We start from the raw sequence: 121,896 nt of genomic DNA, 5'->3' as shown, positions 1-121,896 counted from the left end.
AAACGAAAAACGCGCAAGACGAAAGGGTTTTTCAGTTTTTGTGTCGCTTCGCTAGATGATTTTCCCTATGGGCTTGCTTCGCAAGACGAAACGTCTTGCGAGTTCTTGCGAGTTTGTTTCCTTTGTTCCTTTGTTTCCTTGTTTTCTTAAAGCCGCTAAGCTGTTAATAGCCGCTAAGCCGTTAATAGCCACAAGGCGCTAAGCCGCTAATAGCCGTGCTTCGCAAGACGAAAAAACCGCAAGACGAAGAGACTCTCGGAACGAATTAATTTCGTCTTGCGAGGCACCACTGTATCTAAGTTGTCTAGGTTGCAATCCTATAGCACTTTCCTGGGAGTAAATCTTACTGGATTGATTTCTCAGCAGAAATGCACAGGGTTGTTAAAGTTCCTCATACACCTTGGAAGCAACTCATTGATTTTATTGGAACATAAATGCTGAAGCTTGCAGCCATACTTCTGCTTTCTTGCGTGGGCCCCAAATGCCTCAAAATCCAAATGTTCTACAGACTTCTTTGTGGACTAGTCTATAAATCACAGAAAGCCGCAGTGATGCTCTCCGCCCAAGAAAGGCCAGTTATTCATGCAAAAGAAAACAAAGGAGAAGTCAAATGTTATAAATTTATTTTGGGACATTGATTTCAACCTCTTTGGAAGCTTATGAAAACTTCAAGCAGAAATTAATACACTCCCAACAAAACTTTTTTAAACTTCCAGTAAAACAGTATTTTAAATGTGTTTATATATATTTATATTATATATATTTATATGTTAACTTTCAATTTAGGGAACACTTTTTAGCAGGGTTAGCTTTTTTAGAAGGTTTCATCATATACTTCATTCTTCTGACATAGCTCTCTTTTTTTGTCTGGTTGAAAGGATGCAAATGAGGTAAGAATTAAGGCAAACCTAAAAGTCATGCAAATGAATACATTAATATTCACTGACAGTACGAGCACATGTCTGGACCAGACTCAAGAACTGAGGAGCTTCCCTCTGTCTGTCCACTACATACAGCAGAAGGGTGTCATGTTTGCTAATGAACAGTTTACACTACCATGGGGTTTTCAGTGTCACTAACATTACCCAGTTTAGGAGACATATAACTAGCATCAGTAAAACATGAACAATAAATAGTATATAGTTCATTGCAGCATGGAAGTGCTGCACAGGCATCGGAGGAATAAGACTCATGAAATGACATTGCACACATCACATCGTGGCATTTTTTTCTTATAATATATACTTTTAAAATTCTGTAGCAATTGACATTCTCATGCACACAAGTGTTTCAAACACAAGAAGCAAGTCCATTGATAGGTAGTCCAAGCAATTTTTTTGTTTGTTTTGTTTGTTTGTGTGTGTGTGTATGTGTGGAAATAGCTGCAAACTGAATGGAACATTTAAATTTCTGTGCAGTCCATGAAAGCATTTTTACATGAGCTCATTTCTGAATGTCACACTGCAGGAGTAATACAATGGAAGGGTCGCTCTTTGCAGCTTCTTTGAATTCATCCAGTGTGATCTGGTCATCATGGTTCTTATCCATCTTGCTGAAAATCTTATCCACTCTTTGCTCCGGTGTGAGGCCATCTTCGTTCATTTTCATCATTATCACAGTGCCCACCATTTTATAAATGGCCTTGAGGAGAGAGAGAGAGAAAGAAAAGTTCATAAGGTCCAGCACGATTAGCCTGGCCTTTGAAACACAGTGTCCACTCAGAGGCAAGTCCTGTTGAGTTAAGTGGCACTTATTTACAAGTAAATGGGCATAGCATTGCAACTTAACTTGTGATTGCGCAGTCTTGCACTTTTAAATTTAAAGGATTTCAACTAGAGAGTTAAGCAGGAAACATGGAATGCATTATGTGAGGCTGAACAGCTATACCAACAAGAGTATTTTCATGTTTGCTACATAGTGTTCATAAGCTAGTGAGAATCTTGCATGAGCATCAGCTATTCTGCAGCGAAGTTCACAAACCACTAGAGATAATGTCTAGGGGATGCTCAACATTTGGCTTTTGGAAATGGGAAAGCTACAGTGAGAGAACTACTGGGGATGCATCTGCCAGAGAGGGCCGGGAACAGAGAGCCAGTTTTGCAGTTACTTTTTCTATTTCTCATGGGACTTAATGATGTCAGGTATATAGGACAAAATTAAGAAGTCCACTCAGTGACTATGCCCTGCATTTGGCATTGCCAGTTCCTGGGGCTCAGACCTGCTCTTAGCTTCTTAACCCCATCCTGTGTTAAATTTATTTAGGCTACAACTCTACTTGTCAACTAGAAGGAAGGTCACTAAATTGAATGTCTACTCTGCTTTGGAGTACATATGCTTAGGATTGACAGTTTACCCACAAAGGCCCCAAGGGAATTGACATTATAATCATAACTATAAAACTAATCACAGAACGGTTTTCTTTTTTAAAAGCTGTTTCTTAGTCACATGTGACAGAATACTGGAAACAGGCTTTCAGTGTTCATTCAGCCTGAATAGGTCAGTTGCTTAGAGCTGATAATGGCAAGGTTGCAGGTTCAATCCCGGTATGGGACAACTGCACAGTCCTGCATTACAAGGGGTTGGACTAGATGATCCTTGAGGTCCCTTCCAGCTCTACAATTCTATGATGATGCGTGTAAAATCTCACCTCTATAATTTCCAGCATCTCCACTCTTGTGATTTTTCCATCTCCATCTAAGTCGTACATATTGAAGGCCCAGTTTAGCTTCTGTTCAAAACTGCCCCTTGAGGTGATAGATAGTGCGCAGATAAATTCTCTGAAGTCAATGGTTCCGTCGCCATTCTTATCAAAGGTTCTAAAGGCATGTTGGGCAAACTTTGAAGCATCTCCGTAGGGGAAAAACTGCAAAATTAAACACAAATGAAAGTATTAGGAGGCAGTGTAAACCTCTGTGTTATTACCTTTGTGTATTGAAGTATAAAATGCATGGTAAGAGCCAGGCCTTAAGCACCCCTAGCCCTACTGGAATATTTGGTTTTTTTCAGTGCTTCACTCTCTTGCCCATTGGACACCATTGTAACTCAGCTGACTTCAGTGAAACTATTTCTGAGTCTGTAGCCTTGGGTCCCTTTGAAGATGACATCTTGGCTCTAATTCTATAAAGTGCCTGCAGAATTTATAATATTATAAATCAAACAGAATTAGCTATTTCCAGCTGCTGTCATCTTATGCCAAGAAGCATGAGACTTACTGGCTTTCATCAGGGCTGCATTTCTCTTTTTTCCTTTCCTTTTGGCCTTACTTATGAATTCTAATAACCATGAAATTGTCCATTTATGAAATGAAGACGAAGTGTGTCTGTCTGACCTTCTGTAGCATTGAATTTCATGGGTGCCTACATATTGGCTATCCAAAGGGAGAACAGAAAGTTATATTTATTCTCCTTTGCCATTTCTGCCTGTCCGGTCTCATTTTGTCCATTCCTTTATATTATGACGATCTGGAGCAATCAAGATATTGCTTAGCTTTGGTAGCACAGAAGGACTGGGAGAGGAACACAGGATCCTAACACATCTGCACAAAGGCATGGTTTGGCCATCATGACATGCACACCAGGCTGATAGGACCAACTCCTTCCTCTTTACGCATCTTTTAATTACTTGAAAATGAAAGCCACTCCCATATTTGTGATTTTCATTTAAAGCAAACACCTTACGGGTGCCCAATGTTTCTAAGAAGGATGCACTTTGCCATGATGGAAATTATAATTATGAGGGGAAAGGGAGTATTTTCAATTTCCTCACGGTTGCTGTCTCTTCTCCTTTCACACACCCACTCCAGCATATTTTAAAAAATCATACAGTCATACAGTGATCCGTGCAGGAGGCATGTTCGCAACCCACAGTGCCGTGTCTGCACACGCGCGTGACACAATTCATCGCTTCTGCACATGCGCAAAGTGCAATTTAGCGCTTCTGTGCATGCACTAGTGCCGAAACCCAGAAGTAACCTGTTCCGGTACATCTGGTTCGGCGCGGTCCATAACCCGAAAATACGCAATCCACAGCGTTTGCAACCTGAGGTATGACTGTACTACGCAACAATGCTTGCTCACGGCACGTGACTATGCATTTCTGAAACCTATTTCTGTTCAGGAAGAAAACCCTTCAGGAACAAGACTGACAGAAGGAAATTAGACCTGCTGCTAGGAAAACCACCTTGCTCTGTGGCCTTTCGGGCTCTCTTTCTGCTGAAAAGACAATCCAGCAGAGCCAGCCTAAAACCTAGAAAGATTTATAAATTAGCAGAGTGTGGGTAGCATTAGGATCTTTGGTTTGGACAGTGGATTGTCCTTGTAGAGTTCCTTGGGAGGGAAAACGCAGCAGAGATCAATGCGTTGCCAGAAAAGGGTGCTTTATTAATAGGGCTATTCTAAAAGGGAGGGAGATTGTGTGTTTGAGTAGCAGTGAGCCAAGGCTGAATCCAAGCTGGAACAAGATGGAAGAGGAACTCAGGATAAAGAAAAAGAGCCAAAAGACCAGACAGGCGGGAGAGAGTGAAAAGGTGACTTTGACCTTTCCCAGTCCTTGATTGCCAACCCTTGTCAGCTAGGCAGTTAGAGAAGATGGCAGACCGAGAGACAAAATTGGGGACAAGATGGAGGCAAGCTGGCAGAAGCAAAACTTTTGATTCAGTTAGTCATGGTCCCAAATGCCAGCTTTATTTTGATGTGGGTTAAACCACAGAGCCTAGGACTTGCCAATCAGAAGGTCGGCGGTTTGAAACCCCACAACGGGGTGAGCTCCCATTGCTCGGTCCCTGCTCCTGCCAACCTAGCAGTTCGAAAGCACGTCAAAGTGCAAGTAGATAAATAGGTACCGCTCCGGCGGGAAGGTAAACGGCATTTCCGTGCGCTGCTCTGGTTTGCCAGAAACGGCTTAGTCATGCTGGCCACATGACCCGGAAGCTGTATGCCGGCTCCCTCGGCCAATAAAGCGAGATGAGCGCCGCAACCCCAGAGTCGGCCACGACTGGACCTAATGGTCAGGGGTCCCTTTACCTTTATTAAGACATTCTCTTGTACACCATAATTAGTTGTGATGGGATGAGGAGAAGCAGGCAGAGGGATGCCAGGACTAAGAACATTCATAAAAATTGTCACCAAAGTAGCGCACGGTGTATTACAGTTAATGCGTAGGTTTACCTAGAACTAGTTAATCCTGCATCAGAGAGTGAATGTGCATGCACTGTAGGTCCGTCCCAGGGGGGATATGATTAGGTCATTCTCCTATTGGGGAGGGGGGCAGGAAAAAGAGGGCAACTCATTTTGTAACTAGCTCTGTAATGTACCGACGGGAGCTGTTAAAAATATGTGTAATTCTTCCTGTGTGTCGGTGACAGTGTGGAGTAGTGGTTAGAGCATTGGGGTAGGACTTGGGAGTCCGAGTTTCAACCGTGCACCTGCCTGGGATCCCATCTGCTGTACATATTTAATAATAATAATAATTTTTATTTATATCCCGCCCTCCCCAGCCAAAGCCGGGCTCAGGGCGACTAACAACAATAAAATAGTGCAACATTCTAAAAACATTTTATTATAAAAATTAATTAAAATCAAATTGATGGCAACCATAAGCTTAAGTTCTGTAAAGATTGCCAAAGGAGGGAGTCAGGCTGTGCCCTGACCAAAGGCCTGGTGGAACAGCTCTGTCTTGCAGGCCCTGCGGAAAGATGTTAAATCCCACAGGGTCCTAGTCTCTTGTGACAGAGCGTTCCACCAGATTGGAGCCGCAGCCGAAAAAGCCCTGGCTCTAGTTGAGGCCAGCCTAACCTCTCTGTGACCTGGGACCTTCAGGATGTTTTTATTTCAAGACCGTAAGTTCCTCTGTGGGACATACCAGGAGAGGCGGCCCCGTAGGTACGAGGGTCCTAAGCCGTATAGGGCTTTAAAGGTTAAAACCAGCACCTTAAACCTGATCCTGTACTCCACCGGGAGCCAGTGCAGCTGGTATAGCACCGGGTGAATGTGATCTCGCAGCGAAGACCCCGTAAGGAGTCTTGCCGCAGCATTCTGCACCCGCTGGAGTTTCTGGGTCAGTCTCAAGGGCAGCCCTGCGTAGAGTGAGTTACAATAATCCAATCTGGAGGTGACCGTCACGTGGATCACAGTGGCTAGGTCAGGGCGAGAGAGGTAAGGAGCCAACTGCTTAGCTTGGCGGAGATGAAAAAATGCCGCCTTTGCTATAGCTGTAATCTGCGCCTCCATGGAGAGGGAGCTATCAAAGATTACACCCAAACTCTTAACGGACGGTGTTGGCACTAATTGCACCCCCGCAAGAGATGGGAGTTGCCCCCTCAATCCCATATCGTCCCGTCCCAGCCAGATGACCTCTGTCTTCGAAGGATTTAACTTCAACCGGCTCCCACGTAACCATCCAGCCACAGCTTCCAAACATCTGATCAGTGTGTCACGGTATCAGCTGTGGCTTCCCTCAAAGAATTCTGGGAACTGTGGTTGGTTAACGGTAGTGAAAGTTAGGCAACCCCTATTTTCCCACAGTTTTCAAGAGTGGTTTAACAGTTTATATTCATGGAACTCTGGGAGTTGTAGTTCCATGAGGACAATACTCTCAGAACCCTTAACCAGCTATGGTCCCAGTTCTTCTCTGGTGGGGAAGCCAGGACTGTTTAATGTGGCACGATACTGTTTTTAATGTCTAGTGCAAATGGGCCCTTGCTTTGAGCTAGTCAGTACCTATCGGGTCAAATCTACGAGGGACATAAAAGGGGGCGGGAGAGGAAAGCTTGCTCTGAACAACCTGGATTGGAGGAAAAGTAGAATATAAATGACCTAAATAAATAAGGCAAAGCTGCTCTGAGCAGAATGCACCTACCCACTGCTCTGGTTGTCTTTCCTCCCAGTTTGGAGGATGGGTACGTCTGTCCCATTTCTGATGCAGGTGTGACTGAACAATTCCCAGCGCACAGACTCGGAAGACACTGTCCTGTTGCATCTCTGAATGAGTTAACAGACCTGGGCATTGCTTTGTTTTAATGAATAGGCTCACTCTGCACTGGGCCTCATGGGAAAACGCCCTGGGAGCCCTTCTAAAGGTAAAGGTAAAGGGACCCCTGACCATTAGGTCCAGTCGTAACCGACTCTGGGGTTGTGGCACTCATCTCGCTTTATTGGCCAAGGGAGCTGGCGTACAGTTTCTGGGTCATGTGGCCAGCATGACTAAGCCACTTCTGGTGAACCAGAGCAGTGCACGGAAACGCCGTTTACCTTCCCGCTGGAGGGGTACCTATTTATCTACTTGCACTTTGACGTGCTTTCGAACTGCTAGGCTGGCAGGAGCAGGGACCGAGCAACGGGAGCTCACTCTGTTGCAGGGATTCGAACCATCAACTTTTGATCGGCAAGTGCTAGGCTCTGTGGTTTAACCGACAGCACCACCCACGTCCCTGGGAGCCCTTCTAGGGACAGGTAATTCTTATCTCAACTCTTAATTCTTTGGGGCGGGGAGTGTGCTTTAGAGTAGTTTGTTGCTAGCTCCATTCAAGCTGATAATGAAAAGCCAAGGCATGTTGACATGTATCGTATTAGCACCAGAAGGAGTACTTGCTGAAATAAAATAACACCTCGGGCTCTGTTGCCGCCTGTGTGCATAGGCTCAAACTGATACAAGATACTACTTCTTACACTTTTGAAGGTTTCCTTCGCAACTCTTTGCAGAGAGCTGTAAATGGAATACAGTGGTACCTCGGGTTACATGCGCTTCAGGTTACAGACTCCACTAACCCACAAATAGTACCTCGGGTTAAGAACTTTGCTTCAGGATGAGAACAGAAATCGTGCTCCGGCGGCGCGGCGGCAGCAGGAGGCCCCATTAGCTAAAGTGGTGTTTCAGGTTAAGAACAGTTTCAGGTTAATAACGGACCTCCGGAATGAATTAACCCAAGGTACCACCCAAGGAATCACCCAAGGTACCACTGTATGTGAATCCAGTGAAATAGGCAGAATACACTTATGCAAAGTTACCACAATTCCCCCAAAATTGTGTGCCATGAAGAACCACATGGCAGGCAGAATGTCAACAGACGTAGCCTTTTCTGCTGCGGCACCCTCGTAAGAGGAAATGCTGTCCCAGGTTCAATTTTCTGCCCGCCATGCAGCTGTTAAAGTCACTGGGGGCCCTGTCAGGAAGAGACATGGCAATTGTGTTGCCTGCCTTTCAAATAGAGTGGTACCTCGGGTTAAGAACTTAATTCATTCTGGAGGTCCGTTCTTAACCTGAAACTGTTCTTAACCTGACGCACCACTTTAGCTAATGGGGCCTCCTGCTGCCGCCGCGCCGCCGGAGCACGATTTCTGTTCTCATCCTGAAGCAAAGTTCTTAACCCGAGGTACTATTTCTGGGTTAGCGGAGTCTGTAACCTGAAACGTATGTAACCCGAGGTACCACTGTATTTTCTAACTCAGGGATTGGGGCCCTGTGGCCCTCCAGATGTTCCCAGACTAACCTTCCTATCAGCCCCAGTCAGCATGGGCAATGACCAGGGATGCTGGAAGTTGTAATCCAAAAATTGGACAACACAGAACGCCAAAAAAGAGTGTATGTTTCCTACAAAAGAGACACACCTGAAGGGGTACAGGTTCCCCATTCCTGTTCTAATCAGTCCTGCCTGCAGCTTTCCCTCACTTCTGGATAGAGAGACAGAGAGAGCAGAAAGCAGGGAAGCCGAAGAGCTGGGCTGTGCTTACAGTTAAGTGGGCATAGGAAGCAACTGAATGAGCAAGTAACAACAGGTCACTCCCCACAGGAAAATGTCTTGAAAGGTCCGGGCACAAATTTTAAAAATAACCGTCATCTGCAAACAAAAATAGGTTCATTTTTAATCCTGCTCACATGCACTAACATTAAACTGGCAAAATTGGAACGCCATGCGGTATAGCGGGCAGGGAAATATCTAACGACGAGCATCTCAACTGCTCTCAGTGAAAAACGAAGTCTTCCAGTTTCAGGTGTAACAATAATAAACCTTAGGTTTTTGATCTCATAGCTGATTCCTGAACCTAGAGTGGAAACCCGCCGCCCCAATACAGTGGTACCTCGGGTTACATACGCTTCAGGTTACATACGCTTCAGGTTACAGACTCTGCTAACCCAGAAATAGTACCTCGGGTTAAGAGCTTTGCTTCAGGATGAGAACAGAAATCGTGCTCCAGCGGCGCGGCGGCAGCAGGAGGTCCCATTAGTTAAAGTGGTGCTTCAGGTTAAGAACAGTTTCAGGTTAAGAACGGACCTCCGGAACGAATTAAGTACTTAACCCAAGGTACCACTGTACTGGGATTGTGTAAAAAATATTCTTCTAATTATTTTTTTTGCTCACTCTTATAAATAACATATTCACATCTGTATTCACACACTGATACCTGCGATTAAGTTTCCACAAGAAAAATCAATGGGTAGGTACCCTTCTTGAAACAAACAAAAAACCGCCAACTGAGATAATTCTCTTAATCAACTTAATCAAGTGAACTGGAAATGATTTTGTATCTTGCTATCTTTCGACACAAACATTCACACGAAGTGGAAATTGGTGATTTCACTACCAGCTGAGACTGCCTCGAAGGATGGTTGCATACTATAAATGGATGTCTCATGCTCGTATCCAAACACTGTGTGCCTAGGAGTCCAATTAGCCTGGGGATTCCCAATATCTTAAACATGGGTATAAAACAGATTAATTTGTTTCAAAGTGTCAATCCTGCTATTCTTTTATTGGGGATTTCAGAGAAGTCAACAGAGTTGAGCTGGGGTTGGAAAATGCTAGCCCTTCAGATGAGCTCCATCTTCCCTGATCACTGACCATGCTGACCGGGAGTGATGGAATTTGGAGTTCCACTACAAAAAAACCTTGGTTGGGGAAGGGAAGAGACCCATAGTGGGATCTCACATGCTGAATGAAGTACATGGGGTTTGCATCTGTAAACATTGGCTGTCCACAGTTTACTGTTTGTTGCACTGCTTTTTTATTAAGGCTATGCATCCTGCCTAATGGGATGTGGGTGGCGCTGTGGGTTAAACCACAGAGCCTAGGACTTGCCGATCAGAAGGTTGGCAGTTCAAATCCCCGCGACGGGGTGAGTTCCCGTTGCTCGGTCATTGCTCCTGCCAACCTAGCAGTTCAAAAGCACGTCAAAGTGCAAGTAGATAAATAGGTACCGCTCCGGCGGGAAGGTAAATGGTGTTTCCGTGCACTGCTGTGGTTTGCCAGAAGCGCCTTAGTCATGCTGGCCACATGACCCGGAAGCTGTACACCGGCTCCCTCGGCCAATAAAGTGAGATGAGCGCCGCAACCCCAGAGTCGGCCACGACTAGACCTAACAGTCAGGGGTCCCTTTACCCTTTACCTATCCCGTCTAATATCTATATATGAAAGTGCAGGTCCAACTCAGCCCACCTCTCTAACAAGATGAGCAGATTGAGGATTATCGGACTGGGCTCACTATCTAGCAGCACGTGATGCCACATTTTTTTAAAAAATAAAATCACAAGCAGCCAAACTACACAGTAAAACTAAGCAGAGCTGGAAGCTGCACTAATTAACGAACAAGAGTAATGTATTTAAATAATGCTGACATGATTAAACTACTACCTGTCGTGCTTAAAGTCACACTTTTAAAATTTCTACTGGGAGAAGAAAAAAAAGCTATTGGTTTTTTTCTTCAGAAAACGCTTTAATGAATTAGATTTTCTGCAGAAACTGCTAACATGCTAATGATTACACTCTATAAATTCAAGCTGCAATGACTCCTCTAAATCTGTTGGCTTGTGTGTGCAATATTTTGAATAAACTAAGTTTGAAATTCTATCCTTCTGAAGAAAATGCGTTATGATCACACAGTACCAAGTTGCAGAAAATAAATTTCTGAGACCACCCAGACCATAATCATTCCAGTATTCAAACAACAAGAAGTAAATATTTTCCCTGGGAAAGAAGTCCTTTTTTCCAGAACTGGTTCACAGCAAAAACAAGAGGCTGGGGGGGGGGACCCCATAGCTTTCATTTTTAGAAAATAGCTGGACTGTTTTTTAAACTTCTGAAGAGAGAGGAAAACTTATCTATTATCCCTGGAAAGAGCTACAGAAAGAGAATACTTGTGAAGATGTGTTGTTAAACTCAGCAGATGTCTAAACTTAAGACACCACCTTCTACCCCTTACAATATTTTTTCTCTTGCGTTAGCTGTGGATTGGGTGCAGCTTTCTGTTTCTGGATTACTACCAAACTTTAAACAGCCAGAGGAATTATGCAAATTCAACAGGTGAAGTTCCCACCACCTGCCCTTCATTGTAATACTAGCTGCATCTGTTGTACTTCTGTCTTACTGCACAGTCCTCTTGCCAGGAAAAAGTGGATGCCCTAAACAAACCATGGATTGCTAACATATTTCCGTGCATGTTCTCTATTTTTAGAACATGCAAAATGTTAGCAGGTGACACGTGTCCAGAAACGACCCACCAGGTTTCTGTCTTATCAGTTTCACCTTACTGTTAGCCCAATAACATCTGGAAATTTCCATGTTGGCTACTCCTGAGTTAGAGAATTGGAGTTGGACTGGGAAAATCCAGGTTCAAGTACTTATTCAGCCATGGCACTCACTTTGGATCAGTCACATTCTCCAAAATGTGAGAAAATTCACAGGGCTGTCATGAGAATAAATGGGAAACAGCAGTGTAGAATGCTTTGAGATAATTAAAAGATTTGCGGAACATAGGAAAATGTAATAAATAACATAAATATGTGAAGAATCATTCCCTTTGCTCATGCCTCTTCTAAGGCATTCCCTTCTAATAAAACATGGCTTGTACAATCCATTATAACTAAGAAAGGAAACTAACCCCCCCCCCTAGACTTGATGGCCTACACTAGATCAAGTGAAGCATGTACTGTGGTACCTTGGTTCTCAAATGGCTTAGTCGTCGAACAAATCGGCTCCTGAACGCCACAAACCCAGAATTAAGTGTTCCACTTTGCGAACGTTTTTCGGAAGTTGAACATCCGACGCAGCTTCTGCTTGAGTGCAGAAAGCTCCTGCAGCCAACTGGAAGCTGCGCTTTGTGTTTTCGAATGGTTTCGGCAGTCGAATGGACTCCCAGAACGGATAAAGTTCAAGGACCAAGGTACCACTGTACTCAAAAGAAAGGGGGTTATGATATGTTTTCTGGGAGAAGTTGTCTTTAGCCTCTCTGGGGGATATCTCCAGTCTCATATAACCAAGATGTTTAACTCTAATTGATGCAGGAAGAGGTTAAGACCAAAGAATAAGCTGTCCTGCCAGGCTTAGCTAGGTCGCATACCTTTCACCTTGGGAAGGTTTTTGTCCTCTCTTTTCCACCATGCAAACCCTGCCAGTAAGAAGGTCTAGGATGGATGCTCCAAGCTTGGGCTGCATAGCTTAAGCAAGCCACCCTTGTCCTTAAAGGTAAGGCAGTTAAAAAGTTAAATATGGAGTCCAAGTGGCCAAGATACTGGGAAATTTTGGAAAAGGAAGGGGACAAATTGAGATTGCAGAGTTTTGAGAAATTAAAAGGGAAGGTGAGAGACTGGTTCCACTACCATCAAATAAATGAAGCGTTTAAACTGGACAGTAAAATTGGCTTCCAGGTGGAAAAATCAAAATTGGAGACAGAACTGTTAGAACCCAGTACTAAGAATTTGTCCAAAATGTACAATTTGCTGCTGAAATGGAATACACAAGATGAAACGGTTAAATCGGTCATGATTAAATGGGCTCAGGACATTGGTCATAATATTTTGTTTGCTGATTGGGAAAAGTTGTGGACCACCGGGATAAAATTTACGGCATGTAATGCCTTAAGAGAAAACATTATGAAAATGATATATAGGTGGTACATAACCCCAGTCAAGCTTGCAAAGATTTACCATGTGCCTGACAACAAATGTTGGAAATGTAAAGAAACTGAAGGTACATTTTTTCATCTTTGGTGGACCTGCCCGAAGATTAAGGCATTCTGGGAAATGATCTATAATGAACTTAAAAAGGTATTTAAATATACTTTCCCCAAGAAACCAGAGGCCTTTCTCTTGGGTATTGTCGGCCAAGGGGTGTTAAAGACGGATATAACTTTCTTTATGTATGCTACAACAGCAGCTAGAATACTCATTGCGAAGTACTGGAAGACGCAAGAACTACCCACACTGGAAGAATGGCAGATGAAGGTGATAGACTATATGGGCTTGGCAGAAATGACGAGCAGAATCCGAAACCAGGGAAGAGAAGCAGCGCAAGAAGAATGGAAAAAATTCAAGGACTATTTAAAGAAATATCACAAAGTTAATGAAAGTTAGAATGATGTTGGACTGGAAAGTAAATGGTTACTATTAGCAATGGTTAAGACAAGGAAAATAAGGAAGAATAGTCTAAATTTAAATTAAAATAAGGGAAGATTTGCTGAACAATCGATAAGAATTTGGAATACAGAAAGGGGAGGCATGAGGAAGTCGGGGAAGATAGGATATGAAATTAGGATATGAAATGATACATGTTTTTTGTTTTGTTTTTGTTTTTGTATGTTTATGTTTGTTGTATTGTGTTTATATGGAAAAATAAAAATATTTAAAAAAAAAAAAAATAAAGGTAAAGGGGTAAAGGGACCCCTGACCATTAGGTCTAGTCATGGCTGACTCGGGTTGCGGCGCTCATCTCGCTTTATTGGCCGAGGGAGCCAGTGTACAGCTTCCGGGTCATGTGGCCAGCATGACTAAGCCGCTTCTGGCAAACCAAAGCAGTGCACGGAAACGCCGTTTACCTTCCCACCAGAGCGGTATCTATTTATCTACTTGCGCTTTGATGTGCTTTCGAACTGCTAGGTTGGCAGGAGCTGGGACAGAGCAATGGGAGCTCACCCCATCACGGGGATTCGAACCGCCGACCTTCTGATTGGCAAGTCCTAGGCTCTGTGGTTTAACCCACAGAGCCACCCACATCCCATATCTTTGTCCTTACAAACAAGCAATTTAGAAACATTTACCATTTTGTAACCTAAGATCAAACCTATGCATTCTTAAGGAAATCAGCCCTGAGTGCTCACTGGAAGGACAGATCCTGAAGCTGAGGCTCCAATACTTTGGCCATCTCATGAGAAGAGAAGACTCCCTGGAAAAGACCCTGATGTTGGGAAAGATGGAGGGCACAAGGAGAAGGGGACGACAGAGGACGAGATGGTTGGACAGTGTTCTCGAAGCTACCAGCATGAGTTTGACCAAACTGCGGGAGGCAGTGGAAGACAGGAGTGCCTGGTGTGCTCTGGTCCATGGGGTCACGAAGAGTTGGACACGACTAAACGACAACAACAACCTAAGTTAAATAGCTCTATTCTGCGCAATTGCTGCGGTAGGCTTTGCCTTTGCAGGGTTCAGGTACAGTGCATCACCCATGTGAGACCCTTCCCTCTCCACTAAAGCACCTTTTACCTAACACGAAAGGCTGAGAAAGATGTCTGCTTCTTGCCTGTTGTTTATCGCCTGCACACACGGCTGGTCTCAGGTGCAATTGTAGCTTAAATAAAGTTCTAACCTGCAAAAATAATCTCTTGACTCACACTGATGGGAGAATTAGTTACTAACCAGCAGGAAATGAATTGATTTTGAATTACAGTGCCCTCTAATTAGATCTGAACAATGAGAAGCCGAGGGCACTCAAACAGTGCCACAGGCTAGCACACTGGCAGTCTTGCCCTTATGCAATGCTCACCAGCGGTCCCATTGGGCATTATGGCTGAAACAATTACTCTGATAATGACGTCAATGGTTGGGGCTAAGTATGTGCGACTTTGTTGTTGATTTTCCTCCAACCCACTAACTGCACTGAATATCCGTGTTTGAAACTCTGCTGAAGACAATATAGCACCTTAAAACCAAACTGAGATGTGAAATATATTGGAATCCTAAATTGCTGTTATTCCAGTTATTTATTTGTCACTTCTCAGGGCCGGCTATCACTGAAAGCTATGAACAGGAAAAGAAAAAAACCTGCAGAAATTCAGCATAAAGCACTGTGTATACAGGCAAAGTGGTGTGTGTGTGTGTGTGTGTGTGTGTGAGAGAGAGAGAGAGAGAGAGAGAGAGAGAGAGAGAGAGAGAGAGAGACTGAAATTCAGGGGGTGACTGAATTTTATGTGAGGGGAAATTTGGATGCAGGTGATACCTGACAAAACTTCACCGGGGTTGGGAAGGAGGGTCCACCATACTGGCTTTGAACTGCAAACAAAGGGGAAGAAGGGAGGGTTGAATGGGTTGGCCTTTTGTTCTATTTCAGCGGAGAGAAGCAAATTCACCTTACTGATTTCAGTAAGAAAGCTACTGCAGCCAGATACCTTACTCACGCTTATTATCTGAGAGCATGTCCCACTGAATATTGTGGGAAATGTGAATTTTACTTCTATGCCTAGGATTGCATTGCACATCCACCCCATGGAAACCAGTGAATTGGCTGGATTGTATCCATTGTTCTCAATGAGACTTAACACTTGCTTCATTCTCGTTGGGCTGTATCCACACTCTATCTTTAAAGTACATTCAATGTACATTTCCTGTCTCAAAGAATGCTGGGTACTGTAGTGGGCTAAGGGTTGCTGGGAATTTTCACACTGTGGGGGTGGGGTAAACTACAGTACCCAGAATTCTCTGGGGGAAAGAATGTATTATTTCAGTGGCCTGCAGCATCACAAAGCATCCAGTATACAGTGGTACCTCAGGTTAAGAACTTAATTCGTTCTGGAGGTCCGTTCTTAACCCGAAACTGTTCTTAACCTGAGGTACCACTTTAGCTAATGGGGCCTCCTGCGGCCGCCAGAGCACGATTTCTGTTCTCATCCTGAAGCAAAGTTCTTAACCCAAGGTACTATTTTTGGGTTAGCAGAGTCTGTAACCTGAAGCGTCTGCAACCCGAGGTACCACTGTAATAGATGCTAGTCATCATCTGCATCTCTCCTCAACTGGTAAGGGCTGGAAGGTAAATGTGGCGTTCTGTCTTCTAATCTAGACATGATACACAAAAAAGCTACGATTGGCAAGGGCAGGGAAGCAGCCGATTGTCTTCTTATTGAAGTTTCCTTACACTTTTGATAAAGGCGAATGCAGACAAATCCAGGATCAGAGACTCGATCAAATAAGGGGGATGATAAATGTAGACGGGAAGGCAGGGAGCAGGCATGTAGGTTTTATGAAACCCTGTCTTTCATCAGGAAATTCGCTGAAAAATAAACGCTAGATGAAAGGGATAATATTCATCTCATGGGTCCTTCATGCTTTCAGTGTGATCCCCTATCTGAACATTGTTAATTGCGGACAAAAACCTCATAGTACCAGTTGTACATTGATTACATACTCAACTAGTCCGTTCAGATTATAGACATGAGTAAATGCAAAAAATAGACTTAAACTGCATATGTTATCAATACAATCCTAGGCACACTTATCTGGGAGCAAGCCCAGAGTTTTGTGGGCAAACATTCACAGGGCTGTACCGTACGAGATGCAGCTTTTAAGATCTGAGTTTCTGGGAATTCAGCTTACAAGTGTCCAAGCTGAAGTCATAAAATCTTCCCCAACCCAATGTGCCATGGACCAAGAAAGAAAGGGCAACCATCCAACATGGTTTCCAGTTATGAACATACAGGTACAGTGAGACTTCTACAGTACATAACTTGTAAGGGCAAGAAAGCAGAACATTCATTAAAATTGCTTTTTTTGAGATATTTACAACTTGAGTGTTCTGTCTGAACTGTTCGATCCTTTTCATACAAATGCATGTCCCAGACAGAAACAGTGGAGCAACAACACACAGCGGTTCCTGAAATCTGCCAAATGTTAAAGAGCTGGTTTAACGTTCACCTTCTGAAATTCAATAAAGCCTCTTGGTAGCTGCCTCAAGAGACCGATGAAGAAGGAAAAGCTCAGGGTTTTTTTACCCTGAGGAAATAATTTTGATGTCAGTTTCAACAGAACTGTATTGAACACTTGAGGATACAGTGGTACCTCAGGTTAAGAACTTAATTTGTTCCGGAGGTCTGTTCTTAACCTGAGGTACCACTTTAGCTAATGGGGCCTGCTGCTCTGCTGCTGTGCGATTTCTGTTCTCATCCTGAAGCAAAGTTCATAATCTGAGGTACTATTTCTGGGTTAGCGGTTAGCGGAGTCTGTAACCTGAAGCGTCTGTAATCCGAGGTACCACTGTACTTTCGACTGGATCCAACCTCAAACATAGCCATCTCAGTATTATTTGGAGGGGGGGAAATAACTGCCATCTACAGCTGCCAGCCAGGCCTGCTCCGTTTAGGAGTGTGTGAGGCTATCTTGTTTGCTTGCTTACAAGAGGTATATCTTGAGTATACAGTCTTACCTCAGGTTACAGACGCTTCAGGTTGCGTTTTTTCGGGTTACGGACCTGCCTAAACCCAGACGTACCAGAACGGCTTACTTTCAGGTTTTGGCGGTTGCGCAGGCACAGAAGCGCAGAAGCACCACTGCAGGTTGCGAACGTGCAACCTGCACGGATTTTGTTCGCAACACGAACGTCCACTGTGTAAGATTTATATATGTAGGGTTGTAGCCCTGCTTACTGCTGCATGTTAGGATTGGTGAAGCAGAAGGCAGGAAGGCTAAAACCAGATGAAGTCAAAAGCCAGAGACGGGCAAAGGCAACTAATTTGGATTTTGACTCGCATCCTGTTCTCCGATGAGTTCTGCCAGGGGCAGCACTGAAACGGAGGAAACAAGAAGGCAGGCAAGGCTGGCAAATGGCAGACTGGGGTTGGTGACACAGCACCCTAATGGACCAAACCCTCTGCAGACTGATAGAATTGCAAGAAATCGCTCAATGACATGAACCAGTGGCTCCAGGTATTAAAGGTAAAGGGTAAAGGGACCCCTGACCGTTAGGTCCAGTCGTGGCCGACTCTGGGGTTGCGGCGCTCATCTCTCTTTATTGGCCGAGGGAGCCGGCGTACAGCTTCCGGGTCATGTGGCCAGCATGACTAAGCCGCTTCTGGCGAACCAGAGCAGTGCACGGAAACGCCGTTTACCTTCCCGTCGGAGCGGTACCTATTTACTTGCACGTGCTTTGGAACTGCTAGGTTGGCAGGAGCAGGGACCGAGCAACGGGAGCTCACCCCGTCATGGGGATTCGAACCGCCGACCTTCTGATTGGCAAGTCCAAGGCTCTGTGGTTTAACCCACAGTGCCACCCGCATCCCCCAGGTGGGTGTTACTCAGAGCAAAATGGCCAGCTCTTGCATGCAGGTCTCAGTCGATACAGGTGCCTCTTCTGTTAATCCCGGCCAGTGTGCGAGCCACCAATCAGAAGGGCCGTGAAGAAGAAGGGAGGGCATTTGGGCTGGTGGTGTAGCTTGCTGTGGCACCCGCTGAAATTCCCTCTTCCACCCAAGTCTTAAAGGAGTTTGCCGCATCTGGTAAATCTAACATAACGGCTAAGTGAAGATGCTCTACATTATTCACACGTGCTGACCACTGTACCCCTCCCTGCCAGTATATTGATTCCTATTATTATTATTATTATTATTATTATTATTATTATTATCTCCTTCATGCCGTGGCAAAGGGGCTTGAATAACTCGGAGAAGCTATGGGCTATGCCGTGCAGGGCCACCCAAGATGGACAGGTCATAGTGGAGAGTTATGACCAAACGTGATCCACCTGGAGCAGGAACCGGCAAGCCACTCCAGTATCCCTGCCAAGAAAACTCCATGAACAAATCCCAATGAAAAGGAAATGCAAGAAAGCAAAGTGGCTGTCCAACAAGGCCTTACAAATAGCGGAGGAGAGAAGGCAAGCAAAATGCGAGGGAGATGGATACAGGAAATTGAATGCAGATTTCCAAAAAATAGCAAGGAGAGACAAGAAGGCCTTCTTAAACGAGCAATGCAAATAAATAGAGGAAAACAACAGAATGGGAAGAACCAGAGATCTGTTCAAGAAAATTGGAGATATGAAAGGGACATTTCGTACAAAAGATTACCATAATACAGGACAAAAGTGGTAAGGACCTAACAGAAGCAGAAGACATCAAGAAGAGGTGGCAAGAATACACAGAGGAATTAAACCAGAAAGATATGGATGGCTCGTACACCCCAGGTAGTGTGGTTGCTGACCTTGAGCCAGACATCCTGGAGAGTGAAGTCAAATGGGCCTTAGAAAGCACTGCAAATAACAAGGCCAGTGGAAATGATGGTATTCCAGCTGAACTACTTAAAATTTTAAAAGATGATGCTGTTAAGGTGCTACACTCAATATGCCAGCAAATTTGGAAAACTCAGCAGTGGCCAGAGGATTGGAGAAGATCAGTCTACATCCCAGTCCCAAAGAAGGGCAGTGCCAAAGAATGCTCCAACTACCGCACAATTGCACTCATTTCACACGCTAGCAAGGTTATGCTTAAAATTCTACAAGGAAGGCTCAAGCAGTATATGGACCGAGAACTCCCAGAAGTGCAAGCTGGATTTAGAAGAGGCAGAGGAAGCAGAGACCAAATTGCAAACATGCGCTGGATTATGGAGAAAGCTAGAGAGTTTCAGAAAGACATCTACTTTTGCTTCATTGACTATGCAAAAGCCTTTGACTGTGTCGACCACAGCAAACTATGACAAGTTCTTAAAGAAATGGGAGTGCCTGATCACCTCATCTGTCTCCTGAGAAATCTCTATGTGGGACAAGAAGCTGCAGTTAGAACTGGATATGGAACAACTGATTGGTTTAAAATTGGGAAAGGAGTACGGCAAGGCTGTATATTGTCCCCCTGCTTATTTAACTTACATGCAGAATTCATCATGTGAAAGGCTGGGCTGGATGAATCCCAAGCTGGAATTAAGATTGCCAGAAGAAATATCAACAACCTCAGATATGCAGATGACACAACCTTGATGGCAGAAAGTGAGGAGGAATTAAAGAACCTTTTAATGAGGGTGAAAGAGGAGAGCGCAAAATATGGTCTGAAGCTCAACATCAAAAAAACGAAGATCATGGCCACTGGTCCCATCACCTCCTGGCAAATAGAAGGGGAAGAAATGGAGGCAGTGAGAGATTTTACTTTCTTGGGCTCCATGATCACTGCAGATGGTGACAGCAGTCACGAAATTAAAAGACGCCTGCTCCTTGGGAGAAAGGCGATGGCAAACCTAGACAGCATCTTAAAAAGCAGAGACATCACCTTGCCAACAAAGGTCCGTATAGTTAAAGCCATGGTTTTCTCAGTAGTGATGTATGGAAGTGAGAGCTGGACCATAAAGAAGGCTGATCGCCGAAGAATTGATGCTTTTGAATTATGGTGCTGGAGGAGACTGTTGAGAGTCCCATGGACTGCAAGAAGATCAAACGCATCCATTCTTAAGGAAATTAGCCCTGAGTGCTCACTGGAAGGACAGATCGTGAAGCTGAGGCTCCAATACCTTGGCCACCTCATGAGAAGAGAAGACTCCCTGCAAAAGACCCTGATGTTGGGAAAGATGGAGGGCACAAGGAGAAGGGGACGACAGAGGACGAGATGGTTGGACAGTGTTCTCGAAGCTACAACCATGAGTCTGACCAAACTGCGGGAGACAGTGGAAGACAGAAGTGCCTGGCGTGCTCTGGTCCATGGGGTCACGAAGAGTCGGACGCGAGTAAACGACTAAACAACAACAACATTATTATTATTAACCTGCCCTTCTCCCCAAGGTCCCAAGATGGGTTACAACATTAAAACACAATTCTTTTAAACAGATTCGGGATCTGGCAGCAAATAAAAGCCTAAAATGCCTAACCAAACAACAATGTACTCTTTACTGGCAAAGCAGACAGTTATTATTCTTTATTCAACTTATACACTGCCCTATACCTGGAGGTCTCAGGGTGGTTCACAACATATAAAATCAAACCAAAAGCAGTAACCCAATAACCCACCCAGTGCAACTCTAATAGCAGTATGCATTAAAAACAAGAGCAGATTGGCCATGTGAGCCATCCAGGAAGTAATCTAACAGTAGCTCTACCTTTCATGGCAGCAGGATATTGGCCCTAGTGGGGTAGAGGGAAGGGGCACAATATTGTTGCATAATGATGCCCCTTTTTCCAAGTCGTACAACTTAGTGCTGTCTGCTTTTTCTCCTCTGCCCCTGCAATGGCTCCTGCACCTTTGATGGAAGGCATGAATTCAACACCTGAAACTTCCTCTCAAAATAGAATTTACTTCTGTTGTTATTTAGATCTGTGTGTGTGTGTGTGCGCGCACACACGTGCCTAGTTACGCAGACCTTAAATGCACGAAGGCCCTGCCAAGGAAGAGTCGGCAACTTTAGTCCCATCCTCATTTGTCCATTAGGGAAAAAACATTGTGGGCTCAACCACCATTGCCTGGGCACAGTCTTGTGCACTTGTAATTATCAACACATATAATAAATATATCATTTCCCTACTGAAAGGGGAAACACATTTTTATTTCTAATTTTAAACAACCCTCCTACTCCCCCCCAGCTGTTTTTCATTAAAAAAATATTTCCACGGTTATATTGAATATTTAAACTCTTGTCAAGAAGAAGCTGAAAACATCTATTTATAGACATCACAATGTGCCGATGAAGAGATGCTTCAATATTATTTGTTTCTTTTCATAAACAGTATCTCGGGAAGGCACTGGAAAATTCACCCTGACGCAATGCGAGCCACCCAACCAGCTAATTAATGTGCTTACACCAGGGATGCTATTGATGCTTTTCCACAGCGAATAATGAATATTGGTTTAACATAGTTCTCCCGACAGGCTTGCAACAAACATTTCAGCTTATTTTTAGACGGGAGCGGACAGCGAGCATCCCTACAATATTTCAATATTCACATGCTAATATAGAGGATCAATGTTTGTGGATGTAAAAGGATGCGGTCAGGCTCTCTGACTCTGAATAAACCAGCACACATGGGCTTAGATGGACAGGCAATCATTAATATTTCTTTTTCAAATCCCTATTGCAGAAACCCATGACTAAAATAACCAATTCATCTTTTTTTAAAAATGGAGCAACTGTGTGACCTTGACTTTCAGTCTCCACAAATTAAGATTTGACTCCACCAATTGAAATCATCCCTACTGTTAAACCAACAATAGCACTAGTTGATTAATCTCATTCTAGTCTGCCTTGCAGAATTGTTGTGAAGATAAAATAAGAGCTGGAAAGATGGAACCATGTACGAAGCCTTGAGCTTTTTGGAGGAAAAGCGGGGGAAACAAATATGTAAGATGCCTTCAGCAAACTTGATTTGAAAGGGAAACACATAAATGTGTTATTTATAACACATAAATGTTATAAATAAACAAGGATTTTGTGATGAAGGTATTATATCACTGGTGACTAGATTTTTTCTTTTTAACTAAATTAGAAATATAAACATATCTCTAATTTGATAGACAAATAAATCTACAGCATTTTAATACTATTAAAACTAACCATGTCCTTACATATGGTATAATATAAATATTGTCTCTGAGTGTACAAAGATTCCCATTATCAGATCATCATGAATAAATTTACAAGCAATAGAGTAATCATAACTTATAGAAGTTGAAAGCATAACCAACTATAATACTCTGTTTCAAATTCCAATAACCCTTTGAAGGGCTCTCATTCTTCCTCACATCTCTTAGCATCTACCAAATAATTTTATTCGGTATAATGAATAGGCAGTCTTGAATAAATTGCTAATATTGAATAACATGTTGCCCGGAGCCAATCTGAAACAGTGTCGAAGTTTAAACATTGAATATTGCAAATATACGGCTAAGTCTACCAACTGTGGAAGTTAAAAAGTGTCAAACTGGCCAACTTTCCCCTTGTAGCCTGAACTTTAAACCTTATGGCCTATGCCTGTCTTTAATTTAAATTCAGATATTGACATATCTAAGTCAGTCAGTGACAGTGTAAACTGCAGAATGGGTTTTCTCTAGATAACTAAAGCTGCAATCCTTATATGGGGGTAAGCTCCACTGAACTCAATGGCACTTACTTCTGAGTAGACACTGTGTAGGCTTGCACTTTATGTGAGTTATTTCCAGACGGCTCTTATCTGATTAATGATACTCACTGAACATTTTGCGCCCCCTGACAATGCAATGATTGATTACCTAATCCTTAAGCCTGCAATCCTATGCAGTCAAGCTGATTAACATGCCAAACTTCATAATGGTAATTCATGCCTCATTCCTAACTGGCCTGGATTAAAACTAATGATGAAGATGTAAAAGACTTTGCGTGGTATTAATCCGAGGCTATCAGTTCCCAGAACTCTGAAGGTCAACAAGACAGCATAGACGATCCCAGAACACACGAAAATTAGGTTTTGGGGGGATTTCAGCTAGCGCTATTTGTAGAGACACGCAACAGCAAACATGAGATTAGGAGGGCCAGCCCCCAAATAGCCCTATTTTTACAGATGAGACAGCAGTGAATCCAGAATCTCACCTCCGAGTCATTACCATTTATTTCTACAATACCTAAATCCTCTCTTTAAAATGGCTTGAGGCGATGTGCAAAGTCGAATAGCCCCCATAAAGACTCGAAATACAAAATCACAATAACAGAACAGCACCGATTGTTCTCAAAAGCCTGAAAATACTGGTAGAATTTTCAACCATCATTAATTTTTTTTAAAGAAGCTACTCTATGGGTGCTGTTATTTTAGGTGTACAGTGGTACCTCAGGTTACATACGCTTCAGGTTACAGACTCCGCTAACCCAGAAATATTACCTCGGGTTAAGAACTTTGCTTCAGAATGAGAACAGAAATCGCGCAGCGGCAGCATGGCAGCAGCAGGAGGCCCCATTAGCTAAAGTGGTGCTTCAGGTTAAGAATAGTTTCAGGTTAAGAACAGACCTCCGGAACGAATTAAGTTCTTAATCCGAAGTACCACTGTACTTTATATGTAAACTGAGAATTGGCGAGTTCAAATACTCGTGCTTTGTCTTTGCTTCTTTTGTACCATTTGCAGCGGCCTATGGCTACAAGCAATAAATATTGATTATGTGTTGCCATTGAAGAAGCCTCCATAAAACACAGGTGATAAAACAGTGGTTCCCTTATGATATCTGTTGTGGGTGCTTAGTAGACTAGGGAATTTCTGAAAGCCCATTGACCCTGTGTGTGTATCTTTTAAGACAAGGAACAACGTATATTTTTGCCTTTGTTAAAAAAATCAAATAGCTGAAGATGTAAGGAGAAGGGGCTGAGAACATGTTTTTGGGCTTCCCATGAGTATCTGGTTAGACACCATGAGGAATGGGATGCTGGATTAGTTGGGAGAAGCCTGTGATCTGAGCCAGCGGGGGTCTTTTTATTGTCCATACACTAGTGGCCAAAATTGTGGAAACCTTTTGGGGAAAAAGTGTATCTCTGAGGTTTGATGGCTCATAACACCACTTTTTTGGAATAATATCATAAAATTATATATCAATGGAAAGATAATTAACCACAGAATCTAGGACTTGCTGATCAGAAGGTCGGTGGTTCGAATCCCTGCCAAGGGGTGAGCTCCCATTGCTCGGTCCCAGCTCCTGCCAACCTAGCAGTTCGAAAGCACATCAGAGTGCAAGTAGATAAATAGGTACCGCTCTGGCGGGAAGGTAAACGGTGTTTCCGTGCACTGCTCTGGTTCGCCAGAAGCGGCTTAGTCATGCTGGCCACACGACCCGGAAGCTATACGCCGGCTCCCTCAGCCAGTAAAGCCAGGTGAGCACCGCAACCCCAGTCGTCCACGACTGGACCTAACGGTCAGGGGTCCATTTACTTTTAATGCAACAAAGTTTGTTCAGTTATCTGTATTCTATCAAAAGTTATAGCCAAATAACCAAAAAAAAGGAAACACAACTTGCTTAGGTTGATACGCAGTAGCTTTCCTTCATTTGAATGTAGCCAATGAGCAGGAGTATTTAGAGAGCCAATCAAGTGTTATGAGCCATTAAACCTCGGAAGTACACTTTTCCCAAAAGGTTTCCACAATTTTGGCCACTAGTGTAGGTTGATAAAAACCATCCTTTACCCAGTGGCGGAGCTTCATGCTCCGGCACTAGGGGGGCGGAGAGCAGGTGGGGGCGTGGCTGGTGTGCGTCCCAGGGGCCCAGCGCAGGCGGGGGGCAGCCGTGATGGCACCCCACCAGGATCACGCTGCCAGGGGCAGTGCGCTTACCCTACTCCCCTCTTCCTCCACCAGTGCCTTTACCCGGGATCCGCCAAACCTCTCTTCTGTACTTCCAGTCTGTTTTCTGCCTACTTTCTTTCTATGTGTTTCCTCCTACACCCACTTTGTAGTTCACTCTCTGTCCTGTCAAGCCTGCTGTTTCTTGCGCAACACTGCAGGAACTGTGGCGTTGTCTTTGGCTCGCTACGGACAAAAATTCCTACTCACTTCCTGCCACGTTCAAAGCCTTTAGCACCTAGCCGCTGTTAAGCTCCGAGATAAGGTACCTAGACGATACTTTGCTCAAAAGTTGAATCCGTTGTGCGGAAACTGAGCTGCAAAGCTTTTTGCAAGACCTTCACTATCTTGCAATCCTTTCAAGATAAACTTTATTCAATCGGAATTACTTTGCTGCACAGACTCAAGGTTTTGCTAGAATGTCAGAGGCTTAACTTGAGTTCAGACAGGCACCCTGCCCACCTAATACCCCAGGGTGCTCTTCAGAACAGGGTGGACCCAGCCTCTCTTAGGGTGGCAGACATTACTCCTGAATACTTTCCATTGATAAAGGTGCTTTCAATTAACAGTGCACTACCAGAGCCAATAAAGCGAGATGAGCACCGCAACCCCAGAGTCTGCCACGACTGGACCTAATGGCCAGGGGTCCCTTTACCTTTTTACCAGAGCCTCGTGCCGAAAGGCAGAGTCAAGGTATTAATTTAGCATAAAGCAGGAAAATGCAAAGCTGTGCTAGGCTTAATTATACAAAAAAGGAAAAAAACCTATCTCCATAGAGACCTAATGCATGTGACCGAATTACCCTGGGGTGAGCTTTTGAACGGAAAACCATTATTGGAGGAGAAGTGTAGGATGCATATAGTTCAAGCCATGCTTCAGTGAAAAATTGGTACAATTAGGAAAATAATTAAACCTGCCTCCGTAACCTACACTTAAGAGATCTTGATTCCGGAATGAAGGAAACTTAACCAGCACCGTACTCTCAGCAACCCTGGGCTACTGCTTCACGACTCTATACTTTCAGAATAAAATATGGAGCACAGATTAGTGGGTGCGAGACCAGCTGACAGATCATAACCGTGAATGTCAGTAATCTGAGAATAAAGAGTTCTGAATATGGCTCCTCACATCACTATCTTGTAACTAGTGCAACCCACTGAAAATTAGCAAAATGCCTTGGGCTGGCTCTGGAGATGCATTACCATATATCAAAAAAAGCACCAATGGCTGATGACAGAAGACCAATGTAAAGTGGTCTTACTTTCTTTTCTTATTTCAAGCCGAACACCCAAGATTAAAAAGGGTTGGATTTCACCAGAGCTATTTTTCCAGAACAAAGAGGTGCCGCAACTCACCATGAACGAGGCTCCCTTGTTCTCTTATTGTTATTATTTATTGAACTTATATACCGCCCTATACCCGGGGGTCTCGGAGCGGTTCACAGAGCAAAATCAAAATATAAAACCACAATATATATAATCAAAATAAAAAGAACAACCCAGTAACACCCCCCCTAAAAAAAAACACATTTTAAAAGGGCATAGGATGCCAATCAAGTCAACCATAGGCCGGGTTAAAAAGGAACTTTTTTTGTCTGGCGCCTAAAGGTGTACAATGAAGGTGCCAAGCGAACTTCCTTGGGGAGAGCAATGGCAATGGCACCCACCTGAAAGGTGCCGGAACCCACCTTAGAAGTGCAGGAACTGAGTTCTGCCAAGTCCTGCCTGAAAAAAAGCCATGGATTTTACAGATTTTTTAATGTACCAGTGCTGGGCAAACTGTCATTTGCAGAAAAGCTACAGACTCCTCCATTTAACAGGAGACTTGCAGGGATGATGATCAGCTCTGAGGCTGCCAAGTTCTCCGTCAAATAAAGGCCAGCTATTCTTATATCCAGGCACACACATCCCTCTCAGCCATGATTTTAACAGGATTCATTTAGCAACGTCATGCACATAATGATTCCAACATTGTACTGGGCTTCATGGCAATTATAGCCTGCTGCCATCTGTAAAGTTTACCGGGTCTTAAATCTGCAATTGCCATCGCCGGTGACGCTGTGCGTGAAACTGTCATACTGCAAGGTCCCTGGAAATTATTTGTTGGTTCATTGATAGGATGGGACAAAGGGCTAAAGCCCTTCTGAAGGGAAGGAAACAGTCACATTATTCATTCCCCTATCTAAACGAAGAAGAAGAAGAAATAAACAAATAAATAAGGGAAACCTTGATCGAGGAACATTTAGAGGTGGCAAAGGACTAGGATTTAAGAGACACAATGTCAGCACTGATGATAGTGGTATCTGGTCTGAACACGAACACACAAACACTTGCTATCATTTTCTCTCCAATAGTTGGGATTTATGGGATGGGGTGACGTACTAAGGCAACTGGTACAAAGATTTGTTTCGGAGTTTGATAACAACAAAAATGCTTCAATCAACTTTAAATCAAAACAGCAACAGCCTTGAGAGCACTTCAGGATGCTTGGAGAACAAATAATAACCTAGAACGGGAGAAACAACCCAGACCTTTCTCATTCTAGATTGCCAGACATGGCTTGCAGACATTATCCAATTTGGTGGAATAGGTTCTCTGTGTTCCTAATAATACTACTAATAATCTGTTGCCTATTTGCATTTGCTCATCCCTTTTATTTTATACAACGATGTTGTTGTTATGGGTTCCACTCTTGCTTTCCTGTTCAGTGAACCTAACTCCTCCCTTCGTCTTTTAAAATCTGTTTTAATAGGTCAGTGTGGTTTTATTATTTATTATTATATTGTGCAAGCGTCTAGGAGGCTAATTGCATTTTGCTACCCATCTGCTTTGCATTAAATCCAGTGCTGGGATAAAATGCTAAGAGGAGAAGTCTACATCTAGGGGATAATGCTTGAAAAGAGCCTCTGCGGAAGCCATAGCTTGGATGGAAGCATTCTACCATAGTTTCAGAAGTATGGGGAGAGCAAGGTCTGATTACACGAGTGCCTGACAAAATGTACTCTGCACATGTTCAGACACTGCAAAACATTTCAGGGCTGGGCTCTTTCTAAAATGGAGACTTGCCTCTCTGCTGGCTGCTCCAAATGCCTGGCACCAAATGCACATCTTCCCATAATTGCATTTCCATACTGGGAAGGATTAACCTATTGAATTTCTGCCTGCCATACAGCTGCTAAAGGCACAAACCCCTACTTTTCTCCAATGCCAACCCTATAGCAAAGCGTAGGCTGCCATGCTAGACTCAGCTTACCTGTGAATATGCCCATATGCAAAGAGACTTCTATGCAAAGAGATATGAATTCAGTTTTACTGTAAGTTAACTAGACAGTGAATGCTTGGACTTTGGAGAAATGCTTAACCTGTTGGCAAAGTTCTTACATTTTGCATTTGCTGTATGGGGAGGGGATTCTTTAACATTCACTTCCAGTTGTACCTTAGAAGCCGAACGGAATCCGTTCCGGAAGTCCGTTTCACTTCCAATACGTTCGGAAACCAAAGCGCGACTTCCGATTGGCTGCAGGAAGCTCCTGCAGCCAATCGGAAGCCCCGTCGGATGTTCGGCTTCTAAAAATAGTTCGTAAACTGGAACAGACACTTCTGGGTTTGCGGCATTCGGGAGCCAAAACATTTGAGAACTAAGCTGTTCAAAAACCAAGGTACAACTGTACTGTGTAGTAGTATTTGCAGAAAAAAATTACCAGGGAGTACCTCATCTCAGATTAACCCACCACAGGAAAGATGCATCCTGGTTTCTAGGGGGAAACAGAAGGACAAACTACAGAGATGACTAGAAAATAGGACAGACACAGGAAAAGGGCATTTAGGGGGAGAAAAAGGAGCAGCTCTTTAGAACCACAGGGGTTTCTATGGCCTACCGTCCAAACACCTTGGGTCCCTTCCAAGTCTATGATTCTGTGATCAATCACAGCTCTGACTTCACTCACTAGCTAAAAACACTGATGGGCAGGCTGCCTCATTCCACAGAAATCACTTAGAAGAGTACTTGTACATTGTGCTTCTGAATTTTCTTTCTAGGGGCAGGGGGTGGGGTTAGAGACATGCTGCTTCTTTTTAAAGAAAGCTCAAAGTCTGAGGCCGTTGCTTGGGGACACCACTGAGGGTTTTCATAGGGAGATGGAGCAGGTTTTATAGGTAGTGCCACAAGAAGCAGTCGGGCAGATCCAACACAGCAGCAACATCAGTGGCCAGCAAAATCTAATTGCTTTGTTCCAGAACTCCCTTGGAGTGCAATCCAATATATGCCTCCTCAGAAATTAACATTGCGTTCAATGGGACATACTCTGGGTAAGTTTGAGGTCAGGTCAATGGTTTGGGTCATTTGCTTTCACGTCATCCAAAGAGGCGATTATGGAAGATAAAATAATTCATAATCTATAAAACAGCAATGACAAACATAGACAGCATCTTAAAAAGTAGAGACATCACTTTGCCAACAAAGGTCCGTATAGTAAAAGCTATGGTTTTCCCAGTAGTGATGTATGGAAGTGAAAGCTGGACCATAAAGAAGGCTGATCGCCGAAGAATTGATGCTTTTGAATTATGGTGCTGGAGGAGACTCTTGAGAGTCCCATGGACTGCAAGAAGATCAAACCTATCCATTCTTAAGGAAATCAGCCCTGAGTGCTCGCTGGAAGGACAGATCCTGAAGCTGAGGCTCTAATACTTTGGCCACCTCATGAGAAGAGAAGACTCCCTGGAAAAGACCCTGGTGTTGGGAAAGATGGAGGGCACAAGGAGCAGGGGACGACAGAGGAAGAGATGGTTGGACAGTGTTCTCGAAGCTACCAGCATGAGTTTGACCAAACTGTGGGAGGCAGGGGAAGACAGGAGTGCCTGGCGTGCTCTGGTCCATGGGGTCACGAAGAGTTGGACACGACTAAACGACTAAACAACAACAACAACATAAAACAGCAGCCAACAAAATACATTATCTTCTTCATTATTATAACCACCATGCCTTGCAGGAGGGTGTGATTTTCAGGTCAATTCCTGAAATTTCTGAAGCTGATGGGCCTCTTAATCATCATCTAGCAGCCTCAGCTGTTGAGCACATCAGGACAACCATAAATATTGGGGAATGCAGCCTGGATAGAGTATTTCAAATGGCGTATCTTCCTCCTCCCTGCTCCTCGGCAGAGAAAAACCAAATATAAACCTTATCATATGAACCGCGGCAATCAGTTTCCATGGTCTGATACGGGATCCGAACCTGTAGGGGGCAGGTCGATATGAACCCAATCAGGAGGTGTATTAAAAGAGACCCATTAGTAGGTTTAATGAGTCAAGTCACTTTCACTGCCAGGCACTATCTTAGCATGGAAGGTTATCACAAAAGGAGAGCATTCACACTGAATATTGGATCTCTGCTAAAGAGGCGGAACTGATTCCAATTAAATGGAAGCTTTCCTTTCGTTTGATCACCACATGATTTCTCCTTCTGCAAAATGCCTGTTAGAATTTGTAACTAACAGCATTAAAATATATATATATATTTTAAACATCCTGGGTTAGTAATGGTGTATTTAGTAAGATGCTGATTCTTTCTGTTTCAGCACTGCTGAAAACTGTTGCTATTGTTATGGCCTCCATCAAAAGAATTTATGCGTTTGGAAGAGTAAAGATAAAACTGAAGCCTTTGAAATAACAACGGTAACAATAATGCAAATAAAATGGCTTAGATAGCATATCCATTGTTTAAGCATTTCAAGTAAACGTTATTTTGCTCATAATGTTGCCCTGTGCTATAACAAAAAACACAACTAAAGTTTGTTTTGGACTAGAAAACTCAGCTAAATATAGATAGACAGTACTTCACTTGATGGTTTAAAGTCAAGTGTGTAAATGGCCACCACTGAAGATATAGGAAGTCCCACCTGTGTAAGCCCTGAGCAAGGACTTCTGCTTGTGCAACGGGGCTTCCCCAGGCTCTTTCCTCGCACCCCACGCCCAAATTGGCTTGGGTGGGGGCTTGGAAAACACCGGGAGCAGCAAACAAGATGGGCGGCTGAGGGGAGAGGAGGGATCCTTCTGTCTGTCAAGTCAAAATGCTTGCCCTGGCAGAAGTGTAGCGCGATGCTGAATTCTTCCCACTGTGTTTGGGACTGCATTTAAATCTTGTCCCTCATACGTGAACTACAGTGGTTATTATCACAGCGGCAGTCAAGTGATGAAAATCATGGATATTCTTCCAAGGTAAGTAGGCATAGCATCAAAAACTTAAAGCAGTAAGTTGAATCAATAAATAGAATTACCTGTCTATGGAGAGAAATAAAATATTTGGGCGAAGCAGCATGGCTCCAAACTCAGATACGCAGCAAATGATAAAGTTATTAAGATAAATGTTTAGCTAGGGTTGCCATATTCCAAAAAGTGAAAATCCAGACACAAAAGTTGTTGAGCTTCTTAAAAATTCTCTCTTTTTTAAAATGAAGTTTTTGAGCTATTTTTAAGGAAATTTGCCAAAATCTATTCTTCCGACATGGGTTGCCATACGTCCAGATTTTCTTGGACATTTAAGCGATTTCCGCCTAGGCGCTGTTACAGACAGCTGAATCCCGGCTATGTCTGGGAAATTCCGGATATGTGGCAACCCTAATTTAGCTGAAGAAGATCTATTTTTAATTAGGCCAAGGTCAGACTGAAAGGGGCAAAAGAGCTACCATAGAGTTGGGGCCAGTTTGGTGTGTGACAAAGCAACAGCACCCAGCCAATAGACTCCTACAGATCTGTGTGTTCCACAGATCTGTGTATTCCACAACTGGGGAATGGGTGCAACATGGAGGAAGCTTTGTGTCGGAGCTATTTTTCTAGAGAATGAGGTGCCGGAACTCATCATGAACGCCTCCCTTGTTCTTTTATAATGGCAATGGCGCCCACCTCAAAGGTGCCAGAAATGTGGGCCAATGAGTTCCGGCTGAAATACCCCCTTAGTCCTACCAATGTTACCTTGAACAGCATGGAAGCCACTTCAGGTAGCATCTTCCTGCACCCCTTGATAAACATTGTCCCAACTCCATGCACCCTTTATTGGTAAAACCTCTATTTGGTGTTTCACAACTTTCTGACTAGTTGCAGGACCTTAGCCAGACCTAGCAGAGTAAACGCAGAATCCACGGAAGCAATTGGCAACTTGGCTGCAGACAGGATAGACGAAGCAGGAACCAGGAACTTGTAGTTAGGTGTTTATTATATACAGTGGACCATTTACAGGAACAGAACACGGGTCTTTTGCTAGGTCTCTCTCTCTCACACAACTACACTGACACACAGAACCCTGAACTTCTGAACTAACAGTTAGTAGGCCATTAATTATCACTCCCTTGAGAGAGCTTGACCAATCAGAGAGCGGTCTCCATGTCTCTGTTATCACCAGGCAGACTTACTCCTTCAGACTGCCTTCTGGCTGTATTCCAAACCTTAATTGACTCTGTGTGAGTAGCTGCACGTACACAGTTTCCCAACATCCTTGGCATGAGATGGGAGGTGTGGAGACACTTCCTACTTGAGCTTGGACCTCCAGCAATCTAAGAAGCACGGGAAGAAGCCATGCTGCAGCAATTCCTAGGATACTATATGCACAGAGATTGCTGCTCCAGCATCTCATTATGGGACCTTCGATATTCAGCGTACAGTGGTACCTTGGTTCTTGAACGGAATCCATTCTGGAAGTCCGTTTGACTTTTGAAACATTTGGAAACCAAGGCACAGCTTCTAATTGGCTGCAAGCGAAAACTGTGTCAGACGTTTGGCTTCTGAAAAACGTTCAAAGACCAAAACACGGTTTTCGGTGTTCGGGAGCAGATTTGTTCGTCAACTAAGCAGTTCAAGAACTAAGGTTCCACTTTACTATCAGCATAACAGAGGGAGGGCAGAGGGGAACGTGCATCATCTGCTGCCTGGAGGAAACCATTACTTACCCGAAGTGACTAGGTGACAGCCTAATTACACTGCTGGCTTAAACACATTACGACGGTTATATACTTATGCCCTCCAACTTGCCTCATGTGAGTGTTGCTAAAACACACCCTCGGCTGCTCTCCTAATTGCAACTTCAGAGACAAGTTCTACTGCAGTGGTTAAGAACATGAACTATCGAGCTGGATGCTTGCCGGTTTTAAGGTTCAACAATTCTCTGCGAAGCAGAGAATAATGTTGTTGTTGTTGTTGTTGTTGTTGTTGTTGTTGTTGTTGTTGTTGTTGTTGTTGTTGTTAATTGAATTTATATACCGCCATATACCCAGGGGTCTTAGGGCAGTTCACAGAATAAAATCAAGATATAAAACCACAAAACTCATAATAAAAATAAAAACAACCCAATAGCCCCCCCAAAAAAAACCCCACATTTTTAAAGGGCATAGGATGTCAATCAGATCAACCAAAGGCCTGGTTAAAAAGGAACCTTTTTGCCTGGCGCCTAAAGGTGTATAATGAAGGCGCCAGGCGAACTTCCCTGGGGAGAGCATTCCACAGATGGGGAGCCACTGCAGAAAAGGCCCGTTAAAATGTGAGAAATGGGACTCACTGTACTCTCCTGATCTACATCCCTAAACTGGTTTGGGCATTCACGACTCAAAGCTCAAGATGGATTCACTTTCCTAGGCATATCATTATGGGTATCCTGTGAAGAGAGTGCTTGAAGACTGTAGCCAGAATAGCACCCTCTGGATATTATAAGACAATTCTCATCATCTCATTGAAAGAGGTGGGTTTGCTTAGTGTGGAGAAGGGATGTTTAAAAGAGAAACATCAAATACCACATACTAATATTACTATGGAAGGAACATCAGAATGCTGAAGGGTTTTGTATCTTGGCTGTCCTTTGAAAGATGAGCCCTGGGAGGCAGGAAGGGGAGGAAGACAATGCAAGATATCACCCTCTCCAGAGGCCATGCTTAATGTTCCCATGGCGAGTTATCAAGCAACTCTTGTGTCACTAGACTAAAAAGAATGCCCTTTTCCAAGGCGTGACATCTTATAGTTTTCCTAAAGTGTAAGCAGAATCCACACTCACTTCCCTTCACTACTACAAAACAGTGGGTGGAGTCATAAAGATGCCCAGAAGGGCTGGCCGAAGCCTTTAAATTATTCCCAATCTTAATCTTTTAAATGTTCCCTAAGACTCCCATGGAGCATTATCAGCACAGAATGCAGATGCTGATGAGGAAGTCTACTTACATCTCCATCTCCTTTCTCTCTCACTCACTGAATGATCAAACCAAAGGAGATGGCTATGCCTCTAGAGCCCTAGTGACCAAGGAGCCAGCAGAGGGAGGTGTCACAATGAAGGGCGTGTCACAAGGACCTCTGCAACCTAGCAACCACCAGCACTCAACTGACACTACTAAATTTCCTTATATGGCTTTTAATCCATGTTCAGTGTTATGTACTGAGTTGAATAGGATCCAAACTGCAGCAGTCTGATTGGTCCTAGAACAATAGGATCCAAAAGGCAGCAGTCTGATTGGTCCTAGAACAATAGGATTCAGAATGCAGCAGTCTGGTTGGTCCTAGAACAATGCAGCAGTATGATTGGTTGGCAGGAACCACCCAATCATGCTCTAGATAGAAGTGAATCCACAACCTGATTGGCTTACAGTAGAATTCCGGAATTAGCCAATCATGTGCAGCCCATTGTGTAAATAATGTATATAAAGCAGATACTTTGAGGGGACTTTTATTCATTCCTCCTCACCACTATGAGCTGAATAAAGAGCATGAAATCACTTTGCGACTCTGAGTATATTTCACTGGCGACGAAGGTGGGATCCCGCTGAGCTGACTGCCACACACAGCACCGCAGCACCGCCACCTGCCGCACCGCTGCCTCGCACCGTGTATCCAGGCTTCAGCTCCGGGACACAAGGAACTCAGAATGGCAACCGACAGCAGCTTCTCGCCATTCAACCCAGCATCTGGAGACTGGGAAGCGTACGCCTCCCGTTTCACCTTCCTCCTAGAAGCCAAAGGGGTCACCGATGAAGAAGACGCCAAGAAGAGGGCAATATTCTTCAGCGTCTGCGGAGAGGAGACGTTTGAAATCGCCCGGGCTCTCCTTGCGCCTGAAGACGTTGCTACGGTTCCATACAAAACAATAATGGAACAGCTGAAGGGGCACTTTTCGCCACAGCCCTCAGTGGTGGCTCGTCGAAATGCCTTCTACGCAAAGCGGCAAGCCCCTGGGGAAACCATAACTGGGTTTGTGACCTCTCTCCGCCAAGCTGCCCGGTTCTGCAACTTCTCAGAGCTGGAGAACATGCTTCGTGATCGCCTCGTCGGGGGCCTGAAGGATGAGAAGCTGCAACGACGCCTCTACGCTAAGAAGGACCTAACGTTCCAGGTCGCTCTGGAGGAGGCCCTGGCAACGGAAGCTGCCGAGAGGTCGACGCAAGAGGCACGGCCGAGCCAGCCGTCCCAACCGAGGGTCCACCACAAAGACCTCACCGACGACTCAGGATCTGACAAGGAGGAGGTGCACCAAGTACAGCAGCGCACTCAAGCAGCCCACATACCACAGCTGCCTCGACGAGGAGGAGGGAACTGCGCAAGCTGCGGGGAAAGTCACGAGAGGAGGACCTGCCGTTTCCGCAACGCAGAGTGCAGGCAGTGCAGAAAATTGGGACACATCGCCCGGGTGTGTCGAGCTCGGCCCACCCGACACCAGGCATCAGATGACCAATCCAAGAGCCCCAGGTCCCGGGGCCCAACACACCAAGGCAACTCGACGGAGCTCACGGACTTCCAGGTATACCAGTTGCCCCACCCCAACGTAGAGAAAATTTATGTAGAGGTACAGATAGAGGGGGCCCCATGCCGCATGGAGCTTGACACGGGTTCAACTCTATCCATAATCTCGGCAAGGACCTTAAGGAAACTGTGTCCTACTGGGGGTCCCAAACTCAGGCCGGCCCCATTCACCCTCCGGGACTTCCAGAAACGTAAGGTCCCCACAATGGGGGTGGGGACCTTCAGGGTGCAATACCGAGGGCGGACGCGGCAACTGGACTTGCTTGTGGTCAAGGGCCCCTACATTAGCTTACTGGGATTGGCATGGTTTGGACCACTGGGGCTAGCCGTCACCGGGGTGAACCACACAAGCTTACAAGTGGACGTGGATGCCATATGCAAGGAATTTCCGGGGGTTTTCGATGGGAAATTGGGACAGTATACGGGCCCCCCCATTGCTCTACAGCTTGACCCCACAGTACGACCAGTCAGGCTCAAGGCCCGCCGGGTCCCGTTCGCTCTGAAACCCCGTATAGACGAGGAATTGGACCGACTCGTGGAGCAAGGAGTGCTGGAGCCGGTGCCTAATGCCCCCTGGGAAACCCCAATCGTCACACCCGTCAAGCCTAATGGTTCAGTCCGCATCTGCGCAGACTACAAATGTACCATAAACAAGGCCCTCACGGCCCATGCATACCCAGTGCCAGTGGTCAGCCATGTCCTTGCCACCCTGGCTGGGTCGAAAATTTTTGGCAAGCTGGACTTGGCCCAAGCATATCAACAGCTGCCAGTAGATGAGGCCACAGCAGAGGCACAGACGATTGTGACGCACAGAGGAGCGTTCAGGGTAAAGCGGCTGCAATTCGGTGTCAGCGTGGCACCAGGCATATTCCAGAATCTAATGGACTCTCTCCTTAAAGGGATTCCTGGTGTCACCCCCTTCTTCGATGATGTGTTGATTGCCGGGCCCACACCAGAGGAGTTTGAGGACCGCCTCCGCACCGTTCTGCACTGTTTCCAGACGGCGGGTCTCAAGGTGAAGCGGGAAAAATGTCTACTAGGAGTGCCTCAGGTGGACTTTCTGGGATTTATGGTGGACGCAGAAGGGGTCCACCCGACTGGGGACAAGGTACGGGCCATTTGTGATGCCCCAGCGCCCAAGAACAAGACTGAACTTCAGGCCTTCTTGGGACTATTGAACTTTTACCATTCCTTCCTTCCCCACAAGGCGGCGGTAGCAGAGCCCCTACACAGACTCCTGGACAAGCGGGCCCCTTGGGTGTGGGGCCAGCGCCAGGAGGCCGCATTCCAGGCAGTCAAGGACTTGCTGGTCTCAAACTCGGTCTTGGCACACTTCGACGAGAGGCTGCCAGTGGTGCTAGCATGCGACGCCTCGCCCTATGGCATTGGCGCTGTCCTGGGACACCAACTCCCGGATGGAAGAGAGGTACCGGTGGCATACTTTTCCCAGACACTCAACGCAACCGAGCGGAACTACTCGCAAATCGACAAGGAGGGTCTGGCAATAGTGAAGGGAGTAAAAAAATTCCATGATTTCTTGTACGGGCGGCCCTTCACCGTGGTGACTGACCACAAGCCGTTGCTTGGCTTGTTTGCCCCCGAAAAGCAGACCCCCCAAGTGCTGTCTCCTCGCGTCCTCAGGTGGTCAATTTTCCTTGCCAGCTACCAGTATGCACTGATTCACCGCCCTGGGAAGGCGATGGGCCATGCAGATGCCCTCAGCAGGCTACCACTACCGGAAACAGGCCCTGACCCAGCACCTGCACAAGAGGTTATGAGCCTGGAGCTGCTTCCTGACCGCCCCATTCAGGCACAAGAAGTTGCACACCATTCCAAGAAAGATAGGGTCATCTCCCGGGTCCTGGACTGGGTGTGGAGGGGATGGCCCAGCAGCAGCCCCGGGCCAGAATTCGCCGGCTACACAACCCGCAAACATGAACTGTCGGCCCACAAGGGGTGCCTGTTATGGGGAAGCAGGGTCATTGTTCCCCAGCCCCTCCGCAAAAGGGTCCTCACAGCCCTACACGAGACACACCCAGGGGTAGTAAGAATGAAGGCCCTTGCCAGGAGTTATGTGTGGTGGCCGGGGATCGACGGAGAGATAGAGGCCTGGGTCAAACACTGCCAGGCCTGCCAAGAATCCCGCCCAGATCCCCCAAGGGCCCCAGTCCAGTCCTGGGAGTCCGCCCGAGCACCATGGTCACGCCTGCATGTGGACTTCGCTGGCCCCTTTCAGGGGAAAACATTCTTCATAGTGGTGGACTCCTACACCAAATGGCTGGAAGTCGCACTGGTACCATCCACTTCTACGTCCGCAGCCATCCGGGTACTACGCAGGCTGTTTGCAACCCACGGGCTCCCTGACACTCTCGTCTCAGACAACGGGACTGCATTTACGTCAGGAGAATTCCAAACCTTCACAGCGCAGAACGCCATCCGCCACATCCGTTCGGCGCCATTCCACCCTGCCACCAATGGCCAAGCAGAACGCATGGTGCGGACCACCAAGGACACCCTTCGCCGCATGACGCAAGGGGATTGGGAGTACCGCCTTGCCACATTCCTTCTAGCACAGCACAGCACCCCCAGCTCAACGACTGGCCGGAGCCCCGCTGAACTACTAATGGGTCGGCGCCTTGCAATCAGATTGGACCGCCTTCACCCCGATAGAGCTCAGGATGAGGTAGTGGTGGGGGAAGGCAGGAACCCCCGGACCTTCGAGGCCCAGGACCCAGTGTACGCAAAGAATTTTGGGGCAGGCCCTGCATGGATACCCGCCACAGTCACCAGGGTCACTGGCCCCGTGTCGTACGAGGTGCTAACAGATGGGGGGCAATGCTGGCGCCGCCACTGCGACCAGATACGGCGACGATTCCCGGGAGAAAACCAGGAGGAGGAGGACAGGTCAGGGAACAGTGGGGCAGTGAGGCCCATAGAGCAGCAGGGGCAAGCAGGAGAGGCAGAATCAGTAAATACAGAGGGGACCCGTGAGGCCGAAAGGACACCGGAACCAGAACCACGACTGAGCGAGCCGGTTGCGCCAGACCATACAGCCCCATCACAGCCAGCATCCTTGGAACACGAGCCAGAACCTGAACCCCGGACCAGGGAACACCCCAGGCCGCAACGCACACGTAGGCCGCCGGCGTACCTCGAGGACTATGAATGCGACCTCCCGGGCAGGACTGGAACTTAGAGGGGAGGGGTGTTATGTACTGAGTTGAATAGGATCCAAACTGCAGCAGTCTGATTGGTCCTAGAACAATAGGATCCAAAAGGCAGCAGTCTGATTGGTCCTAGAACAATAGGATTCAGAATGCAGCAGTCTGGTTGGTCCTAGAACAATGCAGCAGTATGATTGGTTGGCAGGAACCACCCAATCATGCTCTAGATAGAAGTGAATCCACAACCTGATTGGCTTACAGTAGAATTCCGGAATTAGCCAATCATGTGCAGCCCATTGTGTAAATAATGTATATAAAGCAGATACTTTGAGGGGACTTTTATTCATTCCTCCTCACCACTATGAGCTGAATAAAGAGCATGAAATCACTTTGCGACTCTGAGTATATTTCATTCAGCTTTTTACATGTAAAATGAAATTTATCCCTTTACATTCAAGCTTCCATTGTTCCTGCACCTGCTGAGCATTAGCTACCTAATCTACCTATCTGCCTTTTTGGTCCTATATTGCTGAACAGTGGAAAACCAGAAATCACGCCTTACGTGTTTATTCATTTTATTAACTTCCTTCACCAGCAGGTCCCAGGACAAGTTACAACCATCTAAAATTATTATTGTATTGTAATTAATTACATTTGTATACCCCCCTATACCCACAGGTTTCAGGGCAGTTCACAGGATAAGATCACAATATAAAAATACAAAATACATAATAAAAATAAAAACAGCCCAATTAACCCCCCCCCAAACACAATAGGGCATTGGATGTCAACAGGGCAAGTCTTGAAAATACAACTCTCTGGTGTCAAAGGCCAGGTAGCAGACCCCCCAAGTGCCCACATTTCCCAGGGACAGTCCCAGATTTACAGAAGCTGTCCCAGTTTCTGATTTGATCCTGGAATGTCCTGCTTTTCCTTAGGACCTTTCTATTTTAAATGTTCCCTAAGACTGTCATGGAGCATTATTAGCACAGAATACAGATGCTGATGAGAAAGTCTACTTACATCTCCATCCACTTTCTCTCTCACTCTCTGAATGATCAAACCAAAGGAGATCACTATGCCTCTAGAGGACCAAGGAGCCAGCAGAGGGAGGTGTCACAATGAAGGGCGTGTCACAAGGACCTCCGCAACCTAGCAACCACCAGCACTCAACTGACACTACTAAGTTTGCTTATATGGCTTTTAATCCATGTTCAGCCCCAACACATTTTAAAAGGGCATAGGGTGTCAATCAGATTGACAAAAGGCCTGGTTAAAAAGGTGCCTGTCACCTAAAGGTGTATACTCAAGGTGCCAGGTGAACTTCCCTGGGGAGAGCATCCCACAGACGGGGAGCCACTACAGAAAAGGCCCAGCCTCCGGACATCTCAAGGATGAGGCACACAAAGAAGGGCCTCAGAAGATGATCTCAGGGTCTCAGCAGGTTCATATGGAAAGAGGCGGTCCTTGAGGTATTGCGGTCATGAGCGGTTTAAAGCTTTATAGGTCAAAAACAGCACTTTGAATTGGGCCCAGAAACTAACTGGTAGCCAGTGCAGTCGGATCAGGATCAGTGTAATATGCTCAAACCGTCTTGCTGCAGTGAGCAACCTGGCTGCTGAATTCTGCACTAGCTAAAGTTTCCGAACCGTCTTCAGAGGCAGCCCTACATATAACGCATGGCAGTAATCTAACCTGGAGGTTACCAGAGCATAGACAACAGTAGTTAGGGTGTCCCTGTCCTGATAAGGGCATAGCTGGGCCACCAGCTGAAGCTGATGGAAGGCACTCTGGGCCACTGAGGCCACCTGAGCGACAGCAAAGGATCCCGGAAGACCCCCAAGCTATGAACCTGCTCCTTCAGAGGAAGCGTAACCTCATCAAGAGCAAGAACATGACTATTACCAAGGTTTAATAGGCCACTTGTTGGCCTGAAGGCTCTGGAGTGGCTTGCAATGATTTAAAAGAGCAAAAATAGAACACGGAAGCTCAACGCTAAAATCACCACAAAAAAATAATACCACCAGCAGCAAAGTCAACAAGAAAACAGAGAAACAGATTGGAAGGGCTGGATGCATTAAAAGCACCCAAAAGATTCCAGGCTACGTCAAGTGAATCACTCCATTGGTCACATTTCTGGAAAATCATGGGACAATGAAAAGGACCTCGGAAGACTATCGTAATCACTTTCTGTGTGTCTCAATATTACCATCTGCAATACAGACATAATACTAGCATGCCTCGTGGAGTTGAGGCAAAACACATTAGAAGCATTATGATAGCTATCACAAGGAGCTTAAAAGTAATAAATAGGGCTTTTCATTTTTTTCAGAATAATGGTTATATTGCTAATACACCATTTTCTTGAGCCTTACTGTATTAATTCATCACACACACACACACACCGCATTTCTATTCAGAGATTCAGAAACACAGGCATTTGTGAAAGCACATTGCACACGGTAATTTGCCTGTCTATGTAGTCATCAATCCATCTTCCCCTCTCCCTCTTAAGAGAATCAAGATTTAAATCCCGGCTCCGGAAAGCAATTCACTCTGGTTGCTAAGCAGCTGCCTTATGCACATGGAACAGGCAATCACGAAGATTCTTAACAGTTGCAAAAGTGGAAATCTCTTGTTGGTAAAAAAAAAAAAAAGGCACAGAGTTACAAATCAGCTAGGAACCCACTAAGTGGGAATATTAGATTAACAACATTCCTTCCGCTAAAATATAACAGTTTTAACAGCTTCATTGAGCTTGACAAGAGTGTGCTACCCAGGGGGGAGACAGTCAACTGCTCCTTCTGCCTTAAGATGAGCTCTGTGTTGCTTGAAAGTGTATGGATGTTCTTTAAAGGCAATTGATCCCAAAGAAAGCATCTCTTCGTCTTCATATTCTCTATGCCAGGTATGGGAAACTTGCAATTCTTTTGGCTCTTTAACTCACATCAGCCCCAGCCAGAATGTCCAGTGGGGAGGGGTGATGGCAGTTGTACATCCAACAATATTTGGGGTGTCCCAAGTTGGGGTAGGCTGTGCTAAATCAATGAGTTGTTGAACACCAAGAGTGGCACTTTAAAGATGCAGAGAGGAGAGGTTATAGTCAGTGTTTCTCCAAGCTTTGCAGCTGGGGATGTGGCGGGAACCACCATGCAGCAGCCCAGATCAAACTTTCTAATAATAATAATAATAATAACAATAATAATAATAATTATTTATCATTTGTACCCCGCCCATCTGGCTGGGTTTCCTCAGCCACTCTGGGCGGCTTCCAACAGAACACTAAAATACAATAACCTATTAAACATTAAAAAGTTCCTTAAACAGGGCTGCCTTCAGATGTCTTCTAAAAGTTTGGTAGTTGTTTTTCTCTTTGACATCTGGTCGGAGGGCGTTCCACAGAGCGGGTGCCACCACCAAGAAGGCCCTCTGCTTGGTTCCCTGTAGCTTCATTTCTCGCAGTGAGGGAACCACCAGAAAGCCCTCGGCGCTGGACTTCAATGTCTGGGCAGAATGATGGAGGTGGAGATGCTCCTTCGGGATCTAAACTGTGGACATCATCTCTGCCCATGTGAGCCACCCCTGTGTTCATGAGGATTGGAAAAATCAGCAGCACATCCAGTGACACAATGTTAAGGAAAAACAGTGTAAACAAATGATGGGAAGACACCATATATTGTATCATTCTCGGTTCCCCAGATGTTGTTGGACTACAACTCCCATCATCCCCCGCTAGCAGGACCAGTGGTCAGGGATGATGGGTGTTGTAGTCCTACAACCTCTGGGGAACCGAGGATGAGAAAGGCTGGCCCTGACAATCATCTCTCCCACCCACGTACAACATGCAGATTGCACCGCAGAAGGCGCAACTGAAATCATCCAGTGGAGGAGGGGCCACTTAATCTGAGTGCGCAACCACCTATTTCTAGGGCTCATCTCAATTATTTTGCAAAAACTAAGAAAACAGAGATGCTTTGACTGTTTCAACTGAGCGTCAAAATGCACAAAGCTTTTTTTAAAAACCAACAACAGATTAGCTGATAGACGTGCTTCAATAAAAGCACAAGTGTGTTTTGTATGTGGGATTAAAATAAAAAAAATTAGCATAGTGAAACCAATATTCTTGCACTAGTGTAATGCAGGCATCCCCAACCTTCGGCCCTCCAGATGTTTTGGACTACAATTCCCATCATCCCTGACCACTGGTCCTGTTAGCTAGGGATCATGGGAGTTTTAGGCCAAAAACATCTGGAGGGCCACAGGTTGGGGATGCCTGGTGTAATGGCACACATTTTCTAGAAAAAGAGGTGCCGGAACTCACCGTGAATGCTCCCCTTGTTCTCTTATAATGGCAATGGCGCCCACTTGAGGGGCTGGAATTGAGTTCCGGTGAGTTCCGGCTGGAAAAAAGCCCAGCTCATACCAGAGGTAATGGCGGCAAAAGCTGTGTATTACACTGTGGGTTGTGCCAATGATTGGAGGTGTGTGCTTGAACTGGAGCATGTGCCAAGTGAGTGGGGGTGTTTGCAAAGAACCCTTCTTTCTTTCCCCTCCACAGACAGCTTCTCCCTGGCTGTTTTTCTTCTAGACAGGCATTACTAGCAATTGGAAAGAAATGTGGAAAACTGGCAAAATAAGATGGCAAATTTTTTTTAAGGGGGAAGTAGGTGTTGTTTTTTTAACCAATTCTAATACACAAAAGTATGCTACAAAAATGTGGATATAAAAAATCTGCCCATTTGCTGTAAATTGGTGCATAATTCAGCAAATACTTTGATTCCCCCCCCCTTTTTTTGTCAGCAAAGCACCGACAATGGATATCATGTAAATAGTTTTTGGTGGCGATCACGTGAACGGGGATAATTTCTCTGTTTATCTCTCTTCCTCCAAACCAGTATGACTCAACATTGCTCAGCTAGAGAGAACAGCCACCCTGGAGATTGCTTTTTGTGCTGCAGAGGTATTTCAGAAATAACTTCAGCCCCCACAAAGTAGTTTTGATGCATTTGACACCAGCCATGAGACTACTGTGTGTTAGCTATGCGAGATGCTAGCTAAACCCTCTGTGACTATTACAGCCAGCCTTGGCGCATGCTGTTCAATGGGGCATTTTCTCTGATTGTGTCCCAGCACGTCACTTGGGGGGGGGGGTTAAGGTCAAAAACAGCCATGTTCAAACCAGAATGCAAATTATCCCAGATGCATTGGTTCTAACTTATGCATGCGGCTTAGTTCCGAATACAAGGTCCGGTTGAAACCAGCACTTTCCATTGGGCTGGGAAACTAACTGGGAGTAAGTACAGACAGGCCAGGATCAGTATTATATGCTCAAACCAATCTGGCCACTGAATTCTGCACCAGCTGATGTTTCTGAACCGTCTTCAGAGGCAGCCCTATGTGTAACACACTGCAGTAATCTAACCTAGAGGTTACCAGAGCACAGACGATAGATGTTAGGATGGACTTGTAAAAGGGTAAGAGAGTATTGGGAAATGATCCATAATGAACTGGAAAAAATGTTTGAAAGTACTTTACCAAAAAAAACCCAGAGTCTTTTCTGTTGGGGATCATTCAGACTGAAATTCCCAGGTGTCAAAAAAGACTATTTATGTATGCTACCACTGCGGCCCGTGTTTTGTTAGCCCAAAAATGGAAAACAAGCGAGGTCCCAACCAAAGAAGAATGGCAACTTAAGTTGACAGAATATGCACAACAACGAATAGAATAAGAGAACAAGAAGAGAAGATTGGAAGATTGGAAAATGTTTATTGAATATATGGGAAATAATTGTGTGCAGCTGAAAATGCCGGCAGCATTAAGATAAACCCAACAGTGTAAATCAGTTTTGATGGAGAATATAACATGATGTTTTGAACTCAACTATTTTCCATCCGAGAAGATTTAAACTTCAGCAACAGCCAATGGTCAGGGATGGTGAACATTCTGGTACAAATAGCTGGAGGGCACCAGCTTGAGGGGAAAGCTGGTTTAAACCATGGTATACTGAAACAAACCAAGATCTGTAAACATATTTTGATTTTGGCTTGTTTCTAATAAGTCACGGTTGAAGCTTTAAATGAACCACAGTTTTGACAGGAGGATTCAAATGTTATCAGGCCTCAAATGTTGAGCGCTGCCCTGTTTAAAGCTGTATCATGTATAGACTCTATGGGGATAAATCTCAGTCAATTCAATATCTGGTATCTCAGTCAATTCAATATCATGTTGTACGGATGCCTGATGATCATCTTCCAAAGCAACTACTCTATTCCAAACTTAAAAATGGAAAGCGTAATGCTGGTGGTCAACAAAAGAGGTTTAAAGACTTTCTCAAGGCAAATCTAAAAAAAAAATGTAGTATAAACACTGAAAACTGGGAAACACTGGCCTGTGAGCGCTCCAGTTGGAGAACAGCCTTTCCCAAAGGTGTCATGGGCTTTGAAGACACTCAAACTCAGGACGCAAGGGAGAAACATGCTAAGAGGAAGGCACGCTTGGCAAATCCACACCGTGATCAACTCCCACCTGGAAACCAATGTCCCAACTGTGGAAGGACATGTGGATCCAGAATTGGCCTCCACAGTCACGTACGGACACAGCGCTAATACTGTATTCATGGAAGACAATCTTACTTGGCTCTGACTGATCGCCAAACAGAGAGAGAAATCTTTTCTCAGTCAATTCAATATCTGGTAGGGCGTGGAACAACACATTGAAGAGATGAGGCAACATCTTATTCTCCTGCAGTTTTATAGCTGAGAGGGGGATCTTGTTGCCTGGGCAGCCCAAGACCCCACTGCCGAGGCTTGTGCCCTAGAGAGGTCACTATTGTGCTGCTAACTCAGCAAAAACAATGCAGGAGGCAGCAGTTAAGAGTTACTGGTTTCTGCAGCCACAAAAGGCGCTGTGATTCTCCAGCGGTTGGCTTCACCCCCGGAGGCACACTCTATTGTCTCTCAATACAAGACGGATGCCAACAACAGCAACTTCCAGTTACCCAAATATTTCACTTATATCACCAGCTGTATTAACAAAAAAACAACAAAGACAAACACTGGATTTTGATTTATTCCTGAGCCAACAGGTGATATTATTCAACCTCTCCACAGCTGTGGAAAAAACATGCCTGCTTGGGGAAGAGTTTTCTGCTATAATTTCTGATAATTGTTAGTTATTTAGATCACATCATTATCCCTTGACATGGCGTACTCATAGTGTTCTAGGATGATCAATGGATATTTTTATTGATTGATTTTGATGCAGGTACAATTGGAAAGCGAAACAGGTGGAACTTTTTAAATGACATACCTGTTGGTTTTTTGTTCCTGGTTAACACAGCCCAAGGAATGCTAAATAATATTTGTCTTTCACTTAGCATCACATGCCACGACAAAATCTTTGCTTTACTATCTATTGCAATCTCGGGGGCGAGCTTAGAAAAGTTAGCATTGCAATTCAAAACCTGTTAAAGGTGATTTCTAGGGAGCTTGCAGGTCCACATGATTGACAGGTTTTGACATTCCTTCTGCCAGGGGCATTCTGGTGAAAAGTCCTCCCTGCTCTGAGGAGTGGATGGGGATAAGTTGTCAACTGCCCTGTGAATCTAATAAAACAACAACAACAACTACCGTATTTTTCGCTCTATAAGACGCACCTTTCCCCTCCTAAAAAGTAAAGGGAAATGTGTGTGCGTCTTATGGAGCGAATGCAGGCTGCGCAGCTAAGCAGAAGCCAGAACAGCGAGAGGGATCGCTGCGCAGCGCTCCCTCTTGCTGTTCTGGCTTCTGGCTTAGCCCCTCAGTCCCTTCCCCCACCTCCCGGAAAAGCCCCCTAAAGCTGCGTGGAGCGTGTGTGCAGCTCTTGGGGGCTTTTCCCCAAGGAGGGAGAAGGGCAGTCCGTCACTGACAAGCTGCCCTTCTCCCACCTCGGAGAAAAGCCTGCAAGCGCCACACACACGCTCCACGCGGCTCGTGAAAGGGAGCGCTGAACAGAGCCTGGGATGCAAACAGGCTCTGCTCAGCACTCCCTTTAAAGAATATTTTTTTCCTTGCATTCCCCCTCTAAAAACTAGGTGCGTCTTATGGTCAGGTGTGTCTTATGCAGCGAAAAATACGGTAGTCCTGGGAAATATTACTATTGTCTGTGATGGCTATTAGCTCCATTCAAAAGGCACAGAAATGCAAGACTAATCAGTCTTATTCCATTGTTTAACTGTAGCAAGATGGGAATCCAGCTTTATTTTTTTTTAAATGAGGTTAGGGAAGACAGGGTGGATCCTCTCTTTTGATCTCCAGCCTTTTTGCAGTCAATCAGTGAGTTCTATCATTTCAAAACACAAAAACATGAAGAAATAAAAGGGAGCAAGGAATCAAGCAAGGAGATAGTTACTTCCCTCTTTTTCTTCAATGGGATTCCTACTTCAGACTTAACAAAACTTCTTTGCAAGATTGTTTGTATTAAAAACCCAAAGCTTGCAAATCAGCTGCCTTTGTTAAACAAATGTATTTTTCAAGCCAAAACCTATGCAAGCACACTCCCAGTTTGCATAGGACTGCACTCTGAATTAAAGTAAGAAGAAGGGTGAAGGGGGAATTTCGGCAGTGCTTTATAACTGGGATTTAGTAGATTATTCCAGCTTACTCTTAAATTTTGAACTGACCTTTACTCAGTGTTTTCTGAGATTATGGAAGTATCAAGAAACTCTGACAATCCATGTAAATAAGTTTCTTTTTAATCTGCCAAATTTTGCATTTCTCACCAGGCACAAGAGCAAAATTGTGTCTGCTTCTGATAGCGTGATTTTATCGTATCATTTGCCATGCAGGCTACTGAAGAGGGAAGCAAATTACTATTCTAGGGACCTTAAATAAAGGAGATCAAGTACAAAAAGAATTTGTTTCTGATAAACTCCAGTGTAGCTTTGCTAAACCCCATAGGCAGAAAGTTTCACTGATCCAGCTTAGTAACAAGGCTCTAGCACATGAAAACTCATGCTACAAAGGAATTTAGCCTTTAAGTTACAGCTAGACATCTTATTGAAAAACTGCTCCTTCTTCCTTCATTTTTGTAATGATATTTCTTAGTGGGAAAATAAGCACTCTGCTGGCCAAGTCCCAAGCTCTCGCCCAATTTGTGGCTGCACCAGAAAACAGCAATGTAAACATTGTTTGATATATGAAACAAAATTAAAAAAATTCCTTCCAGTAGCACCTTAAAGACCAACTAAGTTTGTTGTTGGTATGAGCTTTTGTGTGCATGCACACTATCTGACGAAGTGTGCATGCACACCAATAACAAACTTAGTTGGTCTCTAAGGTGTTTGTTTCAACTACGGCAGACCAACACGGCTACCTACCTGTAACTTGATATATGGACATATATACAAGATAGCAGAGCGAGAAACAACTACTTGAAAAGTTTGAAAGCAGATGGGGAGGGGGAACTGTCAGAAGCTGTCAAATGAATCTCCCGGTAAAAGAAGAAAAGAACTTAAGGATTAAGAGGAGATTTAAGAAGAATGAAGAAGCAACATGAGGAAGAAATGGACATATGTTTGCAACAGGAGTGGGAAACCTGCTTTTTTAAAGAAGGAATTGTATTAAATTAAAATGATTTGGACTGATTTGTAATAATTTGGAAAACCAATAAAAGAAAGAAAGAAAAGAAAGTCACCCTATATAAACTGGAGTTACGCAACTTTACCAGACAACACCAGTGCTGATAAACACGTACAATAATGCATGTTATGATTTTGCTGTATTTTATGATATTTTGATTTTAAATTGCTGTCTGCAACTCTCGAGTTCCATGTAGAAGAGCAGGAATAAAAATCTCCTTCTGTATATAAATAAATTAGATTGTTGCGCTAAGCAGGGACTTCACAACTTGCAACCATAAACAAACCCTTGGCTACCAAGCCCAGCCACAACTTGTACCATCCAAGGGACCCAAACAACTGGTGAAATGAAATCAAAAACAAAGACACAAAGACAAGGTTGGTCAAGCAATTCAGGGCTCAAACTCATGAACAAGGTGGCCCTGTTTGTACATCACAGGAAGTCATGGTTTGGAAGAATTCGTGACCCCGGCTTAGGGCCACATCCAAGCCATGAGTAAGTCAGGAACAAACCTTGGTTATAGATCATTGTTTATCAATAAGGAAACAAACTGGAATCCTCGATTTGGACTAAAGCAGAGATTATGGTTTGTTTCATAATAGTAATAATAATAATAATAATTTTTATTTATATCCCGCCCTCCCCAGCCAAAGCCGGGCTCAGGGCGGCTAACAACAATAAAATAGTGCAACATTCTAAAAACATTTAATTATAAAAAATTAATTAAAATCAAATTGATGGCAACCATTAAGCTAAAGTTCTGTGAAGATTGCCAAAGGAGGGAGTCAGGCTGCGCCCTGACCAAAGGCCTGGTGGAACAGCTCTGTCTTGCAGGCCCTGCGGAAAGATGTCAAGTCCCGCAGGGCCCTAGTCTCTTATGACAGAGTGCTCCACCAGATTGGAGCCGCAGCCGAAAAAGCCCTGGCTCTAGTTGAGGCCAGCCTAACCTCCCTGTGGCCCGGGATCTCCAAGATGTTTTTATTTGAAGACCGTAAGATTCTCCGTAGGACATATCAGGAGAGGCGGTCCTGTAGGTTCAAGGGTCCTAAGCTATATAGGGCTTTAAAGGTTAAAACCAGCACCTTAAACCTGATCCTGTACTCCACCGGGAGCCAGTGCAGCTGGTATAGCACCGGGTGAATGTGATCTCGCAATGAAGACCCCGTAAGGAGTCTCTATTGGGATACTGCCAGGGAGATAGAGTCCATCTGAAGCTGCCAAGCTCGGTGCCGGACGATCCATCGACCTCCCGTAGTCACGCAGTATCAGCAATTTAGCGACACTAAGCCTCTGGCTTAGTGCACACTCTTAACAGCAGAGTTCACACAGCAAAAAGTTGCACAACCATGAGAGCATATTTACAGTTTATTTGGCGTTGGTCAGAACAAAGAAATCATGACCGTCTGCTCCGACTGCTCAGGCAAGACAGACAGAAAACGAAAGGAACATATAGCATAAACATCCTGTGAGACAGGAACTTACGCAGGCTGTTATACAAACATCCTGCTTCCTTTTAAGGTGGAACGGAAATATCCTAACATCCTCCCCCTTTCCGTGTAACCTGTAGTACCTGTGGTTCAACCCAATTGCAACCTTTGTGCGTAAACCTTCAGTTGTTCTCTGTTAACAACCTTAGACAACAGATCAGCAGGAATTTCATTTCCTGGCATGTAGGACACTTGAATGAGTCCTTTCTGAATACACTCTCTTGCACGATGTAGCTTAATCTGCAAGTACTTGGTCCTTTGCTTGCAACTCTCCGAGTTCAGCAAAGCCAAACAAGATCTATTGTCTTGATACACTTGTATAGGACATTTCACAGAAACCCCAATGTCCTTAAACAGTTGCATCAACCATTCACAATCCATGAGTGAAAATGACAGAGCATTGAGTTCTGCTTCACAGGAACTTAGGCTAACTGTCGTCTGCTTTTTGCACAACCAGTCAAACAGGCAGTGGTTGTACATGTAGCATACTCCAGAAGTGCTTGTACCATCCGTGGTGTCACTTCCAAAACTTGCATCTGCAAAGATTTCAAGACCTCCAGTCTTCTGACTGGTGAACCTCAGCCTGTAGTGCATAGTCCCTTTCAAATACCGGGCTATGCGCTTCAGAGCTTTCCAATCCTGAACAGTAGGATTGTTAGCATGTCTGCTAAGCAGGTTAGTGCTTACAGCAATGTCAGGTCTCGAACATCTAGCAATGAAATTCAACTTGCCTAGAATGCATCTGTACAGCGTTGTGTCCGAAAACGCTTCAGCAGTACTGTCTACCTGGTAACCTGTCACCATCGGTGTGTCTGCTGGGTTTGCATCAACCAAATTCAACCTGGTTAATACATCAGCAATTTTCTGTGTTTGGTGTACCAGAAAATTACCTGCTTGGTCCCTCTCCACCTGCAGAGAAAGATAGTTGGATACCTCACCAAGATCCTTCATGTCAAAGTGTTCCTTCAGCTGAGCTAGGGTGCTTTGGTAGAAAGCCTGATTCTTCCAAAACATCAGAAGATCATCAACAAAACATAAACAATACAGTTTGTTTTGCCCCTCCTCCTTGACAAACACACACGGATCAGCTTTGCCCTGGTGAAAACCTAGAGAAAGCAACGTTTCAGTGAGTTTTGTATTCCAACACCTGGCACTCTGCTTGAGACCATATAAGGATTTCCGCAGTTTACAGACCATTCCCTTCTGTATCTGCATCCCGTCAGGTGGAAGCATGTACAGCTCCTCCCCCAAAATCCCGTACAAAAAAGCTGTATTTATGTCATGATGGGAAACATGCAGTTTCTCCTCCGCAGCGATCTTGAGCATCAGCCGAATGCTCTCATATTTGACCGTGGGTGAGTAGGTCTCCTGGTAATCCTGCCCTGGTACCTGTGAAAAACCTCTGGCAACCAATCTGGCTTTGTGTCTGACAACTTTGCCATTTTGGTCTGTCTTGGCCTTGAAGACCCACTTGCTGCCAACCAGTCTCATCCCTGGGACTACCGGTACCAGCTCCCAAGTCTGGTTCCTGTTCAAGGAATCAACTTCAGCCTTCATGGCATTAAGCCAAGGCTCAGCATCTTTAGAGGTTAACTCCTGGACCTCTTTGAAGCTTGAAGGTTCCCACACCTTCTCTGAGCTACTAAGAACAGCAGTTGCCGTCTTAGCAAACTCATCAGCAAATCTCTTTGGAGGTTTGCCTTTGGTCGCCCTTTCAGACCTGCGAACTAGACGCAAATCTTCTGGACTCATCTCCTCCTTCTTAGGAGAAAAGTGACCAATGGTGAACAGTGGTTCTTCCAGTTCATTGTCAGACGCATCAGATGGTCTGACTGAGGCCTTTGCGCTCTTGTAGTCTGCTGTGTCATCACTGTCACTGACAGCAGCAGCAGCGCCGCCCACTGAACTGGAATCCAAACTCTGATCATCATCATCATCATCATCATCATCATCATCATCAGTTTCCTCAGCTTTCTCAGCATGATCTGCTTTCTTCACATCACCTTCATCCTCCTCTGGGTAACTCTGGAAAATTCCCACATTTTCCCCCCACTTAGGATTGTACTCAACACTCCTTGTGAACTTTATGGATTTTGAGTTAGTCATCCATACTCTGTATGCACCTTTATCGTACCCCATGAACAAACCATGTGCCCCACGCTTCCCAAGCTTGTTGCTTTGTGGGGTGTGTACCCACATGTCAGAACCAAAGATTCTCAAGTGCTTGACATTAGGTTTCCTCCCATACATCTTCTCATAGGGAGTACAACCAATAGGTGATGACAGTCTCCTGTTAAAAGAATAAACAAAATTCGAGAGAGCTTCCCCCCAAAACTTCTCAGGGAGGTTGGCATCATGCAACAAGGTTTTTATTCCTTGCAGCAACGTTTGATTTGCTCTCTCCGCAAGCCCATTCATCCATGGCGATCTAGGCGTTGACAAGTCATGCTGGATTCCCTTCTCAGTCAGGAAAGCTTCAAACTGCTGAGAAGTGAACTCCCCGCCCCGATCAGTAAACAGACAGCCAATACGTTTACCATGAGCATTCTCCAACCAAGCACAGAATGCCTTGAACCTAGGAAATGCTTGCGATTTCTGCTCGAGCATAAACACATGAATGTACCTGGAAAAAGAATCAATTAGAACCATGAAGTACCTTGCCCCTCCCAAAGAGGGCGCTAGAGGACCTACCAGGTCTGCGTGAACTAGCTGGTAGGGTTTGGAAGCCTGCCTGCTAGACTCCTTGCCTTTTGGAGCAACCTTCACCTTGTTCTCTGCACAAGATACACACTTCATGTGAAATTTACAAGGTTTGATGTCCAAACCTTCAACCAACTCAGGCATCTTGGCTAGCGCTTGCCAAGAGAGGTGACAAAATCTTCGATGTGCATCATGAATGCATCCTGCATGAAGAACCTTGTTAGTTTGTGCAACACAACAAGTATCAGCATTAGACACAGCAACATCATCATAAGTTAGACAGAACAAACCATCCAACAACTTTGCATGCAAAAAGTCCTCTTTGCCTTTTCTGATGATACAGACAGTCCTCTTGAAGGTAATTTCAAAACCACGCCCAGTCAGCTGTGGTACACTAATCAAATTGTCCACAGCTCCTGGAACAAAAAGAACATTACTAATGGTAGTATGCAGACTTTCAAGTTTCACAGTCCCAACTCCTGTAGCTTGCAAAGTCCTTCCATCAGCCAGCTGGACCTCTCCATCTTGAGGTGTGAAGGAGACAAACAGATGGCGGTCTTTGGTGAGATGGCGCGTGGCCGCAGAATCAACAATAAACCTGGCCTTCCCCTTCGAAGCAGATTTGCTGGCAAACAAAACCTTGTTTTCCACCAGCGTGGGCTTTTGCAGCTTGCCTTTAGCCTTTGGTGAAGCTGTGCCAGCATACATAGCCTTGTTTTCCACTGGCGAGGGCTTTTGCAACTTGCCCCCCTGCTCCTGGCCATCAGACGTGCCTTTAGCCTTTGGTGAAGCTGTGCCAGCAAACAAAGCCTTGTTTTCCACTGGCGTGGGCCTTTCACCCCCCTTCTGCATCGGGCCATCTGCAGGCTTTTTCCTTTGTTTACTTCTGGCCTTCCGGCCTCTGCAAAGTTGACCTTGGCTCCCATGGGAAACAGAGCTCTCAGCTGCCGACTCCTTGGCTCCCCCTGGAGGCTGGAATGCTGCCTGGGATGACATCACAGTCAGCTCCCCCTGCAGCTTGCAACCGGTGCCCTCGGCATCCTTGCATTCACTAGCATTCTGGGAAACAGCCAGGACCTCCGATGCATTCAAACACTGGGCTGGGATTATTGGCTGGTGGGCCTTTTTCAAAGCATCCCACATGTCACATGCCGTGAGATTTCCAGCAAGCGTCTTTATTTCCTCCAGAGAGACGGATAAAACTATAATATCCACGGCCTTCAAATTCTGGCCTTGCCATTTCTCTGTCCGAGGAACTGGAGTGGCTTCTGATATAGTATGCCAAACTCCAAACTGACGCAGCAAACTCTCACACCATTTTGCCCAGGTCTGATAGTTGTGCTGATTTAACTTTGGGCACTCATTGGCCTCCGAAGCTTGGAAAAACTCCATTCCAGCTTTTTACTTTAGCCGTGAGCCTTTATTGCCTTCTAAGACTTCTTATCTCGGCAGCTCATAAATCACGAAGCCTGCTTGGCTCGGCTCCCAGGCCAATTAGACCAGCCGGACATCAAAAGCTCTTGCCGCGGCAACGAAAAGCCTTTACTTTCGCTTTTCCCACACATACCTCAGCAGTCTGTCGCAGTCTTACTCTCCTGCAAGTGCCGTGAATCTGGGCCCATAACCTGTTATTGGGATACTGCCAGGGAGATAGAGTCCATCTGAAGCTGCCAAGCTCGGTGCCGGACGATCCATCGACCTCCCGTAGTCACGCAGTATCAGCAATTTAGCGACACTAAGCCTCTGGCTTAGTGCACACTCTTAACAGCAGAGTTCACACAGCAAAAAGTTGCACAAGCATGAGAGCATATTTACAGTTTATTTGGCGTTGGTCAGAACAAAGAAATCATGACCGTCTGCTCCGACTGCTCAGGCAAGACAGACAGAAAACGAAAGGAACATATAGCATAAACATCCTGTGAGACAGGAACTTACGCAGGCTGTTATACAAACATCCTGCTTCCTTTTAAGGTGGAACGGAAATATCCTAACATCCTCGCCATGGCATTCTGCACCCGCTGGAGTTTCTGGGTCAGTCTCAAGGGCAGCCCCACGTAGAGCGAGTTACAATAATCCAGTCTGGAGGTGACCGTCACGTGGATCACAGTGGCTAGGTCAGGGCGAGAGAGGTAAGGAGCCAACTGCTTAGCTTGGCGGAGATGAAAAAATGCCGCCTTTGTTATAGCTGCAATCTGCGCCTCCATGGAAAGGAAAGTGTCGAAGATTACACCCAAACTCTTAACGGACGGTGCTGGCACTAATTGCACCCCCCGCAAGAGATGGGAGTTGCCCCCTCAATCCCATATCGTCCCGTCCCAGCCAGATGACCTCTGTCTTCGAAGGATTTAGCTTCAACCGGCTCCCATGTAACCATCCAGCCACTTAGAGTGCTACTGTCCTACAAGTCATTGAAGCAGCTGCTAGTAGAGAACCCTTTACTGCAGATTTCTATGGGCCACCAAGCAAGGTGGGATAATCAAATCTCAGATAAATTGGATCAGTCAAGTATACTTGTTCTGGGACCCAGTCAAGCATCACTTCTACCCAACTCAGCTTCAAGGGGCAGGATAGCTGGGCTCTGATGCCACCCATAACCACATCTGCTCACACAGAGATTCAAGAAGAACCTCCCAGGCTGCCCCAATGTTCCAATTCAGGCCAGGCAAATTGCTTCAAACTACTGGCCCTCCAATGTGCGTCACATTGCAAGAGCAGGCAGCACTGCTCTTCCTCAGTCCTCCCGCATGCGGGTTATTTTCAGCAGAAGTAGAAATGGGGCCATGTGCACAGCCTGGGGGCGAGTGGCTGACAAATAACGTGATGTGAGATGCAGGAAGGCCTCTGCCAAAAGCAGCTAAATTGCTTGACTATGTTGAAGTGCACTCTGGCACAGTAGTGGCAGCAGAAACGGAATGGAGAATAGTCCGTACCGTAGCCTCAGAGAACTAAGGAGTCCTGTTCAGGTATTCAGTGAACATGGGGAGCAGGACCAGCATCACTTGGCCCTGCCCATTATCTCCACAAGGGCCCTGTCTGCACACAGCTCTCCTAGTACACTGGGAAATGTATGGTCTTCCTGGATCACGTGTGTGGATGTGTGCAGGCCTGGGCGATGTAGTGATACATTGCCGGAAACCGGTTTAAAGTTAAAATCATGAGCTGGCAGATGAAGTTGATGGACTATGCTGAAATGGCTAAAATGGACAGCATGACTAAACCGGTTCTGGCGCAACGGGGGATCATGATGGAAACCAGAGCACACGGAAATGCCATTTACCTTCCCGCCGCAGCAGTACCTATTTATCTACTTGCACTGGCGTGCTTTCGAACTGCTAGGTTGGCATTCTGTCTATAGGTAAGGCTGGCCCTGCCTCGCTACAGGCAGATACTTCTTTTTGTGAGCGAGATCTGGCATGGAAAGAGGCCATGCACTGATCCATCCAGAAAGGTCCCAAACTTACCAGAGGTTCAGAAAACCAACTTGCTCCATTCTGACCAACTTAAGTCTAGCCAGGAGGATAAACAATTATCCTTATCCCGAGCACAGAAGATAGTGATAATGCCAAGCTACGTTTAGGGTGTGTGAATGGATCCGCACATAAGGAACTGTTATTATGTGCTTTGATATGTTGTCTTACAGGAATAAAAGCATTAGGAATAATGGACTCAGTTTCTTTCACTGATGCTTTTAACAGTTTAGCAATACGCTCAAGTAGACTCTTGGTGTTAACACCTCCATATAGCTATTTGGGCTTTTTAATTAAAAAATTTAGAAGACAGGCTGAATAATATTCTGTACTTTTCATAAACAGACCTGCTTCTGCCATGGAAATAGCTAGAAACCCCCCAAGCAGGAAGGTTTCTGTAAAAACATATGAAACAACCCAACCTAATTCACTAGCACCAACCAGAAAAACAGCACGTTCACTCCCTTTGTTCTCTCACTTGTAGCTTCAGCAACTTAATTTTCCAGCATGAACGTTTCCCTCACTGTTGTTTTGTCACGCTTGAAATATATAATTAAGAGAGCAAATTTGTGCAGCAAGTTCGTTGGAAGAGCTCTGCGGTTCTGTTGGCAAAAAGACGGCAATTCGTGCAAACCCTAATGGAACACAAAGAGAGAAATTTGCTTTCCTTCAGGTTGGAAAGAAAAAAATAAGGCTGATGTCCCAAGGTGCTAGAAATGTTCAATCTATGATTAGCAGAAACATGACCTGAATCTCAACGGCTGCCTTTCGCATTTACACAAGGTATCTAGACTGATGACTCACAAGGTGTTTGGCTACAGTTTGATGCCACACAAAAACCACTGCGTAGAGTGTGGCAGAAATTGGTCGTGACGGTGCATAATTGCTCATTGTTGATCTGCCTGGGCTAATGACAGTGGGATATGAATGCCATGGATAGAAAACATTAGAAAAGCGTTTCTTCCAAAGTTGCCTCAAGTGGAGGAGAAGCCACCATAACATGCCTCCACATGCCGGTCAAGTAACTCTTAGAAAAAACCCAGGGCCACCACAAGGAGGTCCTTCTAGGAACCAGGCTAATGTTTGTGTGGGGAGAAAATGGCTCAGGAATGCCTCCCACATTAACTGAGGCAGGAAGTTCTGACCAGGGCTTTTTTTCAGCCGGAACTCTCCAGAACTCAGCTATGGCGCTTCTCAGATGGGTGCCATTGCCATTATAAGAGAATAAGGGAGGTGTTCATGGTGAGTTCTGGCACCTCTTTTTCTAGAAAAAAAGCACTGACTCTGATGTACTGGCGCAATGCAGGAAGTGGTTCTCCTATGCTGCTGAACATAGGAGCCCATTTCTGGGGGCCAAGCTCCCTTCAGGGCCCCCCAATAAAATATTTGAGGGTGCCACCCCCACCAAAGTTGATGAGCACTGCCACTCAAAAGATGTGTCCGTGCCACATCTTGTGGTCAGTTTATATGGGGCCACCTGGCTCACCCACCGCATTGGTGCTCTGGCTGAGGTGATAACGATTTACAATTACAGATAGGTAGCCGTGTTGGTCTGCCATAGTCAAAACAAACAAAAAAATTTTTCCTTCCAGTAGCACCTTAAAGACCAACTAAGTTAGTTCTTGGTATGAGCTTTCGTGTGCATGCACACTTCTTCAGATACACTGAAACAGAAGTTGCCAGATCCTTCTATATAGTGAGAAGGTGGGGAGGGGTATTACTCAGAAGGGTGGTGGGAATGGGTGGTTGGCAGATAGCTGTGATGAGCCTGTTGACGACTCTTAACGACTGCAATAGGTCTTACGGGAAAAAGCAAAGGGTGAGAAGGTGAAAAATGGCTTTGTCATGTATAATGAGATAAGAATCCAATGTCTTTGTTCAGACAAGGTCTCTCCATGGTTTACAAGTCCCAAGGATTTACAAGTCCCACTGCCTCTGAAGAGAGCTTCAGGAAACATTGGCGACCGGAACTGGTCCAACATCGACAAAGCATTTCATGAAAGTTTGCCGCGAGGTGGTGCTTTGGGGAAGGTGCTGATCTTGTGTGGGAAAGTGTGGCGTTTGTGCAGGTTCTGCCGCCTCACGGCAGGCCACAAACAAAAAACGGAAATACACCGACAGAACAATCCTAAGGGTAGGCTGTAGGGCAGCACAGAAGGGGTGGTTTGGTTTCAGAGTGGATGCTGTGGTTGTTTTCGCCACACCAGCAGAGAGAAGGTCTTGCATCAGCTCTCTCTCCAAGAAATGGGCCAGCTTTGGATCCACTGGTCCTGCTCCTCTTCCCCACCGTTTGGAGAGCCTTCTGCCAGCTATTGCTGGCAGCAACGCCAACATTAGCTTCCAATGCCATCACAGTGTTCGAAACTCCCATTGTTCTAGGTGCATTTTGCGACAGGAAATTTCATTAGCATGAGCAGTTTCTGAGCTCTGGGCACAGTACTGCACATAAGATTTCAGATTAAAACTGTAGAGTGGAAGGAAAGGGGAACCTTTTTCTGCCTCCCTACCTCCGGCTACTCTATGGAGACTGGAGAATAGACCCTCTTAAGAATATTAGGGGGTGGGCCCTCTTAATTGAAGCACACTCTAGGTCAACCTTGTGAAACCTTTACAGCCTGGGGCCAACTTAGCACCTCTGGGAATCCCACAAGTTGTGTAGGAGTCTGAGGCCGCAGTCCTCTCTTAATATTGCTCCCATCAACTGGCATTCAGCGGCACACTGAATCTGAACAGACCTTGCTAGGTGGATGGGACGACTCCAGAGGAATGAAAAAAGACAGCTCCATTGTAATGTGTGAAACTGACGACATGTGAAAAGCAGCCGGTGACCGTGAACATTTGGTGAACTCTGCAAAATTCTGACCCATTCATTATGTATTGTCACGTTTAGGGGGGATTCTGACTTAGAGGCGTTCAGTCATAATCCCACAGATGGTAGCTTCGCCCCACTGGCTCCTCAACCAAGCACATACACCAAAGGTCTGAACCTGCGGTTCCTCTCAGACTGAGCAGGATTACGATCACAACAACACATCATCAGTAGGGCAAAACTAACCTGTCTCACGACAGTCTAATCCCAGCTTACGTTCCCTGACGTGATGTGAGGGTGATCTGGCTGCGACATCTGTCACCCCATTAATCGCCAGGGTTGATTCGGCTGATCTGGCTGGCTAGGCAGGTGTCCCCTTCCTCCCTCACCGCTCAGTGGAAGAGGACGACCATCCCAGATAGGAGTGTACCGTTCTTCGGTCAAGGGTATATGATAGCTGCACTCCCCTGCTAGAACCTCCAAACAAGCTCAAGGCCCATTCATTATGGTACGTGAGGAGCAACGGGAGCTCACCCCATTGCAGGGATTCGAACTGCTGACCTTCTGATTGGCAAGCCCAAGAGTCTCAGTACATTTCCAAGCACAATTCAAAGTGTTGGTGCTGACCTTTAAAGCCCTAAACGGCATTGGTACTGGATACCTGAAGGAGAGTCTCCACCCCCATCATTCAGCTCCAAGGGCCTTCTGGTGGTTCCCTCACTGTAAGAAGTGAAGTTACAGGGAACCAGGCAGAGGACCTTCTCAGTAGTCTCGCCCTCCCTGTGGAATGCCCTCCCATCAGATGTCAAGAGAATAAACAACTACCTGACTTTTAGAAGACATCCGAAGGCAACTCTGTTTAGGGAAGTTTTTAATGTTTGATGTTTTATCATTTTTTTTCATATTCTGTTGGGAGCTGCCCAGTGTGGCTGGGGAAACCCAGTCAGATGGGCATGGGAAGAAGAAGAAGAAGAAGAAGAAGAAGAAGAAGAAGAAGAAGAAGAAGAAGAAGAAGAAGAAGAAGTTGTTATTGTTGTTGTACTTGGTACATGAGGAAGTATCACTGACTCCGAATATTCTGCCCCCCCCTTTGCGAACACCCCTAACCCATACAAAAAATCTGAACTGTTAGGAAATGAAGATATGAGATTCTGGAGGGCCTGCCCCCGGTTCTTGCCCCACAGGAAGATTTGGGCCTAAATATGAATCATTTTAGCAAGCGTGGCAGTAAGCGCCACACATTCCTGGCTCCCGTAAGAGTCGCGAGGTCACAAGCAACGCTTGCTGCCTACTATGCAAGGGAGTGTTTGGGGCAACACCCTCTTTTCATAGTGCAAGTCTGGAGGAGGTGTATTCATAGTGACAACAGAAGCGTTACAGGAAGCTGAATAATGGCAATGCAAAATGTTGCATTGCCAACAGTGCATCCTTTATGAAAATTTCTGGGTTGTAAGAACTCAGATTACCTTTTTTCGCTACATAACAGCACTTTCAGCGATTCAGTAGCAAACTCCCAGTGAAAAGGCTCACGGCTTGATTAACTTTGTGTTCCCTTTGGGTGTAACCGAACCAGTGTGAGCCACATTTAAGTTGTGTTGAGTTGAACAGGAAAGCACAATCTTCACTCTGTGACTTTAGATTTGAAGGACTGCTTGTTGTTGTTTTTCCAGATGTGCTGTCTTTCCGAAGGAAACCCAGATTAAAATCCCCGTTTCCTATGAAGGTCACAGGGTGATCGTGGGTGCTATCTGTCAGCTTAACTTATCCCTTTACAAAACTGGCAGAATTTTTATTATGAAAGCACGTATTCTGGGGAGAATGCTTTCAATGCTCCTTCCTCTTCATCTCTCCAGCTTCATATTGGATGAGTAAGTGCATCGCTCTCATGCATACCATGTACACAACTGTGGGCAGAGGTAAAGGAGTCCTGGACAGTTAAGGCCAGTCAAAGGCGACTAGGGGGTTGCAGCACTCATCTAGCTTTCAAGCTGAGGGAACCGGCATTTGTCCACAGACAGCTTTCTGGGTTATGTGGCCAGCATGACTAAACCACTTCTGGTGCAGCCAAACACCGTGACGGAAACCAGAGCGCACAGAAATGCCATTTACTTTCCCGCTGCAAAGGTACCTATTTATCGACTTGCACTGGCGTGCTTTTCAAACTGCTAGGTTGGCAGGAGCTAGGACAGAGCAACGGGAGCTCATCCCGTTGCAGGGATTCAAACCGCCGACCATCTGAACGGCAAGCCCAAGAGGCTCAGTGGTTTAGACCACAGCGCCATTGGCATCCCTATATGTGACTCAATGGGAGATGTATCTTGCCTAGTAATGGGCAGTGATGCTCTCCCAGCTTTCCAACATAATGGGGCGCTGGCGTCTACCAAGAGGGAGAAGAGCTGGGCGTTGGACCATTGCACTGGCAGCTGGAGCTGCCTTTACCTCATCCACTCCCCCTCTCATTAAGCATCAGCAGCCCAGTATGTTGGGAAACCGGGAGAGGAACAAAATCCATGCCCATGTATGGATCCATACCCATCTCACCAGCTGCTACTGATCTTGCCATACAAAAAGATGGGAGTTGAGTTTTAGGGCCACTTTCTAGAGCAGGGATGGGGAACCTGAAACTGTCTAGATGTTGTTGTAACTCATCCCCATCAGCCATTTGTGGGACTCAGCTACATTAGTCAAGAAACAGTGTTTTGAATACGCTATAAACATGCAACACCAGATGGCAGCAGAGAGCAAAAAAAAATGATAAGGAGTTTTCCATAGCGGTTTTTTCTTTTGTTATAGCAATTTAATTTCTGAGTTATTTATAGCTTTAGATCCACCCATGATCAGGGATAATGGCCACATCTGGGAGGGACATAGGTCTATTCTTCTAGAGCTCCAGTCCTCTTCTGTGTTCCTATTACCTACTGAAAGGGCAACTTGCAAAAAGGCCATAAATTTAATGTGTGATTTATTTATTTTTTAAAAAAACTATTCATTTGAAACACTGTCAATCAGCCAGTGGGTAGATAAGTATTTTTTTAAAAAAGTTTACAAGGGATTCTGCACATCCCACACATCCAACTTGGCATTTGAGGAGGGGGACAAGTTGTTGGAATTATGCATTACGGAAATATTTTGAAGACAGACAAAATCCTTGTTGGTCTGGTTTAGTCTATACCATTAAAAAAAAAGCAGGGCAGGAAAATGCAAGGACATGGACTGCTATCAAACAATGTGAAAAAGAAGCCCACGAGGTCACTGAGTGGCCTTCAGCAAACTGTTTAAAAGAGTGGATTGGCATAAAGATTCATATACGAAGCTCTATGGAGTGCAACTTCAGGAATATTTGAAGAGAAAACACAACAAGTGATAAGATGCATGTGTAGAAAGGTCAGATCCTACATACGCCCATGAGTAGTTGTTAACATTAAATAGAGTTTATGAAATGTTTAAGCAAGTGTCTAAAGATAAGTTCAGATAGAGTTCCAGCAACCTCCCCCTGAGATGTTTGCAAGTATTAATTGCTGACCGTCTATCAAATGTTATCCTGAACCTCAGAAAAACAGTCCCGACTATATCTCTAATCCATGATACAGAACCAAGTGTTTATCATAGCTCTCATTTCCAGTTCTCAAAGCAGTCAGGGGGAAATGGTTAGAAGTCGTAAGATTGGCAGCTAAGCTTGGTCTCTTCTTTGTGGTCTTCAGGGGCCTACCAAAAAATTCAGGAACATGGTTCTCCATAAGCTGCAATATTACCACCCTCTCTGGAGTACAGTAGCTTTCTCCTAGGGGAACCTTATTTCAGCCAAGCTATCCTTGATTACCCTATCATAATGCACTTCACTGCAAAACTCTAGTCTAACTTCAGCTTTGCTCCTAGCATTTCCTCAGGTTTTCTTCCACACTGCAGTCAAATGTCACAACTCCAACTGAGATCTTTGGTTACAATTAAGTGTAACAAAATAGTCTTATCGGTCTTCCGTGATGGTCAGTGTTAAATCTGTTGCGGCAAAGCTACAAAGAGTCTGCTGGCAACCTAAAGACGGACAGAACTAAACAGTATCTGCTTTTATTTTATGTCACATTTGTTATTATTCTTTGTTATGTTACAAATAACTATATGCAAATAATTATAACCATAAAGAAGATGAACCCATTTTATTACCACGTAAGATTTTGCCAGTTAGGGCCGACATCAACAGTTCATTTTTCAACAAGTCGCTTTGTCTTTAAGATGCCACAAAGCTCTTTGTATCTGATGCAACAGACTAACTCTGGGGAGTTTGCTACCATGACTGGGTCATGCCGCTTGGGGCTTATGGGAAATTGAGGCCCCCAAAACACTGAGATAGCCACAGGTCTAAGGGTTCTCTATTTCAGTGTTTCCCACACTTGGGCCTCTAGCTGTTTTTGGACTACAACTGCCATCATCCCTAGCTAGCAAGACCAGTGGTCAGAGATGATGGGAATTGGAGTCCAAAAACAGCTGCAGACCCAAGTTTGGGAAACACTGAAACAGATAAATATAAAACCTGGATTTTCCACCTAGCGCTATATGCATGTGAGCCTCAATACAACGGCAGGATATCATAGCTCAAACAATTTTTAACAGGTGATAGCCTCAATGTAGAGAATTGATAGGTTTGTGCTTCCCACTTTAAAAAATAAAATAAGGGGAGATGTGCATTTCAATAATGGCAGGAGAGTGAACAAACTTGAGGGCTAGGGAGGCAACAAAGCATTCCCAAAATGGGGGAAGATGTGTTGTGTGTCTTGTCACCACTTAAAAAAGAAAAGGGCACAACACAAGTTGTTGTGCACTTGAGTGGCACAGCTGCTAAAGAAATTGAAATCCAACACACAAAGGTCACAAAACGGCTCGGTGCGTGCAGATGCCAACTTTTGTCACTCATCACGAATGATGTCCAAGGTGCTGTTGAAGAAGTGTTAATGTCAGCTGGGCACATTGGCTGAGGAGATCACCATGTTAACTCTTAGAAGAAAAAGGGCATAAGACAGTAGAACCACAGGAAGACTAATTCCCTTCCGGAAAACCAAATGTTGCTAGGGCAAAGCTTTCCAAACTGCGTGTGGCGACACACAGTTAGTGTGTCAGCTGCAGTGCATGAACCCTCGCCACGCTCCTTCCGGGACTGGAAAACAGTTACTTTAAAAGAAAAGAAGGAAAAAAGGTAAAGGACCCCTGGATGGTTAAATCCAGTCAAAGGCGACTATGGGGTTGCGGCGCTCATCTCGCTTTCAGGCTGAGGGTGCCGGCATTTATCCACAGACAGTTTTCTGGGTCATGTGGCCAGCATGAGTAAACTGCTTCTGGTGCAATGAGACACCGTGATGGAAACCAGAGCACACGGAAACACCGATTACCTTCCCGCAACAGCAGTACCTCTTTATCTACTTGCACTGGCGTGCTTTCGAACTGCTAGGTTGGCAGGAGCTGGGACAGAGGAACAGGAGCTCACCCCGTCGCAAGGATTTGAACCGCCAACCTTCGCCATGCAGAAAGAAAGGAAGAAAGAAAAAAACCAACTTACCTTTACATAAAGCTGTTGGAACTCCTCGAGGTTCAGTCTCCCACTAGGGCAATCCTTTAGAAACCCTTTGTACCACTGTTTGAGTTCATGCTCATTAAACTCTGTGCTTTTCACCAGATCCTCCATTACTTCAGGAGCCAGTTTGCTATTCTGTTTCCCCATTATGCCTGCAAAAGGCAAAAGAGAAAGCAAAAAAGATCAGTTCTCCATCCCAAGGGCTGCCCAAGATGGTTCACATTAAGTCATCGGCATTGTTTTGGAGTTCAGTACAACTGAACGGAATTTGAATACCTTTTCTCCAAGGTACCTTTGGAATCAATCCCACGGTTGTTTTTATCTCCACATGTGGTGATGGGCAGGCATACAAATGCCTCCCACTCCTTGAAAAAGGAAATCTGCGCCATGCTGAGAAAAATCAGCAGAGTGGGCGAGATCCTGGCACCAACACTTTCCTGTCACTTTTGCAGTCAGTTGGTGTGCACGGTAGTCAGAGATACCGTTGTGCTACTATCTGATTCTGACTACGTACATAGTTTGCCTTGAACAGTTGCAAACGTTGAGTTATAATATATAATACCAAAGTGCTTTTATGTATGTTGACTTTCACTCCTCCATCAAAACAATCATATTAATGAGGCAGCTACTTCCTCCAGCTTGTCCCATTCCAAATGGCCTGGCACCTTCAACTAGACTTCTATGTATGTATATAAGCCAAGAATCTCTTGAAATGTCAGTGCTAATTTACAGTAGTTTTTCATATATGAGCCTTCCTTAAAAATCCTAAAAAGGGGGAGGGAGCTGTAATCTTCTGGACTCATTCCCTTGTATTTGTTCGTTCAGTAAAACTGAGCTATTATCTGCCTTGTTCTACTTGATACAGAGAATTCTGAAATAATCCTTTATCCTAATTATACCCCTTCAGCCTTCATCTTCTTCCCAAAAGCTACTTCTTTTATTAGCAAAACTACATTGTTAATTACAATCCAAACTATGCACAACATTTCTGAACAGCTATCAAGTGTAAATCAAGGGCTTTTGGCTGTAGATCTAATTAACAAGAGTAAGAAAACGGTAATTCATGGATTATCTAGTTTGCCACAAAACGGATCCCAACATCTTCCAAGGCTTTGCCAGATGCCAAAATGCTGACCATTTCCCGGATGTGTCCAAGAAAATCGGGACGGATGGCAGCCCTACCAATGAGCAACGTCCTCATTTATATTAGGGCAGTGTGTTTAGCTTCAGCCCCAAACCTGCTAACAAAACAAAGGAGGAGTTCAATCCAACATCATTCCAACTAACGGGAATCTTGGAATTGGCTTCAATAGAGTTAGGCTTTGGAACTTAAGAGCCCCGCTCTGTTGACATTGCATGGACCTGTTGCGTGGCGAGTTCCCGCCTCCCACCAGTAGGAATAACGACACGTGACACAATTATTTTAGGTTAATGGGCTAAAATTGGCCACAACTCTATTGGTTACAGGTAAAGAGCGGTATTGGCTTAGGCATTGGCAGTGGCGTAGCGTGGGGGGTGCAGGGGGGGCGGGCCGCACCGGGCGCAACATCTGGGGTTAGGGCAAATCCATGGGTTAGGGGGCGCAAATCCACGGGTTAGGGGGCGCAAATCCACGGGTTAGGGGGCGCAAATTACTTGCCTTGCCCCGGGTGCTGACAACCCACGCTACGCCACTGGGCATTGGTCCTATCTGACTATCCGGCTTCAGCCTGTTTGCTTGAAGACCGGGAAGGGTTACCACCAGCAGGGGGAGCCCTGCTGATGCACATAAACTAGGATCTCCCCCGGGGTCACCGCTCAGGGGCGCACTTTAGGCCCTGACCTCCATAGGCTTCGGACGAGGCCATGCCCCCCAGAATCCTTTACCGGACTACCCTTCAATATTCGGTGGAGGTGATTGCGCTCCTCCCCCCCAACACATCTACATAACAATACCCCTACCAATGCCTAACCGCCAAAACCAAAGAAGTTGTGACGATTTGCTACGAGGTAGGCGAAAAACCAAATGGCCGGTGCCAATTTGCCAAGTGGAAAAAATCCCTACCAGGCCCCTTAACGGCGACCAACCAAGGTCCATAGCAAGGTCAGAAGGGGAACCTTGAAGGGCGGGCGGGTGGGAAACCTAAGAAGCTGAGAGGCCAAAGAGGGAGATCCCGGGCCGTGCTTGCCTTAAATGAGGCAAGCTACACCCCCTGAGCCAGCCGATTGGCTGGCCAGGGGATGATGCGGCCCGAGGATTCCCCTGATCGCGCGGGGCTGGAAGCCAGCCTCCGCGCACGTGTTGGGGGCGTGAAGCCCGCAACACCACCTCCTCCCGAGCTCAGAAGTGGCTTTGTCTTACACCAACTTTCTAAGCCAAATTGAACATCCCAGCTGAGCACATCTGCTTAGAGGTGCGGATCATAGCAGCGGAGATAAACCATCCTGCGTTGTTTTGTAATGTTTCTGGCACCGTCTTTCCTAGTTGTGAATCTGAGAGGTTACCCATCCTATATTAGTCATAGAGACTCAGCCATAAAAACCTGCCTGCATTGTAACTGGATGGAACTACCCAACCAGTTGACCCTGTGTTTTGCAACATAAACAGAGAGGAAATGGGCCAGATATGTGCAGAATCCTGTGCAGGGCGATAATAGGCCAATTTCCGTGTTATTTTTCATGAGTAAGTTTTAACAAATCCCCCTGCTGCGCCCTGGTAATAACTGCAACTCCTGACAAACCTCTGCATTGTTCCTTTCTTCTCCGGCTTCTTTTGACACTGCCTTTCGTCTTAGTCATGTCAGCAGGAAAAGCAGAGGGAAGCAGCGCAAAGCTGTCAAATCCCTGTCACATGTTTCACCCTTTCATATATAATTCTTGGTTCACAGTAGGGGGAGAGATTAATGTAAAACTTCATCCTCGCCCTCATGCTGACGGAGCAAAATCTCGCCCGCAAAATAAAATAAAATAAAATGGCTGAATAGAACAGTTGCCAGAATGTTCCACAAAGATTGAGCATTAACAGGCTCCCAACCGGAGGAAGCAACAGAAATCTTACACGGCGCTCCAACCAAAGCTATCATCAGGAACTCCTTGCAAGGTTATGCTATTCACAGGGGATATAAAGAACTTAAGCACGTATTTAGAGAACGTCTGCACCACAAAATACAAAGTAACACACCCACAAGATTATTAATTGGAAATAAATCTACTGTTTCCTTCTTTCTCATCAACAAGAAGCAATTAGTTAATTTAATCAACTTATACACCAAAGTTTCCCAAACTTGGGTCTCCAGATGGACTACAATTCCCATTATCCCCAGCTTGCAGGATCAGTGGTCAGGGATGGTGGGAATTGTAGTACAATAGCAGCTGCAGACCCAAGTTTGGGAATCCCTGTTATAGACTGACACAGACAGAATGAAAACCGTAAAATCGCATGTCTAGAATGTAAAGCAAATGAAAAAACCCACCATCGACAAAAAGGCAGAATCAGAATATTAAAACAAAATACGAAGCAGAGCAACCTGAATACAAACAGATAAACAGTCAAGGAACGCCTGGACAAACCAGTATATTTTTAATGGGTGTTGAAAACACATCACAGTTTATGCCTTTTGGATTGTATGGAGGTTGCTGATGGCTGGTACCACTACAGAAAAGGCCCGCTCTCATCCAGCAGTTTTCAGTTTGTTCAATGCCTCAGCTGCTCAAAAACCAAGGCTTTAAACAGATGAGATTTCTTCTGTATTCAGTTACTTAATTCGTCAAGATCAATTACATGACAGGAGCTCACCAGGGCATGTACTACTCTGGCGAGAGAGAGTGCAGGCAGGTAGGGTCTTAGCCGCATACCAGATGGAGCTGGTAGACAGCTGCCCTGGACAAAGAATTAACCTGCATCTCCATAGCTTTTTGGCTGGCACTCTAAGCAGGAATATTCTGGTGAGAAAGCAACATTCATGACATTTAAAGAGGAGTTACAGACGTGTCAGGCTTTCAGCACCCTGAGCAGCACCGGTACGGAGACGCACCTAAAGCAAAAATATAAACAGTATACCAGCGTGCAGCGTTTAGGCACAGTATTTATTTGTGACAAACTAGTTTCCTGTGGTGGCACTCGCCTGGATATGGCATGGCACAGATTGTGGGTTTACACCAGAAAGGGCATTCAAGGTGGGCTAATAGGTAAAAGGTCAAGGTAAAGGACCCCTGGACGGTTAAGTCCAGTCAAAGGCAACTATGAGGTTGCGGCACTCATCTCGCTTTAAGGCTGAGGGAGCCGGCGTTTGTCCATAGACAGCTTTCCGGGTCATGCGGCCAGCATGACTAAACCGCTTCTGGCACAACGGAGCACCGTGACGGAAGCCGGAGCACACGGAAATGCCATTTACCTTCCCGCCACAGTGGTACCTATTTATCTACTTGCGCTGATATGTTTTTGAACTGCTAGGTTGGCAGGAGCTGGGACAGAGCGATGGGAGCTCACCCCATCACGCGGATTCGAACCACCGACCTTTGGATCAGCAAGCCCAAGAGGCTCAGTGGTTTAGATCACAGCATCACCCGCATCCCTGGCGAGGTGGGCTAATAATGCTGACATGACACTGGGAAGTGATTTGTTTATGTCAATACAAATTGTTTTCCAGACAGCATTGCTATGGTGATCCTTAGAAGGGACTAAAATACAGGACGGACTACTATGATAATACAATATAGTATTTATAGCATTATAGTATTTATAGTATTTCAACGACTGAGGACTGCAATACCTCTAGGACGGCCTCTTTCCATGTGAACCTACCCGGACCCTAAGATCGTCTTCTGAGGCCCTCCTTCTTGTGCCTCCTCCTTGAAAGGTCTGGAGGCAACACGAGAACGGGCCTTCTCTGCAGTGGCTCCCCATCTGTGGGATGCTCGCCCCAGGGAAATTTGCCTGGCACCTTCATTATACACCTTTAGGCACCAGGCAAAAAGGTTCCTTTTTAACCAGGCCTTTCGTTGATCTGATTGACATCCAATGCCCTTTTAAAATGTGTTGGGGTGAACATGGATTAAAAGCCATATAAGGAAACTTGGTTGTGTCAGTTGAGTAGTGTCAGTTGAGTGCAGGTGGTTGCTAGGTTGCGGAGGTCCTTGTGACACGCCCTTCATTGTGACACCTCCCTCTGCTGGCTCCTTGGTCACTAGGGCTCTAGAGGCATAGCGATCTCCTTTGGTTTGATCATTCAGAGAGTGAGAGAGAAAGTGGATGGAGATGTAAGTAGACTTTCTCATCAGCATCTGTATTCTGTGCTGATAATGCTCCCTGACAGTGGCTCTTTTGGCGGGAAGGGGGGTTATTGGCTTGTTGTTTATATTCCGATTATATATTTTGTGGTTTTTATGTTGATCTTTTCTGTGAATGGCCCTGAGACCTCCAGGTATATGGCGGTATATAAATTCAATAAATAATAATAATAATAATAATGGTATAAATATGACAAGAAATATAATATCCATAGTAAAATATGTGGAATGATAGAAAGACTACCGCCAAACATTGCGCCGACACCCCTGTGCTCTTAAGAATTTGGTTTCCATCTTTGTGTGTACAACATAAAAGTACACCTGGGAGTACACATTTTTGTTTTTACCTTTTGATTCTATTAAGATAATTCAACTATTAAAAAAAAAAGCTGCCACATGGAAGATGGAACAAGCTCTGGATGGTAGGACCCAAACCAATGGATTCAACTTACAAGAAAGGAGATACCAACACAACCACAGGAAGAACTTTATGACAGTAAAAGCTGTTTGACAGTGGAATGGTCTTCCTCAGGAGGAGATGAACCCACGTTCATTGGAGGTTTGTAAGTAGAGGTTGGATGGCCATCAGTCATGGACGCTTTAGTTGAGAGTCCTGCACTGCAGGGGTTTGGACTAGATGACCCTGAGGATCCCTTCCAACTCTGTGATTCCATGATTTACTTCTAAGCTGTCCCCTTGTTGTTGTCCCGTTCTGCTCAGCGACAGCAGAGCTGAGTGGCAGGTGAGAGGCCAGGGGGTACTTGCCCGAGGGCAGAGTCCAAATGCAAGGTTCCGTCCATTCCTAAGGTCAGGAGTATCTCAGTTCAGTCAGACGGTCGGGGGTGGGTCAAGAAAGCCAAGAGCCCGTGGTCACAAAAAGCAAGCAACAGCAAGGTCTGGCCAGGAACAACGAATGTTGTTTCCAGCAACTGACTGAGACTGGAAACACCTGCTTAAGAAAGCTGGAGCCAGCTGGTTCTCATCAGCAGCAAGAAGGCTGATCAGCAGCAGGTGGAGTCACTTGGCCTTCTGCTCCTTCAGGCTGCTGCTCAGCAGGTGAAGCTGACTCTTGGCCCGTGACACCCCTGTGCAGTTAAAAAAGTCTAACAGTGGCAGGCAATCTGAGCCACACACAACCACCTTAGCTGCAGCAGGAAGGGCAGAGAGTGGCTTGCCATCTTTACCGCTCAAGTGGTCTCATAACTTTCACGCAGGAAAGAGGTAGCCAGCGCTTCCCAGCGAAAACACTCCCCTCCTCGCTTCCCAGTTCGCCTTTCCGCAGGGTAAAACCCAGTTGCACAACATCTGCGGCAACAATAGGACTCAAAACACTTAACAGACCCATTTGTCTGATCCTCACAACCTTGTGCGCAAGGCAGGAAGGGGTGATCTTTGTCCGGAACATGCTTGGGGAAGGCTGGATGAAGCTCTTCGTGCACTGAAGATCCAGGGACAATCATGACCCCCTGTCAGGAAGCTGTCATTGTCTCCTGGCTGGTTGCCCAGGCAAGTATAAAGATAAGGAAAAGTTGCTTACAGTTCTTTATTTATTCCAAACTTTACAGAGAGAAACTATGGAACCCAGCCTCTTGGATAATGGCGTTGCCAAAAGTGAATCTTCACCCCCCTTCTCTCCCACTTCCTCATTCATCATCATGTCCTCCACAGGTGCCACTAAGTGCCCTCTGCCTTTGAGCTCTTTGCTCTTCTACTTTTAAGGCTTGCCAGGTTCTGGGAGATGGAGGGTCTGGAATGCTTTCTAGTGACGTGTCAGCCAGCTGTGGCTCCGGCTCTGCCTGCTCCTCCTCTCCCATGATTCCCCAACTTTTCCCTTCATCTGCCTCTGAGCTGTGACCTCCCGCAAACCCCTGTTGTAAATCTATACTGTCTTCCTCTTCCTCCCCCCTGGAAGGGTCAGAATGGGGAGGCGGTCTCCACCACTCCTCCTCTGCCCAGTCCCTGACATCCCCCAACTCCTGTGGTTAAGCCAGGCATAAGCAACCTTCAGCCCTCCAGATGTTTTGGACTACAACTCCCATCATCCCTGACCGCTGGTCCTGTTAGCTAGGGATCATGGGAGTTGTAGGCCAAAACATCTGGAGGGCCGAAGGTTGCCTATGCCTGAGTTAAGCAAAGAAAAAAATAGACCTAGCTGCACATTTAGTATAAAATGTGTCGTTTGGCCCTGTGGGCGCCATCTTCAAGTAATGTGGTGCCCATGCCTCCTCTTCCTAAGCCGGGATGCAGGTGGTGCTGTGAGCTAAACCACTGAGCCTCTTGGGCATGCTAATCAGAAGGTTGGCAGTTTGAATCCCTGCGATGGGGTGAGCTCCCGTTGCTCTGTCCCAGCTCCTGCCAACCTAGCAGTTCAAAAGCACACCAGTGCAAGTAGATAAATAGGTACCACTGTTGCAGGAAGGTAAACGGCGTTTCCACGCGCTCTGACTTCCGTCACGGTGTTCTGTTGCGCCAGAAGCGGTTTAGTCATGCTGGCCACATGACCTGGAAAGGTGTCTGTGGACAAACGCCGGCTCCCTCGGCCTGAAAGTGAGATGAGCGCCGCAACCCCATAGGTGCCTTTGATTGGACATTCATCCAGGTGTCCTTTACCTTTTTACCTTCCTATCGTACCTAGCATGTCACATTTATGCCCAAGTAGTGGCAGTGCTCCACCAGCACATCAACAATTACAGGTCTGGGTTTACAGATGGTGCGGAAACTTCCATTTTGCTCTTGTGCCAGCATCAAGGCATGGAAGCCTGATCAGATGCAGCCTTGCACAATCCTGGTGGCCATTTGCCGAAATAAACCAATATTTTGCATATAGATGCTAGGCAGATCCATCGCAAGTATACAACTTGAACATACGGGAAAAGATTAATCTTGTCACTTGTACTACTTGTACTGATTGAAGTCTATTTGCAGCGGATAGCAATGGAAATAGATGGCACAAATGTAGTTTAAAGCTTTTTATATCCACTCCCCCATCTTCCGGAAAACCCCTTTCAAATGTTAAAACAAAGCTTCAGTAGTTATTATAGCTATTGCTCCCCAGGTACATCTGCCTTTTAAGCCATTCATTAATCATCAGTCATCAGATTAATAATGTCCTCTGTGAATACCTTTTGACAATCTGCAATTAAATACCGTGGAAACATTACTTTATTTTTATTTATTTTTAAATGAATCATGCACCGGCAGAACAAAATGAGTGGATTTATGCTTTCGACTTAAGACGTCAACAGTGGTCAGGATGGTTAGTCAGCTAGGCGAGTCAACACATGATTCATACAGAAAAACTAGCTATAATAACTCAAAGAGAGAGAAAATCACAGGCAGATTAATATTCTAGTTATGGAGAAAACCCGCTAGAAAAGAAGGGGGGCAACTGATTTGTGGGGAAAAGAAAGTAGGATCAAACATGGGGTTTTTAAAAATGCCAGGTGATGGGACTCATTGCCCACACTTTAAAAAAAATAAATTAACAGTGGGGTTCAGTAAGGAAATTAGCCGGCAGTTGCGGGCTTCCCTTCAAAATATTTCCCCCTCCTCTCTAGGAAGCAGTGGGCAGAGGCAGGTAGCAGAAGTGAAGGTCAGATCTCTATGGGGGAATATCACCTGTCATTTTACCTGTCACTTCACCTCATAAATAGAAGGCATTGTTACTTCCTGCCTTTCCACCCACACCGTCCTCTCACTAAAGAGGCTGATTCACACAACCTCTGGGAGAAAAGCCAACTGCTTATATCCTACAGTGACTGATGCTTTCGTTCAGCCTGGGTCCAAGCAGTGCTGGATTTACATATAAGCTAAACAAGCTATACCTTAGGGTCCCACTCTCTTGCCCCCCCAAAAAAAACTAAAGGAAAAAACTGGATGTACAAAATATAAGATGTAAAACAAATAAAATAAAACCTACGTACAGCAACAGTGTTTTGTTGTGTAGGCTCCTATTTGTTATGTGCAAAATGGCTTTAGATACCAATTAGGTCCATAAATTACCATAGAGCATACATTCAGCACAAAAAAACAGTGACAATATGTTGTTGACAAAGGACAACTGGACATATAAAGGGCCCCATATAAAGGGAGAGCCAGTGTGGTGTAGTGGTTAAGAGCAGTGGACTCGTAATCTGGTGAACCGGGTTCGCGTCTCCGCTCCTCCACATGCAGCTGCTGGGTGACCTTGGACTTCTCTGAAGTCTCTCAGCCTCACTCACCTCACAGAGTGTTTGTTGGGGAGGAAGGAAAAGGAGATTGTTAGCTGCTTTGAGACATCTTAAGGGGAGTGAAAGGCGGGATATCAAGTCCAAACTCTTCCTCCTCCTCCTCCTCTTCTTCTTCTTCCCATTACCTTCAGGACCCTTTAGATCTGGTTTAGACCACAGCACCACCTGCATCCCTAACACTAATATGACTCCTAAGATACCATGTTACTTTAAAACTGTGTATGGGAGAGTAAAATTCTTAGGAAGAGCATGTTTTCTAACAAGAAGCTGTTGGTGATGAAGAATGCTGAGAGATCAGAAAGCGTCCAATTCAAAGTGATCTATCTCTGCGTAAACAAAGCAAAAATACTTTGTGTTCCCAATAAGAGAAGTTCATTATTATTTCATAGCTACTCTATAGTCTTATACGACTTGGCATATCCTCTGCAAAACTAAAAGCACCGTGTGGCCACAAGCTGGAAATGGTAGGATATGCAATGGTAGGGAGTCATTTTCTCCGTTAGATAAATTACAGGACCTTTCTGCAGGAAACGTGACTCAGAACTCAAAATTCATGCTATAGAACAGAGATGGGGGAACTCAAGGCCAGGGATCTGAAAGCACACCACCCATTTAAAGCATTTCCCCCAAATACTCCTACGATCTAGGATTAGATAGTTTACCCCTCACAGAACTACCCCCTTAGCTATGCCCATGGGTGAGGAGAAGCTGCACACTTTAAATGTAGGGTACTTATGCCAGAGGCCATGGTGACTTTCATGATTAAATGGGATCTGAGGCCAGGATTTCCTGATCCAACACTCCAGGGTTTCACGAAGCACCCAAAATATGTACTTTCAGTGCCTACCTACCAATGAGGCTATAGTCATACCAAATTATTTTTTATGACACAATGAAAAAAAAGCCCTACTCAAGTATTATACTCATGAGTAAACAGAACACATGAGTATGGCATGCTAGCTCCCTCACTCCCAGGGTTGCTATCTCTGCTGCCCTCCTTGAGTTGGAGGAATGGGGAACTCATACCCTCCAACATTTCTCCAATGAAAATGGGGACGTCCTATTTCATCCCCTCCAACATTTCTCCGATGGAAATAGGGATGTCCTATTCCAACCCCCCCTTCATGGATCACTGCCTTGCCGTGGCGAAGGGGCTTGAATAACTCAGAGAAGCTATGAGCTATGCCATGCAGGGCCACCCAAGATGGACAGGTCATAGTGGAGAATTTTGACCAAATGTGATCTACCTGGAGCAGGAACCGGCAAGTCACTCCAGTATCCCTGCCAATAAAACTCCATGGACAAAGACAACAGGCATATAAAAGTTGTGACACTGGAAGATGAGCCCCTCAGGTCAGAAGGCGTCCAACATGCTACTGAGGAAGAGTGGAGGACAAGTACAAGTAGATTCAGAGCTGATGAAGCGGCTGGGCCAAAGCCGAAAGGTCGCTCAGTTGAGGATATGCCTGGAAGCGAAAGGAAAGTCCAATGCTGTAAAGAAAAATATTGCATAGGAACCTGGAATGTAAGAACCATGAACCTTGGTAAGTTGGATGTGGTCAAAAATAAGATGGCAAGAAGACTCCCTGGAAAAGGAATCTTTCCCTGATGTTGGGAAAGATTGAGGGCACAAGGAGAAGGGGACGACAGTGGACGAGATGGTTGGACAGTGTTCTCAAAGCTACCAGCATGAGTTTGACCAAACTGCGCGAGGCAGTGGAAGACAGGAGTGCCTGGCGTGCTCTGGTCCATGGGGTCACGAAGAGTTGGACACGACTAAACGACTAAACAACAACAATTCCAACCCCTCCAACATTTCTCCAATGAAAATAGGGACGTCCTAAGGAAAAGTGGCACAAACAGCAAAACCCAAATAGTGGTGACGCAAAGGAAAAAAATCCAAAACAAATCCTAAGAGCCATTAGTTCAATGAATCTGAAACAAGAAAAACTGGCACATCAGGTTAGAGGGTGAAGCCCAAGACAGCCAGGGAGTGCCAGCAGGCAAGAATCTGTCTCATCTGGTTATGGGTTGTATCTGACTACATCATTTTTAGAGTAGGCCCACTGAGATCAGTGGACACGAGTTAGTTTATGATTAAGAAGTCCAATGATTTCAATGATTCTACCGTGAGCGTGACTTAGTCAACCTTATGTTTACTTCCATCTACGAGAAGCATCTCTTTGCCAAATTCCCCTTCCTCGGGTCCAGTGAGGGTGGGCAAATGACAGACTTTAAATGTTCGGAGAAATAAAATTCAACAATGATGGGGAAATAGCGCCAAGTAGAATTTAGCATAGGCAGTCAAGCAAGTGAGAGATAAACTCCCAGCATTCGAGAAATAGCTGCAGGGGAAAAGGATCAAGAACTCTCTTTTCTCTCCTCAGCTGAAGTGCATATTTCATGTGTGAAGAAAGAGGGGCAGGGGAAAAAATGGTATCCAAGGAGACAGCAAGTCCACATTATGCTTCAGGGCCCAGTCAGCCTCAAGTGCTTAGCAACACTGGACCCACATGACAAGCCTTCAAGACCACCTTTTGCTTGAAAACCCTGCAATTAAAAAGCTTATCAAAACTGAAATTAAAACATTAAGAGAAAGACGAGAAGGGTGCTTGCAGGGCCTGGCAAGTAACCTCATTCTCTTGGTCTGTATCTTTCCTCAACCCACAAGGGTCTGCGTTGTTCCACTCTATTTATGTCGTGGGCTCCTGAGGAGACAGGCTGGGTCTTCGCATCAACAACCAAGCAAAATCCATAGCACTCTGTGTGTACCAGACTCATTGGAGGCTAAAGACGACAGACGTTAAAGGAATATTAAATACCCCACAGGGTTGAATCTGTGGGTCCCTAGCAGACTATATTGTTGGCCTTCTGACTCTCCAGTATGGGGTATTTGATTCTCCTCTCTCATGAAGGAGGCTGACACAAAAATATGTCGTATCAACGTACACTTTCATAGCATATTTTCATATTCCTTGGCACTATATAAATTGGCTCCCAACACTTACAACTTCATATGGCAAAGAACGTTGGTTGGCTCAGAGATCCTTGTTGTTTTCTGTACACCTAATTGTTCCTTCTGTTTCTAGCCAAACCACCATCACTCATGGACGAGGAGGAGACAACAGTAATAATAATAATAATAATAATAATAATAATAATAATAATAATAATTTATTTATACCCTGTCCATCTGGCTGGGTTTTCCCAGCCTCTCTGGGTGGCTCCCAACAGAATATTAAAAACACAATAGCACATCAGACATTAAAAACTTCCATAAAAAACAGGGCTGCCTTCAGATGTCTTCTAGAAGTCACATAGTTGTTTATTTCCTTGACATCTGATGGGAGGGCGTTCCACAGGGTGGGCACCACTACCAAGAAGGCCCTCTGCCTGGTTCCCCGTAGCTTCATTTCTCGCAGTGAGGGAACCACCAGAAGGCCCTCGGAGCTGGTCCTCAGTGTCCGGGCTGAACAATGGGGGTGGAGATGCTCCTTCAGGTATACTGGGAACAAGCTTGGGAGACCCCAAGGTTTGAAGAAGTACCCAACTCTTGGGGGGGGGCTCTTTAAATATGGGAGGGGGAATCCCCAAACAACCCAATGAGGATATGAGATATTCAGTAGCACAGACTGCTGTCCAACTGCTGCTGGGATGGAAAACTACTGGAAGGGGCATGGAATAAATTATTGTGGATGGAGGGCATGGGTGACTGACTAGTACAGTGAACCAGAAACATTTCATGCTGCGACATTTTGTTACTGGTCTGTTTTCTGAGTGCTGGTCAGGAGTGACTGGTCCATCCACCCAATCCTGCACCAAGCTCCTTGCTGCCTCACCCCTCCCAGGATCCAGCAGTGATGCTTGGCATCGGGAGGCTAGGTGAGTAATCCCTCCCCACCAACCATCTGCCCCATCTGCTAACTATGCTGATCCTTACTGAAACACCCCCATTTATGTGCTAGAAGGAGGTATCATCAAGATCAAGGGAACCCCAAGGTTTGAAATACTTTTTAAAAAGTAGGGCTGGGGGTGGGGAGTAAGTAAGATGGAAGGAACCTCCCAAAACAGTCCAGGGAATAAGAATATAGAAGCTGCCTCATATTGAGGCAAGCCATTGGTCCATCTGGTTCATTATTGTTTACAACGGCTCTCTGGGATTTCAGCTCTACCTGAAAACACTGGGGACTGAACCTGGAAAAGCAAAGCAGATACTCTACTACTGAGCTACAGGCCTTTCCCTTGAGCGAACATACTGAGTAGCCTTGGGATGGCTGTCAACGTCAGGGACGGGGCAGAGGAGGAATGGTGGAGACCACCTCCCCAGCCTGACCCCTCCAGAGAAGAAGGAGACAGGTCACAATTGCAACAGGGGACTGAGGGAGGTCACAGCTCAGAGGCAGATGAGGGGGAAAAGCTGGGAAATAATGGGAGAGGAAGAGGAGGAGGAAGAAGAAGAACCACCAGGAGGGCAATAGCCAGTGCCAGATTTAGGTTTGATGAGGCCCTAAGCTACTGAAGGTAATGGGGCCCTTTATATGACCAGCTGTCCTTTGTCAACAACAAATTGTCACTGTTTTTTGTGTTGAATATATGCTATATAGTAATCTATGGACCTACAGTGGTACCTCGGGTTACATACGCTTCAGGTTACAGACTCCGCTAACCCAGAAATAGTACCTCGGGTTAAGAACTTTGCTTCAGGATGAGAACAGAAATCGTGCTCCGGCAGCGCGGCAGCAGCGGGAGGCCCCATTAGCTAAAGTGGTGCTTCAGGTTAAGAATAGTTTCAGGTTAAGAACAGACCTCCGGAACGAATTAAGTACTTAACCCGAGGTACCACTGTAATAGGTATCGAAAGCCATTTGCACATAACAAAATATGTATTTTATCAAAGTAATTGTTGAACTGAAATTCAATTGGAAATGTACATTCAGGTTTTTTTCTGTTTAATTTTTTTGGGGGGGGCCTCCTAGAGAGTGGAGCCCTTAGCTATAGCTTGTTTAGCTGATACGTAAATCCAGCACTGGCAACAGCTGACACAATGCCCTTAGAAAGCATTCAAGACCCCCCATCCCATTATCCCAGAACCCGGCGAGCATTGAAAGTAGTAGAGCAAAGGGCTCAGAATCAAAGGACCTTCAGCGCCACCTGTAGGGGGAGAAGGTGACGAATGAGGAAGTGGGAGAAAAGGGGCAGAGGATCACTCGGGGCAACGCCATTATTCCAAGAAGCTGCATTTCCAAGCCTCTCTCTGTGAATATTGAATAAAAAGCAGTTGGTAAGGACTTTTCCTTATCTTATCCGTTCCTGGCAACCTACTGTGGGGGCCTGGATCATCTGCTGGCTCACAGTCAGCATGAATACATGGAAAACCTGACAAGAGGGGTGGGATATGGAATTGAATAGCCTCAACAGGAGCGATCCACAACAGCAAAACTGAGTTGCAGGCCCCGCTTGTTCATTTTAATAGGTAGATATGAACACAGAGGGTTGGGTCCACAGCAACTCAAGAGCACTCCCGTGCTGCTGGAACCGGTCCAGGCTTGTTTGATGGGCTTTAACATCTGCTGCTGCTCCTACTAGTGCAAAGTATTAAAAGGCTTTATTCAATGAAAGGTCAAAAGCATGTGGCACCCATCCGCCTGTAACCCTCCCACTGTTTGACATCAATGGGACTAGTCTATTATCCTCAGGCTGCTACGGGTAAGGTGAGATTTAAAGAGCCGCAGCACAGTGATAGGGTGAATGTTTGACTGCAGAAACTCACAGGTGCAATCCCTGCCATCTGCAGGTAGGAGAGACCCCTGCCTCAAATCCTGGAGAATCAGTGCGAAGAACCAAGAGCTTGATAGACCAATGGCCTGACATTATAAGGCAGGCTTCCTCAACCTCGCCCCTCCAGATGTTTTTGGCCTACAACTCCAGCTAGCAGGACCAGTGGTCAGGGATGGTGGGAATTGTAGTCTCAAAACATCTGGAGGGCTGAGGTTGAGGAAGCCTGTTATAAGGGATGCGGGTGACGCTGTGGTCTAAACCACTGAGCCTCTTGGGCTTGCCATTTGGAAGGTCAACGGCTTGAATCCCTGCGACGGAATGAGCTCCCGTTGCTTTGTCCCAGCTCCTGCCAACCTAGCAGTTTGAAAGCACACCAGTGCAAGTAGATAAATAGGTACCGCTGCAGTGGGAAGGTAAACGGCGTTTCCATACGCTCTGGTTTCTGTCATGGTGTTCCATTGTGCCAGAAGCAGTTTAGTCATGCTGGCCGCATGACTCAGAAAGATGCTGTGGACAAACGTTGGCTCCCTCGGTCTGAAAGCAGAGATGAGCGCCACAACCCCATAGTCGCCTTTGACTGGACTTAACCGTCCAGGGTTCTTTTACCTTATAAGGCAGCTTCCTATTTAAACAAGTGACTTTGGGACACTATGCAATGCCAGCATTTTCCACTCACTTAACATTGTCCTTGTAATTACTAAGCTAGCCTCCATACAGCAGTTCTTTTAATGAGCAAAGTGACTTAGGCTTTCTGCGATCGTTTTGTCCTAATTACAAAACTGCTCCTAATCATTATTCCTCTTTGATAAATGGGGAACAGTCCTAGGTGAGATGTGGTATCTGCTAGATCACCTTGGTTCTCAAAGGCCTGGTGTTCACACCACATAAAGCTAAACAATGGGTTACCAGGAGCAAATGAATGTGTGGGCTTTCCTGGAATCCGTTTTTTTTAATAAGAATAAGAATAATTTTATTTAGGTTTATAGAGAAAAATACAAAACTTAACATACGACCCCATTTTAAAACCAAACCTAGACTTTTATCTAGATACAATAAAGCACAAAGGTGGGGGGGGGGGAGAAAAAGAAAGAAATTAAAAAGAGTAGAAAAGAGGTTAAAAGAGAAAGGTAGAAAAATTAGATTCAGAAAACAACTTCACCTGTCCGCTTTATAAAAACATTATTCACTTCATGCAATCCAATATTACACCCCAAAAAGCCATTTTCTATAAACAAAAATTATCTTCAATCCTCAAATCCAGATATCCTTATTTCTTTCTCTTTTTTTCATGCAAAAAGTCTAGGGGAGATTTCCAATCTTTAACAAATTTTAACAATGACTTTTCTGTGAGTAAACGTGTCAATTTCTCTATCTCAGCTAAGTCCGTTAGTTTTAACAGCCATTCTTCCATTATTGGTGGCAAAGGATCCTTCCATCTTTGTGCATACATGGAGAGGAGCTTACAAAAGAGCATAGAGACTATGGATCCATCAATACTGTCTATGCTGTCTAGTGGACACACTCCAAGATTTCAGACAAGGTTCTCTCCCAGGCCTACTGAGACATGCTGGGGAATGATAGGAGTCCTTTTTCTTGAAATTTGACCCTAGTTTTTAGGAAGAACACAATAGCACAAGCTGTTCAACAGCAGAACAGGCTGCCTCTGGAGGCAGAGAACTTTCCTTCATTGGGGCAGAATTCAACTATGTGCTCTTCTGATACAGTGGTACCTCGGGTTAAGTACTTAATTCGTTCCAGAGGTCCGTTCTTAACCTGAAACTGTTCTTAACCTGAAGCACCACTTTAGCTAATGGGGCCTCCTGCTGCTGCCGCTGCACCGCTGGAGCACGATTTCTGTTCTCATCCTGAAGCAAAGTTCTTAACCCGAGGTACTATTTTGGGTTAGCGGAGTCTGTAACCTGAAGTGCATGTAACCTGAAGCGTATGTAACCCGAGGTACCACTGTAGTTCCCATCTTCCCCACCTGTTTGCTGTTGCAGGGGTTCTCCTGACCTCCTCTCCAGCCAATTTTGGGGGAACACAGGGGAAGGAGTAGGGGGAAAGACCCATTGTGCAAGCAAGAAGTCCTTGCACAGTTGAATCCCATCCTAGGAGGTTTTCCTAAGCCAAGAATGGATGGCCACACCTATCAGGGATGCCATCGTGGTGGGTTTCCTGCAACAGCTGGCAATGGTTGCATCTCAGGTCCTTTCCAATTCTATCATACTAACACTACCCAATATAGATCTGTCAAAGCTCAAATCCGATTTGATCTCTTAGAGGGATAATTGCCGGTTAACTGAGGGCTGCCTGGGCCAAATATGGCTTCCTATGGTGCCTGCAAGTATCGAAACATTATGTGAATCATGGGGCAAGCCGTGGGTTCACATGTACCTGCTAATCGGTAGTGAGCAAATCAGCTCTGGGGTTTTGTACTTCTCAATGTACTAGCCCCCGATCTGTTTTCTCAGGAATGGCTTACTTATTCACCTAGAAAACTGTTTGTATCAAAATGAAAATGGTACACAGGAGGCCTCTGGCGAGGATTTATTTTAACTTGTTCCTTTGATTTCCCCTCAGCAATGAGCAACGCTCCCATTGTCCTTGCTTTCTTTCTCCCTGGAGCTCTCTGAAATGCCTTTTTCAAAAAGAGAAAGGAAAAAGGAGCACGTTGTGCTGCATGGAAAAATAGCTATGATGGAAAGGCCAGTCTCATGAATAAAGACTGAAATTAGACGAATAGGGTTTCTTTCTCATTGCTGCAGTAGGCGTTAATAACATATCTTGAACCAAGCACGCCATGCAAAAAATAAAGTTCTTCTGGTTAATCCACTTGCTGAAATAAAAGTTGGATAAGTGATGAAATAGATATAGTGGCACCTCTGGTTATGTACTTAATTCATTCTGGAGGTCCGTTCTTAACCTGAAACTGTTCTTAATCTGAAGCACCACTTTAGCTAATGGGGCCTCCTGCTGCCGCCATGCTGCCAGCCCATGATTTCTGTTCTCATCCTGAAGCAAAGTTCTTAACCCGAGGTACTATTTCTGGGTTAGCGGAGTCTGTAACCTGAAGCGTATGTAACCTGAAGCGTCTGTAACCTGAAGCGTATGTAACCCAAGGTACCACTGTACATCTTTGGGCTACCGAAATATTCTACAGCTTTCCAGGCCTGGATAATAGGTATTGTGAGTCTTTTTCTCATTGGTATAGATGTCCATTCAGGAAATGACACAAGACATGCAAAGAAATTTAAATACAACAATAACATGGCACTATTCTGTGCTGGGGTGTGACATAATATCTTACAGGCCATGTTTCTCTTTATAAATATATAGATTAAGTGGTTCAATTTGTCATATTCAAAGCAGTACCACTGATACAAGCCGACCTGGATGTGTAGAATTTGGGTATATTGTTCTAATCCATTTTCTGTTTATCGTTGATTTTATGTTTCGAATGATTTAAAGAGCTGTGTTATCTTTTTTTTTTTTTAACTAATAATTTTCTTGTGTTATTCTCTTTGTAAAAGCACTTTAAGGGGTTCTTTTAAACAATCAAGTGTTGTGTGTGTGTGGCAGTGTTTAGAGAATTAAGAATGTTTAAATCTCTTTCCCTGAAATAAATGAGGCTTCCGAGTTCTTCCAGTTTGGTTGGGTCATCCTTGCTGTGGTAGATGGTGACGATGTTAGTTAATGACTTAATAGTTGCTTTCTTTTACAAAAGCAACTCAAAGCAACTTACATCAATAAATAAACAACACATGCATTAAAACCAGCATTAAACAAAACAGAGAAAAATTAAATTCTGATTCTCTCTCACCTCCACCATTACTATTTATGTAGTTCTATCCTTGTACATTTCACTTTATGAGGAATACAAGGGGAGGTCTCTAAACCCAAACTGCTGATACTCTAGAAATGGACACAAAGGAAGCAAGCTCTCTGCTCTTTTACTTAGAACTTTACTGCTACCAGAATCATTGTTATCACTGAATTACCTGCGTACTGCTTACTTGCCCAAATGGCATTATTTTATCATCAGTTATAAAATATTGACACATAATTAAAGCACGCAACAAAAAACAACTCCATCAGAATATCCAAAGCACCCACGATTAAAATAGACAATAAAACTAGCCCGTTACAAAGCACAGCAATTAAAACGGAGGAGCAATCAAAACAATTAGATCAGGAAGCTCAAGTTCAGGGGAACGCTTGTCAAAACAAGCATGCCTTCAAGAGTCAGCAGAATGACAATATCGATGCGGCCTCTACTATTTCAGCATGGAGGCTGTTCACAACACTGGCACATCTACTGAAAAAGCCCACCGTCATGCATATTGCCCGCTGAAAGAAAATTATATGAAAATGATATACCGGTGGTATTTGACTCCTAATAAGTTAGTAAAAATGTATAAGATAAGTACAAGTATCTGCTGGAAATCTAAAGAAAAAGGTGGCAACTTTTATCATATGTGGTGGACATGTAAGGTAATAAAATCATTCTGGGAAATGATATAAAATGAATTGAAAAAAATGTTTAAAATAACCACAAGCTTTTTTATTAGGAATTGTAGGTACAAATATTCCAAAGGAGCAGAAAAGACTTTTTATGTATGCGACAACAGCCACATGGATCTTACTAGCTCAGAGATGGAAAGAAGACAAAGTCCCTACCAGCGAGGAATAGCAAACCAAGCTGCTGGACTATGTCATGGGTAGGCAAACTAAGGCCCGGGGGCCAGATCCGGCCCAATTGCCTTCTAAATCTGGCCCGCGGACGGTCCAGGAATCAGTGCGTTTTTACATGAGTAGAAAGTGTCCTTTTATTTAAAATGCATCTCTGGGTTATTTGTGGAACATAGGAATTGGTTCATTTTTTCCCCTTCAAAATATAGTCCGGCCCCCCACAAGGTCTGAGGGTCAGTGGACCAGCCCCCTGCTGGAAAAGTTTGCTGACCCCTGGACTATGCCAAAATGGCAAAACTGACCGGAAAGCTCAGGAACCAAGATGACCAAAACTTCAATAAAGAATGGGGAAAAAATTATAATTTACCCAAGAAACCACTGTAAGCAGATGAAAACATTGGCAGGATTGCAGTAACACTTGTAATGTAGCAAACACTAGGAATAAAATGGAGTGATATAAAACATGGATTATGGAATAATATGCAGTTGAAAAAGTTGACATTTGGACCCAGGGAGGGGAAGATGGGACGTCCAGAGATTCAGAGAAATCTCTAAACATGGATATGCATTTTGTATTGTTATAATTCTATATTTGCATAATCAAATAAAAAATATTTCAAGAAGAAAAAGCTCACCGCCATGGTACCATAAACCAGGAATCTCCAGGGTGCTGGCAAAACTAACAGGGTTGCTGTTGCTGAACTTAATGCCCTTCCTGGGTGTTGTGGAGGGGAAGGCTTTTTATCGCGTATCCTGGGATCCAGAGTTACTTAGGATTTTGTATGTATGTATGTATGTATGTATGTATGGGACGTGGGTGGTGGTGTGAGTTAAACCACAGAGCCTAGGACTTGCTGATCAGAAGGTCAGCGGTTCGAATCCCCGCAACGGGGTGAGCTCCCATTGCTCAGTCCCTGCTCCTGCCAGCCTAGCAGTTCGAAAGCATGTCAAAGTGCAAGTAGATAAATAGGTACCACTCTGGAGGGAAGGTAAACGGCGTTTCCGTGCACTGCTCTGGTTCGCCAGAAGAGGCTTGGTCATGCTGGCCACATGACCCGGAAGCTGTACGCCGGCTCCTCGGCCAATAAAGCGAGATGAGTGCCGCAACCCCAGAGTCATTCGCGATTGGACCTAATGGTCAGGGGTCCCTTTACCTTTACCTATGTAAGCAGCAAGACCTAAGATTATGCACTTCCTTCATCACTCCTGCAACCCTGCCTCAAATCCTTTCACCGAGCACAAGTTCTTTGCCTTTATTGTTAACCATCTCTACAGTTTTGCCCCAGTCTCCTTGCCTGTCCTCACAAATTGTTATACCTTCACCTGCATTCTTCTTGCCTTCAACCCCAGACTGCCCTGTTCATTTCTTTTATTGCATGGTTTCTCTGTGGATGAGCAGACAGCTGCATTGGGGAAACCATGCATGTGTGGGCCTTTCTAAAGGAGATGCATGTGTCTCTTTAAAAAAATCATTTTTGTTTGATTTTACAAAAATAAGTTTATAGCTGTACCAAAGGCATATCCATATAGATTTCTCTGAATCTCTCAACTTCACCCATCCCTTCCATGTATCCTAATGTGAACATTTTCAGCTACATATTATTTCCTAATCTATATTTTATATTCATCCGTATTATCCATAATACAGTGGCACCTTGGTTTAAGAACAGTCCTGTTTACAAATGATGCAGTTTACGAACTCCGCAAAACTGGAAGTACAGTGGTATCTCCAGTTACGAACAGGATCTGTTCTGGACGCCCAGCTGCATCCCGAAAACTTCATAACTGGAGGCGTCCTTCTGCGCGATTAAGCTCTTCTGCGCATGCGGTGAAACCCGGAAGTATACACTTCTGGGTTTGCCACGTTCACAACCTGAAGTTTACATATCCACAGGGATACGTAAGAAGAGCTACGACTGTAGTGTTCCGGTTTGTGAACTTTACCTCGGTCTACAAACGGAAGCCAAACAGTGGAAGGGCACCAGCAGCGGGAGGCCTCATTAGGGAAAGCGCACCTCGGTTTAAGAACGGATTCGGTTTAAGAACAGACTTCCGGAACGGATTAAGTTCGTAAACCAAGGTACCACTATAACTGTTACATTATAAGTGATATTAAAACCCTAATGTTTTCACCTGTTTACAGTGGTCTCCTAAGTATATTATAAATTTCTCACATTCTTTTTTTAAAAAAAATCCTTTTGGTTCCTGAGCTTTCCAGTCAGCTTTGCCATTTCGATGTACAGTGGTACCTCGGGTTAAGCACTTACTTCGTTCCAGAGCTCTGTTCTTAACCTGAAACTGTTCGTAACCTGAAGCACCACTTTAGCTAATGGAGCCTCCCGCTGCTGCCGTGCCGCCGGAGCACGATTTCTGTTCTCATCCTGAAGCAATGTTCTTAACCCAAGGTACTATTTCTGGGTTAGCGGAGTCTGTAACCTGAAGCCTATGTAACCTGAAGCGTATGTAACCTGAGGTACCACTGTAGTCCGTCAGCTGAGTATGCCGTTCCTCTCTGATAGGGACTTTTTCTTCTTTCCATCTCTGGGCTAGTAGCATCTGTGTGGCTGTTGTTGCATACATAAAAAGTCTTTCCCTGCATATATGTGTGTCAATACCAAGATGTCCATTGTCCCCTTCTCCATGCCTATAAGCTATGCATGGGGTGGTGGGGACTCAATAGGGCTTGCCACTGTCGGACATACGTTTTGTGTGTTAAGATCAGAAGTGTCTCTCCTGGTAGTTCCTGCATTAAATGAGGCACGAAGTACAGGTGACCCCCCCCCCCCACTGAAGGACATCTCCCCTCCCTTCCGTAGTCTTTTAGATGCCAGGTGAAAACCCACCTTTCTTTGCTTGGCTTTTAGCGCCCGACAGGTTAAGCCATTTTGGTGGTGTTTTTTTTAATCAAGTTATTTACAACAGCTGGGATAGTTCAGTCGGTAGAGCATGAGGCTCTTTAATCTCAGGGTTGCGGGTTCGAGCCCAACCTTGGGCATTGCAGGGGGATGAATTAGATGACCTTCGTGGTCCCTTCCAACTCTACAATTCTATGATGGTACGTAATTTACAAGAATTGTTTTAACGCTTCCGTTTATTGTGCTTTTAGATTGCCGTACATTGTGTAACCTGTCCTGTGCGCCCCCCTTTTTTGTTAAGGGTCATATATAAATCTCTTAAGAGATGATAGATAGATAGATAGATAGATAGATAGATAGATAGATAGATAGATGGTTTTCTCCTCCTTTTAAGTTACTCTCCCTTAGTGCTCCCATGGATGTCAATATGTGTTCCTTTCCAAAACACTTAACTGGTACCATCTCTCTCTCTCTCTCTCTCCTTTCAAGTCCTTCCTCAAAACCACTTTTCCCACAAAGCCTTTTGCCCAGTCCCTTAATTCCATCAGTTATCCTGCAGAACTGGAAGAAAGCCAAAGCATTTTCTCTTGTTCATCTTCCTCTCTCGTTACTGTTCCTTCTTCCATTCCTTCTTTCCCACGGATGACTTCCCAGTGTTTACACAAGAAAGAGACAGGAACAGAGCAGATGCCATATATAATACAATAATAATAGTGTTTAATTTATATCCCGCCCACGTTGCTGGGTTTCCCCAGCCACTCAGGATGGCTTACAACACAACAAAGCATCAAACATTAAAACAACAACAAGAAACAAACCAATAAATCAACAGAAACCAACAACCACAGTAATAGCAATAATAAACAGTTTACACTTATACCCAAATTAAAATAACCGCCAACCCCAATTAAACATTTAACCAACATCAACCCAACAAAAACAAAACAGAGGAACCAAGATTTGAACATTTTAAAACATTTTAGCCAGTTGTCCCAACCCAAAAGTTATTCCAGCAATGTCCTTCCGGCCTCCCAGGAGCCTTTTAGGAAAGGCACAAAGTGGCTTCAAATCAGTGTGAAGGTAAGTACAAATATGCATCCATGAATACAAAGGAATAATACAAAAATGAATTATTATTATTTTTATCATTATTACTTTATTTATACCCTGCCCAACAGAGACAATGTAAATATTTTTTTAAAATGTAGTGTCTTTTGGGTCTATGGACAACAATAAAATTGTGTGTGTATGTGTGTGTGTGTAAATAAAAAAACAATACAGTGCCATGCATTCCAAATTCTAGGATAATAGGATGATGGATTTTTACTGTGGCCCTGATTTCTACCATAAAAAATAAGTGGGTGCCAAGTCAAAACAAATTTCTTTGATTTACAGTGGTACCTTGTGTTAAGTACTTAATTCGTTCCGGAGGTCCGTACTTAACCTGAAACTGTTCTTAACTTGAAGCACCACTTTAGCTAATGGGGCCTCCTGCTGCTGCCGCACTGCCGGAGCACAATTTCCATTCTCATCCTGAAGCAAAGTTCTTAACCCGAGGTAATATTTCTGGGTTAGCGGAGTCTGTAACCTGAAGCGTATGTAACCTAAAGCATATGTAACCTGAGGTACCCCTGTATTTGATACCATGAAGAAATAACATTTTGAGTCACTAATTCCTTAGGAAATAGGAAGCCATCCTATTCAGTTTGTAGGCCTGCTTAGGGGCAGAGCCCATGCAGAAGATCTGAGGTTCCATCCTACATGTCTCCAGGATGGTCTGGGGAAACGCACCCCCCCAAACTCTGCCGCCCATCAGTGTTGATAACCCTGAGACAGATGGACCCCAGGCTCTGACTTGGTCTAATGTAGCTTTCTATGTTTCTGACTATCCTTCCTACCCTTTTGCTTTTACTGGAAAAAGCAAACAGATGGGCTGAAACACTGCAATTATACTGTGTAATTATGAAAGAATGCACAATTAAACATTTCCTAGAAGGGCCCAGAGCCAGATCACATTAGCTGTGCTCAATTTCCATTGAAATGAATGAGAACTAGCGATATAAGTGGAAGCAGCCCCAATCAATGGGTCAAGCAGAAGCTCCCATTGACTTTAATAGGTCAGGGTTTCACGTACATCATGCAAGTGTTATTCAGACAGATTCTCCCCACCCGGCAAAAAACCGAGATGACTTTGCATCCTTGTCTCAGGTCTAAAGTATATAGCAGGTGCAGAACATTATCTTGACTGAAATGGTAGTTTTTAGATTTTACCATGACAGCCTGTCTGACTGCCAAGGCTACAAAGATCTGCCAGGGGGCATGTGGAGAGCAGGAGAAGGAAATATCTTTAGCACATCTGTGTCTTTATAAAGCATCTCATTCCTTATGGGGCTTGCTGAAGAAGACATGGGTAATTCATAGATGACTGAATCAAGGTTTTCCTTTTGAACAGTGTTGTTGTTTAGTCGTTTCTGACTCTTCGTGGCCCCATGGACCAGAGCACGCCAGGCACTCCTGTCTTCCACTGCCTCCCGCAGTTTGGTCAAACTCATGTTGGTTGCTTCGAGAACACTGTCCAACCATCTCGTCCTCTGTTGTCCCCTTCTCCTTGTGCCCTCAATCTTTCCCAACATCAGGGTCTTTTCCACGGAGTCTTTTCTTCTCATGAGGTGGCCAAAGTATTAGAGCCTCAGCTTCACGATCTGTTCTTCCAGTGAGCACTCAGGGCTGATTTCCTTAAGAATGGAGAGGTTTGATCTTCTTGCAGTCCATGGGACTCTCAAGAGTCTCCTCCAGCACCATAATTCAAAAGCATCAATTCTTCGGCGATCAGCCTTCTTTATGGTCCAGCTCTCACTTCCATATGTCACTACTGGGAAAACCATAGCTTTAACTATACGGACCTTTGTTGGCAAGGTGATGTCTCTGTAGCCAACGCTAGTCCTACTTAGAGTAGACTTACTGCAGTTAATGGGCCTAAGTTAGCCATGTCTACTAAGTTCAATGTGTCTACTAGGATTGGATCCAACCCATTGTGTCCTCTGGCCAGGAAGCAACAAAATGCAGCAAAAGAAAGCAATGTACACTTACTAGACAAAACATTTGTAGCCCACCTAGGGGCATCAGTGCCCAGCGAATTGGCAATGCCAGCAGCCTACACATGATTTTGATCTAAAATTGTATCTGGAGTTTTAGGCTCTCCATATGATGGTGTCAGGAAGCCCAGAACTGGCCAAATCCCAAAGCTATTAAGGAGAGAGTGAACAGGTGGCAGCCAGACGCTGCCAGTGAAAATCAAGACCGAGGTCTGCTACTCCAGTCTGCTTTGACCTTCTCTTGTGCTAGGGAAGGAATTCAAGAAGCAAAGGTCATAGCTACAGCAGAGATGGGCAGACTTCAGCCTTGTAGGCAGTGGAAGCACTGGACCAGTGCCTTGCCTCGGTAATGGACTGGATGAAAGCCAACAAACTGAAGCCCAATCCAGATAAGACACTGTTAGTGGGTGGTTCCCTAGACCAGGTGGGTGGGAGATTACCTGCTCTTGATGGGGTTATACTTCCTCTGAAGGAGCAGGTTCATAGCTTGGGGGTCCTCCTGGATCCTTTGCTGTCGCTCGAGGCTCAGGCGGCCTCAGTGCCTTGCATCAGCTTCAGCTGGTGACCCAGCTACGCCCCTATCTGGACAGGGACAGCCTAACTACTGTTGTCTATGCTCTGGTAACCTCCAGGTTAGATTACTGCAATGCGTTACACATAGGGCTGCCTCTGAAGACGGTTCGGAAACTTCAGCTGGTGCAGAATTCAGCGGCCAGGTTGCTCACCAGAACAAGACAGTTTGAGCATATTACACAGATCCTGGTCCGACTGCACTTCCATCATCCCTAGCTAGCAAGACCAGTGGTCAGGAATGATGGGAACTGTAGTCCAAAAGTAGTTGGAGACCCAAGCTTGGGAAACATTGCTCTAATGTGTCCTTTTCCAGAAAAATAAATTTGGGGGGGGGGAGATGAGGGTTAGTTGTTGCTGTTGTTCGACAATTAGGAGGTAGAAATACTTGCAAATCACTCAAGAGATCTACTAGTAGAGCCCAAGCAGGGGGGCCATCTTGAATATAATATTGAGGGGCCCAGTTAAGCCCTGCCCTACACAACTGATCACAAGACACAAGGGCACACATATCATTTGAATGCCAATGCCAGTGTATAAGACAAGTACAAATACCTGCTGGAAATGTAAGGGGAAAGAAGGCATCTTCTACCATATGTGGTGGATGTGTAAGGTAATAAAAGCATTCTTGGAAATGATATACAGTGGCACCTCGGTTTAAGAACAGTCGTGTTTATGAATGATTCGGTTTACGGACACCGCAAAACCGGAAACAGTGTTCCAGTTTGCAAACTTTACGAACGGTGGAAGTGCACCGGCGGCGGGAGGCCTCATTAGGGAAAGCACGCCTCGGTTTAAGAACGAACTTCCGGAATGGATTAAGTTCGTAAACCGAGGTGCCACTGTATAATGAACTGAAAAAAATGTTTAAAACAACCTTTGTAAAAACAACAACACAGAAGCTTTTTTATTAGGAATTGTAGGTACTGATATCCCAAAGGAACATAAAAGACTTTTTATGTATGCGACAACAGCCACGCGGATATTACTAGCCCAAGGATGGAAAGAATGTCCCTACCTGAGAAGAATGGCAAACCAAGCCGTTGGACTATGCCAAAATGGCAAAACTGACTAAAACTTCAGAATGGGGGAAAATTATAATTTATCTAGCAGACTACTGTAAGCAGATGAAAACATTAGCAGGAGTCTAATAATCCAATAATATGGATTATGAAATAATATGCAGTTGAGAAAGTGTACAATAGAACCCATGGAGGGGAAGGTGAGAAGTCCAGAAATTCGGAGAAATCTCTAAATATGGATATGTAATTTGGATTGTTATACTTTTATATTTGTAAAATCATTATATATCTATATCTATCTATCTAGCACCATTAAACAATAATTCAACATGTTAAAGGGGGGGGGGGGAGAGAATGGCAATGCCCATCAACTGGAAGGGACAGACTCCTCAAATATTTTATGGCGGGGGGACGGGAGACAGAAAAGACTTCAGCCCCTAGGGGTTGGCTCATATGATCCCAACCTAATTGAAAACTTTCCATTTCAGTTTCTTTTCTAAAATATTTTCTATTGGTTTTAGAGAAACACAAACAGAACAAAAAGAAAGAATACAAGGAATCCAAGATATAAACAATAACAGTTAATTTCAGTTTCTCTGTTACCATGTTTTCCGTTTTAAATTAGGTTCTCCACACTTCCACAAGAGATTGAGAATTATAATTTTTTAATCTTCATGAAAATGCACTAGCATTTTCTCCTGATATAGGCATGTGTGTATGCGGTTGCGCCTAATAGGGATGCTTTTGCAAAGCAATTTCCCCAAATATAATATATTCTTGCATGTTATTTTTACTAATACATGCACTTTATTCCCACTAATACCAGTATATGCATTTTTGCACACACTGATGGAAAACTGCATATCAAAATTCAGAGATAGCTGTGTTTCGCTTCTCATATTGTTTCAGAAAGTGAGAATTGGGTCGATTTGTCTTTAAAATGCCAGCAGAATCAAATTTCTTCCCTACTCTTTTCCTCTAATCTACAGCACAACCTGGAAGATTAGGCGAGGACAACGATGAGGCAAGAAGCAGGCATATTGAAAACACCTTGGAGTGTCTGCAGCAGCTGCAAAAGGAGTAAGCGAAGCATATCGGACAATCCTCATTTCTCAACCCTTCCCAATGACGCAGGAAGAAGAAGAAAAATCACAAAAATATGAGGTTAGATTACAGGGTTTTACAGTGCAAAAGGTTTGCATTAAAATTCCTTGGGTTCTCACTCTCAGCAAAAGACATGCAAGTGGTTTCTTCCAGCAGTAGATCAAACTCTTCACTGTTTAAAATAATTTCAGCCTTGCATGTCCCATATCTTGTAAAAAAATCACATATCCATGTCTGAAAATCATACATTATGGGACGTGTTTATGATTGGAACAGTCCCTTCGGAATTAATTTGCGTGATGCAATTGATTTGGCTTTTTAAATCCTCTGGAATGTTTTTTGGAGTAAAATACAGATTGCAGTTGTCTAGCAATATAGTATTTTATTTATTTTAACACCATTTCCAATATTCCAGGATGCTACTTTACAGGACCCCAAGAGCTTTGGGCTGATTTCTTTCTTTCTTTCTTTCTTTCTTTCTTTCTTTCTTTCTTTTTTTCTTTTTTTCAGCTGGGCATCATCCCGTCTGCTATATCGCAAACTGCTTGCGAAAGTCCAAATTCAGCTCTGGCTGAAGGCCTGCTGTCCAAGAAACAGAAACCCAAAGCTTCAATGGGTGGGTGGCAGTAGTTGTGCTGTCGTCTGGATCGTTGTCATCACTTTTCTCTTCTGCAGCATTAATTACTAGTGCAGAATGGTCGGCTGGAGCTTACAATTTGCTGGCTGTTACTCTCCTTTTTGAAAGCTTTAAGGAAGTCATGTAGCATTTGATTAATAACAGCTTACAGGAGCTCATGCCAGTGAAAGATATTGGCCTGGTTTCTTCCCTCTTGGCCCTTTTTGTGCTTGACCCAATTCTGTACCACATTTCGTGGTACAGCTCTGGGCTTTAAACCTCCATGTCTGAGCGTTTTGGTTTTGGGAGTTTGTTTGTTTTTGTCCTGGCGCTGTCCCGAGGAAAACTCGTGTTTCACCGCTGAATCGGAGCAAATGGCAATCCAAATTTTCCGCAGAATACCATTTGCTCCAATTCAGCGATAAAATGCAGAGTTTCCTGGGGAAAACGTTGGAAGGGGGAAGAACCACACAAAAAGTGTGGTGCGAAAGGAAGTCTGGAAAAGCCCTTAAGTGTGTTGTTCGAACCAGGACTCATGGTTAAACTCTGCCCTTGCTAACCATGAAGCTGTACAAACCTTGGCTACACTGAGGAGCCTTACCGCTGCCCGTAATGACTTACTGTATTTTTCGCTCTATAAGACACACTTTTTCCCTCCTAAAAAGTAAGGGGAAATGTGTGTGCATCTTATGGAGCGAATGCAGGCTGTGTAGCTATCTCAGAAGCCAGAACAGCAAGAGTGATCTCTGTGCAGCAATCCTTCTTGCTGTTCTGGCTTCTGGGATTCAGAATTTTTTCCCCTTGTTTTTCTCCTCCAAAAAACTAGGTGCGTCTTATGGTCTGGTGCGTCTTATAGAGCGAAAATATGGGATTTGATTTGTTCCATCATTGCTCAGAACAACGTGTTACTGGGAATGGTAATGAGTCCCTTTCTACGCAGAATAAAGGTAAAAAATAAACAAAAGGTAAAGGACCCTTTGACGGTTAAGTCCAGTCAAAGGTGACTATGGGATTGCAGCGCTCATCTTGCTTTATGGCCGAGATAGGCGGCGATTGTCCACAGACAGCTTTCCAGGTCATGCGGGCAGCACGACTAAACCGCTACTGGCGCACAGAGGACCATGATGCAAGCCAGAGCGCACAAAAACACCGTTTACCTTCCCACCACAGCGGTAACTATTTATCTACTTGCACTAGTGTGCTTTCGAATTGCTAGGTTGGCAGGAGCTGGGACCGAGCAACGGGAGCTCACCCCATTGCGGGGATTTGAACCACCGACCTTCTGATCGGCAAGCCCATGAGGCTCAGTGGTTTACGGCGCACCCGCAAAGCTACTAGAAAGCAATCTTGTGGGTAGAACTGCATACGGTGGACCATATGGAGAGGCAGTATAGCTCAAGGACATAGCACACACTGTGCATGTCTAGGTTCACTTCCCGCCATGTCCAGTTAAAAGGATCTGATAGCAGGGATGGACTCTCTGTCCGAGAAGCCCTGGAAAGTCACTGCCAGTCAACGTGGAGAATATTCGGCTAGGTGGACAAACAGAGAGCAGTTCCCAGGTCTGTTTCTGTGATCTGCTACCCAAGAAACTCACATTGTAGTTTAGGCATTCCTGTACAGTCTCCCCTGCCCCCCACCCTTTTAGTACAGCAATTTCCAGAGTAGTTATTACCTTGTTCCTGAAAGAAGCCTTGCCTTTTGGGAACCAGAAACACATTCCCCGCACGCCTCCACAGAGAAAAATGGGAGAGCACACATAAAGTTGTTACTTCTCAATAGAGAGCTGTTTGGGGAGAAATCAGTGCTCTTGTTTTACTTCTCCCCAAAGAAATCGAGGGCAGCACCACAGAGAAATCAATACCCTCCTGCTACTCTAGCAGTTCATATAAATCAAGATAGCTATCAAAGTTTAAAGCCAGGGAAATAAAGATAGCATTTTTAAAAAATGCTATGTGCTGACACCCACAGTCTAATACATGTGATTAGGTTACTAAAATTTTGTTTATTGTACCCCACACATATGATTGGGTAGCCCTAGCCACTCCGGGTGTCTTCCAATGGAATATACCAAAACACAACAGAACATCACACATTACAGTGGTACCTCGGGTTACAAATGCTGCAGGTTACAGACTCTGCTAACCCAGAAATAGTACCTCGGGTTAAGAACTTTGCTTCAGGATGAGAACAGAAACTGTGTGGCGGTGGCGCAGTGGCAGCGGGAGGCCCCATTAACTAAGTGGTACCTCAAATTAAGAACAGTTTCAGGTTAAGAACGGACCTCCAGAGCGAATTAAGTTCTTAACGTGAGGTACCACTGTAAAAGCTTCCCAATACAGGGAGGGAACTTTTTTCATATGTGGTGGGCATGTAAAAAGGTTAAAGAATATTGGGAAACGATTTACGAGATAAAAAAAATGTTTAAAACAACTTTCCCAAAAAGACCGGAGGTATTTTTGCTAGGAATCGTTCAGACAGAGGTCCCCAGGTGACGGGCGGGGGGGGGATTATTTATGTATGCAACAACAGCAGCCTGAGTTTTGTTAACCTCAAAATGGAAAGTAAGGGAAGTCCTAGGTAAGGAGGATTGGCAACTTAAGATGACAGAATTTGCAGACGTAGCTGGTGTAACGTATAGAATAAGAGAGCAAGAAGAACATGCATTTAAAGAGGAGTGGAATATATCTTTTTTGCTGAGTATATGGAAAATAATTGTGCACAGCTGAAAATGCTGGCAGCATTAAGGTAAATTCAACAGAATAATAAACACTCGAGCAATGTAAGATAGGAGAACTTCCTTTTGCGCCACACTTTTTGTGTGGCTCTTTCCCCTCCCAGCGCTTTCCCCAGGAAACACTGCATTTTATTGCTGAATTGGAGCAAATGGTATTCCGTAGAAAACTTGGACTGCCATTTGCTCCAATTCAGCGGTCAAACACGAGTTTTCCTCGGGAAAGTGTCAGGACTGAATAAAACGGTTATAGTAAAATATGCAGGAATGGTGGATAAACTAATTGAACCATGGAAGGGGAAGGAAGGAAGTCACTGAATGTATGGTACTATGTAAGATTTTTATTTTGAGGCGTAAAATTGAAAACTTAATAAAATCTCTCTCTTTCTCTCTAGCTTCCCAATGCAGGGCTGCCTTCAGATGCCTACAAAGGTCATGTAGTTATTTATCTCCTTGAGTGGCTGGGGAAACCCAGACTGATGGGCAGGGCATAAATAATAAAATTATTTTTTTCCAGTAGCACCTTAGAGACCAACGAAGTTTGGTATTGGTATGAGCTTTCGTGTGCATGCACACTTCTTCAAATACATCTGAAGTTTGTCTTGGTCCCAGAGGGCAATAGCAGCCCAGGGAGGACAGTGTAGACTGAGGAAACTTGCCCAAGAAAGGAAGATTGATTTTCCCGATCCCACAGCAGTCCTAATTATAATTTTGTACCCCTCATCCTACTCAGGGCAGTTGCTCATTTTTATAAAACAAAAATGTGAGAGATCCTTGCAATGTTTAAAGAATTACTCTCATGTTTTCCCAAGTTTTCCTTACATAAGAGAACTATGAATAGTTCCAACCCAGGTTTGACTCAGGACTCAGGATGATTTTTACTCCCCCCCCCCCAAACTTACTTAGGCAGCTATGAAAGATACTTGTAGGTCTCACTCTTCCAGTTCCTACAAGAATCATTTTAATAAAACCATGTTTTGCCTTAGGCCTCTTTGGCTTTCCCTGGGTCCCTGAAGGCTCTTCCACTCTGGACCACAGATCAAATGTGTAATGGCTAATGTAACCCTCAGGGTTGGCATTTATTTCAAACTAATCAATTCAGGTAAAAGGGGATACTCCCAGGCTCAGCTGGTCCTTTAAAATCATAACATAGAAAATCAAGAGATTCAGCGCCTAATTCAGATCAGTGCTTTTCTCAGCTGTAGCCTAGCAAGCATCTGACACCACCTACAATTTGACATCTTGAAGCACTCGGCAAATTGGTGGACGTTTTTTCAAGGAATGCAGAAGCACTTTTAAAATATATGCATGTACTCAGATGTTGAGAGAGACACAGAGAGCCTGAACTGGCTTTCGATTTTGCTAAACAAATTTATTCAGAGTTAGAAAGGATTGTCGTAGAGCCTCACAGAAGTGGCCGGCTTAGCGTGAAAACCCCTAGGAAGATGCCATGCATATGTAACAAGAGGGACTGTGGAAATTTACTAGCTAAAGCACTGTGGCTCTTATTGCAGCATTCGACCTGTTATGTTGAAGCACAGCTCAGCATAAGAATTGTTTCGTATACTTTTTTTATTATTAATAATAGAAATTTCTTTATTTATTTTATTACATTTGATGGATTGATCTACTGATTAAATCCATTCAAGTATGAAGACAACTTATTTCTGAGTCTGCAAACCTCCATGTGCCTCAAAAGATTCCATCAACCTTGCCTCCGAAAATTTTTACATATCACTTAGGAAGACAAGCAAACTAATGCCAGTGTACTGGAAGAAGCAAAGATCCCCAGTGTCAAAGCAATGATTCTTCAACATCAACTTCATTGGACTGATCATGTTGTGTGGATGCCTGATTATCGTCTTCCAAAGCAACTACTCTATTCTCAACTCAAGAATGGAAAGCATAATGCTGGTGGTCAACGAAAGAAGTTTAAAGACTCTCTCAAGTCAAATCTTTAAAAATGCAGTATAAGCACCGACAATTGAGAAACATTGGCCTGCGAGCGCTCAGATTGGAGAACAGCTTTTGCCAAAGGTGTCATGGACTTTGAAGACGCTCAAACTCAGGACGAAAGGGAGAAATGCGCTAAGAGGAAGGCACACTTGGCAAACCCTCACCGTGATCAACTCCTGCCCGGAAACCTATGTCCCCACAGTGGAAGGAGGTGTGGATCCAGAATTGGCCTCCACAGTCACTTACGGACTCCCTGTTAAAACTGTGTTCATGGAAGACAATCTTACTCAGCTACGAGTGATCAAAGAAGAAGAAGACCTAGAACAGCATTATGATATTGGCAGCTTTATTTTCAATTCCTTTCCTAATGATTCCTAGCACGGAATGTGCCTTTTCCACACATGCTGTGCACTGGATTGACACTTTCATCCAGCAATGGCCCCAAGGTCACTTTCCTGCTCGGTTACTGCTAGTTCAGACCCTGCGAGCATATACGTGAAATTAATATTTTTGCCTCCTGAGACACATCACTTCACATTTGTCTACTACACAGACTTGCATTTGCCATTTTATTGCCCATTCACTCCATTTGGGAAAGTCCTTTTCAAGCTTTCTGCAATCTCTGTTTGGCCCCCAAGCAATTTATTATCAGCAGCTAACTTGGCCATCTCACTGCCCACCCCTAACTCTAGATTGTTTGTGTTATGTACTGAGTTGAATAGGATCCAAATTGCAGCAGTCTGATTGGTCCTAGAACAACAGGAATCAGAATGCAGCAGTCTGATTGGTCCGCAGGAGCCACCCAATCCAACTCCAGGTGGACGTGAATCCGCAACCTGATTGGCCTACAGGAGAATCCCAGAATTAGCCAACCATGTGGGGTCCATTGTGTAAATAATGTATATAAAGCAGACATTTGGGGGGAACTTCCATTCCTCACTACGATGAGCTGAATAAAGAGCATGAAATCCACAATCGACTCCGAGTATATTTCAGTTTGTTAACAAGTTAAAAAGCACAGGCCCCCAAACTGATCCTTAGGAGACCCTGCTTTCTATTTATCTCCCTTCAAAAAACTGCCCATTTATTCCTTCTCTCTGCGTCCTGCTACCTTAAGCAATTCCTGACTCATAAGAGGACTTCTCCACTTATTCCTTGACAGCTAAGCTTACTCATGAGTCTTTGGTGAGGTACCTTGGCAAACAATCGCTGCTGTGGGCCAGGCAGGAAGAAAATGTGATATTAGCAGCGCTTTTTTGCTAAAAGAAATATTAAGGGGTACTCTCATTTTCCTACTCATATTGAAATACTGCCCCTCAATGAGGCCAAACTTAAATTCACAAAATGTTTAGAGGTATGCGTACCCCTGCGTCCCCCCAGAAAAAAGCACTGGATATTAGTGATGCCTCTGAAATGCCACCCCCCAAAAAATAATAATAACCTGGAACAATAAGAGAAAGGGTGGTGATGATATCTCTGCAGTGTCCTCTCCTAAACATCTTGGGAACGAGCAGGGGAAACGTGATAATTATTACGATGGTGAGAATAATGATGACGCCTCAGCACTGGGCTTCTCCCCAACAACTTTGGAACAATCATGTTACAGAGCATGCTGTGGAATCGATTGCCATATCCCACCCCTTGCACCCTCTCTCAAGCAGTTGCTTGTTCCAATGCCTGAGGGAAAACAAACACAGCAGCAATAGTAAGGTCCCCACATTTCCCAAAAGCTCTCCATGGCCGGCAGGCAGCAAAATAAGAGGCATTCAATTCCTGAACTCATTGCTCCACCCCAAAGACACACATATTTTTAAAAGCCTCTCAAGTGGCTGCCTGCTCCAAGTGCCTGGCAGGCAGCAAACCAATTACCCAGAGAAACAGGCAGGTGGATCCTGCAGAGCTTTTCAGTATTGTATTTCCATACAGGAAATGGATTACACTGTTGAATTTCTGCCTGCTTCACAGCTATCAAAGAGACAACAACCCTGTTCTCCCCCAATGCCAACCCTAAACCAAAGACTATGTTGCCATTCTGTGCCCACTCACCAGGCAGTAAAGCCTAATAAACACAAATAGATTTACTACTGAATAGACATTTATACTACTGTACTGTAAATTAACTATACAGTGGATTATTAGCGAGCGCTTGGTTTTTAGCTCCTGTACTGCAGGAGACATACTTAAGCATCTTTGCAAAGTTTTCACATTCTGCACTAACCATTTGGAGAAGGGATTTTTGCAGAAAATAACTTCTAATGACTACTTGACATCAGATGAATCCACCACAGGAAAAAATAGAATCCTATTTGCTAGCGAAAAAGGAAATGCAGACTACAGTGATACCAAGGACTAAAAAATAAAACGAAAGGGAAGGGGAAACAACAGCTCTTCAGGAACCCATGATATGCAACAATTATCGGCAGATTCACAACTCTCAACAAAACATATATGCATACAAAACTTTTTGCCAACCTTGATAACAAATATATCCTTACGTTACAGTGTATAAAGAACGTTAACTTGCTGCCGCTGCAGGGTGTCTAAGTATTTTACGGTTGTATTTGCTGATTCATTTTGCATTTTATATTTCTGTTTTATGGTTACTGTATATTAATAAAAGAGCATTCCAGTGATGACAAGCAGATCGGTAAGTGGCGAACATGGAAAAACAGGTGGGGCAGGGAATGCAATTGTGCAGTGTCACAATTTTTTTGCTCAGCAGGAAGGAAATCTCATTTATTTCCAGCAAGCCACTTCGGAATAAAACATACCAAAGCAAGCTGTTCTGTAAAGGGATTGAATGAAATAATGTAGGCACAAATAACGTGCTCAATCAAACATACTCCAGCCTTCTCTTCCATCCAGATTCTTCTGCTGCTATGGGAAAGCTCCCCACCAAATGGAAGTGATCAGCCTCCCTCAGCTGCCTCTGAGTTTTGTGCTCTTAACTTTCTGCAGAAATGTCCAATAGATTTGATATACAGTGGTACCTCGGGTTACAAACGCTTCAGGTTACAAACTCCGCTAACCTGGAAGTAGTACCTCAGGCTGAGAACTTTGTCCCAGGATGACAACGGAAATCGCGCAGCGGCAGCGGGAGACCCCATTAGCAAAAGGTTACCTCAGGTTAAGAACAGTGTCGGGTGAAGAATGGACCTCCGGAACGAATTAAGTTCGTAACCCAAGGTACCACTGTGTACCACCGGCACATTTTGTTGCATAATTTTTCTTTTTTTAAAGAAACATTTTCTTATGTGGTTTTACAACTTCTTTCACAGAAATAATATTCTTGCAAATATTAGAATTTTACACAAGATTCTTTCGAATCCTAGGACTTCCCTCCTCCCTCAACTGCATATTATAAGTGCATCTAGTTTACAGTCCTCCATTATATCCAAAGTCTATGTACTATTGCAAGAGTTATTTAAAGCCTGCCAAAGTATTCAAGTGGTTACAGTGGTCTTTCAAATACAATCTATACAGTGGTACCTTGGGTTACAGATGCTTCAGGTTACAGACGCTTCAGGTTACAGACTCCACTAACCCAGAAATATTACCTCAGGTTAAGAACTTTGCTTTAGGATGAGAACAGAAATCGTGCAGTGGCGGCACAGCGGCAGCGGGAAGCCCCATTAGCTAAAGTGATACCTCAGTTTAAGAACAGTTTCAGGTTAAGAATGGACCTCCAGAACGAATTAAGCTCTTAACCGGAGGTACCACTGTATTTGTCCCATTCTCTGTTGAAGCTTTGATACTCCTGATTTTTTTTATTTTCCCGGTTAATCTTGCCATCTCTGCATACAGTCATACCTCATGTTACGTCCACTTCATTTTACGTTCTTTCAGGTTACATCCCGCGGCAACCCGGAAGTACCAGAAAGGGTTACTTCTGGGTTCCCCACTCGCACATGCGCAGATGTGCAAAATGACGTCACATGCATGCGCAGAAGCGGTGAATTGCAACCCGCGCATGCGCAGACACGCCACTGCGGGTTGCATTCTTTTCATGTTGCAAACAGGCCTCCGGAACGGATCCCATTCGCAATCAGAGGTACCACTGTAGTCCAATAATTTCTTCTGCCGGTCCACCCTAGTAGGTATCTTATCATCTTTCCAGCTCTGGGCAAGCAACATCCTTACATTTTGTTGCATAACTTTTCTTTCTAGGAGAGCAAGACACTTACTTCCAAAAATAAAAAAATGGAAGCTCAGCCTGGGGCTCATGCACCTGCCAAGTTGGCAAGCCCCACACTAGGGCTTTGGCCTTTCCAGACCTACCTGGATATGATGGGAACCCAGCCACTGGACATCTGCGTACAAACGAGGAGGAGTTTGGACTCGATATCCCGCCTTTCACTCCCCTTCAGGAGTCTCAAAGCGGCTAACATTCTCCTTTCCCTTCCTCCCCCACAACAAACACTCTGTGAGATGAGTGGGTCTGAGAGACTTCAGAGAAGTGTGACTAGCCCAAGGTCACCCAGCAGCTGCATGTGGAGGAGCGGGGACGTGAACCTGGTTCACCAGATTACGAGTCCACCGCTCTTAACCACTACACCACACTGGCTCTTAAGTGCTCTACCTTGAGCTTTCGTTCTTCTATATCAGCCTACCCCAATCTGGTACCCTTCCTCGCTTTCAGACTACAGTGCCCATCAGTCCTAGCCAGCATGGCCAATGGTCAAGGATGATGAAAGCTGTGGCCCAATATATCTGATGGGAGTAATACTGTTCTATGTCCTTATCTATTCAGATGCTGAGGTTATTTTCCACCAATAGATCTGAAGTGTACAGAAGGGCTCTTGACAGGAGATTCATTTGATCCATGATGCCTAAATTCATTTCTTAATAGAGCCAGTTTTCCCAGTTACATCGGCAACAAAACACATTTCATTACAAATATAATTGGTGCTTCGTACCTCAGGTATCAATTAAATGACTGCCTTATTGTAATAGGTAATTCTTATTGTTGTTCTTAATTGTAAAATATAACTTGTAATAGTATGTGTGGTGAGATCAAGTAGACACAGGTGTAATGAGTTACCTCACATTTAGCCAATATTGTCTACTTGAGTGTAGACAGTTTTTAAGAGTCAGACAGAGGCCATTATTTTCAAGAAAAGCTCGACAGATTGCAAACAACCCATATTCTTAATTATGAGCTTTTATGAACGAGATGTTCTTGTTTTAAATTAATTTGGCTTGGATAAAAATGTTCCTCAAATCAAAAGATATTCTCTCGGTCCTATTACTCAGAGGAAATAGCCTTTCAGGTATAACATTTAATACAGAGCTTTTCGTTTCTTTTTCCAATAAATGTTTTGCTACGGCATCGCTATAAGACGTCTTCGTTGCCAATAACATGCTGCCGTGGAAAAAATTATGTTGCAAAATATTGGAAACTGAGATATAGATCCTTAACAGGAATTCTGCTTAAGAACTATTTGCTTAAGTTTAATTAAAACAGCACTTTGGGGACCAGCTGCCTCCACGATCGTTAATGAAACAGAAGTTAAGTACATTTTTATCAGAAAGGATAATCAAGCGCTGGAACAAATTACTGAGGAACGTCGCTCGGGAGAAAGGACATTGAGGAAATCGTGTATATTAAGGGTAAGTTTAGTATTATATTTTTAAATGACCCGCTATAACAAGCCATTGAGGACTGCAGCCAAAAATGTTGTGGCACTGCACTTAAAAGACTACAGCAGGGAGCCTGGGGTGTCACAAAGAAATGCAGAATGGCGAAGATGAATTTATTAAAATTATTTTAAGAATATAAAATTGAATTTTTAAAACTTTTTTTTTTTAGGAGGGGGCGGGGTTTGAACGTTTGTCTGTTGTTATCCTGAGTTCCAACCCTCTGGAAGCCTGGAATAGGTTTGCTTCTCTCCAATGCAATTGGAAAGACTATTACATACAGATTTTCTCTCCTATCTCTTCTCAGGGCTTAGCCTCCTAAAGAAACAGCTCCTCTCCCTTATCTAACCACACAACCCCCAGTTGTTTCCAGACATTTGTGGATGGACTCTTAATCTCAGGGTTGTGGGTTTGAGCCCAGCACTGTGATTCTATCGTTGCTCTTCCCTCCTGAGTCCAGCATGACAACGTACTCCATGCTTTCGGGAGTGCCGCCGCTGCTTTTCCCACCCTACTTTTGATTTTTCATTATTTATTCTCCCCTCCATGGGTGGATGAAGACCTGTTGAAGGAGGAGGGGTGAGATCTCGAGGGGATCAGCTCTCCTCCTCCTTCCTGGCATCCTGCCATTGTGCCGCTTCCCAGCCCAGCTTGAACCATGGATGCTTTTCCTAAAGCCTACCACCACCACCACCCCTGCTGCTGCCATCTTGGGTCTGTGGCAAGTAGGGTGCCGTGGGGTGAGGTGGAGGCCCAAAGTCTGTCCTAGCCAGGCAATCCACCCCAGGGCAATTGGAGGCATCCTGGAGGGACGCATAGGCATGGTTTTTCCCCACATTCCCAGTTTACCAGAACCTCCAGAAGTGCTGGAGATGTTGGATCTGCATCTGGGCTGCTGCTAAATTCAAAGATAGGGTTGCTATACAGTGGTACCTCGGGTTAAGTACTTAATTCATTCTGGAGGTCTGTTCTTAACCTGAAACTGTTCTTAACCTGAAGCACCACTTTAGCTAATGGGGCCTCCTGCTGCCGCCGCGCCGCTGGAGCACGATTTCTGTTCTCATCCTGAAGCAAAGTTCTTAACCCGAGGTACTATTTCTGGGTTAGCGGAGTCTGTAACCTGAAGCATCTGTAACCTGAAGCGTCTGTAACCCGAGGTACCACTGTATTTTAAAAACCCCCAAAGTTGTTGAGTGTTCTTCTTCTTTTTTAGGAAGACCCCCCAACGTTTTTTGGGTTTTTTTACAAAAACGCCAAAAAGAATTTGATGGACAATGCACCACCTTTCAGAAATCTCCCCCAGCCCCGGGACTTCAATACCAACTTTGAAATCTGGTAATGTCCAGAAAAATCCAGACATAGAACAACGGATTCCCAGGCAGCTGGGGTTCCCACGGATTTCTCTGATGAATGTGGAGAAAGCTCCATCTCCCAGAAAACGAACTCTCCTCCTGAGAAGGAAAACCCCTTTTCTAGGCTTCCCTCCCAAGTCCAGAAGTCTCCAAAAGGCTGTGAACCCGGAAAGAGGTCTAGAAAAAGAGATCCAAGAGGAGGGAGGGAATGGAAACCTGCTACGGAGAGCTGGGAAAAAGGGGTGTTCCAGGAAACAAAGACGAAGGAAGAAACAAAGGGGGGAATGGCATCCAATATAGTGTTCCCACCTGTTCCTTTTGCCATGCCTAGAGCAGGCAAGAAACGTCCTACCGGTGGCAAAGCATGAAATGGAAATGGAGCCGGGGGGGGGTTGTCTCTCCCCTGAAGTATCCCCCAAAAGTTTTTTAAACTTCCTGACAGTGGTGAGATGGGTGGAGAGAACCCACATCATGGATCCCAATTCCCTCTGAGGACTGAGGCGCTGCAAGGGAATAGGGAGGGTTGCCATATTTCAAAGAGTTGAGCTTTTTTGGGGTGTTTCTGAGCTATTTTGGGGGGCGGGGAGTGAAAGTCGCCGAAACCTACATGTATGGTTGGTTACCATACATCTGGATTTTCCCAGTCATTTCAGCTACTTCCGCCCAGATACTGTTTCAGACTGCAGTATTCCAGTTATGTCCAGGATCAGATCTATGCCTGGGAAATTCTGGACGTATGGCAACCCTAGAACAGGGGTCTCCTCATGACTCTCAGTTTGCTCCCAGGATTCTCTGGGATAAGCTATAACAGTTTAAAGCAGGGGTAGGCAACCAAAGTCCCATGGGCCGGATGCGGCCCAATCGCCTTCTCAACCCGGCCGGCGGACGGGCCGAAAATCAGCGTGTTTTTACATGAGTAGAATGTGTCCTGTTATTTAAAATGCATCTCTGGGTTATTTGTGGGGCATAGGAATTCGTTCATTATTGTTTTGTTGTTTTTTTTCAAAATATAGTCCGGCCCACCACATGGTCTGAGGGACGGTGGACCGGCCCCCTGCTGAAAAAGGTTGCTGACCCCTGGTTTAAAGGGATTATGATTCAGTTCTGATCATAGTGGAATTTAGTGGGGAAAAGGTCTAGGTCTGCAGTCTATAATTATGGTATGAACGGGTAGATCAATTGTTAGGGCCATGTTTTTAATGTTCAAGGGACATTTTTTCAAGGGACATATCTCTGTGAACCGACCTGAGACCTCCAGGTATAGGGCAGTATATAAATTAATTAATTAATTAATTAATTAATTAATTATAATAATGTTATATTGCAGGCAAACTGTGCCAGTTCAGAAGCCGAAAATAATGGTACATTTTTTTTTCTGTACTGTATTACTTTATGCTGCAGGCAACAAAAAGCTTGGCTACATTTGCAGCATACATTTAAAGCAGCATCCTATCGCTTTAAGCAGTTGTGGCTTCCCTCAAAGAATTCTGGGAGCTGTAGTTTGTTAAGGGTGCTGAGAAGACCCTCACAGGGCTACAGTTCTCATAGTCTCAAATGGTGCTAACCGGGACAAGTCTTACCAAATGGTTCTGTTGCACAACAGTGCAGCCTCTGAAGCTAAGCCAAAACCCTCCCTTCATGTCTCCATTGAGGTCTGGTTTAGTATTTGGAGGAGAGTACTAATAAGCAGCAGAACTGGAGAGTCTTCTTCAAGAAGCATCATTTGCCTGGAGTTGCATATTGAGCGCACAACACACCTCAGCTCATTGAATGATTCATAAGCATTCCTGGTTTATTACGACTCCTTGAGGCTTTATATTATATTAGCTGCAACAATAACAGTGACCGGCACCGTGATGCCCTTAGGAGTCCAAGAAAAAGCTCATGTTCTGCCATCGCAAGTCATTTAATTGCAGGACTCTTGATAGGACTGCTGATCAGTCGTGTCATGGTAAAATAGCTATCTTGACATGGAGGACTTCAGTTATTTCAATTAATTGATATAGTACCACCCAGGTATATGGCCTTTTCCTGAATAACACAAGCAAAAACCACAGGTCTCTGCCCCAATGAACGTACAATTTAAATTTTGACACACACAAATAAAATAAAATAAAATAAAATAAAATAAAATGGGAGGGAGAAGGAGCAGTTCCATACATAAATGGGTGGTGTGGGAGAGGGAGTTTAGGGATGAGAAAAGCAACTGCGGCAAAGCTTCACAGGGCAGGGCCCGGTGCCAGAAAAAGATGCAAACGCTTGTCAAAAAAAGGTAAGAGTGCTGGCCAGACTGGGAAAAGGAACAAAGTAGGTTGAAAATGAGGGTCCTGAGGAAAAGATGGATGATAAGCATCATGGGACTGACGGGAAGGAGCAGCTAATAAAGTGAAGAGGGGCTGTTGTGTGACATTGGCCAGCTTTAGCCACCATGATCCAGAAAGCCAAGGATGCCATGAGTTTTGTGTGTGTGTGTGGATATAATTCTGTATTTCAGTCTTCCATCACCATCAAGGTGATGTGGAGGGGGGGGGTGTCAATAATAAGAAAAAGAATTCATTGCAGCGGTCCCAAACTGCCCAACCTACAAGAAACAATTGGAAAACGGGGATAATAAGGTTGCCCGGTCAGGAAGGCAAACTGCAAGGATAAAATGATTCTAAAACAAAGACTGTGGTACTGCGAACACTGCTTCATGTGTCTAAACCCACATGTCATTTATGTACAAGAGGTGGCACGAGTAACCGTGGGCCAAATAAGCATCCGTGAGACAATGCAGCATGATTTCTGTAGGTTTATATTAACAGACATCTCTGACATTTACTTCAGCAGCGATGAGATTACACAACACTTCAGAGCAGAGGAAAAGCCGAGCGCCCTGAAAAATTTGTGGCTGAGTTTATGTCTTGTGTATTAGAAAACTTCCTAACTCCTTTTTTTAAAAAAGCAAAAAGCAACATGGCACTGAGCTGTCCAAATGTTCTGAAGTTTCCTCAACCGTTTGATGTCTCGTAAAGGCCCCCAACGCAGCCCCCACAGATCACTACTGCACACAGCCCTGTCAAATAGTTGCCCGTGGTTTCAATGAATAGAGCTTAAAAACACACACACAATGTCATTCATAATCACATATTTTTAAGAGGTCAATGTGTACAATACATTTCTAAAACGGCATATTTTTTTAAATCGAACAGTAAAAGACCCCACAGTCTACATATATCCCTCAGGCAGCCCTCCCCCCGAAAAAAAGTCATTTTCACAAACTATTGCCACATTTACTCAAACCAGTCAGGCAGGCCTTATTGTGAAAATGGTTGAATTTATTAAAGTGATGTTTTGCTCTCCCTCTTTTTCTCTCACTAGTGACTTGCAATATTTTAGGATCGCTTCCTAGATCTGAGGATATCCAATGAAATCTTATTCCATTAGGGTAACTAATAAATGATTTCTTGGTTAATGCCTTTTCTTCCTCAGTTGAACCGACACTGCGGAGTTCACTTCATCTTTGCAAGCGCAAAGGAGCCGTGCCCATATTAAGACCGTGAAGACGGTTATGTAACTCTAAAGTTAGCTACAGATGAAAAACGACTGTGCTACAAACCACAGCAATTTTGGTCACGATTCCTTTTATACCGATGCAGTCCAGCTTCTCGCCTTTTAGATTGCTTTCTGTCGTTAAGGCTTCATAATAGTGCTGCTTTAACACGCCGGTGCTGTTTCCACTTATCGTTCCTTTGTATAAAGGACAGGCTTTTGGGGTGTCTCAAATCTCAAAAGACTACAGTGAAGAATTTGATGCTACCCCATCTGAAAATTGCATGCTGCTTTGGCTCAATATATCATCTAGAAAAGTGCCTCATAATCCAAACACCTTATCTGAAAGGTTCCTTAAATGTTTCTCCCTCTGAACTGGAAATGAGGTGGGGGGGGGGGGACGACTATCAGAGAATACTACTAAAAATGGACAGGAGAGAGGGGTTAAATATTGCAACTCTTTTATTGCATCCTCATGCAAAGCAACGCTTGGCAAGTTTGCTGTGTGAAGACGGGTTAATTCAGATAATAGCGTATGACCAACATACTGGAGCATCACAAAAGGGAAATTACTTTGTCGGGTGGGAGGGAGGGAATGCTGCAGAGTGAGTCAATCCCTGGTGCAGCAGCAGCAGCAGCAGCAGCAGCAACACTGAAAGGCAGCCTGGTGTGTTCACACACCATTGCTCTGCAGTGGCTGCCAAAAGAACAGAGCAGTCCCTGCTGCTGCTTGTATTGCTGCTGCTGCGGTGGCTGAGGGAGACGACTTTGGTACTTCCAAACTAAAAAGGGCTGTCGCCGCTCCTTGCGGATGCTGCAAAGAAATCACTCTGTGCCATGCCTATGCAAGCCCTGTATTGGTTTCATCTCAAAGCGACGCAAGCTGCAGACATTTCCACACCTGAAAAAGTAAAAAAAAAGACACTTCCTAGCCACGCCCTCGGCATTCTAGTCTGGAACTTGTTTTTGGTTTGCTTTGACTATATGAAAGGGACGGACTGGAAGCAACCCTATTCAAAGCACCAGCCTCCCATTGCTTCACGGGGAGGGGTGGGCTGTGTCTCTGTGGGGTGAACTGCATGCCATGTAAATGCTGCTCTCTCCCTTTCCCCCAAATCTGTTATCTGATGGGAACAACTCCAACAGAGGGACTGACAACTCGATAGCAGATGCTCTTAAGAGAAGGCAAAGCAGCAGATAAAAGCAAGGTCAATGAGGTCGACTGGGAAGAAAGTATTCTAGTTGACTGGGTGCGCAGAAGCTTGATGTGATCTAATTTTAAAAGGCACATTTCATAGCAAGTATTGCTGCTTTCGTAGTTTCATATCCAAATTCTTTGCAGCCACCAAAAATTCTTGTGCTCACCAGCCCCACAACCTGCCTGCCCATCTTCTTGTTCCCATCACTTTATCTCCAGGAGGAGTCCTTCCTACAGCTCCCTTATTGCAGTTATGTAAGGTTAGCATTGTGCGTTCCCTGCCAGTTTCTGTTCCTCAGACCTGCTCCTTAGGGTGGGGTGTCCTGGGATTAAAAGACCATTAATTAAAAGGAGTTCACAGGCTATAAAGAAATTTAGCAGCATGCTTTTGTAGAATGAGAATGTCCACCACGTCACAAACAAACATGGAGGGAGAAACACAATGGGTATAAGATTGTAGAGGGGGGGAATAGGATAGGACTGAGTTCTGTTAGCTGATTCATGTTTGCTAGCAAAAGAAAAAAGGAATTGAGGAAGTTGGTGGGAGCAGGGGACCTCACAGCCAAGGTGTTTCAGGTCAGCTTGCACAAAGAAAGCCTTGACGTAGTAAAAAAGTGAAAAAAGCAGGATATTTTTTCTGTCCATACAAGAAAACTGCAAAGGGACCTAGCGTTCATCAAGGAAAAACAGGGGGGATTGTAGGGTTTTTTGTTTTAATACAGTAGTATGAGCAAAGAGCAAATTTTAAGAACAGCTAGGTATGTGCATGCAGATGGTGCTCAAGGTTGACGCAGGGTTAAAAAGAAGCACTAAAAAGAAGAAATATAGGCTATAGAATCTGGCCAGTGTAAATAGCCAAAGCCAAAATGAATACTTCAGAAAGGGATACAAAGGAAGCATGGAAGAGTGTGTATACATTTTTTTTTTGTTTTGTTTTTGGATAGGGAGAACTAGCCTCATTTGGGAGCGACAGCTAAGGGCTTGATTTTACTCAATCCACTGACTGAATTCGAATCCCTCTGCCAATGGGTCTTCCCACAAACATCACACCATATCCTACTGTCAGGAAGTGTGTGGGCTTTCCCGAAGCGACACCTTCTCCCCGCCCCACCTATCTTTAACCCTACAGATATGGGTCAAATAGATTCCTAGACGCAGCCTTTGGTTTCGGATGTTCCGGGCCAAACATCACATGCGGCGACCTCAGCGCTGCCTCAGATTGTTCTTGCTCGAGCCAAACTCGCTCAAAAGAAATGCCTTGCAGTGGAGACAATCCCTAAGGAAAACGTGCATCTTAGCAGGGGGTGCAGCCACACTGCACTATATATATCCATGTATTTTTATTTTTTAAAGACTCTTTACTGCTTCTTTCCTCAACAAGCACTCCCATGTCAACAGCGCTGCCTCAAGGAGCTAGGCACTGGAGTCAAGCAAGCCAGAAAACAGATCCCTTGAAGGAAATTCCAAGGGAAGCCACAAGATTCCAAGGAGAGAACGCCCGCAGTCTCCATCAGGTGTAACACTGCAGTGAGCTGGGCTGTGTGTGTGTGCTTCAGATCTGCCTCAACCTGCTTCTCCCTGTTGTTTTGATTCCCTCCTCTCTCAAAACCAGCCTCACTTCCCCTCCCAAAGCCCCTTCCCTCTCCTGTCTCCCATATGGCGCTTCATGAAGATCTCCCTTCCCACCCCCACCCCCTCCACCCTCTGTCTCCAACACCCACCAAGCAGTTGCAGCACTGGTGAAGGGCTCCCCGTCTCTCACACCTCTGTTCACGCACAAACAAGCGCACGGTCTCTCGCACACATTGAATATATAGATCTACAATGCCAGCCTCGGTTCCTTAAAATACGCTGCACGTGCAGCAGTCGCGTGCCGCTAGGAAGAGGCGATCGATCACTTCAAAGCAAGAATGCCAAGGAAGCAACCTCACTAAACAGTGTGTGTGTGTGTGTGTTTAAACAAATAATCACAACGAGTTGGATGACCTTGCGGAGAATGATCTTTTCATGCAAACTCTTTCTACTGGAAAACAACACAGCATTGGCATTTTCTTTGGATGCTTCTCAGGGGGGAAAGTGCCTGGGAATGTCAGAGGCTTTCATCTGACATCAGTTCCTTTTTTAAAAAAATATATATGCAAATTATTAACCTACACTATTTTGATGTCTTTCTTCGGGGGGGGGGGTTTGGTTGGTGTTTCGAAATGCCAGATCATTTGGGTGGTACATCTTAAAACAAGCTCAGGGCGATTTGTTGTGGGTACCTGCCCCCCCCCACCTCTCAATTTGACACACACACACACACACACACACACACAAGAAAACTCCAAACCACCCAAAAACACAGCACACAAAAGGGGGGGGCTTTACAAAGATTATTTCTAAGCACTCCACGAAAAAGGAGTGGGGGCGGCGGAGAGATAACCGAAACACGCTGCTTTAAGCTTCTAAGTACCAACATATGGCACACAAGCCCAGTATCTAGATACGTGTCTCAATCTCTCCCTTCTCATCCAAATGCCTCTGACCATTGGGGGGGGGGGGCGGCGGAAGCCAGAGATAAGGAAGACGAGGAAGGGACCGACAGCTTTGACATCCATTCGACAGTCTCCTTTCATACCCCGGGGTTGCATCGATGCGAGTCTAAAGAACTTTGCCAGATCTGCATCTTCTTCCTAGAGATCGGTGTCTACGTGGGGGTCTAAGCTCCTATTTATAGGGATTTACAAGCCACTGGCAATTACCTCCCGCCTGTTTTCTATTTCTTCCTCTCTCCCTCCCGCGCACTCTTCGCAAGAACAAAACCAAACACAAAAAAGCAAACCTCAAAACTCCCTTTTGGGTCACCGTTTCCAAGCTGCTTGCCGCCCAAGCCAACAATGTGATGCGCAAAGGAAAAGCCTAAATATTTGAGTACCTGGACCACTTACAGTTTGCGATGTCCTCTGAAGATCGAGACGGAACGGTGCAGGGTTTTTAAAAAATAATTTAAAAATGCTAATAATTAAAGTCTGCTTAAGGGTCTCAAGGAAGGAACGGATCCGTGCTTTTGCCTCTCCGGTTTAAAATCCCGTTTCGGATCGCTTCCGCGAAGCCGGTAGGTTAGCTGCTGCAACACGTTCCTGCGCTTTTTGCTCTGCACTGCAGATCAGCAAATCCCGGAGAAATTCAAGGTTCCCTTGGCTGGAGGGAGCCGCCGTGCGCACGCGCTGGCCGGCAAAGCAACTTCCGACCTGCCCAGGAGGTGGGGTTGCGGGCTTCACGCCCACCCCCCACGTGAGCGGGGGCTGGTTTCAGCCCCCGCGAGAGCAAGGGAATCCCTGCCGTATCTGCCCTACTTAGGGCCGGCGCAGAGGGGGCTCGCCCTCTTTTCCCAGGCTAGACCCCAGGTTTGTTTCCCGCATATCAGCTGCTCCTGTTTGTCTGAGATCTTATCTGCGTTGCCTGGAGCGTTTCTGCCTTGCTTCTTTGTTGCCTTTGTTCTTGAGCTGCAGGGCACCTCGTGGAATACGCTGTAGCTTCACAGAAAAAGCTCCCTTTCTTTTACAGAGGATTTCCAGCATTCGCTGCTGGTGTTGCTTGATTTCTAAACTGCTTGATGTTCAGGAGTTGTTATCTCTAGTTTTGGAGCTGAAACCAATTTGGGGCTTTTCTCCTTCTGGGGGTTTCCCCCCTTTGCGCTCCATTCCAGCTGCTGCAGTTTAACACCGGAGCTGTAATTGAGCTAAAATCACTGTGTGTGTGTTTGTGTGCTTTCCTTCCAGCATCTCTTTCACGTCTACAGTTTTACAGGGAGCTCTGTGTGTTTCGGTGCAAGTTCCCTGCCCTCAGGAGCTTCTCGTGCCTGCTGCTGCATGCCCCCTTCAGAGGAATTTATTCAGCTTTTGTGGAGCTTTTTCTGCTGTGATCAGTTGCTTGCCCTCGGCTGTTGACTGCCTGTTCTGCAAGGAGCTCAAGGAAGAACGTTTGGCTCCTCTTTGTTATTTCCACGGAGGACGCAGCGCACCCATCCAATCAGGTTTTGCTGTTGGGGCTTCAGGTTTTAGCTAGGGGTTTGTGCAGGGGAGCGTGGTGCAATTAGGCGGAACGGCAGCTGCGGGAGGATAGCGGGCTGCGTTTTGTGCCGGTTGTGTTTCATTTTCTTGCCGGGGTGAGGGGCAGAATTTCTTGTTAAATAATCATTTCAGCAGCATTCTTGAGGGGGTGAGTGGCTTCCACAGAGCATCGCTTCCTCTATAGGCTGTTTTATTTTCGCGCGGAAGTTTAGACTTGGAAAGCCTCGGAAGCAGCTGCGCCGTTGCCGGGCAACCAGCGCGCCCCGCCCGCCATTTCATCCGCCCACGTGCCCTTCCGGGCGGCCGCCATTTTACTATAGGCATTCCACGTGGGAAGTAACTTTACAAACCCTCCCTTTTAAGCTTAACCGGCGAGAAAACCAGGGGAATAATTAACGTTCATAAGGGGTACGTGGGGAATGCCTGCAGGTTTTGCTCTTGAGGCTGCGGAATTTTTCAGTGTTAAAGGGCTAGCGTTAAGTGTTTTCGCACGTGTTCATTGTCGCTAGGCAACGGGAACGCATTATGGCCGCCATTTTGATTGCCCACGTGGTGTCTCTGGCTAGGCTGATCTTAGAATTGATATCCTATAATTAATTTGACTGCTTTTGTTTATACTTATACTCCTGAGAATTTCATTAGTCAATTCATAGTTATAAGGAAAAAGAGATCCGGGTTTTATATCATTTGATTTATTAAAGGGCTTCTTCGCCTGCAAAATAATCTTTGCATACATGTTTATAGGGAATCTAAAGTAAATAGCTCATGCCTCTTCTACGTTCATCTCTTTCTGGTATTTCATCTGCTAGTTTATAAGTATATATTTAATCTGGCAATTTAATTCATTTGGTTGATTTTTATAATAGTGCTTAAGGGCTCTTGGGAGCTTTGCTTTGCTTTGCTTATAGGTTTGTTGCATAAGTCAATTTATCATTTTTCACTGCTGTATTGCTGGGTTACAATTTATAATTCTACCTCTAGCTTGCTGCATAGCTGCTTACATTATCAAAGGTTCTCTTCTGTTTAGCATAGACTCAGTATTCCTCTAAATACATTGCTTTGAGGTGTGGGCTGGTATTTTGGACTACTATCCAGTGCAGATAATACTGAGCTACGGTGATATTGTTTGCAGCTAAATACAATTTGTTGGAGATTAGTTAGGCATCTTTGGGTCCTTTAAACTTACCAGTGCAGACAATACTGAACTACCGTAATATCGTTCGCAGCTCATGCATATAATCCAAGCTAGTTGGCGTTGATTTTACAGAACCAGGCTAATTAAGGGTATCAAACTATGTCTACTCAAGAGAACCAGCAATATGCTGCTATATCTGGGGTGGCACAAGGGAACCAGGAGGGGTCCCAGGCCTTTGTAGTGCCTAGTAACCCACAGGCTTTGGCACAGTTGTTCAATGCTTTTTAGACATTTTATAGGCAATATAGGCCCGCAGACCAGGTGGCAGCGGTACCTCTGGCGCTCACCCAAGAATGCATCCCGGATACGCCACCTAACGTTGTGGACCGCCCCGGCACCTCCGCGGCAGTGCTGAGAGCAGCCAATGATTCAACAGTGGGTCTGTGTCTGAGATGGGTCAGGGTAGCCTCCTGTGCCCTGCAACCCACAGGCCTAGTCAGTGTTTCCTCTGCTTTTGAAACCTTTTACCAACAATTCAGGCCCATGGTCACTGCGGCCTCTTCCCAAATAGTGAGTACTTCCGTCCAGCAATAAGGAGCTCCCTTGCACTTTGGCCTCCTTATTTAGGGTTCCACACTCGGGTAGCAATCCATTTATGCATCCTCACACATAATTACAGTCTACGTGTCCCTGGGTTTCCAATGACAGATCCTCGGGAGGTAGGGCTCATGCTTACAATTATAACCTTTCTGCCTCTCAGTATACCCCAGACTTTCCCAGTATGCTACAGCATTCACAACCTCAGTCTTTACCGCGGAAGGGGGCTCCGAAACATCATCGGAGGAAGAGACGCAGGGGCAACAGGAAGTGGCAGCGGCTGCAGAACAGCACCAGTCTCCAATGATGGGCAAGGGAGAAAGAAGTCTAAGTAAGAACAAGCATTCGGCCAAGAAGAGCAAAAGAAGTAAACCTTCTGATGCCGAGGACGATTCAGAAAAGCTTCCTGCTGCCCACCACCTGCTGGGTTCCGAGCGACCAGAATTACTGGATGGAGCATATGGGTCCCTATGTGGGAAAAGGAAAGTTGGAAAATTTGAAGCTAAGCGAGTCCCTCACCATGAGGTTTGCTGGGAGTACAACACGGGTGTGTGCCAGGGGCCAAATTGTAAGTATGCGCACGAATGTGAGAAGTGCCTAGGTAACCACCCAGCGTCTTCATGTTTTAAAGGTAAACAGCCTTTCCGGGCAGCAGGGGGCATTTCCACCAGGGGTCTTGAAAAGCTCACAGACCCGCCAAAAAGAACAGCCACAAACTGGTATGAATTTGGCCCTTGACTGTGATGTTCTCTTCTGTTAAGCTCTCACCTCTTAGAACCCTTCTTGATAAATACCCTAAAATAGAGGCAGCAAAGTACCCTGGGAAAGAGTTTCTCTTATGGCTTCAAGATCCTCGTTTCTTTTGGGTCACCGTTTCCAAGCTGCTTGCCGCCCAAGCCAACAATGTGATGCGCAAAGGAAAAGCCTAAATATTTGAGTACCTGGACCACTTACAGTTTGCGATGTCCTCTGAAGATCGAAACGGAACGGTGCAGGGTTTTTAAAAAATAATTTAAAAATGCTAATAATTAAAGTCTGCTTAAGGGTCTCAAGGAAGGAACGGATCCGTGCTTTTGCCTCTCCGGTTTAAAATCCCGTTTCGGATTGCTTCCGCGAAGCCGGTAGGTTAGCAGCTGCAACACGTTCCTGCGCTTTTTGCTCTGCACTGCAGATCAGCAAATCCCGGAGAAATTCAAGGTTCCCTTGGCTGGAGGGAGCCGCGTGCGCACGCGCTCGCCGGCAACCCTGGCCGGCTGGAAATCCTGCTGCCCGTCGCAGCCGCAGCTCGGCAGCTACTGGGCATGCTCGCTCGGAACCGAGCAGGCACGGTGGCTCCTGGTGACGCCGCCGCTGCCCGCACTTGCTCCCGATCTGCCAAAGCTTTGCCCACGCGGCGGGAGGGGAAGCATCTCCCTGATCCTGCTGCCTCGGGGGCCTGAATAGCTCCACTGCTAGAGCCTCAAACACATTATATCTCATGGTGGGAGGCTTTGAGCACTGCGTAGGGCCCCAAGATTGCCTGCATCGCAGCGGGTATGACTAGAGGACCCCTGGGGTACCTTCCAACCCCAGTTATAGTGTCCTGCCTTTGTCACGGACTGGATGAGAGCCAACAAACTGAAGCTCAATCCAGATAAAAATGAGACACTGTTAGTGGGTGGTTCCCTAGACCAGATGGGTGGGAGATCGCCTGCTCTTGATGGGGTTACACTGCAGGTTCGTAGCTTGGGGGTCCTCCTGGATCCTTTGCCGTCACTCAAGGCTCAGGTGGCCTCGGTGATCCGGAGAGCCTTCCGTCAGCTTCGGCTGGTGGCCCAGCTACGCCCCTATCAGGACAGGGATAGCCAACTACTGTGGTCTATGCTCTGGTAACCACCAGCTTAGATTACTGCAATGCGTTATATGTAGGGCTGCCTCTGAAGACGGTTTAGAAACTTCAGCTGGTGCAGAATTCAGCGGCCAGGTTGCTCACCGGAGAAAGATGGTTTGAGCCTATTACACCGATCCTGGTCCGACTGCACTGGCTACCAATTAGTTCCCGGGCCCTATTCAAAGTGCTGGTTTTGACCTGCAAAGCCTTAAACGGCTCAGGACTGCAATACCTCAAGGACTGCCTCTTTCCATATGAACCTACCCAGACCCTGAGATCATCTTCTGAGGCCCTTCTTTGTGTGTCTCCTTCTCAAGAGGTCCAGAGGGTAGCAACATGAGAACGGGCCTTCTCTGCAGTGACTCCCCGTCTGTGGAATGCTCTCCCCAGCGGAGTTCACCTGGCGCCTTCATTGTATACCTTTAGGCACCAGGCAAAAATGTTCATTTTTAACCAGGCCTTTGGTTGAGCTGATTGACATCCCATACCCTTTTAAATGTGGTTCTTTTTTGGGGGGGGTGTTATTGGGTAATTGTTTTTGTTTTGATTTTATATATTGTGATCTTTTCTGTGAACTACCCTAAGACCTCCAGGTATAGTGTGGTATATAATTGCAAATAATAATAACAACAATAAAGTGGAGGGGAAAGTCCTGAGGATGGAGCATGGGCGTAGCTGGGGGTGGGGAGCAGCTGCCCTGCAAAAAAACAATACAAATCAATACAAATCTGAGGTTCTGCCCCTCCCTATCAAAAGCCTGAGCCATGGGTGTAACCAGGATTTTTTTGTTGTGCGGGGGCAGGCAGAGGCAGAGGGCCTTTTCAGTAGTGGCACCTGCCCTGCGGAATGCCCTCCTATCAGATGTCAAGGAAATAAACTATTTGGAAGACATCTGAAGGCAGCCCTGTACGGGGAAATTTTTAATGTCTAATGTTTTACCATTTTGTGTGTTGTAAGCCACCCAGATGGCGGGGTATAAATAATAAAATTGTTGTTGTTGTTAGGGTGGCCAAAACCTCAGTTAGCAATGTATATTTTTTTAAAAATAATAATAATATGATTTAATGTGGGGCAACTGCCTCTTGCCTCCCACACCCATGGACTGAGCCTGAGTTGCCAGCATGGGCTGCAGCGAAAATAGGGGGTCAACAAGCACTTTTACTTAGCATAGACATAGAAGCAGAGAATTCCAGAGCTGGAAGGGACCGTGGGGGTACTCTAGTCCAGTGTTCCCCAACCTTGGGCCTCCAGCTGTTTTTGGACTACAACTCCCATCATCCCTCGCTAGCAAGACCAGTGGTCAAGGATGATGGGAATTGTAGTCCAAAAACAGCTGGAGGCCCAAGGTTGGGGAACACTGCTCTAGTCCAACCCCACCGCAATGCAGGAATCATTTGGCCAACATGGGGCTCAAACCCACTACTCTGAGATTAAGAGTCTGCTGGTCTAGCAACTGAGCTATTCTCACAGTGCAGCTTGTGCTGTCTCAGGATGGAGATAGACCATAATACACCCCTCCACACACACACACTCACCCTTGTGGAATTCAAGGCAATTTGAAAGAAAAAACACTGCTATCCATAGTGCAAACACTCATCATAGTTTTGCCTCTGGCCAAACAGGTTTTGCAGGGGGCTTGTGTGCTGTTTTGAATACCTGCGCCAAACATTTGACCAGAGGCAACTGAAATCATGAGAGAAGTATGTGGCAAAGGCGACTGCTTTCAATTCACCGTAAAAATGTGCCTTGTGACTATTTGCATCAGTATATGAACCGACGTTATGCTCTTCATTGGCACCCATCTGTCTTGGGAAACAATGGAAGAGAGAGCCTTTGGGGGCAAAGCCAACATTATGTTATGGTTTTATTTATATTCCGCTTTCTTTTGCCGCCGAAACAGTGGCTGTATGAGAGAAAGATGCAATCAAAGTATGGAAATGCAATCAAAAGGTAAAAGGTAAAGGACCCCTGGATGGTTAAGTCCCATCAAAGGTGACTATGGGGTTGCGGTGCTCATCTAGATTTCAGGCCGAGGAAGCCGGCGTTTGTCCACAGACAGCTTTCCAGGTCATGTGGCCAGCAAGTTATTTCTGCCGCAAGGGAACACCGTGGTGGAAACCAGAGCACACAGAAGTGCCATTTACCTTCCCGCCGCAGTGGTACCTATTTATTCAAACTGGTGTGCTTTCAAACTGCTAGGTTGGCAGGAGCTGGGACAGCAACAGGAGCTCACACCGTTGTGGGGATTCAAACCGCCGACCTTCTGATCAGCAAGCCCAAGAGGCTCAGTGATTTAGACCACAGTGCCACCCGCATCCCAGGTGCAACCCGATCGCCCACTGTATAAATGCTATGAAATAAACCAATAAGCTGCCCACACACCCCGGAAACCACCACCGATATGTGAAAGTTCTTACTTGTCTTCATGGGTAGAGCTAGCTGGCCAAACCTGACACCTCCAGCAGACTGATATTCTGCAGGTGAAGCAGGAAAGATAGTATCCACCTCCCAGCCAGCGATAGTCTTGCTGCTGTTCCTTGCCTCCTGTCAGTTATGGGGTTGTTGGTAAATTTTGCATATGTGTCAGATCATGGAAAGGTAACAGTAAAAGCATACTGTATAGAAGGGATAAAATGCAAAAATGTTTTACAAGTCAATTGCTTCTTTTTTTTGTTTTACATTGTTTCTTCTATGGTATGCCTAGTATACTTATTTCAGAGCTTTCCTGGCATGTTTTTTACCCGTTCCTATCCTTCTCCAGCCACGCTTCAACCTTATTTACCTTTGGCTTAATTGTATGTCTGTCTGTTTGTTTACTTGTATTGCCATTTTTACCCTGCCTTTCTGTGGCAAGCATCTGCAAGGCAGTTTACAGTGCAAAAATCACCGATCAAAAAGCGGGTTGAAATGCGGTCAAAGCCATAACAGAACAGCAACGTACTCTATAAAACATCATAGGTAAAGGTAAAGGGACCCCTGACTGTTAAGTCCAGTCGTGGACGACTCTGGGGTTGCGGCGCTCATCTCACTTTACTGGCCGAGGGAGCCGGCGTTTGTCCGCAGACAGTTTTTCCGGGTCATGTGGCCGGTATGACTAAGCCGCTTCTGGCAAAGCAGAGCAGCGCACGGAAACGCCATTTACCTTCCTGCCAGAGTGGTACCTATTTATCTACTTTCACTTTGATGTGCTTTCGAACTGCTAGGTTGGCAGGAGCAGGGACCGAGCAACGGGAGCTCACCCCGTCGTGGGGATTCAAACCGCCGACCTTCTTATCAGCTAGCCCTAGGCTCTGTGGTTTAGACCACAGCGCCACTCACGTCCCTTAAAACATTATAGTGCACAGCAAAAGAAAAGAAAAACTTTTAAGGAAAAGGCGCCTGCCTGAAAAAAAAGTACAGTAAACCCGCAACTTATGTGCATTTAATTTGTGTGTGTTCAGCTTTATGCTCTTTGCAAATTTTTTAAAAAGAGAGAAAAGGGCTGCGGCAGGTGTCCAGGGAAAAAGACTTTGACCATTCTGCCCACCATTGAACCCAATATGTTCTGACTATACGCAATTTTGGCTTTAGGCATGATCCCTGGAATGCTACTCCCACATAAGTTGTGGGCTTACTGTATCTGAAAGATCCCATTTCAAAACAGATTAAAAAAACTCTCATTGTTGGCTGTTCTGCAGTTTGGGTGCCCCGATGGCAAATGCTCTTGCTCGAATCCCCCATACTTGGTGTGGTGAGGGGACCATGCCTTCAGAAACAGAGCACAGATCTCATGGAGGCTCATACAGAAGAAGGTGAGTTGCTCT

The 121,896-nt window shown here is 45.1% G+C and overlaps 1 protein-coding gene across 1 annotated transcript; it reads right to left on the bottom strand.

Moving 5' to 3' along the window:
* Positions 1 to 606: 606 nt before the first annotated feature.
* On the bottom strand, positions 607 to 113,660 carry VSNL1 (visinin like 1). The gene is made up of 4 exons (XM_083607479.1): positions 113,367 to 113,660; positions 64,788 to 64,954; positions 2,648 to 2,863; positions 607 to 1,641 (listed from the first exon to the last, which is right to left on the bottom strand). Exons 2-4 carry the CDS (start codon positions 64,947 to 64,949, stop codon positions 1,444 to 1,446), a joined length of 576 nt encoding a protein of 191 aa, XP_083463605.1. The 5' UTR covers positions 64,950 to 64,954; positions 113,367 to 113,660; the 3' UTR covers positions 607 to 1,443.
* Between the last annotated feature and the right edge of the window lie 8,236 nt (positions 113,661 to 121,896).

This window comes from Podarcis filfolensis (genome assembly GCF_964270895.1).
Source record: "Podarcis filfolensis genome assembly, chromosome: 3".
Lineage (NCBI taxonomy): Eukaryota > Metazoa > Chordata > Lepidosauria > Squamata > Lacertidae > Podarcis > Podarcis filfolensis.
Note: the sequence above shows the minus strand (reverse complement) of the source record. Positions and strands in the feature narration are given on the sequence as shown.

Excerpts from the sequence above, each read along its gene's own strand:
- VSNL1 (XM_083607479.1), bottom strand. The coding sequence starts at position 64,949 with ATGGGGAAACAGAATAGCAAACTGGCTCCTGAAGTAATGGAGGATCTG. Across the intron at positions 2,864-64,787 it reads TCCAACAGCTTTATGTAAAG|TTTTTCCCCTACGGAGATGC; the intron begins GTAAGTTGGTTT and ends TTAATTTTGCAG. Across the intron at positions 1,642-2,647 it reads AGATGCTGGAAATTATAGAG|GCCATTTATAAAATGGTGGG; the intron begins GTGAGATTTTAC and ends TCTCTCCTCAAG.